The sequence below is a fragment of the Musca domestica genome, unplaced genomic scaffold (genome assembly GCF_030504385.1).
Source record: "Musca domestica strain aabys unplaced genomic scaffold, Musca_domestica.polishedcontigs.V.1.1 17, whole genome shotgun sequence".
NCBI lineage: Eukaryota > Metazoa > Arthropoda > Insecta > Diptera > Muscidae > Musca > Musca domestica.
This window is the reverse complement of record NW_026712230.1, coordinates 11,038,553-11,182,731: the sequence shown is the minus strand read 5'-3', so window position 1 is coordinate 11,182,731 and position 144,179 is coordinate 11,038,553. Positions and strand designations below refer to the sequence as shown.

At 34.1% G+C, this 144,179-nt stretch overlaps 9 protein-coding genes across 10 annotated transcripts in view; all 9 read right to left on the bottom strand.

Moving 5' to 3' along the window:
* Positions 1–5,070: 5,070 nt before the first annotated feature.
* LOC131801715 (uncharacterized) lies at positions 5,071–8,613 on the bottom strand. 2 transcript variants are annotated; one of them, XM_059120649.1, is made up of 4 exons: positions 8,275–8,613; positions 5,625–5,725; positions 5,414–5,570; positions 5,071–5,354 (listed from the first exon to the last, which is right to left on the bottom strand). In XM_059120649.1, the coding sequence occupies exons 1-4, from the start codon at positions 8,408–8,410 to the stop codon at positions 5,212–5,214; spliced, it is 537 nt and encodes a 178-aa protein (XP_058976632.1). In that variant the 5' UTR covers positions 8,411–8,613; the 3' UTR covers positions 5,071–5,211. The 2 variants fall into 2 exon arrangements, with proteins under 2 accessions (XP_058976632.1, XP_058976633.1); XM_059120650.1 differs by lacking the exon at positions 5,625–5,725.
* Positions 8,614–33,950: 25,337 nt separating this feature from the next.
* LOC131801647 (uncharacterized) lies at positions 33,951–42,606 on the bottom strand. The gene is made up of 4 exons (XM_059120529.1): positions 42,029–42,606; positions 41,865–41,965; positions 34,750–34,906; positions 33,951–34,227 (listed from the first exon to the last, which is right to left on the bottom strand). The coding sequence occupies exons 1-4, from the start codon at positions 42,165–42,167 to the stop codon at positions 34,103–34,105; spliced, it is 522 nt and encodes a 173-aa protein (XP_058976512.1). The 5' UTR covers positions 42,168–42,606; the 3' UTR covers positions 33,951–34,102.
* A 194-nt stretch (positions 42,607–42,800) lies between these two features.
* LOC101897974 (acanthoscurrin-2-like) lies at positions 42,801–43,518 on the bottom strand. The gene is made up of 2 exons (XM_005185792.2): positions 43,437–43,518; positions 42,801–43,318 (listed from the first exon to the last, which is right to left on the bottom strand). Exons 1-2 carry the CDS (start codon positions 43,516–43,518, stop codon positions 42,801–42,803), a joined length of 600 nt encoding a protein of 199 aa, XP_005185849.2.
* A 54-nt stretch (positions 43,519–43,572) lies between these two features.
* Positions 43,573–48,166, bottom strand: LOC101898862 (uncharacterized). The gene is made up of 4 exons (XM_059120530.1): positions 47,767–48,166; positions 47,593–47,693; positions 47,219–47,375; positions 43,573–44,178 (listed from the first exon to the last, which is right to left on the bottom strand). The coding sequence occupies exons 1-4, from the start codon at positions 47,891–47,893 to the stop codon at positions 44,048–44,050; spliced, it is 516 nt and encodes a 171-aa protein (XP_058976513.1). The 5' UTR covers positions 47,894–48,166; the 3' UTR covers positions 43,573–44,047.
* Positions 48,167–48,487: 321 nt separating this feature from the next.
* LOC131801755 (uncharacterized) lies at positions 48,488–54,609 on the bottom strand. Its single transcript, XM_059120700.1, has 5 exons — positions 54,320–54,609; positions 48,964–49,029; positions 48,785–48,885; positions 48,570–48,714; positions 48,488–48,501 (listed from the first exon to the last, which is right to left on the bottom strand). The coding sequence occupies exons 1-5, from the start codon at positions 54,453–54,455 to the stop codon at positions 48,488–48,490; spliced, it is 462 nt and encodes a 153-aa protein (XP_058976683.1). The 5' UTR covers positions 54,456–54,609.
* Positions 54,610–69,418: 14,809 nt separating this feature from the next.
* LOC101891335 (uncharacterized) lies at positions 69,419–74,547 on the bottom strand. Its single transcript, XM_005178341.4, has 4 exons — positions 74,355–74,547; positions 74,201–74,301; positions 73,974–74,130; positions 69,419–69,825 (listed from the first exon to the last, which is right to left on the bottom strand). The coding sequence occupies exons 1-4, from the start codon at positions 74,491–74,493 to the stop codon at positions 69,677–69,679; spliced, it is 546 nt and encodes a 181-aa protein (XP_005178398.3). The 5' UTR covers positions 74,494–74,547; the 3' UTR covers positions 69,419–69,676.
* Positions 74,548–79,355: 4,808 nt separating this feature from the next.
* Positions 79,356–85,648, bottom strand: LOC101891513 (uncharacterized). The gene is made up of 5 exons (XM_005178342.4): positions 85,549–85,648; positions 80,170–80,321; positions 80,003–80,103; positions 79,791–79,947; positions 79,356–79,712 (listed from the first exon to the last, which is right to left on the bottom strand). Exons 2-5 carry the CDS (start codon positions 80,309–80,311, stop codon positions 79,510–79,512), a joined length of 603 nt encoding a protein of 200 aa, XP_005178399.2. The 5' UTR covers positions 80,312–80,321; positions 85,549–85,648; the 3' UTR covers positions 79,356–79,509.
* A 39,385-nt stretch (positions 85,649–125,033) lies between these two features.
* On the bottom strand, positions 125,034–135,355 carry LOC105261496 (uncharacterized). Its single transcript, XM_011292154.3, has 4 exons — positions 134,622–135,355; positions 134,336–134,436; positions 134,097–134,253; positions 125,034–125,599 (listed from the first exon to the last, which is right to left on the bottom strand). The coding sequence occupies exons 1-4, from the start codon at positions 134,755–134,757 to the stop codon at positions 125,487–125,489; spliced, it is 507 nt and encodes a 168-aa protein (XP_011290456.2). The 5' UTR covers positions 134,758–135,355; the 3' UTR covers positions 125,034–125,486.
* A 6,108-nt stretch (positions 135,356–141,463) lies between these two features.
* LOC131801646 (uncharacterized) overlaps positions 141,464–144,179 on the bottom strand; it is a 4,026-nt gene continuing 1,310 nt past the window's right edge. Inside the window, exons 4-5 of the mRNA XM_059120528.1 lie at positions 141,743–141,899; positions 141,464–141,662 (exon numbers count right to left, since the gene is read on the bottom strand). Coding sequence (XP_058976511.1) covers positions 141,580–141,662; positions 141,743–141,899 — 240 coding nt within the window. The 3' untranslated portion in view covers positions 141,464–141,579. The remainder of the gene's footprint in view (positions 141,663–141,742; positions 141,900–144,179) is intronic.

The following is a 144,179-nucleotide window of genomic DNA, read 5'->3' as shown; positions in this document are numbered from 1 at the left end:
AATTCAAAGGACTAAATATGCCGAAGCATTTGTATCTTTTAAATTCGGACTTGTATTGCCCATTTGGTGCGAAATTAATTTGAAATAGGATAAAAATATATATGGGAACTATATCTAAATTTCAACCGATCTCGATAAAATTTGGCAAAGATATTTCTGAACTGTATTTGATATATTTCCCTGAATATCGTTGTTACGGAGTGCATATTACGGCTGTGGGTAACAAATACAATAAATCGGATGAACAATATATATGGGAGCTATAACTATATCTGAACCGATCTTCACCAAATTTGACATACTATCTTCTAGACTAAATTCGGTCGTATGTGCCAAATTCCATCCCATTTGGACAAATATTAGACGTTTGGTGCACAATAAATGGTAAAACGGACGAAGTTATATATGGGAGCTATATCAAAATCTGAACCGATCTCGATAAAATTTAGCAAAGGTATTTCTGAGCTGCATTTGATATATTTCCCCAAATATTGTTGTTACAGAGTGCATATTACGGCTGCGGAGGACAAAAATAACAAATCGGATGAACAATATATATGGGAGCTATAGCTATATCTGAGCCGATTTCGATAAAATTTGGCATACTTATTTTCAGGCCTAATTCGGTTGTATGTGCAAAATTCCATACTATTCGGGCAGACAATACACGTTTGGTGCACAATAAAATGCAAATCGGACGAAGATATATATGGGAGCTATATCTAAATTTTGACCGATTATCTCCAATTTCAATAGGGTTTGTCCTTGGGCCAAACAAATGTTGTTTGCAGAATTTCATCCCAATCGGATAATAAATGCGACCTGCATTTTGTTCACAAGAATACATGGACGGACGGACGGACAGACGGACTGACATGCATAAATCAACTCTGAAAGTGATTCTATGCAGATCATCAAAAGTAACTATGGGTCTATCTTGTTTCCTTTTGCCTGTTACAAACAAATGCACAAAGACATAATACCCTGACCACCTTGTGGTGTAGGGTATAAAAGACTGCAACAAAGTCAAGCGCCCAATAATGTCGGAAATAGCATCATCTTTTAGAATAAGTTTAGATTTGTTCGAATTGGTCACCTTTGAGACAAATTAAGGCCTTGCCCGAATGTTGCTCCGCGGTATTTTGGCCCATTCCCGGCGAAGCGATTGCTTGAGGCAGTCGATACTTTGGTATTTTTTAGTGCCAAAATTTTTCTTTCCGGAATACTCCAGACACAATAGTCCAACGGATTGATACCCTTAGATTTTGGTGGTCATTGTGCGCTGGAAATGAAGCAAGGAACCTAATTTTGTAACCATCCTTGGGTGTCGCGTGCTGAGTGCGATGGTGCTGAGTACTATTGGAATGTCCAAGATCTGCGGTCAAAATATTTGCATACCCAAGGCTTTAATACACCCTCCAGAATATGTTCGCAATAATATTCGGCATTTATTCTGATGCCACGTTCGATTAATACGAGATGAGAACGACCATCGGCTGTTATGGCGGCCCACACAATTACCATGGCGGGCGTTTGAGTTCTGGTGGCCAACAGAAGGTGCACATTTTCAGCTGACCTCTTTGGCAAGTAAACATGACCATTTTGTTTGTTTACAAACTGCTGGATAACGAATGTTTTTCATCGGAGAAAACCAAATTCGGCAGTTCACCACGTTCGGCCAAGCGAAGCAACTCTTTAGCACTTTTGGGTCTATTATCTTTCTGTTGCTGTGTAAGCTTTTGCAATTATTGGAATTTCAATGGCTTACCCCGAGCTTATTTTTTAATATTTGCCGAATGGAATATTGCTATATGTTCAGTTCACGAGCCATTTTTCGGCCACTGCGACGCGGGTTTCGATCATGTCGCTTCTTTACCTTTCGAACCATTTCTGCTGATGTTGCTGTTTTCTTCCGTCCACTTCCTTGACGTCGGGCTACGCTACCAGTATCATGGTAACCGGTAATGAACGATGGTACGAGACACAATAGATTTAATCACATTTAAATGCTGGAGTGCTCTAACGATATATAAAAAATCACAGTATCACAGTACGCATGTAAACAATATAATGAGCTGTCACTGGAATAATTTTAACAGCTGTCGGACGAGTGGCTTAGAAATGACAGCAGTCTGAACTTGGTTGCAGTTTTCCATCTCACCCTGTTTAAGGTAAAAAAAATTGCAACCAAGTTCAGACTGCTGTCATTTCTAAGCCACTCGTCCGACACCAAGAAGTCATCAAAATATTTAATTTTGAAGTGTACCGAGAAGGGTATTAGTGAGACATATATCCGATTCAATGCCAAATACTTTTTAAACGTCTCCATATGAAAACCATACCTCAACATCAAATATCAGAATTTAAGTGTTCTCTCTTTACCCAATACCAAATTTAGTAACATTTAGTAAGCATATCCAAATCATGTCCATCCTAGGCACCAACAGCGATCCAAAATTAGTACCATTTGGCCCTTTTCGAACAGTTATAATGCGCATTTGCAAAACCACCGCAATCTCAAGTCCAGATACCAACCGTAACTTCAGTATCAAACTTCGAGATTCCAGTTCTATCCCATCACACAATGTCCAATTTAATACCTCTTAGTACAGTTCGAACAAATAAAGGACATATTTCCAAATCTCAATTCCATATACCAACAGTGACCTTAATGTCAAATTTCTGGATTTCACCTCTTCCCCATTGCCAAATTTAGTAGCATCTAGTACAATTATTGTACGCATAACCCAAACCACCTCCATATATTAACCACAGGCGCAAACAGTGACATCTATACCAAACTTCAGGATTTCATCTCTATTTTTTCACCAAATACCAAGTATAGTACCATTTAGTACTTTTCGGAAGTGTGCACTTCCGAAACTTCCCCATGTGTCAGCGACCCTAATATCAAATTTCAGATTTCCAGCACTATTCGCTCACCCAATACCAAATTGTACCATTTCCAAAACCACTTTTTTTGTCACAAACCTACCAGCAGCAGGGACGCCAACGCAAAATTTCAGCCTCATCCGTTCATCCTGAGCCAAACTGTTCCAAATTTGGTACCATTTAGTACAGTTCGCAAACTTAGTATACTTTACCAAAGCCACCTTTATATCTTAAACTTACTTTCCAACCTTGATTCCCATACCAAATTTCTAGTTATACCCTCCACCTTGGAAAGGAGGGTATATTAACTTTGTCATTCCGTTTGTAACATCCTTAAATATTCGTCGTAGACCCCATAAAGTAGATATATTCATAATCAGCATAAAATTCTAAGTCGATTTAACGATGTCCGTCTGTCTGTCTGTCTGTCTGTCTGTCCGTCTGTCTGTCTGTTGAAATCACGATACACATTATTTGACGTAGAGCGCCAAAACTTAGCAGAGCAATTGGTATTGTGTCTAGGATGGTTGGTATTGAAAATGAGATATATCGGTCCACGTTCTGGTATAGTCCCCATATAACGGTACCTCCCGATATTCGGCATTTTGATGATTTATGCCACATTTTTTCACGGATTTGTCTGAAAATTGGTATTTGTAGGTCATAACGGGTCCCTGTACGTGTGGCAAAACATTGCATGTATAGGTCCACGTTTTGGTATATCTCCCATATAAAGGTACCTCCCGATATTCGGTATTTTAATTATTTTTGCCACATTTTTTACGGATTTGTGAGTCATAATGGGTCCTATTCGTGTGGCGAAACATTGTATGTATAGGTCCACGTTTTGGTATAGTCCCCATATAACGGTACCTCCCAATATTCGATATTTTGATGATTTTTGACACATTTTTTACGAATATCTCTGAAAATTTGGTAGTTGTAGATCATAATGGGTCCCAGTTCGTATGGCGAGTCATTGTAATTATAGGTCCACGGTTTGGTATAGCCCTCATATAACGGTACCTCCCGATATTCGGTAATTTGATGATTTTTGCCACATTTTTTTCACGTATTTGTCTGAAAATTGGTATTTGTAGGTCATAATGGGTTCTACCTTCGTTGGCGAAACCTTGCATGTGTAGGTCCATGATTTGGTATATCCCCCATATAACGGTACCCTCCGCTATTCGGTATTTTGATGGTTTTTGCCACATTTCTTCTAATGTTTCCTTTACCCTAAGGTGGAGGGTATTAAAAGTTTGGCCCGGCCGAACTTAATGTTCTTTTACTTGTTTTTAGCTCCACCCGTGCAACAAATGGCACCGTTTTAGAAGTTAAGCACTATTTTAGAACTTTTTGCAACCGTAAAGTTCTGTTTTCCAACAAACCCTTGGTACACCTATCCTGCACTTCATCAGGGACTCTCATTCCAAATTCTAGCACGTTTCGTTTGTCCAATACAAAGTATTTAATTTTTTGTACAATTTAGTTATTTTTGTACTGTTTTTTACGAATTTCCGAAAACCCAGCCTTAACACTTCTTTATTTTTACTTTCTGTACAATGGACAGAAGCACAGATATCTCATTTTGAGGTCAGATATCTAATACTGCTGTGGCCGGATTGTATACCTACCGCTATTCTTCAGATCAGACCTGCTTAGTGATGGAAGAGAGTTTTTTCTTCTCTTAGATATTACCGGCCCGATGACCTTAGATTCGACGCAATCGGTTTCCAAATTCTTTTTGAAACAGCTGAAATTAAAACTTTCGATGGTTTGGCAGTCTCATCAATCGTTGGATCAATCGGCCTCGAGCTACTTCATCAGTCCAAACTACGAAAATTGGCATATACACTACGTAATTGGCATATACAGCTGCCATTACTTGAAGTTGTTTGAAACTCGCTAGCAGAAGTCTGAACAGGATTGAGAGAACTCCTCCTTCACGATGTACCCCTATTGGCAGTTTTCCCAATGGAACTCTCTGCCAAACTTGAAGTGATAACTAATCCATCCATTCAATCAAATTAGCGCAAATAACAAAGACTCCAGCTTCTCATTGCTGAATGCTCCCACTATATCGTGAAAATCTGTCAATGTAATGATATACATTGGATGAAGTTAAATTAAAAATCGATTCAAGACTTCATCAATTAAAAAATGTTTTTTTTTTTTTTTGTTTTATTAAATGTATTTTTTAAATTCAAATTAAAAAATGCGGTGCTTTAATATAATAGTTAGTATATCTTCATAAATCAGTGACTTAAAATTTAGAGTTGAAGTTTCCAATTAATGCTGCAACAACCATCTTTCATGTTAAGCCTGACCCTGAATTGGATGATAGTTGGGCTTATTGAGCGGTTGATTGCCATTCAGGGTATGCTGCTCTGGCAAAAACCGATTGGCTTTTAGATCCTTATAGTACTTGTACACAGGATATAGTAAAAGACCTTGGAAAGCTAAGAGGCAATGGAAAAAAATATTATAGATCACCGTATGATGGGTGTTTGCTACTCACCGCACACAGCTATATCGATAAACAATTCCAGCGCAAGTTGGCCAACAGGTTGCTTCTTCCTCAAACCCTTAAAGAAAACCCGTATTGCCACAGACAATGTAAATACAATACCCGAATAGACGGTATAGATGAACGGTTTCATAAAATCGTAACGGTTCTGAAAATTTTGTTTTTTTTTACATTTTTAAAATTAATTGGTTTCGCTACAGACCTTTCTAAGTCCAATAATTAAAAAAATTGATGTGCCAACTAATATAAGGGTATATATCAGGAATATGGATATAAACGTATATGACCATGTCTTACTTTCACCTGAAGAAGAAAATAAATTAAAAACAAGTAAAAAAGCAGTAAGTACGGTTAAATTTTTAAAGACTCCAGATTAAATTTTTAAAGCCACCACCATTAGGAAGGAATTTGCAGAATTTCAAAAAAAAGTAGAACAAGTCAAAATGAAGCCATGTTCGGCCGTGCCGAATTTTCCTCCACTATTTGGAAGGAACTTGAAAAATTGCACAACAAAAAAAGAAAAAAAAAAAACAAAACTACCACTGAAATGGAAACCTTTATAGGGGACTATACGAAGACGTGGGCATGCATACGAAAGCGCTTCGCCGGGAATGGGCAAAAATACCACAGAGCAACATTCGGGCAGCGTGTGACGGTTTCATTGGCATTTTAAGGTCATAATTCGTGCCAAAGGTGACCAATTTAAATCTAAACATATTCTAAAATTCGATGGTATTTCCAACATTTATATACCCTCCACCATAGTATGGAGGGTATATTAAGTTAGTCATTCCGTTTGTAACTCCTTGAAATATACATTTTAGATCCCACAAAGTATATATATTCTTGATCAGCATCAAATTCTGTGCCGATTTAGCGATACCCGTCCGTCTGTCCGTTTGTGAAAATCACTCTAGCTTTCGAACGAAATGAAGTAAGTTGATAAAAATTTATTCAAATGAGTATTGTATCTGCAGGACTTTTGGTATTGAAAATGGGCCATGTAGGTCCACGTCTTCGTATAGCCCCATAAAACGGTACCTCCCGACATTCGGTATTTTGATGATTTTGGCGACTTTATTTACTCGGATTGTTTCAAATTTGGTATTTGAAGTTCGTAATGGATACTACAGCCTAAGGCAGAAAATGGACCATGTAGGTCTACGTCTTCGTATAGCCTCATATAACGGTACTTCCCGATATTTGGTATTATGATGATTTTAGCGCCATTATTTAAGGGAATTGTTTCAAGTTGTGGTATTTGAAGTTCGTAATGGATGCTACAGCCTACAGAAAATTGTCTGTGCAGGTCCACGTTTTATAACTCCCTATATTCGGTATTTTGATGATTTTAGCTACATTATAAACAGATTTTTTTTTCTACTTGCTCATTTGAATATTGTAATAGCTTATGACAAATGTTGCCTGTGCAGGTCCACGTCCTCTTATAGACCCTAATATACGGCTATATTCAGTATTTTTAAGATTTTAACAGAAGTTTTAACGGATTTTATTTTTTAATATTACAAAATGTGTACCAAATGGTGGAGGTTATTCAAAGTTCGGCCGATCCTTACTTGTTTGCTTTCAATAAATAAAATTAAAAAAAAAATTATGGCGTTTGACTTTGTTGCAGTTTTTTTATCTCACTCTGTATATGGGGGCCTATTCGAAGACGTGGACCTGCATAAGCAATTTTTGCCATAGGCAATATATTCATTACGAAACTTCGTTATTTAAATACGAAATTTTAAACAATTGCGGTGAATAATGTCGCTTAAATCATCAAAATATCGAATATTGGGAGGTACGGTTAGATGGGGCTATACGAAGGCCTAGACCTGCATAGCAAATTTTCTGTTATAGAATGTAGTACCCATAAAGAATTTCACATTCCAAATTTGAAATATTTCCTGTGAACAGTGTAAAACAAATGATTAAAATATCGAACATCTGGAGGTACATTTATATGACGACTATCTCAAAACTTAGACCTATATTAACAGTTCTACGCAAGTACGTTTCTTACACAATGGGAACGCATGCTGCCAATTTACCGCAACTTCGGGTTAAAAGTGCGACTAAAACACCAGGTACAGTTATAAAGTAAAAGTCCTGCATATTAGCAACCTACTTAATTTCGTCTGAAAGCTAAAGTGATTTCCACAGGCGGACGGACATGGCTAAATCGACATAGAATTTTGTGCTGACCAAGAATATATACATTTGTGGTGTCTTAAATGAATATTTCGAGGTTTTACAAAAGGAACGAAAAACCTAATATAGCCTCCATACTAGGGCGAAAAATATGAATAAGATTATTGTACTCAATTTCTTAATTTATATGCAGTCATTTATTTTTTAAAATGTTCATAATTTGTGAGCGAGTTACTAAAAGGATGTACATTAGATCTAATATTGGCAGAGAAATTTTGGAATTTTATGATGCAGGTACCAAATTCATCAATATTTTACGCCATGCGAAGGTCAGATCAAATCCCATATTTGGATCATATCAATATGCTGAATATATATGTATTCCAATATTAATACACGACAATACAACGGCGCCCAATTAACAATAGTTGTATCCAAATACGAACAATGCGGCACTTTACAATATTTCATTTTTCACAATTGAAGTGACTGATAGCCATCTGGTTTTGAAATGCTTTTTAACCTTCACTTAAAATATGCTGTTCTATTTTACAATTTTGTTAAATTTTGCTTTTTTTCAATACGGAATGATATCATTCCGTTTAAATCGCTCTCGTTTTTTTCTTTCAATGCTATATTTTTCGTTTTTTATTATCATTTCAAGGTTTCAGAAAAATATTCACTGATTCATTTACCAAATTCTTCCCAAAATTTCTCATCTTTGGAAAGGGCGAAAAATATGAAGCAAATTGAAATTCCAATTACACCAACAACCAGAAAGAAAATGGCTGATAAATAATTAAGTTTTCGAATGGTGCAACAGGTTGCCATTTCGAAAAAAAAGTATATTTATTGAAGGATTTTGAATTTAAAATGAATCGAATTATTGATGCACAACTTGTGATGCTGTACTTGAATTTACAACTGAATGCTGTTGCACCCGAAATGTTGCACCGATGCTGCTGAAAGCAAAACTTCAGTGCAAAATGCTCAAATAAAAACAATCCGAATATTATTTTGTTTTGCTTTTATGCGTTTACCGGTTGCATTGACTGAATGTGCATTTGATTGTATTTGTTGGTTTTGTCAAATGATTTTTGGCACAGGGCTGCCATTTTTGCCGATATAGCCACATTTTGAAGATTTTTACACCCTACACCACATTGTGGTAAGATTATTATGTATTTGTGCATTTGTTTGTAACAGGGAGAAGGAAGCGAGATAGAGATAGTTACTTTAGAGGATCTTCATTAAATCACTTCACATTTATGCATCTCAGTCTGTCTGTCCATGTATTTTTGTGAACAAACTGCAGGTCGCATTTATTTTCAGATTAAGATGAAATGTTCTAAACAATATTTTTATGGCCCCTATTGAAATTCGCGAGAATCGGTTCAAATGTTTCTTGGTTAATTCTGCACCAAATCGTCAATATCAGTCCAAATTTTGGCACATCCGACCGAATTCAATCTGGTAGCAAGTACATCAAATTTTCATTCTTATGCGTTTTTTGATCAACTGCTAACAAATGTGGCAGAAAGCTTTTCCATCTGTAGTTCTTCATGCAATATTAAATGGACTCGATCATTTGAGATGCTCATGATATTGGCAATTTCACGCAATTTTATTCGTCGATCATTTAATATCATACCATGCACTTTGGATACAATTTCTGTTGTTATTTCTGTTTTTGGACGTCACGTAGTGGTTGCATGACCACGTTTATACTCAGCAATCCAATTTTTTACCACCATATTATTATGAATTTTTTTGTCCCGATAAACCTTACTTATGCAAATATTTAATGACAGCACGCATTTCTAATTTTTACATTGTAAAAAAACTGCGGATGCGTTTTTTGAAAACCTGTTTCTATATGAAGCAGTTGCCAGATCGAGACATGTGTTCATAACAGAGATGGAAGTTTCCAAAACACATAAATTTTTTTTTTTTGTTTATACCTGCGCCTTTTGTGCTGGGCTAAGAAGTTTCCGAACTGCCATCGTACATATCATTATTCGATATAAGATTTATTGTGCACCAAATGTCTAATATCAGTCCAATTGAACTGAATTCTGACAATTCCTAATAAATTCATTCTAAAAACAAGTACTTCATCCTAAAACCAAGTGGCATCAAATTTTAGTTTTGTTCGAATTGGTCACCTTTGGCACGAAATATGGCCTTCAAACGGCGTCGTTCTGCGGTATTTTGGGCCATTCCCGGCGAAGAGCTTGCTTGAGGTGATCGAAACATTGACATTTTTTAGTGCCAACCTTGTTTTCCAAAATACTCCAGACACAATAGTCTAACGGATTGGTTTTCACAGATTTTGGTGACCATTGTGCTATGGAAATGAAGCGCATTCATGGGCGGCGCATGCAGAATGCGATGGTCCTGAGTCCTGTTGGAATGTTCAAAGTCTGCGACTAAAATGTTTGCTTGCCTAAGGCTTTAATACCCCCTCCAGAATATATTCTCGATAATATTCGGCTTTAATTCTGATGTCACGGTCGATTAATACGAGAGATGAGCGACCATCATCTATATGATGAGCTGTCATCACCACAGCCTGCGCTTGAGTTCTGGTGGCCAAGAGAAGGTGCACATTTTCAGCTGACCTCTTTGGCAAAAAAACACGATCATTTTGTTTGTTTACAAATTGCTGGACAACGAATATTTTCTCATCGGAGGAAACCAAATTCGCCAGTTCACCACTTACGGTCAAGCGAAGCAACTCTTTAGCACTTTTAAGTCTATTTTCTTCCTGTTGCGGTGTAAGTTCTGGCACTTTTTGGAATTTCTATGGCTTTACCCCGAGCTCATTTTTCAATATTTGCCGAATGGAATATTGCGATATGTTGATCTCACGAGCCATTTTTCGGCCACTGCGACGCGGGATTCGATCAAGTTGCTTCTTTACTTTTCGAACGATTTCTAATAATGTTGCTGTTTTCTTCCGTCCACTTCCTTGACGTCGGGCCAGTATCACGGTAAGAGAAATCACACTATCACGCTTGAACTCCATCACGAATAACTTTTTTTTCTAGAAAATTCTCACCAAAAAGCTTTTGTACGCTTGTAAACAATATAATGAGCTGTCACTGGAAAAATTTAACACCAGATAACTTTTGGAGCTCAAAAATACCTTTGTCAGATTCTATGGAGATCGAATCAGATTTGGGTATAGCTCCCATATATATCTTTATATGATATTAGTTTATTGTCAGCCTAAATGGACTGAATTTCGGCAATTACGACTGAATTCATACTAATACTTCAAATTTGGTGTAAATCGCTTCAGATATAGCTATAACTCCCATATTTTGGATTATAAGTTTCTCACATGCACAATATACACGGGTGAAAATCAGATCAGATTAGCTATAGCTCCCATCTATATGTTTCATGCGATTTGGTGTTAAAGTCCCGGACATAGTGTGTGGTCACGGACATCAGATACTGCTCGAAAATACCGCTGCCAAATTTTATCGAGATTGGTTCAGATTTTTATGTACCTCCAATATACAGTTTCATCCGATTTTCAGGTTATTGCTCACCATGTATGTAATTAAGCACAATTTGCATAGATCTTCTCGTATTCAACCGAATTTTTCCATTTGGTAAAACTCGGTTCGGTATATCTATATGCAATATAACGCAATGTTGTGTGATGTTGAAGTTAAAAAAGCCTCCGTCAAATTTGTTAAAAATCGATTCAGAATTGATTATAGTTCCCAAATTGTGACTTTTCTAAGCCATGATAAGGTTCATAGTTGGCATGATCTACTTCACATAAATTCCCGATATGAACTTTCTTTTGTTTCGTGAGCTCTACTAAATACGCATAGTGGTGTAGGGTATCATATAGTCGGTCCCGCCTGACTTTTGACCTTTCCTTTACGTATTTATTAAAATGCATAAATAAACATCTTTGAATTGTTATAAACCAAAAATATGGTTTATTTTAATTATTATATTTTATAACGTTGCCGATTTTTATACCCTACACCACAAGGTGGTCAGGGTATTATGTCTTTGTGTATTTGTTTGTAACAGACAAAAGGAAACGAGATAGACCCATAGTTCCTTTTGATGATCTGCATAGAATCACATTCTGAGTCGATTTATGCATGTCCGTTCGTCCGTCTGTCCGTCTGTCCGTCCGTCCGTCCGTCCGTCCGTCCGTCCGTCTGTCCATGTATTTTTGTAAACAAAGTACAGGTCGCATTTATTGCCCGATCCAGATGAAATTTTGCACAGATCATTTGTTTGGCCCAAGGACGAACCCTATTGAAATTGGAGATAATCGGTCAAAATTTAGATATAGCTCCCATATATATATTCGTCCGATTTGCCTTTTATTGTGCACCAAACGTGTAATATAAGCCCGAATAGTATGGAATTTTGCACATGCAACCAAATTAGCCCTGAAAATATGTATGCCAAATTTGATCGAAATCGATTCAGATATAGCTATAGCTCCCATATATATTGTTCATCCGATTTGTTATTTTTGTCCACCGCCGCCGTAATATGCACTCTGCAACAACAATATTTGGGGAAATATATCAAATATAGCTCAGAAATACATTTGCAAAATTTTATCGAGATCGGTTCAGATTTGGATATAGCTCCCATATATAACTTCGTCCGATTTACCTTTTATTGTGCACCAAACGTCTAATTTTTGTCCAAATGGGATGGAATTTGGCACATACGACCGAATTGAGACTAGAAGCTAGTATGTCAAATTTGGTGAAGATCGGTTCAGATATAGCTATAGCTTCCATATATATTATTCATCCGATTTGTTATATTTGTTACCCACAACCGTAATATACACTCCGTAACAACCATATTCAGGGAAATATATCAAATACAGCTCAGAAATATCTTTGCCAAATTTTATCGAGATTGGTTCAGATTTGGATATAGCTCCCATATATATATTTATCCGATTTCAAATTAATTGTGCACCAAATGGTCAATACAAGTCCGAATTTAAAAGATACAAATTCTTCGGCATGTTTAGTCCTTTGAACTTTAAATTATAATTATAATTATAATCATAGCGTGTATGATTGAATTCTCCCATAAAAACTTTTAATTGTTATGTGGAGCTCTACTTAATTAGCAAAGTGGTGTAGGGTATCATAAAGTCGGCCCCGCCCGACTTTAAGACTTTCTTTACTGGTTATAAATACAAATGCCGATTATTCCCACTTTTTTTAAGAAACTACGATTTCTCTTGAAATAATGTTGGTAGCCCTGTTTTGGCATTGTTGTTTTCTCCATCTCTCACTCTCTGTAAATGTCTCTCAAATCTACTCAATAAAAGTGAAATTGGGTTACTGTTGTTGTTTGTTTGTTGTGCGAAAATATTGCCTACAAAAATAGCTGGTATTAAACTTGCCGTAGAAGTCAAATGAAAACAAAAATTAATAAAATAAAAAAAAATCGGAACGCTACGTCACTTCTATTAAGGGGAAAAATTCTCACTTTGTCATCAGTTTGGTAACATCTTAAGAGAATATGTTTATGAACCTTCAAGACCTTTACTACTTTTACTTTCTATAGTTGTTCCATCCAAAGAAGATCTGTAGAAGAAAATATCAGATAAGATAAATATCAAAATCAGAGAAAATACGTCTGTATATATATGGTACCTGCACATAGGATACTACATATGGATTTTCATATTTCGCCGAGCTGAGTCGATCTAGCTATTTATGCCCGTCTGCCCATATTAATTGTAATCACGCTACAGGCCGCAATTAATGTCCGATCCTGACCCTATTAAGGATTTTTGGTTTTGGAGATGATCGCAAAACATTCAGGATTTGCAATGGACCAAAAACAGAAAAGGATTACAGTTGCTCTATAAGTCGCAATTATAGACCAATCGACGCGAAATTTAGCATGGCTGGCTAGAGTTCAAAAGACTACCTTTTGGTAAGGACAAATAGAAAATAAAAATATACACAAATTTCCTCTAAACCGTAATTTACTTAAATTCCTGCGAAATCACAAATACACGAAAAGCTCACCTCTGACCGTTACATCGATGTTGACATCCAAGATATCGCATATCTCATATATCAAAGAAGGGGATGTTAGTAATTTTGACAATTCGTACACAATGACTTTTTGGCAGAAAAAATGTTAAAAAAAAACATTTTTTTAACTTATCTTCTATATATATAAATGAAAGTTGTATTAGTTACTACGCTTATAATTCTAGAACCACTGATCTGATTTTAACGATTCAGACAAATCGGAATATTCTCTTGACAGATAAGCATAAAATCCCAAAATGTTCGCGTAAAAATTTGAAATTTTAAATTTTCAATTTCAATTTTGAAATGTACAATAGTAATCTATATATATAAAAATCAATTGTTGTTTGTTGGTAACGGAATCAGTTGAAAACGGCTGGACCGATTTGCATAATTTTTTGTACAAACGTTTGTCATACCCCGACTTAGGTTTTTAAAGAAAAAAATATTGACCACGCCTCCTTTTACGCCCACTATTTCGATTTATCTAAAATCCTTATATTTCCCAAATAAACAAGATATTGGTTTAAAAATTATTGCACGAGATACTGTTGACCTTCCCTCCAACCTTAAGTATTTGTTTGGGGGCTGAGGAACTGACCACGCATACTTTTTAATCTATCTATACATCTATCATCATTTATTTCATATATCATTTATATATGAAAGTTGTGTTAGTTACTACGCTTATAACTTAAGAACCGCTGAACTGATTTTAATGATTCATACAAATTCGGAATCGTCTCCTATCCGAAAAGGATAATATCCAAAACAATCGCGTAAAAGTGTGATATATTAACATTTTCATTTTGACTTTTGAAATGTACAATAGTAATGTTTTATTTTGCATGATTTTTTTTCCATTTTGACTTACTTTTTTCTAATGTACATTTGTAGTGTTTTATATATATATATATATATATATATATATATATACATATTTTTTTTTTTTTTTTTGAATTCGATTATTAATATCAATTTATTTAATTGACTTGATTTCTTGAGAACTGAAATTGATGACGGGTTACATGGAAGTGTAGTACCGAATTATGTGGTGGCGAAACGGAATAGATGATATCGAAATAATTTAACGCGGTCACACCAAAGTTAGAAGATAATAACCTTTTCAAAATCGCTAAAAAAAATTTCGAAAAAAGAGATCTCATTACAAAAATTCTCAAAACGGTAAAATATCGAAAAAAATTTCCAATGGAATTGAATTTTAAAATAAAAGTACATTCTATTGACAAACTTTGTAAGGATCTTTAAACAGTTGTTGTAAAAATCAGCGAACAAGTTGAAGATTTTTTCAATTTGTTATTATTCTTTTGTCATTTTTTTTCAATTTGTATTATCATATTGAATTCATTGGATTTTTTGTGAACGAAATAAAGAATAATTTTTCACTATATACAATTTTTCACCAAAAAATGAAATAAGTGCGAAATACGATTGTAACTGACATCTACCTTTCAACTCCAGGGCCTACATCGTGCTTCAGCTGGAAGATGCGCAGACATTTAAACAAACAAAAATGACCGAAAAAGACTAATGGGGCTCATTTCAAAGCGTGGACCTACTTCTTTCATGTGACAATAATCCGTCCAATGAGAGCTCAAAATGAAAAATTTTTGAGACTACAATCAGTAAAGTACCAAATATAAAGGGTGCAAAATAGTAGAGCGAATGGGACTTTTAGTAAGAAAAGGATTTCTATCCTTCCAAAAATTCTTCCCGAACATTTAAGATACCTTAAATCGCTTTTGCATGACCTGCAATATGATATATGATATCGATCATAAATAACCATTGTATGATTTAAGCTATTTTTGGAGTCTTCGTCATTTTCTTCTATTTTTGGCCCTTATTTGGCATCTTTGTTTCTAAGGGAGTAGAAAATTCTCGGAGTAGGGCCCATATTGGTCTTGACCACTAAAATATTGTATTTATGCTACCCTGGGGTAAGGAACCATCGTACAGATAATTGTCACATAGAAATTTATTCATGTAAAGTCCCCACATTGGAGTATCCCCAAGTCCACTTTCACATCTAATGTGTGGTCAGAAAAGAAAATTTTGTATTCTATTGAATTTGTAACCCCCAAGAGAATATTGGTTGGGAACGTAGATTTGGGATGTACATCTATATCAAATAAATTGTGAAAACATGAACAAATTACAAATATAAGAAAGTAGCACGGGACCGAATATTTGTTGAATCGTCATTGAATTATATTATGATGAAAAATATGGACTTTATGGGGTCTCCAATTTACAATTCAAATGACAAATAAAATTAGTTCCCTTCTTACGGTAATGGGAGTAAAATAGTAATTATATTTGACTATCCTGAAATCAGTCTGCCCCTAATTATGAGATGGATAAAATTATTTTTACTTATTTAAATCACGTGATTTTTTTTCAGTTTGACATGCTGTGTTGTTCTGCTATATTTTCGATTTGGCCTCTATTTGTCATCTTGGATTATAAGGGGTGAAGAAAGTTTTCAATGTAGTTCGATATTTCGGAGTAGTGCCCATATGAAGGTACTTCCTGATTTTACCTTATTTCAAAGGATTTGGCTAAAAATGTGTATTTGGGGGGGTGAAAATCGTACACAAAAATTTCAACATATCTACAAATTTTAGAATTTTCTCCATGTAATAGTACTTCCTCAAGTCCACCTTTTGGCGGACTTATGAGGACTCTAATGCACAATCTGAGGTGTTAATGGGTTTAAAAAAGTAATTAACTTTGGCTATTCTTAAATCATTCAGCCCTAAATTATGAGGTGTACAAAATACAGTAAATTCCAAATTACTGCTCATTTGACTAAAAATTAAAAATTAATCGACCAGTACATGAACACTTATAACAGTCATATCTTTGAATAATTATGCTTTGACAAATATGCATAATAGACTAAAACTACGGGCCGGCAACGCGGACAGGGTCAGCTAGTAATAATAATAATAATAATAATAATAATAATAATAATAATAATAATAATATAATAATAATAATAATAATAATAATAATAATAATAATAATAATAATAATAATAATAATAATAATAATAATAATAATAATAATAATAATAATAATAATAATAATAATAATAATAATAATAATAATAATAATAATAATAATAATAATAATAATAATAATAATAATAATAATAATACTAATAATAATAATAATAATAATAATAATAATAATAATAATAATAATAATAATAATAATAATAATAATAATAATAATAATATAATAATAATAATAATAATAATAATAATAATAATAATAATAATAAGAATAATAATAATAATAACAATAGTAATAATAATAAAATAATAATAATAATAATTATAATAATAAATAATATCATACTTACACCAAAAAAGTGATATTTTTTGCAAGGATGGTTTATTCACAATTTTCCGAATTTAGTATGAAAAAAATATGGTTAAAATGTAAAATTAATGTATAATAAAATGTTAATATAACCCCATATACGGGGGTTATGACCTGCAAAAGCGATTTAAGGTACAGTGAAGTTTTGGGAAGAATCCTTTTCTTACTAAATGTCCAATTCGCTTTACTATTTTGCACCCTTTATATTCGGTTTTTTACTGATTGCAGTCACAAAGAATTTTGCATTTTGAGCTCTCATTGGACGTATTATTGTCATATGAAAGAAGTAGGTCCACGTTTTGAAATGAGTCCCATAACGCTTTTTCGGTAATTTTTGTTTGTTTAAATTTGTTCGCATCTTCCAGCTAAAGCTAGATCTTAATTTTAGACACGAAAGACCGCCAGTTAGCATCGTATTGCGCACTTATTTCATTTTTATTTTTATATTGAAAAATTATTCTTTATTTTATTCACAAAAAACCCGTTAAATTCAATATGATAAGCCAATTGAAAAAAAATCGTACATTATATAAAATCGACGAAAGAAGAAAAACAAATTGAAAAAAAAAAAACTTCAACTTCTTCGCTAATTTTTCCAGCAAATGTTGAGCTTGTCTATAGAATGTATAATTATTTTGAAATACAATTCCATTGAAAACATTTTCTCAAGTTTTTCCCGATTTTAGAATTTTTGCAATGAAGGAGTCTCCTTTTTCGTGATTTTTTAGCGATTTTCAAAAAGTAAGTAAGTATTCTTTAATTTTGGTATGACCGCGGTAAATTATTTCGTAATCATCTATTCAGTTTCGCCAACACATAGTTCGATACTACACTTCAATGTAACCCGCCTCCAATTTCAGTTAAAATTGAAAAATAATGGTTCGGGAAAATAGTAAAATATTGATTTTTTATACCCTACACCAGAAGGTGGTCAGGGTATTATGTCTTTGTGCATTTGTTTGTAACAGGCAGAAAGAAACGAGATAGACCCATAGTTCCTTTTGATGATCTGCATAGAATCACATTCTGAGTCGATTTATGCATGTCCGTCCGTCCGTCTGCCCATGCATTTTTGTAAACAAAGTACAGGTCGCATTTATTGCCCGGTCGCATTTTATTGTGCACCAAACGTGTAATATCAGCACGAATTGTATGGAATTTTGCATATACACCCAAATTAGGCCTGGAAATATGTATGCCAAATTTGATCGATATCGGTTCAGATTTGGATATAGCTCCCATATATATTGTTCATCTGATTTGTTATTTTTGTCCACCGCTGCCGTAATATGCACTATGCAACAACAATATTTGGGGAAATACAGCTCAGAAACACATTTGATAAATTTTATCGAGATCGGTTCAGATTTGGATATAGCTCCCATATATAACTTCGTCCGATTTGCCTTTTATTGTGCACCAAACATCGAATATTTGTCCAAATGGGATGGAAATTGGCACATACGACCAAATTGAGTATAGAAGCTAGTATGCCAAATGAAGATCGGGTCAGATATAGCTATAGCTTCCATATATATTATTCATCCGATTTGTTATATTTGTTACCCACAACCATAATATGCACTCCGTAACAACGATATTCAGGGAAATATATCAAATACAGCTCAGAAATATTTTTGATCGGTTCAGATTTGGATATAGCTCCCATATATATCTTTATCCGATTTCAAATTAATTGTGCACCAAATGGGCAATACAATTCCGAATTTAAAAGATACAAATGCTTCGGCATATTTAGTCCTTTGAACTTTAAAATATAATCATAGTGTGTATGATTGAATTCTCCCATAAAAACTTTTAATTGTTATGTGGAGCCCTACTAAATTAGCAAAGTGGTGTAGGGTATCATAAAGTCGGCTCCACCCGGCTATATCCAAATCTGAACCGATATCGATCAAATTTGGCATACATATTTCCAGGCCTAATTTGGGTGTATATGCAAAATTCCATACAATTCGTGCTGATATTACACGTTTGGTGCACAATAAAATGCGACCGGGCAATAAATGCGACCTGTACTTTGTTTACAAAAATGCATGGGCAGACGGACGGACGGACATGCATAAATCGACTCAGAATGTGATTCTATGCAGATCATCAAAAGGAACTATGGGTCTATCTCGTTTCTTTCTGCCTGTTACAAACAAATGCACAAAGACATAATACCCTGACCACCTTCTGGTGTAGGGTATAAAAAATCAATATTTTACTATTTTCCCGAACCATTATTTTTCAATTTTAACTGAAATTGGAGGCGGGTTACATTGAAGTGTAGTATCGAACTATGTGTTGGCGAAACTGAATAGATGATTACGAAATAATTTACCGCGGTCATACCAAAATTAAAGAATACTTACTTACTTTTTGAAAATCGCTAAAAAATCACGAAAAAGGAGACTCCTTCATTGCAAAAATTCTAAAATCGGGAAAAACTTGAGAAAATGTTTTCAATGGAATTGTATTTCAAAATAATTATACATTCTATAGACAAGCTCAACATTTGCTGGAAAAATTAGCGAAGAAGTTGAAGTTTTTTTTTTTTTCAATTTGTTTTTCTTCTTTCGTCGATTTTATATAATGTACGATTTTTTTTCAATTGGCTTATCATATTGAATTTAACGGGTTTTTTGTGAATAAAATAAAGAATAATTTTTCAATATAAAAATAAAAATGAAATAAGTGCGCAATACGATGCTAACTGGCGGTCTTTCGTGTCTAAAATTAAGATCTAGCTTTAGCTGGAAGATGCGAACAAATTTAAACAAACAAAAATTACCGAAAAAGCGTTATGGGACTCATTTCAAAACGTGGACCTACTTCTTTCATATGACAATAATACGTCCAATGAGAGCTCAAAATGCAAAATTCTTTGTGACTGCAATCAGTAAAAAACCGAATATAAAGGGTGCAAAATAGTAAAGCGAATTGGACATTTAGTAAGAAAAGGATTCTTCCCAAAACTTCACTGTACCTTAAATCGCTTTTGCAGGTCATAACCCCCGTATATGGGGGTTATATTAACATTTTATTATACATTAATTTTACATTTTAACCATATTTTTTTCATACTAAATTCGGAAAATTGTGAATAAACCATCCTTGCAAAAAATATCACTTTTTTGGTGTAAGTATGATATTATTTATTATTATAATTATTATTATTATTATTTATTATTATTACTATTGTTATTATTATTATTCTTATTATTATTATTATTATTATTATTATTATTATTATTATTATTATTATTATTATTATTATTATTATTATATTATTATTATTATTATATTATTATTATTATTATTATTATTATTATTATTATTATTATTATTATTATTATTTTATTATTATTATTATTATTATTATTATTATTATTATTATTATTATTATTATTATTATTATTATTATTATTATTATTATTATTATTATTATTATTATTATTATTATTATTATTATTATTATTATTATTATTATTATATTATTATTATTATTATTATTATTATTATTATTATTATTATTATTATTATTATTATTATTATTATTATTATTATATTATTATTATTATTATTATTATTATTATTATTATTATTATTATTATTATTATTATTATTATTATTATTATTATTATTATTATTATTATTATTATTATTATTATTATTACTAGCTGACCCTGTCCGCGTTGCCGGCCCGTAGTTTTAGTCTATTATGCATATTTGTCAAAGCATAATTATTCAAAGATATGATTGTTATAAGTGTTCATGTACTGGTCGATTAATTTTTAATTTTTAGTCAAATGAGCAGTAATTTGGAATTTACTGTATTTTGTACACCTCATAATTTAGGGCTGAATGATTTAAGAATAGCCAAAGTTAATTACTTTTTTAAACCCATTAACACCTCAGATTGTGCATTAGAGTCCTCATAAGTCCGCCAAAAGGTGGACTTGAGGAAGTACTATTACATGGAGAAAATTCTAAAATTTGTAGATATGTTGAAATTTTTGTGTACGATTTTCACCCCCCCAAATACACATTTTAGCCAAATCCTTTGAAATAAGGTAAAATCAGGAAGTACCTTCATATGGGCACTACTCCGAAATATCGAACTACATTGAAAACTTTCTTCACCCCTTATAATCCAAGATGACAAATAGAGGCCAAATCGAAAATATAGCAGAACAACACAGCATGTCAAACTGAAAAAAAATCACGTGATTTAAATAAGTAAAAATAATTTTATCCATCTCATAATTAGGGGCAGACTGATTTCAGGATAGTCAAATATAATTACTATTTTACTCCCATTACCGTAAGAAGGGAACTAATTTTATTTGTCATTTGAATTGTAAATTGGAGACCCCATAAAGTCCATATTTTTCATCATAATATAATTCAATGACGATTCAACAAATATTCGGTCCCGTGCTACTTTCTTATATTTGTAATTTGTTCATGTTTTCACAATTTATTTGATATAGATGTACATCCCAAATCTACGTTCCCAACCAATATTCTCTTGGGGGTTACAAATTCAATAGAATACAAAATTTTCTTTTCTGACCACACATTAGATGTGAAAGTGGACTTGGGGATACTCCAATGTGGGGACTTTACATGAATAAATTTCTATGTGACAATTATCTGTACGATGGTTCCTTACCCCAGGGTAGCATAAATACAATATTTTAGTGGTCAAGACCAATATGGGCCCTACTCCGAGAATTTTCTACTCCCTTAGAAACAAAGATGCCAAATAAGGGCCAAAAATAGAAGAAAATGACGAAGACTCCAAAAATAGCTTAAATCATACAATGGTTATTTATGATCGATATCATATATCATATTGCAGGTCATGCAAAAGCGATTTAAGGTATCTTAAATGTTCGGGAAGAATTTTTGGAAGGATAGAAATCCTTTTCTTACTAAAAGTCCCATTCGCTCTACTATTTTGCACCCTTTATATTTGGTACTTTACTGATTGTAGTCTCAAAAATTTTTCATTTTGAGCTCTCATTGGACGGATTATTGTCACATGAAAGAAGTAGGTCCACGCTTTGAAATGAGCCCCATTAGTCTTTTTCGGTCATTTTTGTTTGTTTAAATGTCTGCGCATCTTCCAGCTGAAGCACGATGTAGGCCCTGGAGTTGAAAGGTAGATGTCAGTTACAATCGTATTTCGCACTTATTTCATTTTTTGGTGAAAAATTGTATATAGTGAAAAATTATTCTTTATTTCGTTCACAAAAAATCCAATGAATTCAATATGATAATACAAATTGAAAAAAAATGACAAAAGAATAATAACAAATTGAAAAAATCTTCAACTTGTTCGCTGATTTTTACAACAACTGTTTAAAGATCCTTACAAAGTTTGTCAATAGAATGTACTTTTATTTTAAAATTCAATTCCATTGGAAATTTTTTTCGATATTTTACCGTTTTGAGAATTTTTGTAATGAGATCTCTTTTTTCGAAATTTTTTTTAGCGATTTTGAAAAGGTTATTATCTTCTAACTTTGGTGTGACCGCGTTAAATTATTTCGATATCATCTATTCCGTTTCGCCACCACATAATTCGGTACTACACTTCCATGTAACCCGTCATCAATTTCAGTTCTCAAGAAATCAAGTCAATTAAATAAATTGATATTAATAATCGAATTCAAAAAAAAAAAAAAAAATATGTATATATATATATATATATATATATAAAACACTACAAATGTACATTAGAAAAAAGTAAGTCAAAATGGAAAAAAAATCATGCAAAATAAAACATTACTATTGTACATTTCAAAAGTCAAAATGAAAATGTTAATATATCACACTTTTACGCGATTGTTTTGGATATTATCCTTTTCGGATAGGAGACGATTCCGAATTTGTATGAATCATTAAAATCAGTTCAGCGGTTCTTAAGTTATAAGCGTAGTAACTAACACAACTTTCATATATAAATGATATATGAAATAAATGATGATAGATGTATAGATAGATTAAAAAGTATGCGTGGTCAGTTCCTCAGCCCCCAAACAAATACTTAAGGTTGGAGGGAAGGTCAACAGTATCTCGTGCAATAATTTTTAAACCAATATCTTGTTTATTTGGGAAATATAAGGATTTTAGATAAATCGAAATAGTGGGCGTAAAAGGAGGCGTGGTCAATATTTTTTTCTTTAAAAACCTAAGTCGGGGTATGACAAACGTTTGTACAAAAAATTATGCAAATCGGTCCAGCCGTTTTCAACTGATTCCGTTACCAACAAACAACAATTGATTTTTATATATATAGATATGTATATATATATATATATATATATATATAAAACACTACAAATGTACATTAGAAAAAAGTAAGTCAAAATGGAAAAAAAATCATGCAAAATAAAACATTACTATTGTACATTTCAAAAGTCAAAATGAAAATGTTAATATATCACACTTTTACGCGATTGTTTTGGATATTATCCTTTTCGGATAGGAGACGATTCCGAATTTGTATGAATCATTAAAATCAGTTCAGCGGTTCTTAAGTTATAAGCGTAGTAACTAACACAACTTTCATATATAAATGATATATGAAATAAATGATGATAGATGTATAGATAGATTAAAAAGTATGCGTGGTCAGTTCCTCAGCCCCCAAACAAATACTTAAGGTTGGAGGGAAGGTCAACAGTATCTCGTGCAATAATTTTTAAACCAATATCTTGTTTATTTGGGAAATATAAGGATTTTAGATAAATCGAAATAGTGGGCGTAAAAGGAGGCGTGGTCAATATTTTTTTCTTTAAAAACCTAAGTCGGGGTATGACAAACGTTTGTACAAAAAATTATGCAAATCGGTCCAGCCGTTTTCAACTGATTCCGTTACCAACAAACAACAATTGATTTTTATATATATAGACTAGCTGGCCCGGTCCGCGTTGCCGGCCCGTACTTTAAGTCTTTAAAGCATAATAAACCACAGATATGACATATGTAGGCGGCACAATTTTGATTATAAGTAATGACTCCATTATAATTGCTCCAATTTTGATTATAAGTAATGACTTGATTATGAGTAATGACTCCATGACTAAATATAAATTAATATTCATGGCAAAAATTATAATTACCGTCGGTTTTAGATATTTTGAATTTGAGCCTGATCTTATTTTTCAGCTATAGGCTTTAATTTGAGTGTTAAATACCTATATGATAAAGGACATCTATAATAGCCCCATGTGAAAATTTATTTCAATTTTTGATATTGTAAAAATCATTCAAATGAGCTATAATTTGAAATTTGTATTTGCAACGTTTAAAATCCCGTACTGCGTGGTATTCAGTTTTGTCCACCTCATACTTGAAGGCAGAATAGCCAAAAAAATTATTCTTTTGCTCCGATTACCGTAAGATGGGCATTAATTGTTTGACATTTAAATTGTGCGGTGGAGATCCAATAAAGTTACTTTTTAATTTGTTTTTTTTTTTTCATGTTTCTGCCACAATTTCCGACTGAATGAGTCCCAGATTGACATTTCGGAGTTTATTTCATATAGACGTACATACCAAATCTACGTTCCCAACCAATATTCTCTTGGGGGTTACAAATTCAATAGAATACCAAATTTTCTTTTCTGACCACACATTGGTTGGGAAAGTGGACTTGGGGGTATACTAATGTGGGGACTATACTTAAATAAATTCCTATGAGGATAATTATCTGTAAGATGATTTTCTACCCCAGGTAGCCTCAAGACTAAGATGCGCACTTTTCCGAAAAATAAAAATTTTATAAGAAGAGGTTTTCTTCCCCCTTAGAAACAAAGATGCCAAATAAGGGCCAAAAATGAAAAAGTGGCCAAGACCCCGAAAATGCCTTAAATCATATGATGGTGATACCAAAACGTGATAATTTTTTGCAAAGATGGTTTCTTCTTAAATTATCAACATAAGCTAAAATTAGTACGAAAAATATGGTTAAAATGTAGAATATACTTCAAATCGGGTTGTTCCGTTATCAGGGGTTATGACCCTTATCATGACCTGCCAAAGCGATTAAAGGTATCTTGAATGTTTAGGTAGAATTTCTATTTTGCGTTCTTTATAGTCGGTATTTGATTGATTGCAGTCCCAATGTATTTTGCATTTTGTGTTCTCATTTGACAATTTATTGTCATATGAAAGAAGCAGGTCCACTTTTTGAAATGAACCCCATAACACTTTTTCGGTCATTTTTGTTTGTTTAAATGTGTTCGCATCTTCCAGCTGAAGCACGATGTAGGTCCTGGAGTAGAAAGCATTTAACATCGTATTGCGCCCTCATTTCATTTTTAATATTATTCATTCAGAATTCAAAACAATAAAAAAATGTACACTTCAATATAGAAAAAAGAACAATAATCTTCAACTGGATCGCTGATTTTTTTTGCGGCAAATTTTTAAAGGTCTTTACGAAGTTTGTCGGTAGAATGTACTATTATTTTGAAATTCGATTCCATTGAAAAAAAACACTACAAATGTACATTCGAAAATAGTAAGTCAAAATGGAAAAAAATATGCAATATAAAACATTACTATTGTATATTTTAAAAGTCAAAATGAAAATGTTCAAATTTCACATTTTTACGCGATTTTTTTGGATTTTATTCTTTTCTGCCAAGAGGCAATTCTGAATTTATCTAAATCGTTAAAATCAGACCGGCGGTCTTTATGTTATAAGAGTAGTAAGTAACACAACTTTCTTTTACATATAGAGAGATAGATTTAAAAGTAGGCGCGTTCCTCAGCCCCTATATAAGTACTTAGGGTTCGATGGAAAGCAAACAGCATCTCGTGTAATAATTCTCAAACCGATATCTTCACTATTTTGGCAAATATAAAGATTTTAGATAAATCGTAATGGTGGGCGTAAAAGGAGGCGTGGTAATTATTTTTTTCTTTAAAAACCTAACTCGGGGTATGACGAACGTTTGTACAAAAAATTATGCAAATCGGCCCAGCCGTTTCCAACTGATTCCGTTACCAACAAACAACAATTGATTTTTATATATATAGATTATTATTATTATTATTATTACTATTGTTATTATTATTATTATTATTATTATTATTATTATTATTATTATTATTATTATTATTATTATTATTATTATTATTATTATTATTATTATTATTATTATTATTATTATTATTATTATTATTATTATTATTATTATTATTATTATTATTATTATTATTATTTTCGGGGTCTTGGCCACTTGGCCCTTATTTGGCATATTTATTTCTGAGGTGCTAGAAAATATCTTCGCATACAATTTTCAACTTTCGGACTAGGGTCCGTCTTGGTCTTGACTACATTCATCACTCTGGGGTAGAGAACCATCATTCAGGTAATTGTCCATATAGGCATTTATGTGTACCCCTATGTCCACTTTAATAACCAATGTGCGGCCAGAAAAAAAATTGTATTCTATTGAATTTGTAACCCCGAAGAGAATATATGAAATAAACTCCGAAATGTTAAACTGGTTCAGCTAGTAACAATATTACGATGCCTTCCTATATTCGGTATTTTGATGATTTTAGCGACGTTATTCACCAGAATTGTTTCAAACTTCGCATTTGAAAATTGTCTATACAGGTCCACGTCTTCGTATACTCCACATATAACTGTACCCCCCCCTTTTTCTGTGTTTCGATTATATTAGCGACATTATTCGAAGGCATTGTTTTAAATTTATATTTGAAAATCGTAATGGGTACTACAGCCTATTACCAAAAATTGCCTATGTAGATCTTCGCCCTAGCCCCCATATAAAAGTATTTTTCGACGAAATGTTTTGAACATTTTCAAGCTCCTTTCAAATGGTGGAGGGTATTAAAAGTTCGACCCGACCGAACTTAGGTTCTTTTTATACCCTCTACTATATTATGGAGGGTATACTAAGTTTGTCATTCCGTTTGTAACACCTCGAAATATACATTTTAGACCCCACAAAGTATATGTATTCTTGATCAGCATAAAATTCTATGTCGATTTAGCGATGTCCGTCTGTGGAAATCACTCTAGCTTCCGAACGAAATGCAGTAGATTGATAAAATTTAGTAGGTAGGTCTACGTTTTGGTATAGCCCCCATATAACGGTACCTCCGGATATTTGGTATTTTAATGATTTTAGCGACACTATTCACCGGAATTGTTTCAAATTTGGTATTTGATGTTCCTAATGGATGCTACAGCCTTGACAGGACATTGTCTGTTCGGGTCCACGTTTTCGTATAGCCCTCATATAACGGTAACTCCCGATATTCGATATTTTAATGATTTTAGCGACTTTATTCACCGGAATTGTTTCAAATTTGGTATTTGAAGTTCGTAATACTACAGCCTAAGCAAAAAATTGTCTGTGCAGGTCCACGTCTTCGTATAGCCCACATATAACGGTACCTCCAGATATTCGGTATTTTGATGAATTTAGCTACATTATTCACCTTTTTTAAGTCTCGCATTTGAATATTGTGATGGCTTATGACAAAGGTTACCTATGTAGGTCCATGTCGTCGAAAAGAACCTAACATAACAGCTACATTCGGTATTTTTAAGATTTTAACAGAATTTTTTACGGATTTTATTGCTTTTCAGAATTGCCAAATTCGTTTCAAATGGTGGAGGGTATTCAAAGTTCGGCCCGGCCGAACTTACAGCTTTTTTACTTGTTTAGTTGTTGTTTTTTTGTTTTGTTTTGTTTTGTTCTAATCTCTCTCCCGCGTTTTTGTTTTATGGAATACTATTGTTTTTGTCATTCTCTCTTTCTTTCGTACACAATATTCGCAATTCACAAATTTTAAATTCGCAATCTCTGCTGCTTGGGCAAATGTGTTGGAAACAATCTTTTGTGTATGCCGTTCAGTCAACAAGTTGTGTGACTGAACATGTATGTTTGTTGTTGTTCGTATCGCCAAATATTTAAGAGTCGTCATTTTGGCTACTATGAAGTCATTTGAGGTGGCTAAACGCAGACGCAGGCACAAACACTCACACCGACTCGGCATTCCAATGTGCGTGATCCAATAAAGAAATGGACCGACAACAACACAGTTCAAGGCCATCGATGAGTTAGACAAGAGCCGGTGAATTTTGGCAAACGTGCCACAATCATGTCAAACGATCTGGATTTAGTCATTAGAAGTAGATTCGTCCTAAGTTTGTGCATTATATTTTCCAACAAATTTATAAATCCTCAGCCTCATGTCTATGTAAAAAACTTGTGGCTTAAAATGAACCAAATTAGTATTTTTGAAATCCATATAGTAATGTTTGCGGTCTATGAGGTGCGCTTCTGGTATCTGTTATATCTGTTTTTTACTTCAATGGAATTATTGTAATATTTCTTTCCTTATACATGCCAGACATTAATTATTTTTCTTTTGCCGGAAATATCGAACCTAGGCACAGTGGGCAATTGGGATTGGGATACATTTTCCAAACGTATGAAGATAGAGTATATGTTTATCGAATAAAAGACTTTTATAACACATACATGTTTGAAATTTCGAAAACGTGTCCAAAAAGTTTAAAACCTTTATTTCTTGTAGAAATTATTTAAAAACGCAGAGATTCCAAAATATCAGCTTTAGGCTCGATAATGTGTTCAAAACGCTTAAAACTCGCAACGGGTACGTATTATCAATGTCACATTTTAAGTTTTAGCCATATCTTTTGATTACATTGTGCAACAAAACAAGTAAAAAAGTATTAGTTGGTTTTGCCAAAAGATTTATACCCTCATGCAATGATTATCATTACTAAAACTTTTGACCCTTTAAGGGGGAGGTTCTGAAGCAGTAGGCCAATATTGCCCATTTCGTGTCTGAATATTTTGCAATGTGCGTGACTGAAAAAATTATTGTAATGTGCCTCTTTTAAAGAAAATTTTACATTTATCTCCATTTTATGCCTGTAGCTTTTAATCAAAATGTTAACCTTTTGTGGGTGAGGTACCAACAGAAGTGCACCGATAAATTCCATATTCCTATCAGATCTATGGTTGAGAGAAATATTCCAATATACCAAGTTTGAAAAGAATCACTGCCTTTTTTCGCAAGTTATGAGAGATATTATTATTCAAAATGTTGACCCGTTGTGGGAGAGGTACCAGAAGGAGTGGTTGGATACACAGGATTTTTACATATTTTTTATACCCTACAACACTATGTGTTGGGGGTATTATAAGTTTGATTGGGCCAAAAATTATGTAACACCTCGAAATATTGGTTTCCCACATAGGAAAGTACATATGGGTCTTCCTAGCTCGCCGAGCTGAGTCGATCTAGCTATGTATGTCTGTCCGTCTGTCCATGTTAATTTGTAATCAAGCTACAAGTCGCAATTATGAACCGCTTCTCACGAAATTGAAAATGGAGGTGGGGTTAGGGTCAGAATAGAACCCTATTGTTTTTGGAGAAGATCGCACAATATTTAGGGGATTAAATGGACCAAAAACAGAAAATTTTCCTGATTTTGCAGTTGCTCTATAGGTCACAATTATGAACCAATCGACGCGAAAATTTACTTGAAGTTAGAGATTAGGAGCGGGTAGAAACCTACCAATCTGAGCGGCCATCGGACAATAATTAGCGGGTAAAATAGACCCTAACTTTTATGTTAGAAAATAGGAAAATTTCCACTAAACCGCGGGTACTTTTAATCCCAGCCAAATACATTAAAAGATCACTTCTGACCATTACAGTAATGCTAAAAGCCAAGAAATCGGATATATAGCAAAATAGGTACAATGCATATGTAAAAGAATTGATCTTATTTATTCTGCTTATAAATCAAGAACCGCTGGGCCGATTTTCACAATTCACATCAATTCGGAATGGTCTCTTGCCAGAAAAGGATAAAATCTAAGAAAATCGCGGGATAATATACCAATGAAAAAGTTATGTATCTTGTTTCATTTTTTTCCATTTTTGTCATATTTTTTTATCCCATGCGATTTTTTAAATTTGATTCACAATTTTGAATTTTAGATTTTCTAAATTTTTACACCCACTAACACTACGTTTTGAGGGTATTATATGTATGTCGCAATTATCGTCCGATCCTCACGAAATTTTGCAAGGGGTGGGTCGGAATTGAATCCTATTGTTCTTAGGATGTGCATTTAGAGGTTTAAATGACTAAAAAAATTTAAATTTTCTAATTTTTATTCGTTCTATAGGCCACAATTGAAAACTAATCGACACGGAATTCTGCATCGAAAGAGAGTTGAGGACAGTGAAGAAATCTAGCATTTTCGATGATTGAGTAAACCAATATTGGCCATTTTTGAACCTGGCATAGCACTAATACAAATATTGGGATTTGCATTTTTTTCTTGTTCTATACGTAAAATTATTTTCTGTAAAAATGTTGACCTTTTGAGGGGGAGGACCAGAAAGAGTGGACTGATATTGTCCATGTACGATCGAGTTCACTTAGCTTTAAAATAATATTACGATTTACCAAGTTTTGATCAAATATGTTACTCCCTTATGAAACTAGAGTTAAGTAGACCCAAATTTTTTGAAAATTTTGGATGAAGATTTCTTGAATCTTTATATTTTAGGTATGACAATATTACTGAAAACAATACAGTATTTGTAAATTTTAATTCGAAAATTGAAGGAGTCTTTTTGATCCTTTATAAAAAATAAAAACCCCTTAAATGGAATCGTAGTAGTACAAGATCTATATCTATAAAAGAGGAAAATGTTTGTATGTTTGTTTGTTTGTTTGTTTGTTTGTAATTTATGGACTCGAAAACCGCTGAATAGATTTTCCTGAAAATTTCCATATATACTGCAACATCGCCTGAAAGTAACATAGGCTATATACATTTTTGAATTTCCACTTGGAACTGGAGATATAGCATCAGAATCGGAGGTACCTCCCAAAAATTTAGATTTTATATGCACATATCTATTGATTGGTTGAAGATACAGTCTCCAAATTTGGAATACGTAACGGAATTTGGAACAAAAATAAGTTTGCCAAATTATATTGTAATCGGTTCAGATTTGGATATAGCTCCCATATATATTTTAGACCGATTTCGTTCATTTGATGCCTCAAACCCAATATGAATGTTCGATTCCAATGAAATTTGGAATGTGTGACGGGATTTGATCCGAAAATAAATTTGTCAAATTAAATTGAAATCGGTTCAGATTTGGATATAGCTCCCATAAATATTTTCGGCCGGTTTCAAGCATTTGATGCTCCAAACACGCAATGTATCCCCAATTTCAATGAAATTTGAAACGTGTGATAGATTTTATCTAACAAATTGATTTCAGATTTGGATATAGCTCCTCAGATTTGGATATAGCTCCCATATACATTTTCGGCCGATTTCATGTATTTGGTGGACCAAACACGATATGTATTTCCACTTGTAATGAAATTTAAAATAAGTAACGGAATTGGGAGCCAAAATGAATTTGTCAAATTATATTAAAATCGGTTCAGATTTGGATATAGCTCTCATATATATTTTCGACCGATTTCATGTATTTTATGCATCATACACGATATGTATGTTCGATTCCAAAGAAATTTGGAATATGTAACGGGATTTTGATTAGAAAATAAATTAGTCAAATTATATTAAAATTGGTTCAGATTTGGATATAGCTCCTATATATATTTTCCGCCGATTTCACATATTTGATGCACAAAACACGATACGTATTTCCGCTTCCAATGAAATTCGGCATGAGTGGCTAAATTTGGTACAAAAATAAATTTGACAAATTATATTCAAATACGCTCAGATTTGATTATAGCTCCCATATATATACTCAGCCGATTTCACATATTTGATGCACCCAAAGCGAGGGAGACAAAATCTGGCACCAGAAAAAATTGCCAAATTATATTGAAATCAGTTGAGGTTTGGCTAACAAATATATTTCGGTCGATTTCATACATGTTATGCACCAAACATGATATATATGACCGATACTAATGAAATTCAGAATGTGTGGCGGAATTTGGTTACAATAATAAATGTGATGATGTCGAAATTAGTTAAGATTTGGATATAGCTCCCATATATATATTCTCGGCCGATTTCACATATTTCACGCACCAATTTCAATGAAATATGAAAGGTGTGGCGGAATTTGGTCTAAAAGTAATTTTTTAAAAATTATATTTAAATCGGATCAGATTGGGATATGATTTTAATAAGAACCATTGACCCACAACTCCTTAGGCTAACATTAAAAAACAACACAACAACTGATTTGAAATACGCTTATTACGGCGAAGTATGTTGCTATCTCGAATTCACTAATTGCAATAGAAATGCCAATCAACTTCAAAAGATTGCAGTTTACTGCACGCTTGGTATTTGCTATGAAATAAATAAATCCGAAGGATAAACCCTTCGTGTATGTATGTCATGTTACTGCTTTTCTAATGGTTTTGGTTATTTACGCATTAAAGTAGTGCAAAAATTTTTTTTAAATGTGTTTTTTTTTAACCAACATATATTTGTAAATAAAATTTTGAATTCATATAAAATCAAAAGGGGTAGCGAAGCGCACCGGGTTCAGCTAGTATACAATAAAATTATTTGTCATAAAACTCTAGATGTCAAGGGTCTGAATCTTATTTTAACGCCAGGAATTCATATATATATATATTAAAACCACAATTTAGGGTTGTCATTGTAAGTCTCTGAACAAAAGAAGTTTGTATACTTAATACATACCATTAAAAATTGAGTAAATTTTTGTTAACAAAAACATTGTTTGTTTCACGAGTCATCGATTCGATCAAGTCGCTTCTTTGCTCTTCGAACCATTTTTGCTGATGTTGCTGTTTTCTTCCGACGTCCGGGTTCTTGACGTCCGGGTACGCTACCAGTATCAGGGTAACGAGCGATGGTACGAAACACAAAAGATTTATTCACATTTAAATGCTGCAGTGCTCTAACGACAGCCACTTGTGGCTTTCCAGCCAAACATAAAGAAATCACACTTCACGCTTGAACTCCATCACGGATAACTTTTTTTGTGGAAAATTCTTACCAAAATGGTTTTATACGCTTGTAGACAATATAATGAGCTGCCATTGAAATGATTTTAACAGCTGTCGGACGAGTGGCTTAGAGATGAATTCCTGGCGTCGAAGCAATATTTAGACTTTTGAGGTCTTCTATATGACAAATAATTTTTAAAAATATTTTGACTTACTATGATCCCTCTTAAGGATTAAAATTTTCAGCAAAAATGTTCCTCATATTTCTATATGCAATATTGCCCAGGTCCACACAGTGAATGGATTCCGAGGAATTTTAATCCGAAATTTTCCAAAAGTGTGGAAGAGGGGGAACTTCACGCTCTGTTTTGGTTACTTTCGATTTAAGTTTCAAAACGCCGACACACGTGTCTTTTTTAGCTCTACTTGCATAATCTGCTGGATTTTCCCTGTAGTTATTGAAAAAATTGAATTTTTGATATATCACAAACCTGTTTACAAAGTGTCACGATATCGTGACATAGCATTATGTTATAATTTAACAGAGCTGACACTTTTTAAGGGTTGTTGTTGATATTATCGATTCATTGCACAAGGAAATGCTCTGGAATAGATTTTTGAGACCATGTCAATCATACCTGACATTTTTTTCCTCGTATTTCCGCCAATTTACGGCGATATCGGAATAACATATTTTTTTAAAATTTCTAATGCATTTCTGTTTTGTCACCTGCCATCTATTACCTGATGGAAAAATTAAAGCCCATATGCATTTTGTCGAATCTTTATAATTTTATGTCTTTGGTCTTTACCATTTTAGGTCTTTGTAGATATCAGTATTAGGAGCTTGCAGCTCTGCTATTAATGTCAATTGAATGCATTTATTCTGACATTCACATTTGATTAAATTAATTATTTTTTATTTCAAAAATATATTATCAATTAAAGCGGTTTAAAAATTAACAATCAAATTTGATGTTAATTTCCACTGTGGCTCATCAAATTTCAGCTTTATTGGTTTAATTGTTCTACTGGTTTCTCCGAATGCCGAATGGTCCGATTAAATGGATAAAGTGCTCGTTGACGCATTCGTTGATATATCTGAAATAATGGTGTGGAAAATAAGACGAAAATACCTGGAAATAAAGATAATATTATTATTTTGTAAAACGGTGTTGACATGCTTGTTCGGATACCGTACTATTTTGTTGTTGCAAAATAGTCTGGCTTAATCTCATTATTGTTGTTTTTATAAAAACAACGTTTGTTTATTAGTGGGCAAAGATGGTAATGTTTACCGGGGGCTAAGGCAGGGAATAGCTATGGTTTGGAAAGACCCACCAATTCTGATCAGTTTCCTAGCTTTTTTGTCTGGAGTTATTCTCCCCAGGAGCTATTTTAAATTAACTCCTATGACAGAAAAATTTTTCTACCCAAGTTGCGAAATCATAAGCTCAATACAAGAGGAACCATAGAATTAAATTAATCTAAAATTCTTGTGGCTTCCGAAACCTGGGTATTTCCTGCCATACCCCTTGCTAAACATTACCATCCTTCTCAAACGTTCTTTTTATAAAAACAACATTAATGAGATTAAGCCTGATTATTTTGCAACAACATTATTATTTTGTATTACTCGAAATTTGATTCAGTTTTACCTATGGCCAAAAAATAACTAAAGCCCATAATGATGACATTGAAGTACTCCAAACTCCCCACAAGTGCTGCACAGTAGAAACAAAGGAATGAAACGCTTGCAAAGCCGATGCAAATAGTTGTCATATAGAGAAGGGGTTTCATTAAGCCATGGTTTTTCTAATAAAAATAGAGGTAAGTAAATAAAAATTGTAGTTAGTGAATATTGACACGTACTTTCGAAAAATAGCATCAATGCTTCATGATAATAAAATATTATAATATTAAATATTGCCCAACATACGAAATTTTTGTCATAAGCCATTAAAATATTCAAATGAAAAACTTAAAAAAAATCGTTGAATAATGTAGCTAAAATCATTTAAAAAACGAATCTAAGAAGGTACCATTATACGAGGACAATACCAAAACATGGTCCTGCACAGACTGTAGTATCCATTACGAACTTCAAATACAGAATTTGAAAAAATTCCGGTAAATAATGTCCCTAAAATCATCAAAATATCGAATATCGGGAGGTACCGTTATATGGGGGTTGTACATTATTTCGCCAACGGAGCTAGAACCCATTATGACCAACAAATACCAATTTTTATACAAATCCGTGGAAAAATGTGGCAAAAATCACCGAATATCCTGAGGTACCGCTATATGGAGGCTATAACAAATATTTACTGCTGCAAATACTCTCTTAACATATCAAATTTTAATATGCCAACAATGTTTTTATACCCTACAACACTATGTGTTGAGGGTATTATAAGTTTGATTGGCCCAAAAATTATGTAACACCTCGAAATATTGGTTTCCCACATAGGAAAGTATATATGGATCATCCTATCTCGCCGAGCTGAGTCGATCTAGCTATGTATGTCCGTCCGTCCGTCTGTCCATGTTAATTTGTAATCACTCTACAGGTCGCAATTATGGCCCGATCTTCACGAAATTTGGAATGGAGGTCGGGGTCGGGCCAGAATAGAACCCTATTTCTTTTTGAGATGATCGCCAAATGTTTAGGGGTTGAAATGGACCAAATACTGAACAAATTCCTGATTTTGCACTTGCTCTACAGGTCGCAATTATAGACCAATCGACGCGGAATTTCGCATGTAGCTAGAGTTTAGGGCGGGGAAGAAGCCTACCAATTTGCGTGGTCATCGGATAATATTTAGCGGGTAAAATAGACCATATATTTTGTGTTGAAAAAATTCAAAATTTTTCATTAAACCGCGAATATTTTAAATCCCGGCGAAATCACAAATCCATGACAAGGTTACTTCTGACCTTTACATTGATGTTAACATCCAACAAATCGGATATATAGAAAAATATGTGCGATATATATGTCTATCAAAGAAGATATGCTTGAAAGATCTCTTATATGTCGAGAACGGCTGAACTGATTTCGACAGTTCTCATTAATTCAGAATGGCCTCTTGGCAGGAAAGAAAAAACGTCTAAAAAAATCGCATAAAAATATCTCTCTAAAGGGGAAAACATTGATTTTGTAAAATTTTCTCATATTTTTTCAATTTTGTCATATTTTTGGCATATTTTCATTTTGAATTAAACATTTGGTAATATTTCTACAGCTAACAAAACTAAGTAGTTAGGATATCAGGATATCATATACAGATCGTATTTATGACCCGATCCTTACGAAATTTTGCATGGGGATAAGATGAGGGTCAGAATAGAAGCCTACTCTTTTTGGAGATGATCGCCATATATTTAGGGGTTGAAATGGACCAAAAAAACTGCAAAATTGTCGGCAGGTCGTAATTATCGCCCGATCCTCACGCACATTGAAAGGGGATTACCGGACATTGCAAAAGCCAAGCAGTTTTGGATGGCCATCCAAAAATATTCAATGTGTGAAATAGTTTGCCAACTTTTGTAGACAAAATACGAAAATGTCTATTCCAGAGACTTTTTGGAGAATTCACAAATACAGGAAAGACGCACTTCTGACTATTTCGTTAAAGAACATAGTCAAATGTCTGTATCTCATATAGATGCGTTTTAGTCAAAAACCAATAATAAATGTTAATCTTTTGCCACTTCTGGGTCTTTGGGAAATATTGGTTCCAGATCTAGGAAGACCATTTACGTGCAACATCTACCCATGGTACAATGAAGAGAAGGTAGGCCAACTTTGAAAAAATTGCAAGTATAGAGGTCTACCTGTTTGGCTTGTAATGTCAGAATTAGTATCCTAACAATAAAAAAATCAAACAACTTGTTGCATTTATTTTGAATAAATAATTGAAAACCGCGAAAACTGAATGAAAGGTCAACACTTCTTTTCAAAACCAGGTTCTATATATCTCTAAAGGATTATTTCGCTACAAAAACTCTAGATTTTCTCGATGCATACGATGAAATAAACATTTTGAAAACATCCGAATTTGAATGTTTTCTGAACAATTTTTTTGTTATTGAAAAGAAAACACATACATAAACCAATAAAGATGACATATTAAGCCAAGAAAATAAAAAAAATTAAAATCATATGGTATCATAGCCCTACCTTGATATTATTGTACCATGCATCTACCTATAAATTGGAAATGAGCAAATTAGTTAAAGTTGCTATTATTCGAAAATTAGAGGACGAAACCTGATGGTTTTCTTTTATTATTTGTCACAATATCTTGTGGAATTCTTTCGAGTATCTCGCCTATATAAACTGTATCATTTATTATAGTGTTGTAGGGTATTCAACGGTCGGCCCCGCTCGACTGTAGCCTTTGCTTACTTGTTTACTTTTATAATCCGATTTTGTCAAACCAAAGCATGGAAATCACTCTATGGAAATCACTCTAGCTTCCAAATGAAATGAAGTAGGTTGATAAAATTTTACTCAAATGTATATTATGTCTGCATTACTTTTGGTATTGAAGATGGACCGTGTAGGTCCACGATTTGGTATATTTAGGTGAATAAAGCGACATTGTTCACCGGAATCGTTTTAAATTTGGTATTTAAAGTTCGTAATGGATATTACAGCCTATGGCAGAAAATTGTCTGTGCAGGTTATAACGTCAATATTCAATATTTTTATACCCTCCACCATACTATTGAGGGTATATAAACTTTTTCATTCCGTTTGTAACTCCTCGAAATACTCATGTCAGACCCAACAAAGTATATATATTCTTGATAAGCGTAAAATTCTAAGTCGTTTCAGCCATGTCCGTGTTTCTGCCTGTCTGTTGTAGTCACGCTATTTTTCGAACGAATTGAGATAGAAGGCTAAAATTTTTCATACATGCCTAGTTTGCCAGTAAGCAGGGTAAGATCGTAAATGGGCCATGTAAGTCCACGTTTTCATATAGCCCACCATAAAACGGTACCTCCCGATATTTGGTATTTTGATTATTTTAGCAACATTATTTACCGGAATTGTTTCAAATTTGGTATTTGAAGTTCGTAATAGATACCACAGCCTAAGACAGAAAACGTATAGCCCCCATATAACGGTTACTCCAAATATTCGGTATTTTGATGATTTTAGCGACATTATAACCGGAATTGTTTAAAATTTGATATTTGAAGTTCGTAATGGATACTACAGCCTAAGACAGAAAATTGTCGGTGCAGGTCTACGTCTTCGTATAGCCCCCATTTAACGGTACCTCCCTTTATTCGGTATTTTTATGATTTTAGCGTCATTATTTACCGGAATTGTTTCAATTTACGTATTTAGAGCTCGTAATGGGAACTACAGTCTGTGACAGAAAATTGTCTATGCAGCTCAGGTCTTCGCACAGCTCCGATATAACGCTACCTCCCTATATACGATATTTTGATGATTTTAGCTACATTATTCACCGTTTATTTCAAGATTCGAATATGAATAATGACTTATGACAAACAATGTCCATGTAGGTCCACGTCGTATAGATACCAATATAACGGCAATATTCGCTATTTTTAAAATTTTAACAGAATTTTTTAAGTTCTTTCCAAATGGTGGAGGGTATTCAAAGTTCGGTCCGGCGGAACTTACTGCTTTTTAACTTAAGATTTTACAGAATTTTTAACGGATTTTATTTTTTGAAAATTGCCAAATTTCTTTCCAAACGGTGGAGGGTATTCAAAGTACGGCCCGGCCGAACTTACAGCTCTTTTACTGGAAACTAGCCCATGCACCATGACTGACCCTCTTGCTAAATGTTAAGATTATAGCTTCAGCCGTTGATTCATATAAAGCAGATAAAAATATAACTCATATTTTTTATTTTTTATTATAAATAATGGCTTGACTAAATAGAACTAAATGCCCACGTCTAGAATTTCAATATATATTCATGTACCGATCAATTTAAAGTATTTTAAAAACCTTGATCCTATTTTTCAGCCATATGCCTTAATTTGAGAGTTATAAACCTAAATTTTTCCATTGAAATGATATGTAATTTGAAATTTAGAGTGCAATTTAAGGGCAAAATGACTTGAGAATAGTCAAAGTTAATTACTCTTTTATATCCATTACCATAATACCTCAAGTTGTGCGTTAGAGCCCACATAATGTTTTTGTATCGGTGGAAATGGGAGGTACTGTTATATGGGGAATGTACAAACTACTGGAGAACGAATGTATTCTCATCGAAGAAAACCAAATTCGGCAGCTCACCACTTTCGGCCAAGCGAAGCAACTCTTTAGCTCTTTTGAGTGTATTTTCTTTCTGTTGCGGTCAGCGTGACCGTTGTGCCACTAAAGTATCAATTTTGCCACTTTTTTTGGGCTTTGATACCTTTGTGCCACTTTTTTATTTTGATCCTAAATGAGCCACTTTTTTGAATTTTTGTGCCACTTTTTTATACATTGTGCCACCTTTTTTATACCCTCCACCATAGTAGGAAGGGTATATTAAGTTTGTCATTCCGTTTGTAACACCTCGAAATATACATTTTACACCCCACAAAGTATATATATTCTTGCTCTGCATAAAATTCTTCGTCGATTTATCAATGTCTGTCCGTCTGTGGAAATCACTCTAGCTTCCGAACGAAATGAAGTAAGTTGAAGTAAGTGCTGGTCTTCATCTTCGTATAGCCCCCATGTAAAGGTGCCCCCGATATTCGGCATTTGGATGATTTTAGCAACATTTTTTATCGGAATTATTTCAAACTTGGTATTTGAAGTTCGATAGATACTAAAGCATATGACAGGAGATTGTCTGTGTAGGTTTACTTCTTCTTATAGCCCCTATATATCGGTACCCCGATATTCGGTATTTTGATGATTTTTGCGACATTATTTACGGGAATTATTTCGAATTCTGTATTTGAACTTCGTAATGGATACTACAGCCTATGCCGGAAAATTGTCTGTGCAGGTCCACGTTTTATAACCCCAATGCACCTCCCTATATTCGCTATTTTATTTATTTTAGCTACATTATAAACAGATTTTTTTCGCATTTAAATATTATAATAGTTTATGACAAAATTTGCCTATGCAGGTCCACGTCATCGTATAGACCCTAATATACGGCTACATTCAGTATTTTTAAGATTTTGACAGAATTTTTACCCGATTTTATTTTATTTTTTTTTTTTTTGTGAAAATTGCCAAATTTTTACCACATGGTGGAGGGTATTCAAAGTTCGGCCCGGCCGAACTTACAACTTTTTTACTTGTTTTAAATAAAATGTGAAACAAATTGTGTCACTTTCTGTGCCACCATTTAAAGTGATATGTGCCACTTTTTTTAAGAAATGATACTTTTTGTGATACTTTTTGAAAATTTCCAGCGGTCACACTGGTTGCGGTGTAAGTTCTTGAACTTTTTGGAATTTAACTGGCTTTACCAGAATGGCTTTACCGGTCACTGGAATAATTTTAATAGCTGTCGGACGAGTGGCTTAGAAATGACAGCAGCCTGAAATTGATTTCAGTTTTTCATCTCACCCTGTATATATATTTAAGTGGGAGCAATATGCCAATCTTAGCCGATCTCGATTAAATTTGCCAAAGGTATTTTCGAGCTCTAAAGGTATCGGGTACCAAATATCATTGTTGTCGAATGCATATAACGAATGTAAGGGACTTTATATGGGACATATGGGAGCTATAGCTACATCTGAACCAATTTACACTAAATTTAAAGTCTAGCATGAATTCAGTCAATTTGGGCAGATATGGGCCAGTTGGTGTACAATTACCCTAATATCGGATAAAGATATATATATATATATATATATATATATATATATATATATATATATATATATATATATATATATATATATATATATATATATATAATATATATATACATATATATATATATATATATATACATATATATATATATATATATATATATATATATATATATATATATATACCGGACCAAGTTTTACCGAATGGTAAAAGCCGGTTGGACATGAAAAAATCTATTCAATTTGGTGTGATATTACATGTATGTATGAAGATGTATATTGAAGCTATATAAAAATCTGATCCGATTTCGATTAAATTTGACTGAGATATCCATAAGTTATATAGTACCAAATTAAAATTCTTGTGGAGTGCATATTACGCATGTGAGGGACTTAAAACCTCAAATCGGATGAAACATATATATGGGAGCTATAGCTATATCTGAACCGATTTTCTGCAAATTTTCTCCATCTAGACTGAATTCGGTGGGAAGTAGCAAAATTCAGGTCATTAGGACTGCTATTGTCTATTTGATGCTCAATTAACCCGCAATCGGTTGAAGATATATTGGAGTTATATCCAAATCTGATCCGATCATCACCAATTTCAATAGAGTCCGTCAGTGGGCCAAAAAAATATTGTATGCAAAATTTCATCTCAATCGAATAATAAATGCGACCTGCAGTTTGTTCGCAAGAATACATGGACCGACGGACTGATACACAAAAACATAATACCTTCACCACTAGGGTATAAAAATGCATAATAGTGATCGCCATCACCGTTTTCTCTTCATTAAATCTATATAATTTTGGTGTTGTGGCTTATTTAAATAAATTTATCGCCATTTTTCAAAGTTTTTAAATTTTTGATGTATTGATTTGCCGGTGAAAATAATGACAAAGAAATAGTATTGTAATATACAAAACAAAATTAACTTACCTGCCGCATACCTTTGAGGTATAACACCGATGAACATAGTCCAATACCGAATACCAATAGAAGGATAATTTCGCAATGAACAGCGTATTTTCCACTGAAATCTAAAATATTGCCAAACAATTTGATTGTTATGAGTAGTTGGTCTTTAACTCATTAACTCTCACCACTGCTGTGAGCTGACTTCTTATATTCTTCATTCAAGAATATCACGTCATACATCAATAGCACCAAATAGACCAAGGCATTGATGCTGGCGACAAGAATGCTCAGATTTTCCAAATTAAACAATGAACAATATTCCATATTCCTTTGAGTGAGCTGGATTTTGTAAACAACCTCCGCCAAGTAATTTCATTTGCCAACTGATTTACTAACTTTAATATGGCTAGAAATGGCTGGACAACGAAAAATGCTAAAATTTGTGTTGAAATATGAAATGGCAGGGAGATATTCTGCTTTTTTTGCCGGCCGCACCTGTAACTTGAGAGCCACTTTCACACTCATATTAAAGGTGTGTAAAAACATTTCGTCTTCAAATTATTTTATTATACATTTTTAATATTTGGACTAAGTCTTAATTAAAGTTTAATTATTTATGAAAATATGCAAAGAGTTAATAAATCAAAATTATTCTTTTAAATATAACAAATTTTTAATCATTGTGACTTAGTGATAAGGGTTTCCATAAAAAAACTAAACTGACATATTAATGAGGTTTTCCGAAATAAAACTTTAATGCTTTTTGTGTTGTTTTTGTAAAGTAATATTTTTGCTAGTTCGCTTAACCAAATCCAAACTTGCTTTATCGAAAGCTTTTGTTGCTCACCTCTGATTTGCATTTGCTAATTAGAAAAAAAAATTAACTAAGCACACGTTGCAATTAATTAATTTAAAACAACAATAACATTTATTAAATAAATAATTAAAAAGTAATGATTATCTCCAATAGCCTCCCCATCCTCCTCCATTGCCACCCCAGCCACCATAGTTACCGCCATATGAACCAGAATATGATCCTGCATAGACTCCAGAATAGCTGCCACCATAGCCTCCATGGCCACCGCCATAGCCTCCATGACCACCGCCATAACCACCATAGCCTCCATGTCCTCCTCCATAGCCACCATAGCCTCCGTAACCACCACCGCCATAACCCCCATAACCGCCGCCACCGAAGCCTCCACCACCAATACCACGACTCAGGGAGCCAATAGCGGCTCCTGCTACTCCGGCGCCCACAGCTGCAGCTCCAACACCCAAAGCAGCACCACCTGCCAAAGCTGCACCTCCAACTAGAGCAGCCCCTCCAGCTAGGGCACCCAACGCTGCCAGTTTCAAGATCGCCCTAGGAGGTCGTACTCCAGTAAAATCTCCATGTTCCACCACGGCCATGGAATATGTATTTGGATCAATTTCATCATCTAAAGTTGTAGCAGTCTCCTGATGGGCCCAAGCTATGTGGGCAAACAAAAATATCACCAAAAATGTTTTTTTCAACATTTCAAAATTTCAGAAACGTGTGTTCCCCAAATGGTATTCCCAAACTAAGTAGTCGTCAAGACACTTGCTCACTCTTATTTATGCAATTCTTTGTTGCTACCTCAAGAGACTTGAATTTGGACCAACTTTTGCCAAAACAGGAACTGGATTTCATTTCAACTATGCCTAGTCAGCATTGCACATCAATCCGAGGCTGTGATTTGTGGATGATTGAGAACAAGAAATGGAAATTCCAATACCCACCCAACAATGGAATTATATTAACAGCGGAATCACACGAGTTCTCGTGCAATGGCCATAAGCCGTTTGGTAATCCAAAGAACGCGTGTCCGATAGACATCAATGAAGTAGAACGAGATTTTTTTTCGAATATGTAAATTTCCTGTTAAATGTGCGTTCATAAAAATGCAGATTTGTACACACCAAAAAGTTAGGTAATAGAAAAATTGTGTTCAATACATATTTGATGAGACAGTGAGCATTTTGATGAGAAACTTTCTTCTGTTTCCAACACGAGAATTACCCTTGTACCACATAAAATTCATTTTTTCATAAAAACATTGTTATTGCTTTATTGATTATATATCTGAAATAATTTAAATATATTATTATAATTGATGAATGGTTTTAAACAGTAATGTTCGGTATTTTCCAATATATTTATAGCATGTTGTCACCTCCGATTAATATAGTGTTGTTATAGTTGGCTTGATTTCTGCAACAGTGGCTTCATCCAACTTCTCGATTATTTCGATTGATTTCGACATTTGCCGGTAAACCAAAAATATTGGCAATAGAAATAAGATGAGAAGGCCTAGAATATGTAAAAGAAATTAAAATATTAATTTAGAGTTATTATAATAAATTAATTTAAAATTTTCTGGATTCTATTATTTTAGAAGAGTTCATATCATCTGATATTTTCGTATATTTCAAGGGCTGGAAATTTTTATCATTCATAGGTCCATATTTTCATATAGCCTCCATATAACGGTACCCCCCGATATTTGGAATGTTTATGATTATTCCCACATTTTTCCACGGATTTGTATAAAAATTGGTATTTGTAGATCATAATAAATTCTAGCTCCGGTGGCGGGACATTGTATGTATAGGTCCATATTATCGTATAGCCCCCATATAAGGGTACCTCCCGATATAGGATATTTTCATGATTTTTGCCACATTTTCCACGGATTTATCGAAAAATTGGTTTTTGTAGATCAAACTGGGTTCTAGCTCCGGTGAAGGAACAATGCATGTATAGGTCCCCGATTTCTAGCTACCATATAACGGTACATCCCGATATTCGGTATTTTGATGATTTTTGTCCATTATCCACGGATTCGCATAAAATTTGATATTTGAGTTTCTTATTGGGTTTTTGCCATAGTGGCGGACCATTGCATGTATAGGTCCAAGTTTTCGTATAGCCCACATATAACGGCACTTCCCGATATTAGGTATTTTGATTATTTTTGCCACATTTTTCTACGTCAAATAAAAAATCTAAAAATAACACTTAAATGAAAACCGATAAATCGGAGCCGCTAAAAACATCAAAATACCGAATATCGGGAGCTACGTTATATGGGAGGTGTACGATATGGACCTATGTAGACAATTCTCTTCCAGGGGGAAAAAGTTCTCAGAATGTGTGAATTTTGAGACCATTCCATTGAAAAATGTAGCTGAAATCTTCAAAATACCGAATATCGGAAGGTACCGTTATATGGAGTATATACGATATTGTGGAGAATTGTGTAGAATTTCAGACAATTCCATTGAAAAATGTGGCTAAAATCATCAAAATACCGAATATGGGGGGTACTGTTATGTGAGTGCTATACGATATATTGGACCGATATAGCCCAACTTCGAACTTGACCTGCCTGCACACAAAAGACTGACAGGTGCAAAATGTAAGCTTCCTATTTCAATTCGTTTGACTCTAGCGTGCTTACAACAGACTTACAGACGGAAGGACGGACATGCCTAATTCTTCTAAAAATTATTATTTCGATGAGGTACAAGCGGAATGACGAACTTAATATACCCTCCCTACTATATATGATGGAGGGTATAACAAGTAAGTTAAGTTTCGCTGAATTTTTACTATTAGAAAATTTTCAAAAAAATAAAATCCATAGAAAATTCTGTTAAAATCTTTAAAATACCTAATATCGGAAGGTGCCGATATATGGGGGGATATACGATATTGTGGACCTATGTAGACAAATCTATGTCTGGGGGTAAAGTACTCAAAAGGAACTCCTTGTGAGGATTTTCAGATAATTCTATTGGGAAATGTGGCTAAAATCATCAAAATCCCGAATATCGGGGGTACCGTTATATGGGGGATATACGATATTGTGGACCTATATCGACAAATCCCTTTCAGGGGTTAAAGTGCTCACAAAGAACCCCTTGTGTGGAATTTCAGACAATTCCATGAAAAATGTGGCTAAAATCATCAAAATACCGAACATCGAGGGGTACCGTTATATGGGAGCCATACGATATCGTGGACCTATACTCTCCTTAAGGGAGTAAAGTACTCACATAGAACTTCTTGTGTACAATTTCAGACAACTCCGTTAAAAAATGTGGCTAAAATAATCAAAATACCGAAAATCGGTGGGTTATATGAGGAATACACGATATCGTGAACCTATATAGATAATTCTTTTGCAAGGAATAAAGTACCTACATTTTCAGACAATTCCGTTGAAAAATGTGGCTAAAATCATCAAAATACCGAATATTTAGGGTATCGTTATATGGGGGCTATACGATATCGTGGACCGATAATTTTAGCTTCCTATCTTAATTCGTTTAGACCGTAGCGTGATTACAACAGACGGACAGACGGACGGACAGGGCTAAATTGTCTTAGAATGTTACGCTGATCAAGAATATATATACCTTGTTGGGTCTAAAACGATTATTTCGATGAGTTACAAACGGAATGACGAACTTAATATACCCTCCATACTATGTATGGTAGAGGGTATAAAAATACTAAATACTTGTCATATGGAGGCTATAGTGAACCTAAAACCACCAAGTTTAAGATAATTCAGTTAAAAAATTTAGTTATAGACAATAGTGTCCCATATGAGGTAGAACCTATTAGAAAATACCGAATTTTAAACTATTCACTTAGAAAGTGTGGCTAAAATCGTGAAAATATCGAAATTGGACGATATGGCTTGTCTTCCAACTTGACCTGACTGCAGACGTCTCTATTTACGGGAAATATTTTGTCAAAGGAATTTCTAATACCATATTTAAAACAATTCCGGTGAAAACTATGAAAAAATCATCAAAATACCGAATATCTGGTGTTATATGAGGTCAATACCAAAACTTATACCTATTTGTATAGTTCTCTGCAAGGGTGTTACTACATACTGGAAGCACATATTCCCAATTTACAAGAAATTCGATTTAAAATACCCAAAACAAAAACTTAAATTTGTCCGTGCTGTTATATGGGGCTTATACCAAAACGTGGTCCCATATAGCCAATTTTCTTTACCAAAAGTCCTGCGGACTAAACACATCTGTCTACGATTTTATCAAACAACTTCATTTTATTAGGGAGCTAGATTGATTTCCACGGACTGGCAGACTGATGGATGGACATCGGTAAATCGTGGGGTTCGAAAATGTATAATTCGAAGTGTTACAAACTTAATATGGTGGAAGGTATAAAAATATTAGTTGAAATACCATGTTAAATGACGCAAATTACACAACCCTTATTATTTTATTCGAACTTTGGTTGCATGAAAATCATGAATGGACACGTTTTAAATATAAGCTGTTCTATTTAGTTAATTATTACATACCTAATCCCAAGCAGTAATAGAAGTTAAATAATATGGCATTGAAATATGCTGGCTCCTTTACCAAATCGGCCGTGTAAATGCAAATAATGGTTATGAAAGCAAACAATAGGCAAGCCGAGAGTAGATACACATAGGGTCTCATCAGAGCAATACGTTTCTGAAAAAAAAAAATACAATTAACGAAAATGGGGAATTTTCATTTTCCACCCAGGTGAACTTAGGATAAACAAAAATCGAATGATTCTTTTCACATATTTTTAGAATACATCATATTTTATCTTCCTATGCAGGGTTGAAAGATGAAACATAATATATTCTAATAATATGTGAGAAGAAGCATTCGATTTTTGTGCTCATAAAAACAAAGCACTCACCTGGTATAGTCCCTTCAGGAAAACCAAGGATAAACAAAATGCCACAGCACTAAATATGTGTATGGCAAATATTGCCTGCAGCATAGATCTGTCGGTCATCTCTGGAGAAAAAAAAACATACAGAATTAAATTAGGGTATCATATTTTTCAGGAAATTAGTAAATCTTCACACACCTCCTTTTTTGTTTTGCCAACGATTTAATAAAATTAATATGCCAGCCACCAAAAAAGCTACACCGCTCAGTGAGGCCACAAAATAACTCAAAACTCGGGCATTCCAAAAACGTAATTTGCGATTCATTGTTGACAAGGTTTTCCTTTTATTTTCCGCTCTAATTTTCCTTGATTCTCAACACAATGACGACAACCGTTTTTAGCCAAATCCACAAACAGACTAAACTTTGATTTCTATTAAATTTAACCATGGCGCTATAAAATATCTTAATAACGATGATACAAAATGGAGGAGAAAAAAGTTTGGCGTATTGGAATTTTCATTTTGCGTATCTGAGGGCCTCTTGAATTAACAACTATAACAAGGAAACAAATCAAACACACACCGAGGCTCCTTAAAGCTTTGTGACCAGCCCTGCTCGCAGTGGGTGTGAGATGTTGATTATTTTTTATATGTTTTCTCTCTATGTCCTTTGTTCTTTACCACTCCTTTAACCAACATTAACTGCCAAAAATATTTGTCGTATTCGTTGTTTGCTTTTTTTTGTAAAAGACAAAGTTAAAGATAAATTTATTGAAATTAGATGCGCATTCTGATAATAACAACACACCCTCTTTCTCCTATAGGTGAAATCTCGAAAGTTAGAAAACTATGCAAAAAATCCATGGTTTCGATTGTAAACCAATTGTAAATTATTTTCAATTCATAAATTAACTGAAATTACGTCCACTTTACTATACATAATTAATGTTTATTAAACAAGTAAAAAACCTGTAAGTTCGGCCGGCCAGAAATTTCACACAATGTATTAGAAATTCTAAAGCAGCATGGACAACAGTTGGGGCAATCATTAAATTCGCGGTATACGAGCACAAAGCTGTGATGGCTGTGAAAACTATGCCGGCAGCAGTCAAGTAGACTAATGGAGCTACTAATCTCAGGCGATTCTAAACGTAGATGAGAAATATGGTAATAATTTTTAAAATTGCGTATGTGTGATTGTCCACCACTACTTACCCGACGCAATCCACAAATAAACATCAGCGAAGCAATCAAACCAATTGAAGTTAACAAAGCAAGTGCAAAGGAGAGTGGGGCTATTAATTCCGAATTATCTTCTGAAATTTGAACAAGTTAGTTTATTAAAATCAAATTGAGTAATCATTATGATGAAATTAAGAGAATCTTGAGCTTACCATTTTTTCTTCGATTAATAAACCATCCACCACCCAGAGCTATATTGTAAACGTTAAAAACCCAGTCTGTAAATACAAAATTAAATTTTAAGATTACAACTACAAACTAAAAAAACTATTCCTCTTAGATGAGCTAGATGAAGTAAATGGGCGGAAATTTATGCCCAAATTTGATTTTGGTGTAGACGATTTCTAAAGGTCATACTTTGAAAAGTAATTTATATGAGTTTTGTTTCGTTAACTCTCAGAGTACAGGGTGAGATAAAAAAAAACTGGAACAAATTCAAACGTCATAATTTTTAAATTTTTTTTAAATGTTATTGAATGAAAGCAAAAAATGTCGGAAATAGCATCAAATTTTAGAATAAGTTTAGATTTGTTTGAATTGGTCACCTTTGGCACGAAGTATGGCCTTCAATCGGCCAGTGAATGTTGCTCTGCGGCCAAAAGACCCATTGCCGGCGAAGCGCTGGTTTGAGGTGATCGATAATTTGGTATTTTTTAGTGCCAACCTTGCTTTCCAAAATACTCCAGACACAATAGTCGACGGATTGGTATCCAAAGATTTTGGTGGCTATTGTGCTCTGGAAATGAAGCGAGGAACCTCATTTTGTAACTATTCTTGGGTGGTGCGTGTTGAGTGCGATGGTGCTGAATCCTGTGGGGATGTCGAAGGTCTACGGTTAAAATCTTTGCGTCCAAGGCTTTAATACATCCTCCAGGATATTTCGCGATAATATTCGGCATTTATTCTGGTGCCACGGTCGATTAACACGAGCGGAGAGCGACCATTGGCTGTTGTCACAATGCCCGGCTCTTGAGTTCTGGTGGCCAACTGAAGGTGCACATTTTCAGTTGACCTCTTTGGCAAGTAAACACGATCAAACTGCCGATCTCATCGGAGAAAACCAAATTCGGCAGTTCACCACTTTCGGCCAAGTGAAGCAACTTATTTTTCGATCGATCTCATTTTTCAATATTTGCCGAATGGAATATTGTGATATGTTCAGCTCACGAGCCATATTCGCCCACTGCGACGTGGGTTTTGATCAAGTCGCTTCTTTACTTTTCGAACCATTTTTGCTGATGTTGATGTATCAGTATCACGGTAACGAGCGATGGTACGAGACACAAAAGATTTATTCACATTTAAATACTGGAGTGCTCTAACGATAGCTACTTGAGGTTTTCCAGCCAAATATAAAGAAATCACACTATCACGCTTGAACTCCCACGCTTGTGGAAAATTCTACAATACAATATAATGAGCTGCCACTGGAATGATATTAACAGCTGTCGGACGAGTGGCTTAGAAATGACAGCAGTCTGAAGTTGGTTGCAGTTTTTTCATCTCACCCTGTAGTGTTAATAACTGTAAATGGTGTTTAAAACTTTAAACATTTCTCACGACTTAAAATTGAGGTATGGTAATATTGACACATTCAGCCATCACATACCATATTTCCTTCACATGTAGTACGATTTTCGAAAACTGGAATTAGAATATATCGTGCCTTGGGGCATAGGCGTGTCATAAGGCAGCCTTTTTGAAAATTCAATAGTGTACAAAAAAAAAATAATACTTTGTATTGGTTTTATGGAAATTCGAATTTTAAAGTTACGAAAAGTTCTAAAGTGAAATTTGGCATGAGAATCAATGCTGGAAAGCAAGTTTGATATACGAAGACGGTTTCAGAAATGTGTCCTAAGTGTGCGAACTGTTCTAAACAGTACTAAATTTGGAACAGTGTGGTTTAGGATGAACGGATAAAGCCGAAGTTCTGAAATTTTGTATTGGGGTACCTGTTGATGGTAGGTTTGTAATAAAAAGGGGATTTTGGATACGTGTGCTACATGTGCGCGAAAAGTACTCAATAGAACTATATTTGGTACAATGTAGTATTGGGTGAACAGATAGAGCTTGGAATCTTAAATTAGGCATTAGGGTCACTGTTTATGTGTACTCTAGACACATGGGGGTAGTTTCGTAAATGTATACTGTAAATGTAAAAAAAAGTACTGAAGGGTACTATATTTAGTATTGGACGAAGGGATAGAAATAAAATAGCGTAATTTGATATTTAGATTACTTAGATTTGACGATGGTTTAAAAAAGCACCCTATACTTGTACAAAAAGTACTAGTTGGTACAAAATTTGGTATTGGTTGAGGGAATGGGGCTGGAGTCCTCAAATTTAATATTGAGTTTTCTGTTGAACATGGACCTGCATAATTTTGTCATAAGCCATCACAATAATCAAATGCGAAACTTAAAAAAGTCGGTGAATAATATAGCTAAAATCATCAAAATACCGAATATAGGGAGTTACCGTTATATGGGGGCTATACGAAGACTTGGACCTGCACAGACAATTTTCTGTCATAGGTTGTAGCATCCAATACGAACTTCAAAATCCAAATTTGAAACAATTCCGGTGAATAATATCGATAAAATCATCAAAATACCGAATAAAGGGAGGTACTATTATATGGGGGCTATACCAAAACGTAGACCTACACAGACAAATTTCTATCATGTCATTACGCGCTTAATTACACGCTTCAAACATCACCTTTGAAACAATTTCGGTGAATAATATCGCTAAATCATCAAAATACCGAAAATCGGGAGACGTGGAGCTGCACAAGTATCAAATTTGATACAATTTCGGTGAATAATGTAGCTAAAGTCATTAAAACTCCGAATAGCGGGAGGTACCACTACATGAGGGCTATACGAAGACGTGGGCCTACATGGCCCATTTTCAATACCAAAAGTCCTGCAGACATAATATACATTGGAGTAAAATTTTATCAACCTACTTCGTTTCATTCGGAAGCTCGAATGATTTTCACAGACAGACGGACATCGCTAAAACAACATAGAATTTTATGCTGATCAAGAATTCGTATACTTTGTAGGGTCTAAAGTGTATATTTCGAGGTGTTACAAACGGATTGACAAACTTAATATACCCTCCCTCAAGCCCGTAAAATGCATTCCACAACTACGATATGTGGTACCAGCTATCGGATACAGCATAAAAATATCTCGGCTTAACTTTACAAAAATTAGTTCAGATTCGGATGTAACTTCCATATATCTTCAGCCGATTTCACATTTACTGTGCTTAAAAAGTCTAATATCAGCTCAAATACGATGGATTATGGTGAAAATCGGTTCAGACACAAATGTCCCCTTCAAATGTAGCGAAAATCGATTCAGAGTAGAATATGTCTTCCATTTGTATGTTCCATTCGACTTCAAATTGTAAGAGGCCTTAAGCCATAATAAGCATTCAAAAACCATTCGTTGTTTTGATCTGATTCACATAAATTCCATATATAAAAGTTTATTTATTACGGGTAGCTCTACTACATATGCATAGTGGTGTAGGGTATCATAAAGTCGGTCAGCCCGATTAAGTACCTTCCTTTACTGTTTTTAATCTGATTTTTTTGAATTCGATCTTAAATTGAGGTCTGTTTATTGCTTCAAAATAATTGTGACCGATACTTTGCTTAACGTAAGGGATGAGTGGCTATCTGCATCGTCAATGAAAATATTGTATTAAAATTCTTTGATAATACCACTCCAAATATGAGCTTATAGTGTATCGTAGATGATGTGTCAGAAACCGTGACGTATACTTGTTTCGACGTAACATACATACGTCAACAAAATCGTAAGTCTTGACAAATAATATAAGTTTTTGGCAGAGACACGGTTACGAATATTAATCAAGCATAATAGTTAATTCTCGTATGTCTATCATCTGAGAAATTGCTCCATACATTTCATAAACAGCAGCCTTTTGTTTGGTAGCAGGGAGTAAAACTAGAGCGACAAACAATAAATAGTCTTAAGCTTGGCTAATTTGCAACAACAATATACAGGTGCTGAATTCTTGATCTACGAAAATCTGAAATGAAAACTTTAGCAAAGGTGACAAATATCAAATGAAAAAAAAAAAAAATTACAAAAAAATCTCGCTTCATATTTAAGATTTCAGGCGTCGGTGTTAAAAATTTTCAATTTTAAAAATATTGTCAGTTATAACAAGAAAAAAAGCTGTAAGTTCGGCCGGGCCGAACTTTTAATACCCTCCACCATTTGGTACATTTTTTTTTAAATCTTAAAAATACCGAATGCCTATACGACGACGTGGACCTGCATAGGCAACTTTTGTCATAAGTTATTACAATATTTAAATGCGAAACTTGAAGAATAATCTGTTTATAATGTAGCTAAAATCATCAAAACACCGAATATAGGTGTACCGTTATATGGGGGCTATACGAAGACGTGGACCTGCACAGACAATTTTCTGGCATGGGCTGTAGTATCCACTACGAACTCCAAATACCAAATTTGAAACAATTCCGGTGAATAATGTCGCTAAAATCATCAAAATACGGAATATCGGGAGGTATTGTTATATGGGGGCTACACGAAGACGTGGACCTACATGGCTCATTTTTTGACTTAGTATGTAGTATCCATTACGAACTTCAAATACCAAATATGAAACGATTCCGGTAAACAATGTCGCTAAAATCATCAAAATACCGAATATCGGGGGGTACCTTTATATGGGGGCTACACGAAGACGTGGACCTGCACAGATAATTATCTGTCTTAGGCTGTGGTATCCACTACGAACTTCAAATACCAAATTTGAAACAATTCCGGTGAATAATGTCGCTAAAATCATCAAAATACCGAATATCGGGAGGTACCGTTATATGGGGGCTATTAGATAACTTGGACCTACATGGCCCATTTACGAACTTAACCTGCCTACTGGCAAAATATACATGTGTGCAAAATTTTAGCCTTCTATCTCAATTTGTTCGATAGATAGCGTGATTACAACAAGCAGACAGACAGACGGACTTGGCTAAATCGTCTTAGAATTTTACGCTGATCAAGAATATATATACTTTGTTGGGTCTGACATGAGTATTTCGAGGAGTTACAAACGGAATGACAAAATTAATATACCCTCCATAGTATGGTGGAGGGTATAAAAACAAAACTCAGTTTCGTGTTAACATTTATTTAAATAACGCATTTTGGTTTATAATTTGAACCATTTATTTCTTTAACGCCGCCTCTCCAATTAATAAGTTTATAAGAGTTTATCAACCAACTTGGGATGTATTATGTGGGATATTACAATACAATAGAATTTTATGACGTTTTATACAGGTATATGACGTTTTCGACGCTTACAACTTTTCGACAGTCGAAAACCTAAAATACCTTGAAATTGACAATCTCTGCAGTACATACACTTAATCTTTCCAACAAATAATTCAAATTGGGTCATCGATTCATCATGAAATCACTTACCTGAGAATGTTTGCCAGGATTTTGATTCGTTACATTTATAGACTAGAACTCCCCATCTCAAAATACCAGCCGTGCAGAAAGCAGTTATGAGACCAGCAACTGCTGTACCAAACAACTTTACATTCCAAAATCCCATTTTATATATTTTTACAAAAATATTTTTAAAATTGCTTTATTTGTCACACTTCTTTCTCTGCGGTTTGTATTACTTGTCAAGCGAATTGAAAATTGTGTTCTTCTTTTCGTTTTAAATTCAATTATTGTCTTTAGCTACATTCAAACACCATCGATCACCATTGTTAACAGACTAACTGGCATGTCTCTTTGAGCAATAGAAAAAATTCAATTTTTAAAAATTTAAAACGAAAAAATTCTCCCAGCAATAAATATGACGTGTTAGTTGGGCGCCATATTTGGGGATGCCACAATCCACAAACAACATTTTCTTCATTTTTTTTAATGTTTTTATTTAGTCATAGTTGGGCCTTAATCATAATTTCTAATTAAAAGTGTTTTGCAGCTATAAATGATGATATTGGGCGCGAGTTGAATATTATTATTACTACCGGCAAGATGTATGTATGGGTGTTGTCGCTTGTAAATATGTAGATGTGAACACATTATTGAATCGAAAAGGTTTGGATTTGAAAATTTGACGTCAATATGTCTCGTCTATCTATATTCTATCTATATTTTCTTGAAATCAATATCTCAACTTTAAATTTTAAATTAATATATATATATATATATATATATATATATATATATATATATATATATATATATATATATATATATATATATATATATATATATATACTAGCTGAACCCGGTTTTTTTGATTTTATATGCATTCAAAATTTTATTTACGAATATATGTTGGTTAAAAAAAAAAACAACGAATAACAACGAATATAGGGGGGTACGGTATATGGGGGCTATACGAAGACGTGGACCTACATGGCCCATTTTCTGTTTTCTGCTGCAGTATCTATTACGAACTTCAAATACCAAATTTGGAACGGTTCCTTTAAATAATGTCGCTAAAATCATCAAACCGTTATATGGGGGCTATACGAAGACGTGGACCTGCACAGATAATTTTCTGTCTTATATATATATATATATATATATATATATATATATATATATATATATATATATATATATATATGTATATATATATACTAGCTGAACCCGGTTTTTTTGATTTTATATGCATTCAAAATTTTATTTACGAATATATGTTGGTTAAAAAAAAAAACAAATTTAAAAATTAAAAAAAAAAAAATATTGCACTACTTTAATGCGTAAATAACCAAAACCATTAGAAAAGCAGTAACATGACATACATACACGAAGGGTTTGTCCTTCGGGTTTTATTTATTTCATAGCAAATACCAAACGTGCAGTAAACTGCAATCTTTTGAAGTTGAGTGGCATCTCTATTGCAATTAGTGAATTCGAGATAGCAACATACTTCGCTGATCCGATTTAAATATAATTTAAAAAAAAATACTTTTACACCAAACTCCGCCACACCTTTCATATTTCATTGAAATTGGTGCGTCAAATATGTGAAATCGACCGATAATATATATATGGGAGCTATATCCAAATCTTAACTAATTTCCAATTAATTTGTCACATTTATTATTGTAACCAAATTCCGCCACACATTCTGAATTTCATTAGTATCGGTCATATACATCATGATTGGTGCATAACATGTATGAAATCGGCCGAAATATATATGTTAGCTATATCCAAACCTCAACTGATTTCAATATAATTTGGCAATTTTTTCTGGTGCCAGATTTTGTCTCTTTCGCTTTGGGTGCATCAAGTATGTGAAATTGGCTGAGTATATATATGGGAGCTATAATCAAATCTGAGCGTATTTGAATATAATTTGTCAAATTTATTTTTGTACCAAATTCATTTATTTTTGTACCACTCATGCCGAATTTCATTGGAATCGGAAATACGTATCGTGTTTTGTGCATCAAATATGTGAAATCGGCGGAAAATATATGGGAGCTATATCCAAATCCGAACCGATTTTAATATAATTTGACTAATTTATTTTCTAATCAAAATCCCGTTACATATTCCAAATTTCTTTGGAATCGAACATACATATCGTGTATGATGCATAAAATACATGAAATCGGTCGAAAATATATATGAGAGCTATATCCAAATCTGAACCGATTTTAATATAATTTGACAAATGTATATTTGTTTTAATTTCCGCTACACATTCCAAATTTCATTGAAATTAGAGATACATAGCGTGTTTGGTGCATGAAATACATGAAATCGGTCGAAAATATATATGGGAGCTATATCCAAATCTGAACCGATTTCAATATAATTTGACAAATTTATTTTCGGATTAAATCCCGTCACACATTCCAAACTTCATTGGAATCGAACATTCATATTGTGTTTGAGGCATCAAATGAACGAAATCGGTCGAAAATATATATGAGAGCTATATCCAAATCTGAACTGATTACAATATAATTTGGCAAACTTATTTTTGTTCCAAATTCCTTTACGTATTCCAAATTTGGAGACTGTATCTTCAACCAATCAATAGATATGTGCATATAAAATCAAAATTGTTGGGAGGTACCTCCGATTCTGATGCTATATCTCCAGTTCCAAGTGGAAATTCAAAAATTATATAGAACTTTAATAATCATAGTCAGTGTTCGAGCAATCGCATAATGGGTTAAGAATTTGCTATTTGTCATTAAGTTCGCACGTACTTTTGGGTCTTCTTTGAATAAATGTCAGATGACCAATTTAAGCGTTTAACAACAATAGTTAACCAAACAACCAATCAATACAAAGAATAAAAATGATCCAACACCGTCATAGAATGGTGTTAAAAGTGATTGATTTATGACGCCACATATTCTTCGCACGCTCAAAATTGATAATTCTTCTAAGAAGCTTTCGGCCGGTTCCAAAACTTGATTCTATAGCACGTGGAAATAATATAATGAAAATGTTGTAATGTTAGTTGCTTTAAATACCATCCCTCATTGAAGAACGAAAACTTATACAACAAGTAAAAAAGCTGTAAGTTCGGCCGGGCCGAACTTTTAATACCCTCCACCATTTGGTACAAATTTGGCAATTTCCAAAAAAAAAAAAAATAAATAAATAAATAAACAAATAAAATAAAAAAATCCTTTAAAAATTCTGTTAAAATCTTAAAAATACCGAATGTCTATACGACGACGTATACCTGCATAGGCAACTTTTGTCATAAGTTATTACAACATTTAAATGCGAAACTTTAAGAAAAATTTGTTTATAATGTAGCTAAAATCATCAAAATACCGAATATCGGGGGGTACGGTATATGGGGCCTATACGAAGACGTGGACCTACATGGTCCATTTTCTGTTTTCTGCTGCAGTATCTATTACGAACTTCAAATACCAAATTTGGAACGGTTCCGTTAAATAATGTCGCTAAAATCATCAAAATACCGAATATAGGGGGGTACGGTATATGGGGGCTATACGAAGACGTGGACCTACATGGCCCATTTTCTGTTTTCTGCTGCAGTATCTATTACGAACTTCAAATACCAAATTTGGAACGGTTCCTTTAAATAATGTCGCTAAAATCATCAAACCGTTATATGGGGGCTATACGAAGACGTGGACCTGCACAGATAATTTTCTGTCTTAGGCTGTAGTATCCATTACGAACTTCAAATGCCAAATTTGAAACAATTCCGGTCTGAAAACTTGGACCTACATGACCCATTTACGAACTTAACCTGCCTACTGGCAAAATATACATGTGTGCAAAATTTTAGCCTTCTATCTCAATTTGTTCGAAAGATAGCGTGATTACAACAGACAGACAGACTGACAGACGGACAGACAGACAGACACACAGACAGACAGACGGAACTGGCTAAATCGTCTTAGAATTTTACTCTGATCAAGAATATATATACTTTGTTGGGTCTGACGTGAGTATTTCGAGGAGTTACAAACGGAATGACAAAATTAATATACCCTCCATAGTATGGTGGAGGGTATAAAAACTAGATCCGCGTTTCGGGCCCGTACTTTTAGTCTTTACACAGATCTGAAATATGTAAGCAGCACAATTTTTATTATAAGTAAAATAACTCCATGATTTTATATGCATTCAAAATTTTATTTACGAAAATATGTTGGATAAAAAAAAATTAAAAATTAAAAAAAAAATATTGCACTACTTTAATTCGTTAATAAAAAAAACCATTAGAAAAGCAGTAACATGACATGCATACACGAAGGGTTTGTCCTTTAGATTTATTTATTTCATAGCAAATACCAAGCGTGCAGGAAACTGCAATTTTTTGAAGTTGAGTGGCATCTCTATTGCAATTAGTGAATTCGAGGTAGCAACCATGGTACAATGAAGAGAAGGTAGGTCAACTTTGGAAAAATTGCAAGTATAGAGGTCTACCTGTTTGGCTTGTAGTGTCAGAAATAGTATCAAAACAATAACAAAATCAAACAACTTGTTGCATTTATTTTGAATAAATAATTGAAAACCGCGAAAATTGAATGAAAGGTCAACACTTCTTTTCAAAACCAGGTTCTATATATCTCTAAAGGATTATTTCGCTACAAAAACTCTAGATTTTGTCGATGCATACGATGAAATAAACATTTTGAAAACATCGGAATTTGAATGTTTTCTGAAAAATTTTTTTGTTATTGAAAAGAAAACACATACATAAACAAATAAAGATGACATATTAAGCCAAGAAAATAAAAAAATTAAAATCATATGGTATCATAGCCCTACCTTGATATCATTGTACCATGGTAGCAACATACTTCCCCGTAATAAACGTATTTCAAATTAATTGTTGTGTTATTTTTTAGTGTTAGCCTAAGGCGTTGTGGGTCAATGTTTCTTATTAAAATCATATCCCAATCTGATCCGATTTAAATATAATTTAAAAAAAAATACTTTTACACTAAATTCCGCCACAACTTTCACATTTCATTGAAATTGGTGCGTCAAATATGTGAAATCGTCAGAGAATATATATATGGGAGCTATATCCAAATCTTAACTAATTTTCAATTAATTTATCACATTTATTATTATAACCAAATTCCGCCACACATTCTGAATTTCACTGGAATCGGTCATATATATCGTGTTTGGTGCATAACATATATGAAGTCGGCCGAAATATATATGTTAGCTATACCCAAACCTCAACCGATTTCAAAATAATTTGGCAATTTCTTTCTGGTGCCAGATTTCGTCTCTCTCGCTTTGGATGCATCAAATATGTGAATTCGTCCGAGAATATACATGGGAGCTATAATCAAATCTGAGCGAGTTTGAATATAATTTGTCAAATTTATTTTTGTACCAAATTTAATTTTCTAATCAAAATCCAGTCACATATTCCAATTTTTTTTTGGAATCGAACATACATATAGTGTATGGTGCATAAAATACATGAAATCGGTCGAAAATATATATATGAGAGCTATATCCAAATCTGAACCGATTTTAATACAATTTGACTAATTTATTTTCTAATCAAAATCCCGTTACACATTCCCAATTTCATTGGAATCGAACATACATATCGTGTTTGCTGCATCAAATAAACGAAATCGGTTGAAGATATATATGGGAGCTATATCCAAATCTGAACCGATTTCAATATAATTTGACAAATGTATATTTGTTAAAATTTCAGCTACACATTCCAAATTTCATTGAAATAAGAGATACATAGCGTATTTGGTGCATCAAATACATGAAATCGGTCGAAAATATATATGGGAGCTATATCCAAATCGGACCCAATTTCAATATAATTTGACAAATTCATTTTTGCTCCCAATTTCGTTACTTATTTTAAATTTCATTAAAATTGGACATAAATCGGCCGAAAATGTATATAGGAGCTATATCTAAATCTGAACCGATTTCAATATAATTTGATAAATTTATTTTCGGATCAAATTCCGTTAAACATTTCAAATTTCATTGTAATCGAACATTCATATCGTGTTTGAGGCATCAAATGAACGAAATCGGTCGAAAATATGTGTGGAAGCTATATCCAAATCTGAACCGATTTTAATATAAATTGGGAAATCAATTTTTTAGATAAAATCCATCACAAGTTTCAAATTTCATTAAAATTTGGGATACATAGCATGTTTGGTGCATCAAATGCTTGAAATCGGTCGAAAATATATATGGGAGCTATATCCAAATCTGAACCGATTTCAATATAATTTGGCAAATTTATTTTTGTTCCAAATTCCGTTACGCATTTTAAATTTGGATCGATCAATAGATATGTGCATACAAAATCTAAATTTTTGGGAGGTACCTCCGATTCTGATGCTATATCTCCACTTCCAAGTGGAATTTCAATAGTGTATATAGTCTATGTTACTTTCAGGCGATGTTGCAGTATACATGCAAATTTTCAGGAAAATCTGCTCAGCGGTTTTCGAGTCCATAAATTACAAACAAACATACAAACATTTTCCTCTTTTATAGATATAGATAGCATAAAACAATGCTATATTACTAATTCAAAGTTTAATCCAGAATTTGAAATTAATTTCGTTTTTAAGTAGTGTTTTATTTAATTATCATTCTAAACCAACCATTGGTAGAAAGTCAAGAATAGTATGGTTACTTTCAGTAACGTATGGATTTTCAATTAAAATAAAAATGACATTAAATAAAACAAGTAAGCAAAAGGCTATAGTGCGGGGCCGACTATGTTATACCCAACAACACTACAATATGTTAGAAGCCCACTTATGTCCAAATCCATATTGGAAGATTTCGCTTTTGAAATTAGGTTTTGACTAGGGGCATTTGCCCAATATTTATGCACTCCGTCGTGCTGTTAGTTGGTGTAGTCCATTTTACAGCTAAATATAATTCAATGGTCATCCAAAATACTAGAATTCTTCCCTGTCCTTAACTCACTTCACAGGCGTGTCGATTGGCTTCAATTGCGTGATCGGAAAAACATTTCAGTTTTTGGTTAATTTGAACTATTTTGAAATATTTTGCAATCATCTCCAAAAGCAAGAAGCCCCTCCGTATCTCCAAACTTAGACTCATCTATATGATTTGATTGTCTACGATATTTGACTATATACCGGAAGTTCGCTTTATGTGTAGTTCGATATCGCCTGTAAGTAATGCTGGTATTTTTCACACAAAATTAGTGGTTCATTGTACCCGCTGTTCTAAACTCTAACTTTATGCGAGAATTCGTGTCCTCTGGTTTCTATTTGTGACCTTTGTAACGGCTGCAAAATCAGGAAAATTTTTAGTTATTGGTCCATTGCGGTTGGTCCAATATATTGCAGACATATTTGAAAATTTTTGTGAGGATCGGACGATATTTGCAATCTGTATATAATAATCCCAACCTGTGTTGTAAGGTGAAAAAATATTACAAAATATTATAAGTCAAATTGAAAAAATCGCATGCGATAAAAAATATGAAAAATTAAAAAAAAATGTCACAAAATACTGCAAAATCTATATTAACATCATTATTGGCATATTTTTCTGCGATTTTTTTTAGATTTTATACTTTTATGTCAAGAGGGCATTCTGAATTCTAAACATTCTAACTAATTCTAAACATTCTAACTAACATCCCCTTCCTTTGTATATACACATTGTATATATTTCACTATATATAACCGATATATTTACTATCGGCAGTTACGTAATGGTCAGAATTGACCTGTTCGTCTGTTTGTGATTTCGCCGGTATTAAATATTCGCGGTTTAATGAAAAATTTTGAATTTTTTCAACACAAAAGATATGGTCTATTTTACCCGCTAAATATTATCCGATGACCACCCAAATTGGTAGGCTTCTTCCCCGCCCTAAACTCTAGCTACATGCGAAGTTCCGTCGATTGGTCTATAATTGCGACCTGTATAGCTACTGCAAAATCCGACATTTTTTCAGTCTTTGGTCCATTTCGACCCCAAAATATTATGCGATCATCTCCAAAAGAAATAGGGTTCTATTCTGACCCTAGCCCCACCTCCATTCTAAATTTCGTGGAGAACGGGCCATAATTGCGACCTGTAGAGTGATTACAAATAAACATGGACAGACGGACAGACGGACGGACGGACATACATAGCTAGATCGATTCAGCTCGGCGAGATAGAAAGATCCATATATACTTTCCTATGTGGGAAACCAATATTTCGAGGTGTTACCCCGAACACATAGTGTAGTAGGGTATAAAAAGAAAACAGTACCTTTCTTTTTTTTGGAATTTGTGAATTGATCTCTTTCCTTAAGATAGCCAATTTTTTCGAAAACGCCACCGCTATCTAAAGCTTCAAATAGCTGATTTAAAAAGCCTACTTAATTTAGAACTTAAAACTATTTTTTATTTGAGTAGTTTTTGGATTATTTTTTAATACTTTTCTCAAGTTTTGGTGAAATTTGTCAAAAATTATATTTTTCTAGTAATCGGCACCCCCTGCCGACTACTGGCAAATCTCTTTTTATCTGTTCCTAATGTCGGCATTAAATAATATAATAAAATAATAATATAATAACAGAAAAATGCTTGATTTGTATGTTTTTAAGTTATAAAATGATCTTTAGACCATGGTACAATGAAGAGAAGGTAGGTCAACTTTGAAAAAATTGCAGGTATAGAGGTCTACCTGTTTGGCTTGTAATGTCAGAATTAGTATCAAAACAATAAAAAAATCAAACAACTTGTTGCATTTATTTTGAACAAATAATTGAAAACCGCGAAAACTGAATGAAAGGTCAACACTTCTTTTCAAAATCTGGTTCTATATATCTCTAAAGGATTTTTTCGCTACAAAAAGTCTAGATTTTGTCGATGCATACGATGAAATAAACATTTTGAAAACATCCGAATTTGAATGTTTTCTGAACAATTTTTTTGTTATTGGAAAGAAAACACATATATAAACAAATAAAGATGACATATTAAGCCAAGAAAATAAAAAAATTGAAATCATATGGTATCATAGCCCTACCTTGATATCATTGCACCATGCTTTAGACTGTTATTTACTATTATAAAATATTTCTGATTCCAAAAGTATTAAATTTATTTTACTTAAACCGATTATTAAGTTGACACCACCACTATTTTTATACCCTCTACCATACTATGGAGGGTATATTAATTTTGTCATTCCGTTTGTAACTCCTCGAAATACTCATGTCAGACCCAACAAAGTATATATATTCTTGATAAGCGTAAAATTCTAAGACGATTTAGTCTGTCTGTCTGTATGTGTGTCTGTCTGTCTGTCCGTCTGTCTGTCTGTCTGTTGTAATCACGCTATCTTTCGAACAAATTGAGATAGAAGGCTAACATTTTGCACACATGTTTATTTTTCCAGTAGGCAGGTTAAGTTCGTAAATGGGCCATAATAACGGTACCCCCCCGGTATTCGGTAGTTTGATGATTTTAGCGACATTGTTTACCGGAATCGTTTCAAATTTAGTATTTGAAGTTCGTAATGGATACTACATCCTAAGTCAAAAAATGAGCCATATAGGTCCACGTCTTCATATAGTCCCCATATAACGGTACCCCCCGATATTCGGTATTTGATGATTTTAGCGACATTATTTAGCGGAATTGTTCCAAATTTGGTATTTGAAGTTCGTAGTAGATACTGCAGCATAAAACAGAAAATGGGTCATGTAGGTCCACGTCTTCATATAGGCCCCATATACCGTACCCCCGATATTCGGTATTTTGATGATTTTAGCGACACTATTTACCAGGATTGTTTCAAATTTCGCATGTGAAGTTCATAATGGACACTTCAGCCCATGCCAGAAAATTGTCTGTGCAGGTCCACGTCTACGTATAGCCCCCATATAACGGTACCCCCCATATTCGGAATTTTGATGATTTTAGCTACATTATAAACAGATTTTTCTTCAAGTTTCGCATTTAAGTATTGTAATAACTTATGACAAAAGTTGCCTATGCAGGTCCACGTCGTCGTATAAGCATTCGGTATTTTTAAGATTTTAAGAGAATTTTTAACGGATTTTATTTATTTATTTATTTATTTTTTTTTTTTGGAAATTGCCAAATTTGTACCAAATGGTGGAGGGTATTAACTTACAGCTTTTTTTACTTGTTTTCTTTATAAACAAGCACTATCACACGCGTTGGAAGACACTCACTGACGAAAACCGTTATTATCTCGTAATAAATGAACGGAGCTCATTGTTTTTTTTTTACAGAAAGAGAGCAGAGACCACTGTTGACGTTTTTTTGCAATTATTTCAATATTTAGTCATTCCTAAACTTAGTTATTTAAGTTTAAATTTCAAAACTGCCGACTACTGGGACATGCCGAACTTAGGCGCACTTACCCTATATACATTTCTAAAATTCCACTTGGAACTGGAGATATGGCATCAGAATTGGAGGTACCTCAAAAAAATTAGATTTTATATGCACATATCTATTGGTCGATTACAGATACAGTCCCCAAATTTGGAATGTGTAACGGAATTTGGAACAAAAATAAATTTTGCCAAATTTTATTAAAATCGGTTTAGATTTAGATATAGCCTCCTATTATATATTTTCGGCCGGTTTCATGTATTTGATTTCCGATTTCACATATCTGATGCACCAAACACGATACGTATGTCCGTAAACTAGCCAAATTATATTTGAATCGGTACATATTTGGATAGAGCTCCCATATATATATTCGACCGATTTCGTTTATATGATGCACCAAACACGATATGTATTTTCTATTCCAATGAAATTTGAAATGTGTGACAGGATTTGATCAGAAAATAAATATGTCAAATTATATTTAAATCGGTTAAAATTTGGTTGATCACCAAACACGGTATGTACCTCCAATTTTAATGAAATTGGAAGGAGTGACGGAATTTGGTATAAAAGTAAATTTTTCAAATTATATTGAAATTGGTTCAGATTGGGATATGATTTTATAAAGAAGCATTGATCCACAACGCTAACAGTAAAAAAAATACACAACAATTTAATTGAGGATACGATTATAATGGGGAGGTATGTTGCTACCTCGAATACACTAATTGCAACAGAAATACCATTCAATTTCCAAAACTGACAGTTTCCTGCACGTTTGGCATTTCCTATGAAATTAATAAATCCGAAGGACAAACCTTACGTGTATGCGGACTAGATTTGGCATATTCCTGCTTTTCTCATGGTCAGATGTACCTGGCATGTTCACGCGTTGGTAGACCGATCTATTTGTTTGTTTACGCATTAAAGTATTATAATAACGTATTTTAAATTTTTGAATTTGTTTCATTTATATTTTTTTTTAACCAACAAAAATATTCGTATAAGAGTTTTAAATGCATATAAAATCAAAAGGGGCTCAGGGGAATAAATGGAGTAAAATAAAATAAGAAAATTTGCGGTTAATTAATTTAACCCAAAATAAATTAATTTCCGTAGCAGCATTTCATTTCTTTCAAAAATTTTCAATTAAAACTTTAATTTATTTTTAAACTTCCTTGACATTTACTTCCGCTCAATTTGGTTTATTGAAATTCCCCCACTGTTTTAGTACATGATGTCACAATTTAAAAGGGGGCCACCCACATTTCTATTGCGTATTCCACAATAGTTTGAATACTCGCCCAACAATACCATACCACATTATGTTGGATGTTCAGTTTTCTCCATTGTTATTTTAAATTTGTATTCTCTTTGAACACTCTCTGTTGTAATACTAACAAAATTTACATTTTCTTCGAAGAGAAGTGACAATGGCAATATGCCTTGTGCTATGTAAGTGACACTGAGAGAGAATACTCTTGCTAGGGGTTTTAATGTTTATATTCGTTCATTGACTTTTTTAAAAGATAATAAAAAAGCCGGCTATGACTCATTCTTCATTTATGTTATTTTAATGGTATTCACAATTTTAGGCTGCAAATGGAACAATCAAAGATGTCAATTGTAAAGGGTGTTTCTGTGTGGGATGTGTTAAATTTGATTTCACATATTACCAGCTTAATTATTCAAAATGTTGACACTTTGTGGAAGAGGTACACGAAGGAGAGGGCAAATGAAGTCCATTTTGAACCTAACCTAATTTTTTTCAAGATGTTTCGATGTTCCATGTTTCGGATACTCCTATTTTTATACCCTCCATCATAGTATGAAAGTTATATTAAGTTTGTTAACAACTGTAACAACTCGAAATATACATTTTAGACCCCACAAAGCATATATATTCTTGATCAGCACAAAATTCTATGTCGATTTAGCTATGTCTATCCGTCTGTGGAAATCACTCTAGCTTCCGAATGAAATGAAGTAGGTTGATAAAATTTTACTCAAATGTGTATTATGTCTGCAGGACTTTTGGTATTGCAAATGGACCATGTAGGTCCACGCCTTCGTATAGCCCCCATATAACGGTACCTCCCGCTATGTGGTATTTGGATGATTTTAGCGACATTATTTACTGGAATTGTTTCAAATTTGGCACTTGAAGTTCGTAATAGATACTACATCCCAAGACAGAAAATGAGCGATGTAGGTCCACGTCTTCGAATAGCCCCCATATAACGGTACCTCCTGATATTCGGTATTTTGATGATTTTAGTGACATTATTCACCGGAATGGTTTTAAATTTGGTATTTGAAGTTCGTAATGGATACTGCAGCCTAATGCTGAAAATTGTCTGTGCAGGTCCACATTTTGGTATAGCCCCCATATAATAGTATCTCTGTATATTGAAGACTTTAGCTACATTATTCACCGACGTTTTTTTTTTTAAGTTTCGCATTTGAATATTGTAATGGCTTATGACAAAAGTTGCCTATACAGGTCCATGTCATCGTTTAGACCCTTATTTGGCATTTTTAAGATTTTAACATAGTTTTTAACGGATTTTATTTTTTTGAAAATTGCCAAATTCGTTCCAAGGGGTGGAGGGTATTCAAAGTTTGTTTAGGCCCTAATTTGGTATTTTTAAGATTTTAACATTGTTTTTAACGGATTTAATTTTTTTGAAAATTGCCAAATTCGTTCCAAATTGTGGAAAGTATTCAAAGTTCGGCCTGGCCGAACTTACAGCTTTTGTTCTTGTTTAAAATTCGATTTTTCTGTTTTCTTGTAGAAATTTTAACTTTTGTGGAGTGGATCGATACATTAAATTTTCACGATACATTTAATTTTCAACATAGGAACGATGTACTAAGTTCAGAATCGGACACTAAATTTACATTTTTTCCGTCTGCAAACATTATTAGACGCAGAGCTTTAAAATTTGGCTCAGTAGTTTCTTTTGTTTCTAGGATGGTTGGTATTGAAAATTATATCGTACCACGTTTTTAGTATTGCCCCCATACAACGGTTGCCCTAGATATTCGGTATTTTGATGATTTTTGCAACATTTTTCACCGGAATTGTTTCAAATTTGGTATTTGAAGTCCGTAATGCAGCCTATGACAGAAAAATGTCTAAACAGGTCTACGTCTTCGTATAGCCCCATATAACGGTACCTCCCAATATTCGGTATTTTGATAATTTCAGTGACATTATACATCGGAATTGTTTCAAATTTGGCATTTGAAGTTCGTAATGGATACTACTATGACAGAAAAGTGTCTGTGTAGGTCCTCGTTTTGGTATAGACCCCATGGTACCTCCCTATATTCGGTATTTCGATGATTGTAGCTATATTATTCACCGATTTTTCAAGTTTCGCAATTTGAATATTGTAATACTTATGACAAAAGTTGCCTATGTAGATTCGCGTCGTCGTGTAGACCCAAATATAACGGCTACATTCGGTATTTTTAAAATGTCAACAGAAATTTCAACGGATTTTTTTTTTAAAAAATTGCCAAATGTGTTCCAAATGGTGGAGGGTAAAGTTCGGCCTGGCCGAACTTACAGCTTTTTGACTTGTTTTTTTTTTTTTTTTTAACAAAATGTTTGCAGTGGTCTCCATATTACATTCCAGAATTCCACCAATCCAACATGTATTTCCTTACTTTTTGTACAGTTATATCCAAAACCACCTCCTTCTCTTAACAAAGATCGAATTCTAGTACATCCTTTCACCCAGTACCAAGTATAGTACCATTCAGTACTTTTCGTACATTTATAGTACACACTACTAATTTTACATTACACTTTCTGTTCACCCAATTTTAAAAATACGGTACTGTTTAGTACATTTCGTGTATTTGTTGTGCACATTTCCAAAACCCCAGGGTCCCCAATACAAAATTTCAGTTTCATCCGTTTCACTAAACCAAACTGTTTCAAATTTAGTAAAGTTCAAGAAATGAGTATAAAATTCCAAACAACATTCATATATTAAATTTACTTTTGAACCTTGATTATCATACCAAATTCCAAGTTTTTATCTGTTTACATAATACCAAATGGTACCATTTTAAAAGTTTAATATCATTTTAGAACTTTTCGTAACTTATAGTTTAAATTTCCAAAAACTCTTTGGGACATCTATCCTACACTCCATCAGTGACCCCCATTCCAAATTACAGAATTGCAGCTCATTCGGTTTGTCCAATACAAAGTATAAAATTTTTAGTACATTTTAGTACTTTTCATATCCTTTTAGTACTTTTCATATCCAGCCTTATCACACGCATTGACATAATTTCAAGATTCTAGGTTTAGCCGTTGGTTTTGGCTTTGATTTTCGATCAGTCAGTCAGTTATTTCAGAACTATTTTAAAAATATAGATTAAAATGAGGCTAATCTTAACTAAGTGTGTAATCTCAAAATTTAGTTATATAGTCGCTCTTCAAATCAAATAAAATTTTTATGAACACCAATGAAACTTGTCCTTAAATAATATTTAATTCATTGAGATTTCTTCCAAAACCACTTAAATACAAATAACTTTTTAAATCATTATAATCTCTGCAACAGGCAATACAACTTTTTGTGATGTGTATAATTATTGTCAATATATTTTTATTTAACAAATTTATATATACTCATATTGGATTAAACATTTATAAAATCAAATTAATATTTGGGTAACTTTCTACTTGTTTTGTATTATTTCATATATGTAAATATATATATTTTTGGTAAAATTTCAAAGAAACCTTAGATGACCTCAACATATAGTACATTTAATTGTTTTCATTGGAATTTTAATAATATATAAATACTATTTGTGATATATATGTTTTAATAAATAACAATTATTTATAGAAAAAAAAGTAAATTGTAGACAAACATTTTTGAACAAGTTAATAAAAACTAAATATTTAATTAACATAAATGCCATTGTTTGCCGACTCGATCGGCTTCACTCCAGCTTCGGCGTTGTCATATTGTGGCTGCATGGGATTCTCACTGTTCCAGCGTATCTGCTGATAGACTTGGTAGATGGGGTAGAAGAAAAATATCATAATACCTAAAAAGATTACGATAGAATATGGATCAAAATTGCTATGACGAGTTATCAATGAGTTGAAATTTAAAATAATAAAATGTATCCTTATACATAATTGTCTTAATAATCAGTTTGTATGGTAAACTAGGTAAAGAAAGAACTGTAAGGAAAAGTCCAAAGTCGGGCGGCGCTGACTATATGATACCTTACACCTCTCTTAAATTTAGTAGAGCTCCCGTAAGAACACAATTCATTTCAAGTAGATCATAACACCTATCAACATTTGGATTTATAGCAGTTATAGATTGCTATAGACTGCATGATATCGCTGGGAGAAGGATTATATTAAAACACGAAAAAAAGTTGTAAGTTCGGCTGGGCTGAACTTTGAATACCCTCTACCATTTGAAAAGAATTTGACAATTTTCAAAAAAAAAAAAAAAATAAATAATAATAATAATAAAATCCGTAAAAAACTCTATTAGGGTCTAAACGACGACGTGGACCTGCATAGGCAACTATTGTTATAAGCCTTTACAATCTTCAAATGCGAAACATAAGGAAACAAAGCTGTGAATAATGTAGGTAGAATCTTCAATATACGGAGATTCTCTTATATGGGGGCTATACCAAAATATGAACCTGCACAGATAATTTTCTGCCTTAGGCTGCAGTATCCATTACGAACTTCAAATGCTTTTTCTGCCTTAGGCTGCAGTATCCATTACGAACTTCAAATGCCAAATTTGAAACAATCCCGGTAAATAATATTGTTAATATCAACAAAGTACCGAATATCGGGAGGTACTGTTATATGGGGGGCTATACGAAGACGTGGACCTGTACCGACAATTTTCGGTCTTAGGCTGTAGTATCCTTTTCGAGCTTCAAATACCAAATTTGAAACAATTCCGGTGAATAATGTAGCTAAAATCAACCAAATACCAAATATTGGGTGGTACCGTTATACGGGGGCTATATCAAAACGGGGACCTACATGTCCCATTTTCAATACCAAAAGTTCTGCAGAGATAATATACATTTGAGTGATTTCGACTGACGGACGGACATCGCTAAATCGACATAGAATTTTGTGCTGATCAAGAATATATATACTTGGTGGGGTCTAAAATGTATATTTCGAGATGTTTCAAACGGAATGACAAACTTAATATACCCCCATGATATGGTGGAGGGTATAAAAATATATATCATAGCCGAGTTGCACAAATTAGAAACACGCATCGCGAAATTCACTCTATTTGGACTGATATTAGCCATTATTTGCACAATAAACCTGAAATCGGATTAAAGATTTATATGGGAGCTATATCCAAATCTTAGCCGATCTAGATAAAATTTGCCAAAGATATTTCCGAGCTCCATAAGATATCTGAAACCAAATATCATTGTTGTCGAATGCTTGTTACCAATGTGAGGGACTCAAACACTAAATCGTATGAAACATTTATATGGAAGCTATAGCTTTATCTGAACAAATTTTCTCCAAATTTGATGTACTTGCTTCTAGACTGAATTCGGTCGGATGTACCAAAGTTCAGGACTTTTTGACAGATATTGGTCATTTGGTGCACAATAAACCCGAAATCGATTGAAGATATATGGGAGTTATATCTTAATCTGATCCAATTTCAAATATTGTTTGCAAAATTTCATCTCAATCGGATAATAAATGTGACTTGCATTTTGTTCACAAGAATACATGGACGGACGGAGAGACGGACTGACATACATAAATTGACTGAAAAAGTGATTCTGTGATGATTCTCAAATGTAACTATGGGTCTATCTCGCTTCCTTTTCCATGTTACAAAGACATAATACCATTAGCACTATTTGGTGCAGGGTATACCAAAAAAAGCAACCCAGTACCATGTGGAGAATTTTGTCCTGATTACGAAAACGCATTTTAAGGTCGATTCGGTGAGAAGAGTCTCCCACCAAATCAGATTACTAAAGTGCTTTTAACAGCTCATTGTTTTTTCATTATTTTTCCTTCTATCTTGAATTGAAATTATTAAAGCTTCGATAAGAATTATATAAAACATATTTATTAGAACAATAGATACACCGGACTTAGTTTCACCAATTTGAGCTAATATTACATACATGGTTGACAGTAACCGTAAAATCGGATTAAGATGTATATCAAAGCTAAATACAAATTTGAACCGATCTTGATAACATTTCACAGAGGTATTTTCGAGCTGTACCTGATGTTCGGTATCAAATATCATTGTTGTGGATTGCATATTACGCATGTAAACGTCTTCAGCACCAAATCGAATGAAACATACATATGAGAGATATAGGTATTCTGAACTGATTTTCACCAACTTAAAGTACTAAAAGGAATTTGGTCGAAAGTGCCACATTTCACTAAGTTTGGGCTGACATTAGGCATTTGGTGCCCAATAAACCTGAAATCGGATAATCGTATATAAGAAATATATCCAAATCTTTTTTGGGCTGTACCTGATATTTGGTACCAAATATCATTCTTGTGTAGTGCATATTACGCATGTGAGCGACTGCAGAATAAAATCGAATGAAACATATATATGAGAGCTATAGCTATTTCTGAACCGATTTTCGCCAAGTTTGAAGTATTTGTTTCTACGATGAATTCGGTCGAATGTGCCAAAATTAAGGTCATTCGGATTGATATTAGCAATGTGGTGCAGATTTAACCCAAAATCGGTTGAAAATATATGTGAACTATATCTAAATTTGAGCCGATTCACACCAATTTCAATAGGGTTTGTCCTTAGGGCAAACAAATATTGTACCCCACAAGAATGATATTTGGTACCAGATATCAGATATATGGCAAATTGTATCCAGATCTATTCAGATTTGAATATAGCTCTATTATAAATCCCTCACATTCGTAATATGCACTCCACAAGAACGATATTTGGTACCAGATATCTTGTAATGCTCGGAAATACCTTTGCCAAATTTTATCGAAATCTGCTAAGATTGGAATATAGCTCCCATATATATCTTTAATCCTATTCCAGGTTCATTGCTAATATCAGCCCAAATGGATTGAATTTCAGGACGTACGTTTTCATTTGGTGGAATATATATTTATACCCTACAGCACTACAGTATTATAAGCTTTATTGGGCCAAAAGTTATGTAACACCTCGAAATATTGGTTTTCCACATAGGAAAGTATACATGGATCTTCCTATCTCGTCGAGCTGAGTCGATCTAACTATGTATATCCGTTCGTCCGTCTCTCTGTTTGTCAATGTTAATTTGTAATTACGCTACAGGTCGCAATTATGGGCCGATCCTCACGAAATTGAAAATGGAGCTGGGGTTATGGTCAGAATATATGGCTATTGTTTTTGGTGATCGCAAACTATTTAGGGGTTCAAATGAACCAAAAATTTAAACATTTTCCTGATCACGCAATTGAAACAAACCGACATGGAATTTTACCTGCGAAGAAAATTAAGGACAGGAGGAAGTTTAGCATTTTGGGTGTCCATTGGATTATACTTAGCTGTAAAATGGACCACAACAACTAACAACACAACGCGTTGCCTAAATATTGGGCAAATGCCCCTGTTTAAAAAGCTAAGGGTAATATCTGGGCAATGCTCTACGTCATAATTTCAAAAGCGAAATCTTCCAAAAGGGGTTTGGATATAAGGGGGCTTCTAAAAAATTATAGTGTTGTAGGGTATCACATGGTCGACCCCGCACGGCTATATCCTTCGCTTACTTGTTTTTTAATATAATATTTCTCGAAGTGATATCATGCATGCTCGACAGCAATGTTATTTAGTATAAAGGATAAAAAAATATCTCCGTCAAATGTAGTAAGAACCGATTCAGAATTGGATATGCCTCCCAAACATTAGTTCCCTCTGAAAACAAATTATGACTGCTCTAAAGTCATATGATGATAGGTGGTGTAATTTACTTCAAATAAATTCCTTTGTTACGGGAGCTCTACTAAATATGTATATCATATAGTGGGCCCACCCGACTAGTGACATTTCCTACTGGTTTAACTTGTTTGTTGTAGTACATTTTGACCCATAAATATTTGCTAAGAGTTATAAATTTGTACTACAAATCTTCAATATCACTAAAAGAAAAATAATTTCACACTGTTGCGTTTTACTTACCCAAGGTCACCGAATTCAATATCAAGTGAATCATTAAATCCCCAAACGTTGCTGAATCAATGAGGTCTTTAAAAACATTGTAAACTGTTAGGCATGTTTGGATTCCCAAGGCCACATAATTGCCAAAAACAAATGGTGACATCAGCTTGTGTCGTTCCTGGTATATGAAAATAATAAAATAAATTAAATTAATCAATTTAAAAATAAATAAATTTGTCCCGAACTACCTCTGAAATTCCTTTCAGCAGCATTATATCAAATATTACACTGGCCACACTAAATAAGAAAAGAAATACCAACGTGGGTAGGCCGGTATTGGAAATTTTCTCTGCAAAAGGAAATATTCAAAATATATGTAATATTAAATTCCACGAGACTTACCTTCGATAATGGTATCCTCATAGGTTTGATTGTTATAGGTGCACAAATATATCAACGTGGAAATGGCTAAAATAACAGCCAATATTAAATGTATCCAGCCAACAATAAGGCTAAGCGTTCTCATATTTGGGCAACACATTTTTAAATTTTATTTCTTTACAAAATATTTTCAACTCGTAAACTGTTAACACCAGCCGCTTCTGGTCAAGACTGAAATAGTTTTTTCTTCTATGCCGCAATGAAAGGATGCTATCGTCTGTGTCTGCACAACAAGTTCAGAGAGCAGCAGACAATCAAATAATCCTTTGGCGCCAGCTATTGGAATACACAAAAACAAACGGAGTCATCTTCCGAATCTGTGACATCGTTACAATATATTTTTTTGTTTGGTTTCATTTTCAAAGGACTTTTACTCTCGGTTATGCGTGTGAGTATGAATGTAGACTAATAAATTTTAACAAAACGACATGACTTCATACAGAACGGAGCGAAGAGCGGAATAATTTATAATTGTTGTTGTGGTTTGCTATGTCCTAGAACGCAATTCAACTTTCGTATCAAGTTACTTTAATAGTTTTAGTTTCATTATTTGTTTGAAATTTTCAAACGCAATGACATTGAAAATGCGTGTGGCATTGGGAACCACAAGCGCTATAGATACGAGCGTTTTCCTCATTTAGCATAAATTATATTATTATTAATTATGAGAACTTTTATGGAAAGTCGAAAGACTAACTTTTCAATGAAATAGGAATGTTTAGCAATAGTAAATGTTTTAATGTTGGGTTTTTAGTTGTTTTGCCAACACAACACCACAGAGGTACAGAGATCTTATGTTTGATGTTTTTATGTGTTTGTGACCAAATAGAGCCATAGTTATTTATTCTCTATCACCATTAAGTTTAGGGTTTGTTAACCTTATCATTCAGATTGCATTGAGTATTTTAGATTACCATAAAATGTGACGGTTTAGCATCTATCGCAAGTCTGTCTCCCTGATAAAATCTCAATAAAGTCAATTTTTGGGGATTTTGAGAATTATTGTTAGACAGGGTGAGAAAAAACTGCAACCAACTCCAGAATGCTGTCATATCTAAGCCACTGTTAAAATTTTTCCAGTGACAGCTGATTATATTGTTTTCAAGCGTACAAAATCATTTTGGTGAGAATTTTCCAGAAAAGAAGTTATTCGTGATAGTGTGATTTCTGTATAGTCTTTTAGTCTTTTGGATCTCGTACTATCGCTTGTTGCCATGATACTGGTAGCTCAGCCCGACGTCAAAGAAGTGGACGGAAAAAACAGCAACATTAGCAGAAATGGTTCGAAAAATAAAGAAGCGACTTGATCGAAACCCGCGTCGCGGTGACGAAGAATTCTCGCATTATTCCATTCGGCAAATATTGAAAAATAAGCTCAGGGTGAAGCCATTGAAATTCCAAAAGGTGCAAGAACTTACACCGCAACAGAAAGAAAATAGACTCGAATGAGCTAAAGATTTGCTTCGCTTGGCCGAAAGTGGTGAACTGAAGAATTTAGTTTTCTCCGATGAGAAAACATTCGTTGTCCAGCAGTTTGTAAACAAACAAAATTATCGTATTTACTTGCCAATGAGGTCAGCTGAAAATGTGCACCTTCGGTTGGCCACCGGAACTCTGGCTATGGTGATGGTGTGGGCCGCCATAGCAGCCAATGGTCGCTCTCCGCTCGTATTAATCGACCGTGGCATCGGAATAAATGCCGAATATTATGGCGAAAATATTCTGGAGGGTGAATTAAAGCCTTGAGCACGCAAACATTTTGGCCGCAGACCTTGGACATTCCAACAGGACTCAGCACTATCGCACTCAGCACGCGCCACCCTAGAATGGTTACAAAATGAGGTTCCTTCATTCCAGCGCACAATGGCCAATAAAAACTCCGGATACTAATCCGTTGGACTATTGGGTCTGGAGTATTTTGGAAAGCAAGGTTGGCACTAAAAAAATACAAAACTGTGGATCACCTCAAGCATGCGCTTCGCCGGGATTGGACCAAAAAACCGCGGAGCAATATTCGAGCAGCGTGTGACGGTTTCATTGGCCACTTGAAGGCCATAAATCGTGCCAAATTTGACCAAATCGAACAAATTAATAATTATTTTAAAATTTGATGCTATTTCCGAATTTGTTGCTTTCATTCAAAAAAAGTTTAAAAAAATGTAAAAATTATGGCGTTTGACCTTGAATTTTTTTTTTATACCCTACAACACTATGTGTTGGGGGTATTATAAGTTTGATTGGGCCAACAATTATGTAACACCTCGAAATATTGGTTTCCCATATAGGAAAGTATATATGGATCTTCCTAGCTCGCCGAGCTGAGTCGATTAGCTATGTATGTCCGTCCGTCCGTCTGTCCGTCTGTCCATGTTAATTTGTAATCACTCTACAGGTCGCAATTATGGCCCGATCTTTACGAAATTTAGAATGTAGGTGGGGCTTGGACCAGAATAGAACCCTATTGCTTTTGGAGATGATCGCTAAATGTTTAGGGGTTGAAATGGACCAAATACTGAAAAATGTCGGATTTTGCAGTAGCTATACAGGTCTCAATTATAGACCAATCGACGCGAAATTTCGCATGTAGCTAGAGTTTAGGGCGGGGAAGAAGCCTACTAATTTGTGTGGTCATCGGATAATATTTAGCGGGTAAAATATACCATATCTTTTGTGTTGAAAAAAATCAAAATTATTCATTAAACCGTGAATATTTTAAATTCCGGCGAAATCATAAAGCCATCACAAGGTTACTTCTGATCTTTACATTGATGTTATTATCCAACAAATCGGATATATAGCAAAATATGTGCGATATATATGTCTATCAAAGAAGATATGCTTGAAAGATCTCTTATATGTCGAGAACGGCTGAACTGATTTCGACAGTTCTCATTAATTCAGAATGGCCTCTTGGCAGGAAAGAAAAAAAGTCTAAAAAAATCGCATAAAAATATCTCTATAAAGATGAAAATATTGATTTTGTAAAATTTTCTCATATTTTTTCAATTTTGTCATATTTTTGGCATATTTTCATTTTGAATTAAACATTTGGTAATATTTCTACAGCTAACAAAACTAAGTAGTTAGGATATCAGGATATCATATACAGATCTCATTTATGACCCGATCCTTACGAAATTTTGCATGGGGATAAGATGAGGGTCAGAAAAGAAGCCTACTCTTTTTGGAGATGATCGCCATATATTTAGGGGTTGAAATGGACCAAAAAACTGCAAAATTGTCGGCAGGTCGTAATTATCGACCGATCCTCACGCTCATTTGAATGGGGGTTACCGCACATTGCAAATGCCAAGAAGTTTTGCATGGCCATCCAAAAATATTCAATGTGTGAAGGAGTTTGAAGAATATAGTCAAATGTCTGTATCTCATATAGATGCGTTTCAGTCAAAAACCAATAATAAATGTTAATCTTTTGCCACTTCTGAGAGATTATAGGTCTTTGGGAAATATTGGTTCCAGATCTAGGAAGACCATTTAAGTGCAACATTTACCAATAAATTGGAAATGAGCAAATTAGTTTAAGTTGCTATTATTCGAAAATTAGAGAACGAAACCTGATGGTTTTCTTTAATTATTTGTCACAATATCTTGTGGAATTCTGTCGAGTATTTCGCCTATATAAACTGTATTGTTTATTATTTAACGGTCGGCCCCGCTCGACTGTAGCCTTTGCTTACTTGTTTTTATCTCACAATGTAAATGCTTTTGGTTTTGTTAAGATCTTGATTTTAACATTTCAATCGTGGTAAAATTAAGAAGGTAAAGACATTTAAAATAATCATACCACCTCACATTTCACTACATAAAAACAGGTTCCCATTTACATGTACAATGGATTAAAAAATAAAGGGTTTTTTTTAAGCTAGATAGAACATTAAATTGTAAAAAGTATCACAAAAACTTAAACTTTGATGAAACTTTTTTTTATTTGTTTAAGTATACTCTGACAAATCATCATCAATAGACTCACGCTTTAACAACGCTACGAAATTATCCAAATTTACTTTGAAAATCAGGCTCTAGAGCAGTTGGCAAATGACCCGTTGTTTTATCGCAAAATTGTGTTCAGCGATGAGGCGTATTTTTGGCTTAACGGGTTTGTTAATAAGCTAAATTGCCGCATATGGAGTGAGACCAATCCACAAGAGACCCTACAGACTCCATTACAACCAGAAAAAATCACCGCATGGTGCGGTTTTCACGCTGGTGGCATCATCGGTCCTTATTTCTTCAAAATTGAGGCCGGAGCTCGCGTTATGGTCAATGGAGATCATTACCGCACTATGATCAATGATTTTTTGTTTACAAATATGGATAACATTGATCCGGAGGAGATGTGGTTTCAACAGGATGACGCTACGTGTCATGCGGGGCGATAAGTTGATTTCGAGAAGTGGATTATTTCCTGTGTGGCTACGTGATGTCATTGGTTTATGCTGATAAACCAGCAACAATTGACGACTTGGAGGCCAACATTGTTCGTGTTATTCGTGACATACGGCCAGCAGTGCTCGATAAAGTGGCCAAAAATTGGACATCCAGAATGCACTTCGTCAAGAATAGCCGCGGTGCCCATATGCCCGAAATCATTTTCAAATGTTAATGTCACGTATTGAATACAAAAAAAAAAAACAATTGAATAAAATTTAATTTTTTGTGTAATTTTTTACAATTTCAAGTTATATCAGGCTTAAAAAAAAACACCCTTTACAAATTTTGACAATAAGATGTTGTCAAATGAATAATTTTGGAAAAAAATATATAAACATATGATTGCATAACTTTACCTACTCGATTCTACCATGATTTCAATTTTCCAACATTAAATAAAACATTAACATATGTATATGGTATTTCAAAATTTTGTCAACAATTACATTTATTTAATAAATTTTCTTCAAAAATATGTTTGTTTTGTTTTTTTTTGTGTTTAATATTTATATATAAATAATTGTTTTGGTCGTAGTTTTTGGCTTATTTGCAGCCCTAACAATAACAATAAAAGCATTCGTTTCACAAAAGTTAATAAAAAAAAAACTATTCGTTGGTTGGTTCGTTTTAACAATTTTTGATTTGAAATTTAAATTTTCAAATTCTAACAATTGACTGGCTCAGCATTACCATTCGTTCGGGCAGGCTTAGAGGGTTTGGTGTGTTTAACAGGTTTCGTAGTTTTCGAAGATGTATCAGGTCGGGCTAAAACATCAGTCTCATCCAAAATTTCATGATCATTGGAGGGTGGTAGGCGTGTCTGTTGGACCAACAGATAGACGGGGTAGAATAAATAAATCATGGTAACTGTAATGGAGTTGAGAGAAAATGCACAATATTTTCTTAAAACACAGAGCTATAATTAAAGAATATAGCATTAATTACCCAATGTCAAGCCATGCATTAGAGGATTTATTAAATTTCCCACTGTTGTATCCTTGTGTACATAATCCTCGGCAAAGAAGAACACAGCGCAAGACATCAGGAAACCCAAGACCATATAGTTGCCAATAACAAAGGCGGATATTAAATTAACTCGTCTCTGAAAATAGAAATCAATTTCACAACATTTATAAATTTTGGTAATGTCTACTTACAGCAAGAATACCAGCTATCAGAAGTATATCAAAGATAAAACTGGAGAAACTGAATAAAAATATAGCCAAAAGCACCGGTAGTCCAAATGCGGCAATTTTTGCTGAAGGAGGTAAGTGAGATTTATATTTGAATTATATATCTTTTTTTTTGGAATATTACAACATACGATTATCATGTGGTCTCTCATAATAGAATATCAAATAGTACAGCAGACCCATGGACAGCGCAATCGAAAACAAAAAGTGAAACCATCCTATAATCAAATTAATCCAGCTGGCAATCGTTCTTCTCATTTTCACCGCAGTCATGGTTTAAATTCTGAAATAGAACGAACATTAAATAAAACAATATCAGATAATGGACGTAAACAATATTAATAAATAGGGGCTATAGAAGGGCGTAGCAGGATATTGTGATTCGGAAAGTTTTATAACCGCACCTTGTCTTTATAATATTTTCTTATATTGGGAGTTGTGTGCCTCCTCATACTTTGACCCAAGGGCATAAATACAAATGACGACTACATATGTGATGTCCGTTGGAATTACAATTTCGGAATTTCGAATTGTGTTGTGTTCGTGACCAACTGTTCCGAAATTGATTTTTGATTGATCGCTAAATCGACATAGAATTTTATGCTGATCAAGAATATAGGGTAAGTGTGCCTAAGTTCGGCATGTCCCAGTAGTCGGCACTTTTTATTTTTAAGCCCAAATAAATGAAACTATTATAACTAAATGTATTTTGTTTACTTCAAATATATTGTCAGCTATCTCTGTGTACAATTTCGCTAAGAAAAGATGATTTATTCTAATAAAAATAAAATTTTTGTCTGTGAAGGTCCTCAACAATCCATATTCTTAAGAAAAGTACAATAAAGACGTCGAATCAGTTTATCTAAACAAAAATATCATATTTTAATGAATTAATTTATTATTATTATTAATTATTCTTACAAAAAAAAATTGGTATGCCGACTGTTGGAATATGCCATACCGACAATTGGCAAGTGGTGCTGACTACTGGCAAAAAAGCATTGTTTTAATAAATCTACAAATTTATGAAATTTAATAAAAAGTTATTAAAACTTTATTTATTATATTATTATTTATTATTATTATTATTATTTATTATTGCAAAAACTATACAAAATTCCGAATCTGAATAAATTAACTTTGGAATAATTGAACGCGAAAATCCTAAAAGTGCCGACTACTGGTACACTTACCCTATATACTTTGTGAGGTTTAAAATGTATATTTACAAACGGAATGACAAACTTAATATACCCTCCATACTAAGGTGGAGGATATAAAAGTGTCAGAAATAGCATAAAATTTTAGAATAAGTTCAGATTTGTTCGAATTGGTCACCTTTGGCACGAATTATGGCCTTCAAACGGCCAATGAAACGTCACACGCTGCCCGAATATTGCTCTGCGGTATTTTGGTCCATTCCCGGCGAAGCGCTTGCTTGAGGTGATCTAAAATACTCCAGACACAATGGTCCAACGGATTGGTATCCGGAAATTTTGGTGGCCATTGTGCGCTGGAAATGAAACGAGGAACCTCATTTTGTAACCAATCTTGGGTGGCGCGTGCTGAGTGCGATGGTGCTGAGTGCTGTTGGAATGTCCAAGGTCTGCGGCCAAAATGTATGCGTGCCCAAGGCTATTTTCGCAAGAATATTTTCGCGATAATATTCGACATTTGTTCTGACGCCACGGTGGATTAATACGAGCTGAGAGCGACAATCGGCTGTTATGGCGGCCCCCACTATCACCATGGCCAGCGCTTGAGTTCTGGTGGTCAACCGAAGGTGCACATTTCCAGCTGACCTCTTTGACAAGTAAACACGATAATTTTGTTTGTTTACAAACTATTGGACATCGTAGAAAACCAAATTCGGCTAAGCGCAGAAACTCTTTAGCTCTTTTGAGTCTATTATTTTTCTGTTGCGGTGTAAGTTCTTGTACTTTTTGGAATTTCAATGGCTTTACCCCGAGTTTATTTTGCAATATTTGCCGAATCCACCTCCTTCTATCAAAAGTATATACCAACAATGGCCACGATATCAAATTTCAAAATTCCAGCTATATCCTGAGACCCAATCCCAAATTGACTACCATACATTTCGTACAGTAATACTGCGCATGTCCAAAACCCCCTCCTTCTCACCATACTATACAACAACAGTGACCTCGATACCAAATTTCAGAATTTCATCTCTATTTTAACACCCAACCGCACATTTTATTTTCGTTCTTTTCGTACAGTCAAATTACACATGTTTAAAATAATCTCCATATATTAACTAACCAAGAGTAACCTTAAATTTCCAATTTCAGGATTTCAGTTTTGTGATTTCACCTAAATTTTATTTTTCACCAAATTTAGTACAATTTCTTTCATTTCTCAACAACATACACCAACAGTGATATCCATATCAAATTTTAGAATTTCAGCTCCATACCTACACCCAATACCAAATGTAGTAGGATTTTGTACTTTTCGAACAATTTTAGAAATAATCTTTGTATTTCAACCTCTGATACCAGCAGTGATCTTAATATCAAATTTTAGGATTTCAGCATCCTCATTACCAAATTTAATACAATTATAGTACGCATATCCAAAACCAGCTTCTTCTCTCAACCACAGACATAAACAGTGAGATCCATATCAAATTTCGGGATCCTAGCGCTATCCCTTCACCTAATACCAAATATGGTACTTTTCGTACAATTATAGTACAAATTTCCGAAACCAACCCCAAATAATAAAAAATAAAAAAAATTTTTCAAATTTCAAGGACTACCTGTTCACCCAATACCGAATAGTACCAAATATAGTACTATTTAGTACTTTTCGTGCACTTGCAGTACACATTTCCAAAGCCAACTCACAAACGTGCACCCAACTGGAACCCCAATACAAAATTTCAAAATTCTAGCTTCTACGATTCACAATAAGCCAAATTGTTTTGAATTTTTTACTTTTTAGTACAGTTTGCACACTTAGTACACATTTCCAAAACCATCTTCATATATCAAACATGCTTCCAAACATTGATTTTCACACTAAATTTCAAGTTTTTAGCTCTATCCGTTCACATAACATCTTTAACATTTTAGAACTTTTCGTAAGCTAAAAACCCTAATCTGTACTCCCTCAGTGACTCTCATTCCAAATTTCAAAATTCTACCTTATTCCGTTTATCCAATACAAAGTTCTCAATTTTAAGCATAGTTGTTATTTATTTTATTCTTTTAGTCCAAATTTATCACACGCCTGCGCCCAATGTTGACTCTCTTACAGAATTGATTGATTCTAGCTTTAGCCGATTATACCCCACAAAGTATATATACTTAGACCGCACAAAGTATATAAACATAAATTCTATGATAAGCATAAAATTCTATGTCGATATAACGACGACCGTTCATCTGTGGAAATAACTAGCTTCCAAACGAATTGAAGATGGTTAATAAAATTTTATTCAAACGTGTTTCGTCTGCAGAACTTTTGGTATTGAAAATGGGCTATATAAGTCCGACGTCTTGATGATTTCAGCGAACTATTCACCGGAATTGTTTCAAAATTCGTATTTGAAGTTCTTAATGGGCACTACAGTCTATGACAGAAAATTGTCTATTCAGGTTCAGGTATTCGTATAGCACCCATATATCGGTATATCCATATATTCGGTATTTTCATCATTTTAGCGACATTTTTCACCGAAATTGTTTTAAATCTTGTATTTGCATCTCGTAATAGGTACCACAACATGTGACTGATATCGGTCCACTCTTTCTGGTAACTCCCTCACAAAATGTTGAAGTTTTCAAAGAAAATATTCTATTGCACAGAAAGAGAAAGGATGGTCCGATATTACTCCAACTTTGCAAAACCTGATATTTCTATCAGTGCCAGGACAGGTGCAAAAAATGGACAATATCGGTCTACTCCATCAAGTACCTCCCCCACAAAGGGTCAAAATTTTAAATAATTATAACTCTTATAAAATGCGATGTAACAGACTGATTTCGGCTCACACCTTCTGGTACCTTCCCCACAAAGGTTTGAAATTTTCAAAAAAAATTTTCTGCATAGAAAGTGAAAACATAATCCGATTTTGCTCCATCTTTGCAAGTATAAATATTTGCGTTAGTGCTAATTCGGGTGCGAAAATAGACAATATCGGTCCACTTCAACAAGTACCTCCCCCAGAAGAATCAAAATTTTGAATAATTATAACTCTTATAAAATGTAATGTTAGAGACCGATTGTCTTCAAATTAGACACATCACAATAATTTTAATAACCCAAGTTCTGGTGTGACTATAGAATATATCGGTTAACTCCTTCGGGTACCTCCCCCACAAAGGGTCGAAATTTGGAATACCCATGAAGCTCATAAAATGCCAAATTAATATCCCATTTCATTTAGACTTGGCACATATCAATATTTCGATCAACACAAGTTCTGTTATAAAGATGGTAGCGATCGGACCATTCCTTCTGGTACCTCCACGACAAATGGCCAAAGTTTTGAATAAACAGAACAATTATAAAATCTGAAATTTGCATCCAATTCTCTTTGTAGTTCACAAATCCTATTATTTCTACTAGCACTAAATCTGATTTGAAGTTCGTATGTCTATGTCCACTCCTTCCGGTACGCCACCACAAAAGGTCAAAATTTTAAATATCCAAAATGCTCTTAAAACGCGATATTAAGATCCGATTCCATTCAGACTTGGTACAATATATTTCCATCAGCACAAAATATGTTATAAAGATGGTAGAGATCTGATCATTTCTTCTGGTACATCCCCACATAGGGTTCAAGACAAACATTTTTGCAATCACAAGATCTGTTGTGAAGATGATATATATCTGCGATTCCCTTTTGATACCTCGCCCACAAAGGGGTACAATTTTCAATACTTAAATACTAATATAATACTGAGGTATGAACATGGAATACTTCGGTCGACTACATTACACATATTCCAAACCTAGCACGTCGAAATATTTATATCATATTTATTTTGGTCCGATACGAAATGGACATTATTAGTCCATTCCTTCGGAATCTACTCCATAGAGGGTCAGTAATTTGAATAATCATAACAGAAGTCAAAATATATTTATATTTAAATATTTATTTATTTATTTATTTTTTTTTTCCAAATGGTGGAGGGCATTCAGGCGAACTAACTACTTATTTCCTAAAACAGTAATTTAATTCGTTGCAATACATTTTAATATTTTTTCACTATCGAATATTGATTTCTCATCGGGCCCGATACGTTGTTAAATATTTTTTTAAGGCTTATTATCCGATTTCTAATAAAAAACACATGCAGTTCTAATGATATTGACTTCACAATTTCCCACTCCTCATTGAAAGTACTCACTTATATAAAATTTCCTCAAAAGGGTTCTTTATAATGCTCTCATATTTCAATTTTATATAATTTTGTTTTTAATTTAATTTTTCAAATAAATATTAATTTTATCCAATCACTCAAAAGCTATACCTGTTGGGAAGCTAGACTAGTTCTTGTTTTATTTTTCAATATTCAAATATGTATTACTTTTTTTGTTGGAATTCGTTTAACCACCGCGTTCCACGTCCTTTTGACAACTAAATGTCGATGGTATTCCCCAAAACGGGAATTACATCAGCCACAGCGAGCAACACAATTCCTGGCATTCCGAAAAATAAAATTCCTTCGTTTCAAATCACGAAATTTTCAAAAAATAAAGAAACAGACAGCGAAAGCAGCGACGCGTACATAAATCAATGGCGCCAATCGGTCGAATGGAAAATGCTAACTAAGAAGAATGTTATCAGTGGAATAAGCCCCCTGAACCTGAACCACCAACCAAAGTAAAAATTTAGCCAATCGAAAAGCGAAGAAGCTTTTTGACCTCTTTTTCATTTCTCCCATAGAGATATTGACACTCCAAAGAATCCTGACCTACACACACTCTCCCGCACGCACACACACACACGTGCGCACGTACGCACTCTTCTCCAGCTAAAATAACACATTTTATATTTATATCCTTTTTCGTCGATGTTGTTGTTGTTATTCTTAGTTTCATTTCAAAACCAAACTCCCCCATTGTTGGTTTGTTGGACAAACAGTCCCGACAGCCAAACAAATCTATGACGCCAAATAACTGGAATTCTAAAGGACCATTTTTTGTTACTTTGACTTTTAGGTTGTCCGTAGTTGTTGTTTTCTCTCTTCTTCTTCTTCTCTCTAACAATTGTTTTTGTTGTTAATCCAAAGAAAATATTTGTTCTATTTTATGCTTTTGTTTAAATCCACAAGTGGTTGACCAGTCTTTGTGTCATTTTTTCCATTGGTGGTGGTGGGTATGTATGTTGTGACATCACGAAAGGACATTGACAAATAGAAAATGTACAAATGTTTTATGTTCTCACCACTTTATTCATATTTCTACAAATAAGTGTGGGGTTTTTTTTGAGGAATTCTTTGTACAAATAATGTGCATAGTAACTATTCTAATTGTGTGTCCTTAATGACTTTGAAACAATTCAATTCGTCAAAGGTCATAAGGACAACAATTGATTAAAAACAAATTTGTTTATTTCCGATAGAAATTTCTGGTTAATAATCTAATAAAAAAAAACGGACCACCACAAAGAGAATTACCTAGAACCTTAAACAATGTATTCTATTGGTATTCTGAAGTCTTTTTTTGCTATAGACTTTCAAAAAAATGTCTTTTTATAGTATATACTAGTTCTGAGATACCCATACAATAACAGGAAAAGCTCAATAGTGTTGAACTAAAATTAGGAACCACAACGGCGTTATGGAAGCTAACATCGCAAAGTAACTAAAATCGAGAAGACAAGTATTTCCAATTTAAGGATAACTCCGATTTCAAGTATTTTTTTATGTTTGGATCATGTTTTCCATTTTTTAGTCCTTGTTATGTAGAGACGCTATTTACACATAAAGCACAATTTTTGACCTTCTACGATCCTGCTTAAAGAGTTTTTTTAACCGCATTTTAAAAAAGGACCAAAAATACACTTTTGATTGACTCGCCTGAGAGTTAAAATTTCCGAACAAAATATTGATCGTAATTGTATCTATAATATTGCCGAAGACATAAGCCCAAAAGTGTGGGTGCGGGGGGAATTTGTACCCTTTATTTTGATTCCTTGCGATCTAAACTTTCAAAACGCCGATACACGTGTCTTCTTTTGTATACCCACCACAATACGTAGTATGGAGGGAATATTAATTCAGCCCTGTCCGTCCGTCTACTCATCTGTTGTAATCACGCTAGAGTCAAAATGAATAAAAGATAGGAAGCTAAAATTTTGCACAGATCAGTCTTTTGTCTGCAGGCAGGTCAAGTTCAAAGACCGTATGCCACGATATTCGGTATCTTGATGATTTTATCCATATTTATCAATGGAATTGTCTTAAAATTAACACAAGGAGTTCCTTCGGAGTACTTTAACCTGTGGAAGTGAAGTGTTCATATATATATAGATATCGTATACCCGCACCCCTGATATTCGGTATTTTGATGATTTTAGGGATATTATTCGGAGCTGTTTCAATTTTCGTATATAGAATTCGTAATGGCTACTACAGCCTATGAGAGAAAATTGTCTGTGCAGGGTCAGTCCTAGTATAGCCCCCATACCTAACGGTACCTCCCAATATTCGATATTTTGATGATTTTAGGTACAATTTTCGCCGAAATTTTTTTAAACTTCATATTTGAAGTATCTGGTAGGTACTACAGCCTGTGACAGAAAATAGTCGGTACTTTGATGATTTTAGCGACATTATTCACCGGAATTGTTTCAAATTTGGTATTTGAAGTTCCAAATGGATACAACAGCCTAAGATAGAAATTTGTCTGTGCCCCCATATAACGGTACCTCCCGATATTCGGTATTTTGATGATTTTAGAGACCTTTTTCCGGGTATAAAGTTCAAAATGGATACTACACACTAGGACAGAAAATTATCTGTGCAGGTCCACGTCTTCGTATAGCCCCCATATAACGGTACCTCCCTATATTCGGTATTTAGATGATTTTAGCGACGTTATTCACCGGAATTGTTTCAAAATTGGTATTTAAAGTTCCAAATGGATACTACATCCTAAGATAGGAAATTGTCTGTGCAAGACCATGTCTTCGTATAGCCCTCATATAACGGTACCTCCCGATATTCGGTATTTTGATGATTTTGGCGACCTTTTTTCCGGAAGTAATTTAAAATTTGGTATTTGAAGTTCCAAATGGATACTACACCCTAAGATAGAAAATTGTCTGTGCAAGTCCATGTCTTCGTATAGCCCCCATATAACGGTACCTCCCCATATTCGGTATTTTGATGATTTTAGCGACATTATTCACGGGAATTGTTTCAATTTTGGTATTTAAAGTTCAAAATGGATACTAAACCCTAAGACAGAAAATTGTCTGTGCAGGTCCACGACTTCGTATAGCCCCCATATAACGGTACCTCCCCATATTCGGTATTTTGATGATTTTTGCGACATTATTCACCGGAATTGTTTCAAAATTGGGATTTGAAGTTCGTAATGAATACTACAGTCTAAGATAGAAAATTGTCTGTGCAAGTCCATGTCTTCGTATAGCCCCCATATAACGGTACCTACCTATATTCGGTATTTTGATGATTTTAGCGACATTATTCACCGGAATTGTTTCAAAATTGGGATTTGAAGTTCGTAATGAATACTACAGTCTAAGATAGAAAATTGTCTGTACAAGCCCATGTCTTCGTATAGCCCCCATATAACGGTACCTCCCTATATTCGGTATTTTGATGATTTTAGCGACATTATTCTCCGAAATTGTTTCAAAATTGGTATTTAAAGTTCAAAATGAATACTACACCCTAAGACAGAAAATTGTCTGTGCAGATCCACGTCTTCGTATAGCCCCCATATAACGGTACCTCCCTATATTCGATATTTTGATGATTTTAGCGTGTTTCAAAATTGGTATTTGAAGTTCGTTATGGGAACTACAGTCTGTGACAGAAAATTGTCTGTTCGGGTCCAGGTCTTCGTATAGGCCCCATATATCAGTACTTCCCTATATTCGGTATTTTGACGATTTTAGGTACCCACCGAAATTGTTTGAGATGTGGTATTTGAAGTTCGTAATGGATGCTACAGCCTGTGACAACATTGTATATGCAGGGCCAGGTCTTCGCACAGCTCCAATTTAACGGCACCTCCATATGTACGATATTTTGATTATTTTTGCTACATTATTCACCGTTTACTTCAAGTTTCGAATTTGAATATGGTAATGGCTTTTGACAAACAATGCCTATGTATGTCCATGTCGTATAGATCCCAATATAACGGCTATATTCGGTATTTTTAAAAGTTTAACAGAATTTTTTTAAGGATTTTATTTTTTGAAAATTTTCAAATTCATTGCAAATGGTGGAGGTTTAAAAGTTCGGCCCGGCCGAACTTATTGTTTTTAACTTGTTTAATTTTCGGATTCAGATTCCTTTGAATAATTGAATTTTACGTGTAAAGTATTTTCCGAGATATATCTGATAACAACTAAAGGATTATTAAAATTTTCATCAAGTAAGCCTATTCTCCTGAATACAGCTTGGTAAGTTCGCGACTACTCAATAAAGTATTTCATAGAGGAGTAAACTACTTTAAAATCTTTCAAACAAAAATACTTCCTTTTTCAATATCTATTCAACTTTTTTTACATTTTCAACATGTTTTTATTAAATTTTCTCAACAATTTCTCTTAACAAAAATAATATTAATTGCATTGGTATATATACATTGTAAAAACAATATTGTTTTAAACAAGAATTATTGTCAAATCACGTAACGATTTTCTTAAAAACTAAAAAAACGTTTATCAAAATCGAGTTGACCGCATTTGAAACTTAAGGTCTAGCATGATAAATGCCATTTGTAATAACGGTGGTCTGATAGGTATAGGGTCCCATATGGTCTGGATAGTGACGCATTTTGTGATAGAGTCTGTGGACGGGGAAGAAAACTAGTAAAGTTAATCCTGAAAAAAGAGAAAATAAAAACACTTTAGTTGTTAATGGGCTTAAATTTGTTCCGTATTACTTACCGAACCAACTAATATTGGTTAGCAAATCCGTAATCAAAGTATTCAGTGTTGCTTCCACCATATCCTCAACAAAGTATATGATTGTGATGACAATTAAAAAGCCGAGTGCCACATAATTACCGCAAACAAAAGGCGTCATTAGTCGGTGGTTATCCTGTATAATTTTGAGAGGAAATTAATTAATGTTGGAAAACATACAACAAAAAATATTCGATAATTATTTAATGAACAGAGAGTTGTTAAATGTGTATGTACCTCGTTAACCAAAATGTGTAGGTGAAAAAAAAAAACAGAATTCATATTTTTATTCGATAGATTAAAATGGAGTGTAAAGGCATCAAATTGATCACTCAAATTTAAAAAGGTTAAACTAAACCAGTAAAAAAAGGTTAAAAGTCGGGCGGGGCCACAATGCGTATTTAGTAGAGTTCTCGTAACAATTAATGTAAAGTAGATCCTACATGATACGACTTCGATAAGAATTATATTAAAAAATATTGGATATAACGGACAAAGTTTCACCAAACGGAGCAATTCGGTTGAATATGAAAAACTCTATCCAATTTAGGCTGATATTCCATATATGGTGGACAATAAATAAAATCGGATGAAGATGTACAGGGTGAGATAAAAACACTGCAACAAAGTAAAACACCATAATTTTTAAATTTTTTTAGCATCAAATTTTAGAATAAATTTAGATTTGTTCGAATTGGTCACTTTTGGCACGAATTATGGCCTTCAAACGGCCAATCACACCGCCACACGCTGCCCAAATGTCGCTCTGCGGTATTTTGGCCCATTCCTAGCGAAGCGCTTGCTTGAGGTGATCGACTCTTTGGTATTTTTAGTGCCAACCTTGCTTTTCAAAATACTCCAGATACAATAGTCCAACGGATTGGTATCCCAAAATTTTAGTGGCCACTGTGCGCTGGAAATGAAGCGAAAAACTTCATTTTGTAACCATTCTTGGGTAGCGGGTGCTGAGTGCGCTGGAATTTCCAAGGTCTGCGGCCAATATGTTTGCTTGCCCAAGGCTTTAATACACCCTCCAGAATATTTTCGCGATAATATTCGGCATTTATTCTAATGCCACGGTCGATTAAGAACGACCGTCGGCTGTTATGGCGGCCCGCACCATCACCATGGTCGGCGCTTGAGTTTTGGTGGCCACCAAAGGTGCACATTTTCAGCTGACCTCTTTGGCAAGTAAACACGATCATTTTGTTTGTTAACAAACCTGTGGACAACAAATGTTTTCTCAACGGAGAAAGAGAGTTCACCGCTTTCGGCCAAACGAAGTAACTCTTTACCTCTTTTGAGTCTATTTTCTTTTTGTTGCGGTGTAAGTTCTTGCAGTTCTTGGAATTTCAATAGCCCCGAGCTCATCTTTTACTATTTACCGAATGGAATATTGCGATATGTTCAGCTCACGAGCCATTTCGGCCACTGCGACGCGTGTTTCGATCAAGTCGCTTCCTTATTTTTCGAACCATTTCTGTTAATTTTGCTGTTTCTTCCGTCCACTTCCTCGACGTCGGGCTGAGCTACCAGTATCATGGCAACAAGGGATAGTACGAGACACAATAGATTTATTCACATTTAAATGCTGGAGTGCTATAACGATAGGCACTTGTGGTTTTCCTGCCAAATATAAAGAAATCACACTATTACGCTTGAATTCGATCACGAACAACTTTTTTTCTGGAAAATTCTCACAAAAATGCCTTTGTATGCTTGTAAACAATATAATGAGTTGTTACTGGAATAATTTTAACAGCTGTCAGAGTGGCTTAGAAATGACAGCAGTCTGAAGTTGGTTGCAGGTTTTTCATCTCATCCTGTATGTAAGAGCTTTATCTAAATTTGAAGTGGTTCTCAACAATTTCAATAAGGTTCGTCCTTGGGCTAAACAAATATTATTTGGAAAAGTTCATCTCAGTCGGACAATAAATGCGACCTATATTATGTTCAGAAAAATACATGGACAGAAGGACTGACATGCATTAATTGGCTCAGAAAGTGATTCTATGTAGATCCTCAAAAATAACTATGGGTCTAAATCGCTTCCTCCTGCATGTTACAAACAAATGCACAAAGACATAATAACCTTACCACTATGTTGTGTAGGTTATAAAAAGGTAAGGAATTGACCGCATTTGAAACTTAGGGCCTAGTGTCGGATAAAGTGGATAGAATCGGATAAAGCTATACATGGGAGCTATATCCATGAGAGCTAAGTTGTTTCTGAGCTGTATTTGATAGTTTTCCCTAATTTCGCTCTTATGGAGTGCATGTAGCTATATCTGAAACGATTTTCACAAAATTTGACTTATATGCCTCTAGGCTCAATTTTGTCCTATGTGCCAGATTCTGTCCTATTTGCAGTAACATTTGGTAAAAACAAATCCGACAAAAACATGTATCGTTAGCTAAAATGCAAAAAGGCAAAACTAAAAAGAAATTGAAACAAGTAAGCAAAGGCTACAGTCGAGCGGGGCCGACCGTTGAATACCCTACAACACTATAATAAACGATACAGTTTATATAGGCGAGATACTAGAAAGAATTCCACTAGATATTGTGAGAAATACTAAAAAAAAAAAAAAAAAAACATCAGGTTTCGTTCTCTAATTTTCGAATAATAGCAACTTAAACTAATTTGCTCATTTCCAATTTATTGGTAAATGGTCTTCCTAGATCTGGAACCAATATTTCCCAAAGACCTATATTCTCTCAGAAGTGGCAAAAGATTTATTATTGGTTTTTGACTGAAACGCATCTATATGAGATACAGACATTTGACTCCATTCTTCAACAAAATCAGCGTTAACGAAATAGTCAGAAGTGCGTCTTTCCTGTATTTGTGAATTCTCCAAAAAGTCACTGGAATGGACATTTTCGTATTTTGTCTACAAAAGTTGGTAAACTCTTTCACACATTGTATATTTTTGGATGGCCATCCAAAACTGCTTGGCTTTTGCAATGTCCGGTAACCCCCATTCAAATGTGCGTGAGGATCGGTCGATAATTACGACCTCCTGACAATTTTGCAGTTTTTTGGTCCATTTCAACACCTAAATATATGGCGATCATCTCCAAAAAGAGTAGGCTTCTATTCTGACCCTCATCTTATCCCCATGCGAAATTTCGTAAGGATCGGGCCATAAATGCGAACTGTATATGATATCCTTATACCCTAACTACTTAGTTTTGTTAGCTGTAGAAATATTACCAAATGTTTAATTCAAAATGAAAATATGCCAAAAATATGACAAAATTGAAAAAATATGAGAAAATTTTCATTTTTAGAGAGATATTTTTATGCCATTTTTGACGTCTTTTCTTTCCTGCCAAGAGGCCATTCTGAATTAATGAGAACTGTCGAAATCAGTCCAGCCGTTCTCGACATATATGAGATCTTTCAGGCATATCTTGTTTGATAGACATATATATCGCACATATTTTGTTATATATTCGATTTGTTGGATCTTAACATCAATGTAAAGATCAGAAGTAACCTTGTCATGGCTTTGTGATTTTGCCGGGATTTAAAATATTCGCGGTTTATTGAAAATTTTTGAATTTTTTCCCCGCCCTAAACTCTAGCTACATGCGAAATTCTGCGTCGATTGGTCTATAATTGCGACCTGTATAGCTACTGCAAAATCCGACATTTTTTCAGTATCTGGTCCATTTCAACCCCTAAACATTTGTCGATCATCTTCAACAGAAATAGGCTTCTATTCTGACCTTAACCCCACCTTCGTGCAAAATTTCGTTAGGATCGGGCCATAATTGCGACCTGTAGCGTGATTACAAATTAACATGGACAGACGGACAGACGGACGGACGGACATACATAGCTAGATCGACTCAGCTCGGCGAGCTAGGAAGATCCATATATACTTTCCTATATGGGAAACCAATATTTCGAGGTGTTACATAAATTCTGGCCCAATCAAACTTATAATACCCCCAACACATAGTGTTGTAGGGTATAAATAGAGTTTTTGAATGAATATTATGAATGAAGTTATAAGTGAATGAAATTGAAGAAAGTTTTTTGCTACTCCTAAGCACTTATGTTTTTGTTAGTTACGCCTTTTTGCATTTTAGCTAACGGTATGGGAGCTATATTTAAATTTTGGACGATAATCACCAAATTAGATTGATCGATTACAGATACAGTCTTCGCATTTGGAATGTGTAACGGAATTGGAAACAATAAAATATTTGCCAAATTAATTGAAATCGGTTCTGATTTGGATATAGCTCCCATATATATATTTTTTTTTGTATGTCAATGAAGTTTGAAGTTGCTATTGTACTAGGCTAACTGTGCTTTGATGCTGGCTACGATTTTTACGGAGAAGTATGCAGGTTCATATGTATTGCTACCTAGAGCCTCTCTAATAGCAATAAAAATGCCGCTGAAATTCAGTAGATCGTAGTTTCCTGTTTACGCTTGGTTAAAACAATTAATAAATGCCAAGGACATCGCATCGAGTATGTCGACTACATTTGAAATGTTCCTGCTTTTCTCGTGGGCAGCTGAACATGGCATGTTCATGTGAGGTTGGTCCGAGGTTATGCTCCTGATGGAAAACAAGACAAATATTTTATATCCTAAAGCGTTACCGAAAATTAAAATTCTTGAATTTGTTTTACTTTTACATAAAAACCACAGAATATTCGCATATAACATTTTGAATGCACGATCACGTTTATAGGGAGCTTTTAGCCATATTATGAAAAAAGGACGAGAAGAGCCCTTTGATGACTCATTTGAGGGTTAAAAATTCAACCAATAATATCCTCGTATATATATCTTAAATACAAATATTCCGAGGAATCTTAATCCGTGAATTTCAAAAAAATATAACAGAGGGTGAACTTGTTCCCTCTACTTAAGTTCTTTTGCAATCTGGACTTTCAAAACGCCCATACACTTGGCTTTTTATACCCTACACCACATAGTGGTAAGGGTATTGTGTCTTTGTGCATTTGTTTTGTAACATGGGGGAGGAAACGAGACAGACCCATAGTTCCTTTTGGTGATCAGCATAGAATCACATTTTGAGTCGATTTATGCATGTCCGTCCGTCCGTCTGTCTGTCTATGTATTTTTGTAAACAAAATGCAGGTCGCATTTATTATTCGATTGAGATGATATTTTGCAGAAGTCATTTGTTTGGCCCAAGGACGAACCCTATTGAAATTGGAGATAATCGGTCAAAATTAAGATATAGCTCTCATATATATATATATATATATATATATATATATATATATATATATATATATATATATATATATATATATATATATATATATATATATATATATATATATATATATATATATATATATATTCGTATGCAATTTTGCACATACAATTAAATTAGGCCAGAGAAAAAGTATGCCAAATTTGATCGAAATCGGTTCAGGTATAGCTATAGCTCGTCGGCCCGCCCGACTTTAAGACTTTCTTTACTGCTTTAGCCGTACTTTCATAATATATTGAGTTTTTCGGATAATTATTGAAATATTTAATTTTGTGCCGGTGTAATTAGGTACTATCGTATCGCCATATACATATGACGGCTGACTATTCACTTTAATACTTATATGCTACAATAATCACTGTCTGGTGGTAATTCCACACTAATTCACTTTCAATTTCAATCCAATTAGCTTCCAATCTCGCCCTCTCTTTCTTTCGCCGTAGAAACTTACCGTGGTAATGCCTTTCAACAACAGCACCGAGAATACAAAGTCCGCAACGCACAAACCCAAAATGAATATCCAGTGGTAGGTGTCCATGCCCAAAATCAATTCTGCAACAAAGATGACAATTGCTTATTTGAATGTCGCACTTTGTTGCGCGCTCTCTAAGGGGTCGCGTCATTGACACACTTACCCTCCTCCGGCATACCACCACCCTTCGACTCGCTGTAGTAGATATAGAGCAGTAGAACTATTGTTAGCGACAGGGCGGTGGAGCTAAACAAATGCAACCAGCCCACCATTAGACACAAGGATCGCCTATTGAGGGCGTAACACATACTGAGGGGAAGGTTTTTGCTTTCTTTCTTTTTAGTTAACACTATTTAATAATTATTTTGTTTTATTTTTTTCTGCTCTTTTTTAACAACTATAGTTACAACCTCTATCAGCGAAGACTTGAATACCAATTACGATTTGCCCGAACTATGGCAGACGTTGTGGCACTGGAATTCCGTAACGACACTTCCAGCAAATAAATTTTGATAACCGGCACCAATGGCTTTCGTTTCCAAATGTTGTTATGTTTTTCATTTTTTTTTTTTGTTTGATGATGTTCGCTTTATTCTTCCTTTCCTCATTTTCGTGTGAGCAAGAAGAGTTTTACAGCTTCTGTTCGAAGGATTTTATTGTTGTTTGTTTTTGTCAACATTTTCGTGTTTTTCTGTTGTTGTTATTGTATTGGTGCTTGTTTGATACAAATTCGGTTTATGACGTTATTATCCTTAGATAGGTGTGGGTCGTGCTGGAGCGTTGCTGAGTGTTAAACTTACAACAGTTATGACCAAGTGAGTGTGTGATGCGGGAGCTAAGTGAAATGTTATAGCATAGGTGACTAATACGCGGGAACATATCGCAAATATGTATAAATGTGGAATGGCTTAAAAATCATAATTTCAATTTATACAACAATTAAAAATGACTTAGATCCAGACATATATATACTAGCTGGCCCGGTCCGCGTTGCCAGCCCGTACTTTTTGTCTTCAATGATTATTTTTTAAAGCATAATAGATCACAGATCTGACTCATCTAATAAAAAGTAATTATTATAGATGTTCATCTACCGTCGGTGCTACATATTTTGAATAGCCTGATCCTATTTATCAGCCATAGGCTTTAATTTGAGTGTTAAAACCGTTTATGACAAAGAACTTCTATAATAGCCCCATGTGAAAACTCAGCTCAATTTTCAGTGATTTAAAGAGCTTAGCAATATTTTTCATTAAAATGAGTTGTAATTTGGAATTTGTATTTCCAAAGTTTAGAATACCGTGCTGCGTGGTATTTATTTTTGTCCACCTCATAATTGAGGGCAGAATGATTTCAGAATAGTCAAAGATAATTACTCTTTTACACCCATTACCGAAAGATGAGAATTATTTTTTTGATGATGGTTTCTTCTCAAATTACCAACATTTGCCGAAATTAGTATGAAAAATATGGTTAAAATGTTAACTACACTTGAAATCGGGTTGTACTCTTATCTGGGGGCTATGACCCAAATCATGACCTGCAAAAGCAATCTAAGGTATCTTGAAAGTTTAGGAAGAAATTCTATTCTTACTAAATTTCCAATTCGCTTTATATTCGGTATTTCACTAATTGCAGTCCCAACGAATTTAGCATTTTGAGTTCTCTTTGGACGGATTATTGTCATGTGAAAGAAGTAAGTCTACGTTTTGAAATGAGCCCCATAACGCTTTGTCGGTCATTTTTGTTTGTTTAAATGTGTTCGCATTTATCAGCTTAAGCACGATGTAGGTCCTGGAGTTGAAAGCTATATGCCAATTTTAGGCGTGAAAGATTGCCATTTAATATCGTATTGCATACCATCCGAAATTGTAGGAATTCTTAAAATCCGACAAACCGTTCTTGAGTTATAAGCGTAGTAACTGACATGATTTTCTTTTATATGGTGAAAATAATTTTTTATTTTTTTTTTCACAAAACAAAAAAAAAAAAAACGATCGAATTCAATATCTAAGCTAAATTGAAAAAAATCGTACATTATATAAAATTGATAAAAAAAAGAAAAGCAAATTGAGAAAATTAAAAAAATCTTCAACTGGTTCGCTGATATTTTACAGCAAATATTTAAAGGTCATTACGAAGTTTGTCAATAGAATGTACTATTATTTTGAAATTCGATTCCATTAAACAATTTTTCTTTTTTCTTTCCCGATTTAGGTATTTTTGCAATGAGATGGCCTTTTTCGTGATTTTTTTAGCGATTATAAAAAAGTAACTAAAATATTTTTGTTCATAGCTTATATCTATAAATAACAGTTTTGTCCGCTGTCGCTTTATACTCCCCGAAAATACTAGCGTAGTTACTAACACAACTTTCTAATATATATATATATATATATATATATATATATATATATATATATATATATATATATATATATATATATATATATATCTATATATATAAAAGAAAGTTGTGTTAGTTACTACGCTTATAACTTAAGAACCGCTGGACTGATTTTAACGATCTATACAAATTCGGAATTGTCTCCTCTCCGAAAAGGATAATATCCAAAAAAATCCCGCAAAAATGTGATATATTAACATTTTCATTTTGACTTTTGAAATGTACAATAGTAATGTTTTATTTTGCATGATTTTTTTTTTCCATTTTGACTTACTTTTTTCTAATGTACATTTGTAGTGTTTTTTATATTTTATTTTTGAATTCAAATATTAATACCAATTTATTTAATTGACTTGATTTCTTGAGAAATGAAATTGATGGCGAGTTACATGGAAGTGTAGTACCGAATTATGTGGTGGCGAAACGGAATAGATGATGTCGAAATAATTTAATGGAATCGAATTTTAAAATGGAAGTACATTCTATTGACAAACTATATAAGGATCTTTAAACATTTGCTGTAAAAAATCAGCGAACAAGTTGAAGATTTTTTCAATTTGTTATTCTTCTTTTGTCAATTTTTTTCAATTTGTATTATCTAATTGAATTCAGTAAATTTTTTGTGAACAGAATAAAGAATAATTGTTCACTATATACAAATTTTCACCAAAAAATGAAATAAGTGGGAAATACGATGTTAACTGACATCTACCTTTCAACTCCAGGGCCGACATCGTGGTTCAGCTGGAAGATGCGAACACATTTGAACAAACAAAATTACCGAAAAAGCCTAATGGGGCTCATTTCAAAGCGTAGAACTACTTCTTTCCTGTCACAATAATCCGTCCAATGTACAATCAGAAAAATACCGAAAATAACGGGTGGAAAATAGTAGAGCGAATGGGACTTTTAGTAAGAAAAGGATTTCTATCCTTCCAGAAATTCTTCCCAAACATTCAAGATACCTTAAATCGTATTTGCAGGTCATGATATCGATCATAACTGACGGATAAGGGTACAACCCGATTTCATATTTGTATAACCATCGTATGATTCAAGCTATTTTTGGTGTCTTGGTCACTTTTTTAATATTTTGTCCATTATTTGGAATCTTTGTTTCTAAGGAGGTAGAGAACCTCTTCGCATAAAGTTTGAAATTTTCAGAGTAGGGCCCATTTTGGTCTTGACCACATTCATTTATTTGTTTTTGCTAAAAATTGTATTTATGCTACCCTGGGGTAGGGAACCATCATACAGATAATTGCCACAAAGGAATTTATTTAAGTAAAGTCCCCACATTGGAGTATCCCCAACTCCACTTTCACATCTAATTGGTGGTCAGAAAAGAAAATTTTGTTTTCTATTGAATTTGTAACCCCCAAGAGAATATTGGTTGGGCCATGTATTGGTATAACCCTTATATAAATGTATCCCTGATTTAAGCTGTGACCGTGGTCTTGGCCACGTTTTTCAACTGATTTGGCCATTATTTGCTGTATTTAGGCTACTTTGTGAGTAGAGAACCATTTTACAGAAAAATGTCAACATACGTAAATATTTTGGTACAGTCCCCATATAGTCCCCAGGCCCGCCGATCTATAGTGATGTTTACCGATTGGCGGACAACAACGCGGGTATTGTTTAATCGTCATTGAATTTTACTATGAACAAGAACATTGACTTTTTGGGGACTCTAATGCGCAATTTGAGGTGCTATGGTAATGGGTGTAAAAGCGTAATTAACTTTGACTATTCAGAAATTATTTTGCCCTCCTTCCATAGTTATTTATTTCTATTTAGTCGAATCAATATTTATATTAAAAGTTGTTCACCTTTATGAGCTAGATTTGTGCAAAATTTGCATTAAAGACTAAAACTACGCTTATAACTTAAGAACCGCTGGACTGATTTTAACGATTCACACAAATTCGGAGTTGTCTCCTCTCCGAAAAGGATAATATCCAAAAAAATCGCGTAAAAATGTGATATATTAACATTTTTATTTTGACTTTTCAAATGTACAATAGTAATGTTTTATTTTGCATGATTTTTTTCTATTTTGACTGGCTTTTTTCTAATTTACATTTGTAGTGTTTTTTATATTTTATTTTTGAATTCGAATAATAAAACCAATTTATTTAATTGACTTGATTTCTTGAGAACTGAAATTGATGGCGGGTTACATGGAAGTGTAATACCGAATTATATGGTGGCGAAACGGAATAGATGATATCGAAATGATTTAACGCGGTCACACCAAAAGAAAGATAATTATTAATTAAAAGATAATTACTTTTTCAAATTCGCTAAAAAATCACGAAAAAGAAATCTCATTGCAAAAATTCTCAAATCGGGAAAAAATCGAAAAGATTTTCAGTGGAATCGAATTTTAAAATAATAGTAAGGGTCTTTAAACATTTGCTGTAATAAATCAGCGAACAAGTTGAAGATTTTTTCAATTTGTTATTCTTCTTTTGCATTTTTTTTTAATTTGTATTATCATATTGAATTCAGCGGATTTTTTTGTGAACAAAATAAAGAATAATTTTTCACTATATACAATTTTTCAACAAAAAACTGAAATAAGTGCGAAATACGATGTTAACTGACATCTACCTTTCAACTATAGGGCCGACATCGTGGTTCAGATGGAAGATGCGAACACATTTAAACAACCAAAAATGACAGAAAAAGCCTAATGGAGCTCATTTCAAAGCGTGGACCTACTTCTTTCATGTGACAATAATCCGTCCAATGAGAGCTCAAAATGCAAAATTCTTTGGGAGTACAATCAGTAAAATACCAAATATAAAGGACGGAAAATAGTAGAGCGAATGAGACTCTTAGTATGAAAAGGATTTCTATCCTTCCAGAAATTCTTCACAAACATTCAAGATACCTTAAATCACTTTTGCAGGTCATGATATCGATCATAACTCACGATAAGGGTACATACCGATTTCATATTTATATAATCATCATATGATTTAAGCTATTTTTGGGGTCTGGGCCACTTTTTTCATTGCTTGGCCCTTATTTGGCATCTTTGTCTCTAAGGGGTTAGGGAACCATCATACAGATAATTGCCACATAGGAATTTATTTAAGTAAAGTCCCCACATTGGAGTATCTCCAAGTCCACTTTCACATATAATGTGTGGTCAGAAAAGAAAATTTTGTATTCTATTGAATTTGTAACTCTCAAGAGAATATTGGTTGGAAACGTAGATTTGGGAAATACATCTATATGATAATATGGTGGATAAAACCATTTTTACTCATTTAAATCACGCGAAATTTTTTTCAGTTTGACATGCTATGTTGTTCTGTTAAATTTTTGATTTGGTCTCTATTTAACTTTGGCTATTCTTAATTCATTCAGCGCTCAATTATGAGGTTTTCCAAATACAGCAAATTCCAAATTACTGCTCATTTGACTGGAAAATTTTGCTACGATTTTTATCATACTAAAAATTAATTTGATCCTTTACATGGGGATAAGATTGATATATACTTTTTAATAGATTTGTATAGCACATCCACACCTTTGAAGCCCACGGCTTAAATATGGGTACAGGTATTTTAAAACACTTTTAATCGACCAGTACGGGAACACTTATATCAGTCATATCTGTGAATAATTATGCTTTGACAAATATGCATAATAGACAAAAACTACTGGCCGGCAACGCGGACCGCTTTATACTCCCCGAAAATACTAGCGTAGTTACTAACACAACTTTCTAATATATATATATATATATATATATATATATATATATATATATATATATATATATATATATATATATATATATATATAGAGAGAGAGAGATATTTAGATTAAAAAGTAGGCGTGGTTAATTCTTCAGCCCCAAAATATATACTTAGATGGGAAGTCAACAGTGTCTCGTGTAATAATTTTCAAACCGATATCTTCATCATTTCTGCTAATATAATGATTTTAGATAAATCTAAATAAAGGGCTTAAAAGTAGGCGTGGTCCAGCCGTTCTAAACTGATTCCATAACCAACGAACAACAATTGATTTATATATATACTAGCTGGCCCGGTCCGCGTTGCCGGCCCGTAGTTTTAGTCTTTAATGCAAATTTTGCACAAATCTAGCTCATAAAGGTGAACAACTTTTAATATAAATATTGATTCGACTAAATAGAAATAAATAACTATGGAAGGAGGGCAAAATAATTTCTGAATAGTCAAAGTTAATTACGCTTTTACACCCATTACCATAGCACCTCAAATTGCGCATTAGAGTCCCCAAAAAGTCAATGTTCTTGTTCATAGTAAAATTCAATGACGATTAAACAATACCCGCGTTGTTGTCCGCCAATCGGTAAACATCACTATAGATCGGCGGGCCTGGGGACTATATGGGGACTGTACCAAAATATTTACGTATGTTGACATTTTTCTGTAAAATGGTTCTCTACTCACAAAGTAGCCTAAATACAGCAAATAATGGCCAAATCAGTTGAAAAACGTGGCCAAGACCACGGTCACAGCTTAAATCAGGGATACATTTATATAAGGGTTATACCAATACATGGCCCAACCAATATTCTCTTGGGGGTTACAAATTCAATAGAAAACAAAATTTTCTTTTCTGACCACCAATTAGATGTGAAAGTGGAGTTGGGGATACTCCAATGTGGGGACTTTACTTAAATAAATTCCTTTGTGGCAATTATCTGTATGATGGTTCCCTACCCCAGGGTAGCATAAATACAATTTTTAGCAAAAACAAATAAATGAATGTGGTCAAGACCAAAATGGGCCCTACTCTGAAAATTTCAAACTTTATGCGAAGAGGTTCTCTACCTCCTTAGAAACAAAGATTCCAAATAATGGACAAAATATTAAAAAAGTGACCAAGACACCAAAAATAGCTTGAATCATACGATGGTTATACAAATATGAAATCGGGTTGTACCCTTATCCGTCAGTTATGATCGATATCATGACCTGCAAATACGATTTAAGGTATCTTGAATGTTTGGGAAGAATTTCTGGAAGGATAGAAATCCTTTTCTTACTAAAAGTCCCATTCGCTCTACTATTTTCCACCCGTTATTTTCGGTATTTTTCTGATTGTACATTGGACGGATTATTGTGACAGGAAAGAAGTAGTTCTACGCTTTGAAATGAGCCCCATTAGGCTTTTTCGGTAATTTTGTTTGTTCAAATGTGTTCGCATCTTCCAGCTGAACCACGATGTCGGCCCTGGAGTTGAAAGGTAGATGTCAGTTAACATCGTATTTCCCACTTATTTCATTTTTTGGTGAAAATTTGTATATAGTGAACAATTATTCTTTATTCTGTTCACAAAAAATTTACTGAATTCAATTAGATAATACAAATTGAAAAAAATTGACAAAAGAAGAATAACAAATTGAAAAAATCTTCAACTTGTTCGCTGATTTTTTACAGCAAATGTTTAAAGATCCTTATATAGTTTGTCAATAGAATGTACTTCCATTTTAAAATTCGATTCCATTAAATTATTTCGACATCATCTATTCCGTTTCGCCACCACATAATTCGGTACTACACTTCCATGTAACTCGCCATCAATTTCATTTCTCAAGAAATCAAGTCAATTAAATAAATTGGTATTAATATTTGAATTCAAAAATAAAATATAAAAAACACTACAAATGTACATTAGAAAAAAGTAAGTCAAAATGGAAAAAAAAATCATGCAAAATAAAACATTACTATTGTACATTTCAAAAGTCAAAATGAAAATGTTAATATATCACATTTTTGCGGGATTTTTTTGGATATTATCCTTTTCGGAGAGGAGACAATTCCGAATTTGTATAGATCGTTAAAATCAGTCCAGCGGTTCTTAAGTTATAAGCGTAGTAACTAACACAACTTTCTTTTATAATTAAAATTTGTCACAACAATTTTAATTGTCAATGATAATTGGTTAAAATTGATATAATCCTCCTGGCCCGGTCCGCGTTGCCGGCCCGTACTTTTAGTCTTTAAAGCATAATAAATCACAGATCTGACTTATGTAGGCGGCACAATTTTGATTATAAGTAATGACTTGATTATGAGTAATGACTCCATGACTAAATATAAATTAATGTTCATGGAAAAAATTATAATTACCGTCGGTTTTAGATAATTTGAATAACCTGATCTTATTTTTCAGCTATAGGCTTTAATTTGAGTGTTAAATACTTATATGATAAAGAACATATATAATAGCCCCATGTGAAAATTCAGCTCAATTTTTGATATGGTAAAAAGCATCCAAATGAGCTATAATTTGAAATTTGTATTTCCAACGTACTGCGTGGTATTCAGTTTTGTCCACCTCATACTTGAAGGCAAAATGTTGTCAGAATAGCCAAAAAATTACTCTTTTGCTCCGATTACCGTAAGATGGGCATTAATTGTTTGTCATTTAAATTGTGCGGTGGAGATCCAATAAAGTTACTTTATAATTTCGTTTTTTTCAAGTTTCTGCCACAATTTCCGACTGAATGAGTCCCAGATTGACATTTCGGAGTTTGCTTCATATAGACGTACATCCCAAATCTATGTTCCCAACAAATATTCTTTTGGGGATTACAAATTCAATAGAATACCAAATTTTCTTTTTTGACCACACATTGGTTGGGAAAGTGAACTTGGGGGTATACTAATGTGGAGACTATACTTAAGGTAGCCTCAAGACAAAGATGGGCCCTTTTCCGAAAACTAAAAAAAAAAAAAATTATGAAAAAAAAATTATTAAAAACAATAATGTCAAAATGGAGGAAGTGGCCAATACCCCGAAAATACCTTAAATCATATGATGGTGATACCAAAACGTGTAAAAACGTTTTTTGTAAGGATGGTTTCTTCTTAAATTATCAACATAAGCCAAAATTAGTACGAAAAATATGGTTAAAATGTAGAATATTCTTGAAATCGAGTTGTTCCGTTATCGGGGATTATGACCCATATTATGACCTTCCAAAGCGGTAAAAGGTATATTGAATATTTAGGAAGAATTTCTGGAAGGAATTCGCTCTACTATTTTGCGTCCTTTATAGTCGGTATTTCACTGATTGCAGTCCCAATGTATTTAGCATTTTGAGTTCTCATTGGACGAACTATTGTTATATGAAAGAAGCAGGTCCACTTTTTGAAATGAACCGCATAACGCTTTTTCGGTAATTTTCATCTTTCAGCTGAAGGTCCTAGAATTTTATACATGAAAGATCGCCATTTCGTATTGCGCACTCATTTCATTTTTAATATTATTCATTCAGAATTGGAAACAATAAGAAATGTACTCTTCAACATAAAAAAAGAAAGAATTGAAAAAACAAAAAGAATCTTCAACTGGTTCGCTGATTTTTACGGCAAATTTTAAAAGGTCCTTACGAAGTTTGTCAATAGAATGTACTATTATTTTGAAATTCGATTCCATTGAAAAATTGTCGATTTTTCCCGATTTTAGAATTTTCATATATTATTCTCTTCTGAAATTATATTATTCTTATTACCCAATAAATACATAAAATCTATAAATAACAGTTTTATCCGTTGTCACTTTCTACTACCAAAAAACAACTACATATCATATTAGAATTCCAAGAAAAAAAAAAAAAAAAAACACTACAAATGTACATTCGAAAATAGTAAGTCAAAATGGAAAAAAATATGCAATATAAAACATTACTATTGTACATTTTAAAAGTCAAAATGAAAATGTTCAAATTTCACATTTTAAGCGATTTTTTTAGATTTTATTCTTTTCTGCCAAGAGGCAATTCCGAATTTGTCTGAATCGTTAAAATCAGACCGGCGGTCTTTACGTTATAAGCGTAGTAATTAACACAACTTTCTTTTACATATAGAGAAATAGACTTAAAAGTAGGCGCGTTCCTTAGCCCTTAAATAAATACTTAGGGTTGGATGGAAAGCCAACAGCATCTCGTGTAATAATTCTCAAACCGATATCTTCACTATTTTGACAAATATAAAGATTTTAGATAAATCGTAATAGTGGGCGTAAAAGGAGGCGTGGTCAATATTTTTTTCTTTAAAAACCTAACTCGGGGTATGACGAACGTTTGTACAAAAAATTATGCAAATCGGTCCAGCCGTTTTCAACTGATTCCGTTACCAACAAACAACAATTGATTTTTATATATATAGATTAAAATTTGTCACAACAATTTTAATTGTCAATGATAATTGGTTAAAATTGATATAATCCTCCCGATTTGAAAAATCAATTCCTAACCAAAATAGCTGTAATTATGCGACTCATGTTCTCAAACGTTTTTTGAGTTCTTTTTGAGTACAATTCAATATTTTAATATCGATCCAAATTTTGGCATAAAACCGATAAATTTTGGCTTTTGCTTGCAAATATATTTTTATTTTACGAAGTACTTGGAAATTTTTTATTATAGCACTGTAATAATTTAAGTTTTACAATAATTAAAGGCAAAATCCAAACTAAGAAAAATGAGCTAAAAAAGAAGACACCAGTAGTGGCGTTTTGAAAGTTAACATCGAAAAGTAACCAAAACAAGTAAAACAGTATCAGTCGGTTTTGCCTAGAGATGAATTCCCTCAGCCATTTTTCGATTATATAAAAATATTTTGACTTCAGTTTTGATTATTCAAATTGTTAACCCTCTATGTAGTAGGTCTATTTCGTATCGGACGTAAATAAATATGATATAAATATTGCGTCCTGCCAAGTTTGGATTATATTAATTGCTTCTTTCACTTTATATGAGATATGTGATAATTTTTAGAAAATATAGCGGACTGAATTATATCATTTTCACACTTCATCTATAAAATGTTGGTATATTACAAGAACAATTTTATCCAATTTAATGTGAAATTAGCTGGCACGTTCCGCGTTGCCGGCCCGTACTTTTAGTCTTTAATGCATATTTTTTAAAACATAATTAATCACAGATCTGACATATATGTCAACTTTTATTATATGTAATGACTACATAGTAATTTATATATAGAAATAAATATTCATGGCAAAAATTATAATAGATGTTCGTCGATTTAAGATATTTTGAATGGACTGATCTTATTTATCAGCCATAGACTTTAATTGAGTGTTATAGAATATCTATAATAGCCACATGTGAAAATTCAGCTCAATTTTTGGTATTGTAAAGAGCTTAGCAACATTTTCCTTTCAAATAAGTTGCAATTTGGAACTTGTTTTTCCAATGTGTAGTACACCGTGCTGTGTGTTATTTAGTTTTGTTCACCTCATAATTGAGGGCAGAATGATTTCAGAATAGTCAAAGATAAGTACTTTTTTACGCGCATTACCGTAAGAATGGAATTACTTTTGTTGCCACTTAATTTATGCGTTGAAGACCCCATAAAGTCCATATTTTTATAATTCAATGATGATTAAACAAATGTTCGAATATTCATATTTTTTCATGTTTCTGCCGTAATATCCTACTGATTGAGTCCCACTTTGATATTTCGGATTTTATTTCATATAGGCATGCATCCTAAATCCACGTTTCTAACTAATATTCTCTTGGGGATTACAAAATCCAAAAAATACAAAATTTTCTTTTCTGACCACACATTAGTTGGGAAAGTGAGGACTATACTTAAACAAATGATTATGTGGACAATTATCTGTAAGATGGTTCTCTACCCCAGGGTAGTCTAAATACAATTTTTTAGCCAAGTCAATTGATTTATGTGGTCAAGACCAAGATTTCTAGCCCCTTAGACACCAAGATGCCAAATAAGGATCAACAAAATTAAAAATATCATATGATGGTTATACCAGAACTTAATCATTTTTACAAGGGTGATTCCTTCTCAAATTACCAACATTTGCTGAAATTAGTATGAAAAGTATGGTTAAAATGTAAAATATATTTGAAATCGGGTTATGACCCATATCATGACCTGCAAAAGCGATTTAAGGTATCTTAAAGGTTTAGGACGAATTTATGTAAGGATAGAAATCCTTTTCTTACTAAATGTACAATTCGCTCTAATATTTTGCGCCCCTTATATTCTGTATTTCACTGATTTAAGTCCAATCAATTTTTCATTTTGAGTTCTTATTGGACGGATTATTGTCATATGAAAGAAGTAGCTCCACGTTTTGAAATGAGCCCATAAAGCTTTGTCTGTCCACTTTGTTTGTTTAAATGTGTACGCATCTTCCAGCTGAAGCACGAAGTAGGTCCTGGAGTTGAAAGCTAAATGCCAATTTTATACATGAAAGATCGCCATTTAACATCGTATTGCGCACTCATTTAATTTTTAATATTATTAATCAGAATTCAAAACAATGAAAAAAAAAATTAAACAACCGTCGAGGGGTTCTTGAGTTATATGCGTAATAACTAACATAACATACATTTATATGGTGGAAATAGTTCTTTATTTTGATCACGAAAAAAACGTTTGAATTCAATATGATAAGCCAAATTGAAAAAAATGTACGTTATATAAAATTGACAAAAAAAAAAAAACAAATAAAACCAGTAAAGACAGTCCTAAAGTCGGACGGGGCCGACTTTATAATACCCTACACCACTTTGCTAATTTAGTAGAGCTCCGCATAACAATTAAATATTTTTATGGCAGAATTTAATCATACACGCTATGATTATATTTATAATTTGGTCAAGATATTTCTGAGCTGATTTGGTCAAGATATATTTCGCCAAATATTGTTGTTACAGAGTGCATATTACGGCTGCGGAGGACAGAAATAACAAATCGGATGAACAATATATATGGGAGCTATAGCTATATCTGAACCGGTTTCGGTCAAATTTGGCATACTTATTATCAGGCCAAATTTGTTGTATGTGCAACTATCATACTATTCGGGCTGATATTACACGTTTGGTGCACAATAAATATATGGGAGCTATATCTAAATTTGGACCGATTATCTCCAATTTCAATAGGGTTCGTCCTTGGGCCAAACAAATGTTTTGTGCAAAATTTCATCTGGATAGGGCAATTTGTTTACAAAAATATTTGTTTACAAAAATATTTGTTTACAAAAATACATGGACAGACCGACAGACGGACGGACGGACATGCATAAATCGACTCAGAATGTGATTCTATGCAGATCATCAAAAGGAACTATGGGTCTATCTCGTTTCCTTTTCCCTGTTACAAACAAATGCACAAAGACATAATACCCTGACCACCTTGTGGTGTAGGGTATAATTATTTCGACGTCATTTATTCAGTTTCCCCACCATATAATTCGGTACTACTCCTCAATGTAACCCGCCAGCAATTTCAGTTTTCAAGAAATCGAATCAGTTAGGTAAAGTTAATCGTTAAAAAAAATCGTTGGTACATGGTATGTAATCTTTGAAATGATAAATACATAAATCTATAAATAACACATTTGTCCATTTCCGTTTTATACTTCCCAATTTTATACTCATATTAGAATTAACAAGTAAATAAACAGTAAGTTCGGCCGGGTCGAACTTTGAATACCCTCCACCATTTGGAACGAATTAGGACATTTTCAAAAAATAAAAATAAAATCCATTAAAAATTCTGTTAAAATCTCGGAAGGTGCCGATATATGGGGGGAAAACGATATTGTGGACCTATATAGACAAATTTATGTCTAGGGATAAAGTACTCACAAATAACTCCTTGTATAGAATTTAAAACAATTCCCTTTAAAACTGTGGCTAAAATCGTCAAAAATACCGAATACAGGGGGGTACCGTTATATGGGGGATATACGATATCGTGGACCTATATAGATAATTCTCAGCCAAGGGATAAAGTACTCAAAAAGAAATCCATGTGTGGATTTTTATACAATTCCATTAGAAAATATGGCTAAAATCATCAAAATACCGAATACAGGGGGGTACCGTTATATGGGGGATATACGATATCACGGACCTATATAGAGAACTCCATGTCAGGAGATAAAGTGTTCACAAAGAACCCCTTGTGTAGAATTTCACACAATTCCGTTGAAAAATATGGCTAAAATTGTCAAAATACAGAATATCGGGGGGTACCGTTATATGGGGGCTATACGATATCGTGGACCGATATAGCCCATCTTTGAACTTGACCTGCCTGTCAAAAGAGAGATCTGGGCAACATTTTAGCTTTCTATCTTAATTCGTTTAGCCTGTAGCGTGATTACAACAGACGGACAGACGGACGGACAGGGCTAAGTCGTCTTATAATTTTACGCTGATCAAGAATACTGTGTATGGTGGAGGGTGTACAAAATACTTTGTACATACTTTTGAGTGCGATTGAGGCGCTGGGAAAATGTAGCAATAAAAAATAAATGTTCTAAAATTAAGCATTTCCCAGCCGCCATAAAATATCACATATGAAGAATTCAGTGATCTTGTGCGCTGACGCATACGATAATGTGTGAGATAATAAAGGTTATGACCCACAGGCACAGATATCGATGCGCTCAGTAGATGCACAAGACCACTTGAATGAAATTACAAGCAGCCCTGCAATGTTCTCCATTCAATATTAGAATAGATAAGAACAATTGTGTGGCTGCGACTAGGTTAAGTTAGATTAGTTTCAGTAGTACGTAAGGAACATATTTCTTAAATAAAATCAGAATTGAATCAACAGCCAAACCGTTCGGTTGGTTTTCTCTTCTCATTCATTGGTCCTTCGAAAAATAAAGAATCGACGACCTAAAATAAAATTGGTTTGAGTTATCCCCCACCAGTGGTAAGAAACTCAGAAAAGCCAAAAAAGAAGTAGCTGTTCTTCAAAAAGGAGGAGAACTGCTACCAAAAAGTCCGCTGAGACATTTTAAATGTAAGACCGTAGGGCATTTTAAAAGATAGTCGAAGGGACAAAATTATATGAAAAAAAAACCATAAAGGCAAAAATAAAAAAAAAAGACCCAACGGGCAAAAATTACAAAATACGCCATAGGAGCAAGAAAAAAAAAACAAAAAAGACCCACGGGGCAAATTAAAAAAAAATATATAACTAAAGGAGGACAATAAAGTCCCAAATAAAAGAAAAACATACAATTTTGGAAAAGAGGACATCAAAGTCCCAACTGGAAAAAAGCAAAAAATAGAAAAAAGCCAAGAAGGCAATATAAAAAAGTTTTTAAAAGAGGACAAACATTTAAATAAAAAATGAATAAAAAAATGGAAGAAAATATCACCACTTTGGCAGACTATTTCCAGCTATTAACGTCGACGTCAGCCTTTGAAAAGGTGAAACACGTCGCGGCATGGAAGGTACTGGTAGAAAACACATATTACCAGTTACGACGGTACTTGAGGGTACACCAAAAATATCTTCCAACCCATATGAAGACATTGTCCTGTGATGTGGATATGTGTATGTTATCAGCAATGAAGCTTTTAGCAACCCGGAGTCGCAATTACACAGGCTTGGACATCGATGAAGAAATCGAAGATTCGATGAAACCTCCATCACGATGGATACTCTCGCTGAAATATGACCATTTAACTTGGGAAGAGCAAGTGGAAGAAAACAGACAACTCAACTATGTCGAAACAAAGGAAGATTACGACAGAGAATTGGAAGATGGTTTGCACGAACAAATGCAAGCCTATGAAAATAATTTACAATCTCTGCTGGGACAAGCAATCGAATTGCGTTCTCAACTAATAATCGAAGTGGAAAAAAGTGAAACGATATTGAGAAATGCGAAGGCCCACGAAAAATATCTGCTCGCCAAATCTGAAGAAAACCTGCGGGCCAAAGATGAACAATTCGAAGAAAAACATCGAGTTCAGAATGATCAAATGCGACATCTAAAAACGAAGTTAAAGAAAGTCAATGAAAAATTGGCTAGCTCGGAAAGAGCGCGACGAGTCTTGGAAGCTGAGAATGATGACCTGTCCAAGCAACTAGCAAGTGTAAGAAAGGGACATAATGCTGTTAATCTAAAACAGATTCGATGTTTAGAAGGAAATATTGTGAAGTGTTTCCCGCCGGCAAGTCCTCATTTTGAGGAACGGAAAGAAAAAGAAGAAAATTCCACCCTGAACAATGAAGAACTCGAAAAATATAATTATATTGGAGTAAAGGAAAAAGGAATAAAGGAGTTACGCACAGAAGGTCCCATCAGTTCCAACGAGTATGGAAATGAATTTATCGAAGAAGTGGGAAAAAACAAACAAAGTTCTCTGTTTCCAGTTCCTGAAGGCCTTAGCGGAATCAATAGCAAATCATCAATGGCCGTGAAAACAGAAGACGACAAAGCAGAGCGTACCATGGAGCCAATGGTAATCCTTTCCGATAAGAATGATGGCGGTCTGCATCGATGGACTATTAATGCGGTATGGAGAATGAAGCCGGCAGATAAAGGTGGTGGAATCGGCAAGAGAGGCTGGATTAAGAAATGGAGTCGTTTCCTGGAAGCAGTCACTTAATTGAATATTTATATTGTTTGAGCATATATAGTTAGTTTACTTTTCATATTTTTATATTTAAATATTTTATAGTATACATTTATTCAACTTTATAAAAATACAGTCCACTATTAACATACACATTTAAGCCGCCCGGGAGAATGTACAAAATACTTTGTACATACTTTTGAGTGCGATTGAGGCGCTCGGAAAATGTAGCAATAAAAAATAAATGTTCTAAAATTAAACATTTCCCAGCCGCCATAAAATATCACATATGAAGAATTCAGTGATCTTGTGCGCTGACGCATACGATAATGTGTGAGATAATAAAGGTTATGAACCACAGGCACAGATATCGATGCGCTCAGTAGATGCACAAGACCACTTGAATGAAATTACAAGCAGCCCTGCAATGTTCTCCATTCAATATTAGAATAGATAAGAACAATTGTGTGGCTGCGACTAGGTTAAGTTAGATTAGTTTCAGTAGTACGTAAGGAACATATTTCTTAAATAAAATCAGAATTGAAATAGCAACCAAACTAATCGGTCGTGTTTCTCTTCTCATTCATTGTTTCCCAGCGCCTCAATCGCACTCAAAAGTATGTACAAAGTATTTTGTACAGAGGGTATAAAAAAAAACTACAAATGTACATTCGAAAATAAAACATTCAAAAGTCAAAATGAAAATTTTAAAAATTCAAATTTTTACGCGAATTTATGGATTTTATCCTTTTCTGCCAAGAGACAATTCCGAATTTGTCTGATTCGTTAAAATCAGTCCAACGGTTCTTGAGTTATAAGCGTAGTAAGTAACACAACTTTGTTTTATATATAGATTATAATTTCCGGCTTTATCTAAGTTTGACAATAATATTACTATGAACCAAGTTTTGATCAAATCGGATACTCCCCTCGAGAGTTATTGTGCGCACCAGCCAGACCGAGAGACGGACGGACATCGGTAGATCGACTCCAAATGTCCTGAAACAGACTTTGTCCTAGACTATTAAACCGTTATTTCAATAAGGCACGTTTTTGCCGTATCAAATGATATATACCCTCTGTAGCCATATGGCTGAGGGTACTCGTATAAAGAAAGGGCTAGTTCTCCACTCTTGGAAATTTCGGATAAAGATCCCTCAGAATCCGTTCTTTGCATATATATATAGTGTCTTCGGCATTATTGCGGAAAAATAGGGAAATATTTTGGTCAAAATGTTAACCCCAAGCGAGTCAAGAAAGATGTCATTTTTAAATGTGTTAAGAAACTTTCTTTAAAAGATGAAAAATTCGATATCAAATAAAAAATATATGGAATATTTTTCGGATTTTTTTAGAAACATTGATGCAATTTTATTGACATACCGTGGAAATAGAGATTTCTTTTCTTTAGTGACATACAGGGTTGCCCATATTCGACGGACTCATCTGGCAACGCCATAACTTTTGACAGAGATGTCACATCGCTTAATGACATACCGCGTTTGAATCGTCAGTCCAAGCAGATTTTTACCATGAACCAATACACGCCACGCGAAATAGTTGAAATTTACAAGAAGTCAATTGTGAAAACTCAGCGTGCTTTTAAAACATTAAACAAGTAAAAAAACATTAAGTTCGGCCGGGCCAAACTTTTAATACTCTCCAACTTAGGGTAAAAGAAACATTAGAAGAAATGTGGCAAAAACCATTAAAATGCCGAATATCGGGAGGTACCGTTATATGGGGGCTATACCAAAACGTGGACCTATACATACAATGTTTCGCCACACGAACTAGGACCCATTATGATCTACAACTACAAATTTTCAGAGAAATTCTTGAAAAAATGTGTCAAAAATCATCAAAATACCAAATATTGGGAGGTACCATTATATGGGGACTATATCAAAAAGTAGACCTATACATACAAAGTTTCGCCACTCGAACTAGGACCCATTATGACCCACAAATACTAATTTTTAGAAAAATCAGTGAAAAATGTGGCAAAAACCATTAAAATACCGAATAACGAGAGGTACCGTTATATGGGGGCTATACCAAATCATGGACCCATACATGCAATGTTTCGCCACCGGAGCTGGAAACCATTATACCACATATACCAATTTTTAGACAAATCCGTGAAAAAATGTGGCAAAAAAAATTAAAATACCGAATATCGGGAGGTACCTTTATATTGGGGCTATACCAAAACGTTAAGCTATACCCTCCTTTCCAAGGTGGAGGGTATAAAAATGTGAGAAGTGCGCCTTCTAAGAACACCATTAAGCATTTATACGAAAATTTTTCGACTGGTAAGGCTCTTTCTTATCCGAAGAGGCCATATAAAAGTCGACCAAGGCGATCGGCCGAGAATATCGCTGGCATACGAGCCATTGTTGAGAGGTCCCCAAGAACATCCCAAAAAGTGTTTTATTGCTTTTAACGGATTTTTTTAGGAACATTGATGCAATTTTTTGACATACCGTGGAAATAGAGATTTCTTTTCTTTAGTGATATATAATAAAATTTGATGAATAATATTTTTTTGGGTTTGAAATCATCATTCTTTAAGTGCTTTATTGCTTTTAACTAGCCCCCCCCCCCTCTATTTTGGTTACTTTTCGGTATAAACTTCCAAAACGCCGATACACGCTTCTTCTTTTTTATTCTTCTTTTTTAAGCTCCACTTTCATAACCTAATTTATAGTTCTTCTTGAATATCTAGTTGGTGACATATTTCCTTGCCAAAATATATTAAACATGTCCATTGCGAGGCACTGCCTTTAGCATAAATCACATTTCAATTTTATTTGTGTAACATTATTTTATAACATTTCATAATATTTATTAAAATAACATTGAAATTAGAGCATTTTTACGAAATCGTCCCTTATACATCACCTCCATGGATGTAGCTGACTCGATTAGCTGCAGTTGTGTTGTTTTTCAATGCCAATTGTTCTGACTGATCAAAGGTTTCACGCATGCGTTCATAGAGAATGTAGACAGGGACAAAAATCAATATGGTCAGACCTAAAATTAAAAACAAAAAGTACAATTTGCATTACAATAGCTATTACAGGATATTAAAGTATAGAATTTCACAGTCCTAAAGTTTGACAAGAAATAATAAGAAACTTAATAAACTTAGCTAAATGTTATCTTCTTTGAATGATTAAAAAATGGAATTTGAAGCTCTTCTAACAGCAAGCTAGTAAAAAGGCAGATAATTTCGACCGCACTTTTAATACCCTCCACCTTTTTTCAAAAAAATCTGTAGAAAAATACCACATAAATGAAAACCGTTATATGGGTGATATATGAAGACGTGGGGGATATACGAAGACCTGCATAAGTAATTATTTGTCATAGACTGTAAAATCGATTCCGAATATCGGTAGGTATCGTTGAATGTGGAATATACTAAAACGTGGCCCAATGTAGACAACTCACTTCCAGTAGGTAAAGTAAGCAGAAGAAACTCTTTGTGTGGATTTTCAGACAATTTCATTGACAAATTTGGCAAAAATCATGAAAATACCGTTATATGGGGGATATACGATATCTTGGACCTATATAGGCAATTCTATTCCAGGAGGTGAAGTACTCAGAAGCAACTTCTGGTCCAATTCCATTGGAATATTTGGCTACAATCATCACAATGTCGAGTATGGGAGGAACCGTTATATGGGTGATATACGATATCGTGGACCTATATAGACAGTTCTCTTTCAGGGGGCAAACTACTCAGAAGGAACTCCTTGTGTGGAATTTCAGACAATTCCACTAAAAAATGTTGCTACAATCATCAAATCAACATGGACAGACGAACGTACATTGCTAGATCGACTCAGCTCGGCGAGAAAGATTGATTGATTTATAATTTCTTATGTGCAGGACCAATATTTCAAGGTGTTACATAATTTGCCCCAATCAAACTTATACTACAGCCAACACATAGTGTTGTAGGGTATAATTAAAAACCTTGTAGCGGACAAACGGAATAAACTACAATTCTGATGTTTAGAATGAGAGTCACTGTTAGGGTGCAGGATAGATGTACCAAAGGTTTTACGAACGTTAATGTTACTAAAATGTTACTAAACTTCTAAAAAAGTACCATTTGGTATTATGTGAATGGATAGGGCAAAAAGCATGAAATTTGGGAATGAGAATCAAGGTTAGAAAGTCAGTTTGATACATGAAGGTGGTTTTGGAATTGTGTACTAAATGTTCGAACTGTACTAAATGATACTAAATTTGGATCAGAATTGATGAAGCTGGAATTATGAAATTTTGTTGGCGGTTGATTTGTAATAAAGAGGTGGTTTTAGAAATATGTGCACTCAAAGTACTGAATAGTACTATATTTGGTACAATTTGGTATTGAGTCGTGCTTGGAATCGAAAATATGGTATTGGGGTCGCTATTCATGTGTAGGCTGGACATATGGAGTGGTTTCGGAAATACAATCATTGTACGAAAAGTACTGAATGGTACTATATTTGATATTGGTTGAATGGTCTTTAGTCTAGGGAGATTTGAAATTTGATATTTAGATTGGTATTGTTATTGAGATCTCTGTTGGTATCTGTAACTGAGATATGGAGGTGGTTTTAGAAATGTGTACTATAATTGTTCGAAAAGTACTAAATGGTACTAAGTTGGGTATTTCGTAATAGTAATTGTTTGAATATAAAAATTGGTCTTGGAAATGTTTACGAAAATTATTAAATGCTACTAAATTTGTTGTTGTGCGAACAGGATCGCTGTTCATGTATTGCCTTGACATATAGAAGGGGTTTTGGAATTTTTTTTTTTATTCTTGTACGAAAATTACTAAATGGCACTGAATTTTGTTCAAAATTTTATATTTAGATGACTGTTGGTACTGTTGGTGAGGTTAAGACTTGCATGGGTGGTTTGTAAATGCGAACTATAGTTGCTCGAAAGGTACTACGCTGAACTAAATTTAGTATTCTTAATCAGCATAAAATTCTAAGTCGATTTATGGATGTCCGTCTGTCTGTCCGTCCGCCTGTCTGTCCGTCTGTCTATTGTAATCACGCTATCTTTCGAACGAAAATAGAAGGCTAAAATTTTGCACACATATTTATTTTTCCAGTAGGCAGGTTAAGTTCGTAAATGGGCCAGGTAGGTCCATGTTTTCATATAGCCCCCATATAACGATACCTCCCGATAATCGGTATTCTGATGATTTTAGCAACATTATTAACCGGAATTGTTTCAAATTTGATATTTGAGATTCGTAATGGATACTACAGCCTGTGACAGAAAATTGTCTATGCAGGTCCACGTCTTCGTATAGCCCCCATATAAAGGTACCTCCCAATATTCAGTATTTTGATTATTTTAGCGTCATTATTCACCGTAATTGTTTCAAATTACGTATTTAGGGTTCGTAATGGGAACTACAGTCTGTGACAGAAAATTGTCTATGTCGGTCCAGTTCTTCGTATAGGCCCCATATATATGTACCTCCCTAAATTCGGTATTTTGACGATTTTAGGTACGATACCCACCGAAATTGTTTGATATGTCGTATTTGAAGTTCGTAATGGATGCTACAGCCTATGACAGAAAATTGTCTATGCTGGTCCAGGTCTTCGCACAGCTCCGATATAACGGTACCCCCCTATATACGATATTTTGATGATTTTAGCTATATCATGCACCGTTTTTTTTTTTTCAAGTTTCGAATTTGAATATGGTAATGGTTTATGACAAACAATGCCTATGTAGGTCCCGTCGTATAGACCCCAATATATAACGACTGTATTCGGTATTTTTAAAATTTTAAGAGAATTTATTTTTTAAAAATTTCCAAATTCGTTCCAAATGGTGGAGGGTATTCAAAGTTCGACCCGGCCGAACTTACTGCTTTTTAACTTGTTTTATGTCAAACTGCATTTTACGTTTTTAATACAAAATCCAAAAATATACATATGCCACGAATTCATGAAAAGTTGATCCATCTAAACAAGCTTACTGGAAAATTGTGGTTTCAGGTCTATGGTGAAACGTTATAATGACCCTAACCGATCCTTAAACTGGAAATTAATATAATCTTTTTTACCCCAAACAGTCTAATGTCCGACAACAGAATTTTAAATTTAGAATGATTTTTAAGAAGTTTCGTGTTGTTCATTGTAGTCGAAAAAGTTTCAGATCTACATGGTCGGGCTCGCACTGTCAAAGCTTTCGCTTGATCTGTCAAATCTATGCAACTCATTTCTTCAGTTTACTGACTATGAGATTGAAAGCTTGGAGGAAGATTCCAATTTGTAAAACAGACCCGTCGATTCAACGAACAGACATCTGAATAATGACAATTTATCCATATTCCCTTCCGTGTAGAATTATGAGGCATATATTGAGGCACGAGATTCAACTTACTTGTAAAGATAACATCCAAAACGGTGCGCAAGGCAATTTCTCCGGTTGGGGCATTGGCATTAATTGCTTTAATTGGACCGATCACGACACCCAACACAAAGAGGCCAATTATGACAAAGTTTCCAAAGATATAGGGACGCATAAGATTAGGCCTTTCCTAAAATTTACAACTTTTATGAACCAACCACATCTTGCTCCTTTCTCTTACACATACTTACCTTAATAATTCCTGCCACCAGCAGACTGGCCAAAATACAATAAATAATATTGGAAAAACACCATGTTATCAAAATCACTAAACTGTCACCTTCCGGTTCGTCGTCTTCATCAATATCTGGGGCTGGGGTTGTTGTGCTTGAGGTGGTCGTGGTGACAACTGCTTTTAAAATTGTTGTTGCATCGACATCCACAATCGATTTGATTTCATGTTCTTGCAAATCGCCCTGCAACTTGAAGTCATGCAGGCATATGGCAATAAAAGTTGTCACTATGAAAACAATACAGAAAACTATCTCCAGGACACCCAAAACCAAACTGTAGATCCGAAAATTGCAACAACCCATTTTCTGTGGGGAATTGATTGATTAATTTGCTCTTTGCTATGTTTCTTGTCTTGTTCCTTTGAGTGCCGAAATGATTTTGAAAGCCAAAAAGGAACTGAACGCAGCCACGACGTTGGCTGGCATCATCTTGGAATATATTTTTTCTCTCTTACTTAGCATCGGCCCACTTCCCATTCTTGTGTTCAAACGAAAAACATGACGCCAAAAATCTGGAACACAAAACAGCCAGTTCGTCGTCCTTTTATTCATTTTACTTTTAATATTTTTTGTTGTTGTCTGTAACCCATCCTTGACATGGAATTTTTGTTGCTTTATTTCCAAATATCTGCATTCGAGTGTGGGATCATTAATGAAATCATCTCGGATGCGTAAGAATTTAAATGATAAGAGACAGAGGACAGTAACTTTGGGAGATTGGGTGACTTTGGAATGTATCGGACGAATAGAACGTAACTGTTGATGGGAAAAAACAAGCAGCTTGTAAATGTTTTATTTTCGTATTTTTTTAAGAATATCAGTGTCATAAGTTAAGCGTCCACTGTAATAGCAGTATTTTCAGAATATATGTACTCAATGGATATTCAAACAAGTAATAAAGCAGTAAGGCCGGGCCGAACTTTGAATACCCTCCACCATTTGGAACGAATTAGAAAATTTTCAAAAAAATAAAATCCATAAAAAATTCTTTTAAAATCTTTAAAATATCTAATATAGGAAGGTGCCGATATGGGGGATATACAATATTGTGGACCTATTAAAACAAATCTATGTCTGTGTGTAAAGTACTCACAAGAAACTCCTTGTGTGGATTTTCAAAGTACCGAATATCGCGGGGTATCGTTTTATGGGAGCTATACGTTATCGTTAACGTATATAGATAATTCTCTGTCGCGGAGAACCCCTTGTGACCATTCCGTTGAAAAATATGGCTAAAAACATCAAAATACCGAATATCGGGGGTACCGTTATATGAGGGCTATACGATATCGTGGACCTATATAGATAATTCTCTGCCGAGGTATAAAGTACCCACAAGGAACTCCTTGTGTGGATTTTCAGATAATTCCGATGAAAAATGTGGGTAAAATCATAAAAATACCGAATATGGGGGATATACGATATCGTGGACCTATATAGACAATTCTCTCTCAGAGGGTGAAGTACTCACAAGGAACTACATGTGGGGATTTTAAGACAATTCCATTGAAAAGTGTGGCTAACATCATCAAAATACCGAATATCGGGGGGTACAGTTATATGGAGGATATACGATATCGTGGACATATATAGACAATTATTTTTGAGGGGGTAAAATGCCCACAAGGTACACCTTTTGTGGAATTTCAGACAATTCTATTGAAAATGTGGATCAAATCATCAAAATACCAAATATCGGGGGTACCGTTATATGGGCGCTATACGATATGGTGGACCTATATAGATAACTCTCTGCCGAGGTATAAAGTACCTACTTGTGTGGATTTTCAGACAATTCCATTGAAAAATGTGGCTAAAATCATCAAAATACCGAATATCGGGGGTACCGTTATATGGGGGCTATACGATATCGTGGACCGATATAACCCATCTTCGAACTTGACCTGCCTGCAGACAAAAGAGAGATCTGTGCAAAATTTTAGCTTCCTATCTTAATTCGTTTAGACTGTAGCGTGATTACAACAGACGGACGGACAGGGGTAAATCGTCTTAGAATTTTACGCTGATCAAGAATATATATACTTTGTTGGGTCTAAAATGATTATTTCGATGAGTTACAAATGGAATGACAAACTTAATATACCCTCCATACTTTTTTTGGTGGAGGGTATAAAAATGTCACAGCGGTAAATAAATGAAGTTTAGAACTACCTAAAAAATGACGAGCTCCACATAAGTAACCGATGTATAAGAACGAGATAAGTCTGCATTCTGCGTACAAAACGTAATTTATGCAGTGGCAAAATACTACTTGAAATCTGAATTTACACTGGACCGAAGTGACCTATTTTGTAATACAATAACTCTTTATGTAATCCAACACCCTATATAAGGTCAGAAAAAATTGTCAGAATATTAAGAATAGTTTCTTAATATTTAATTGAAATAGGGATTTCTTTTCTTTGGTGACCTATAGTGAAATTTGGTGAAGAATAATTTTGTCTTTAACATATATTTCTAAAATAATGCTTTGTAGGAGTTTTTTATACCCTCCACCTTAAGAAGGAGGGTATATTTACTTTGTCATTCCGTTTGTAACATATTTGGTATTTTGATGATTTGATTTTTGCCACATTTTTCTACGGATTCGCCTAAAAATTTTTATTTGTAGTTCGTAATGGATTCCGGCTTCTGTGGCGAAACATTGTATGCATAGGTTCACCTTTTATATAGCCCCTATATAACGGTACCTCCCAATAATCGGCATTTTGATTATTTTTGCCTCATTTTTTCACGGATTTATCTAAAAAATTGGTTTTTGTAGCTCGCAACAAATTTTCACGGATTTGTCTAAAAATAAGTATTCGTAGTTCTATTCTTGATCAGCTTAAAATTCTAAGTTGACTTAACCATGACCGTCCGACTGCCCATCAATTGAAATCACGTTAGAGTCCAAACGATTTGCGATAGGAAGCTTAAATTTTGTACAAAGGTGATTTTTGTCTGCAGCAAATTAAGTTCGGGTAGAACGGTACCTTCGCTATTTCGATGAATTCAGATACCTTTTCTACCGGAACTAATTAAAATAAGTTAAAAAGTATCAGTCTGTTCTCCCGACATATGCATATCCTCATCCTATTATATTTTATTAAAATATATTTGACTTATATTAGGATTATTCAAAATGTTGACCTTTATGGAGAAGATACTGAAGAAAGGGAAGGTTGGTATCCACCATCTTCACGAGAATCGGAAGTTTATTTCTTATTTTATGAGTGTCATAATTATAAAATTATTTTGAGCCATTGTGGACGGAGGTACCAGAAGAAGTGTTCGGATATATTCCATATTCACACCAAATCTTGTGTTAGCAGAAATATTGAGATATGCCGAGTTTGAAACTGATCAGATGCTCATTTCGAGCTTTATGAGTTTCATGGTTTTTGAAAATGTTTGACCCCTAAGAGGTGTGGTACCAGAAGAAGTGGTCCGTTTTATCGCATTTTTACACCAGATCTGTTACTGCAAAAATTGCTGTGTGTGAAATTTGAATGGGATGCTTATTTCGCATTATTTCAGGTATAACATTATTCAAAATTTTGACCCTTTGTGGAGGAGGTGAATGATGGTGTGGGCTGATATGGTATATTTTAGCACACTGATACAAATTTTAGGATTTGCCAAGTTTGCACCAAATTGGATGATCGCTTCTTGTTTAAAACGGTAAATTATTTTCTGTGAAAATTTGTTTTTGTGGGGGAGATGCCAGAAGGAGTGAACAGAAATTGCCCATCTTCGAACTCGATCTAAGTTTGATAATAATATTACGATGTACCAAGATTGGATCAGGCAGACTGACGGGTACACCTAGATCGATTTCAAATGTCCCGATGAGGCACATTTTGGCCGTATCTATCTAAAAAATGTAAAACAAAATTGAAAAATGTCAAGAAGAGTTTTAAAGAATATGGCCATGTAGGATACGCTCGCAGAAAGATGATGTCTTAAAAAAATTCATATATACATTTCCATAATACACATGCAATTGCGACGTGATTCTCTAACAGCCATTTTGTGTTCGAAACGATAGGTCACTACTTATTGGACGTATGTCGTTTTTTCTAGCCACTGAGAGAAAAACATTTGCTCCAAAAACCAAAATATGCCGTCATTCGACAAAATAGTTAAAAACCATTAAGGAAAGGTCAAAAGTCGGACGGGTCGACTATATGATACCTTACACCACTATGCGTATTTAGTGATAGTACAGTAAACGTAAAATTGGATGAAGAAATATATCGAACGTATTTGAAAAACTGAACCGATTTTCGAGCTGTATTTGATTTCCGATATCAAATATTATTGTTGTGGAGTGTATATTACGCATGTGAAGGACTTTAACACCAAATCGGATGAATCATATGTATTGGAAGTTATAGCTATATCTGAACGGATTGTCACCAAAATTTGAGTAACTTGCCTCTGGACTGAGTTTTGTAGGAACTGCCAAAATGCAGTTCATTTGAGCTGATATTGGCCATATAGTGTACAATAAATCTGAAATCGGATAAAGATACATATGGGAGCTATATCCAAATCTAAACCGATATTGTTAAAATTTTAAGAACTTATTTCTGAGCTGTACCTGATATCTAGTATCAAAGATGTTGTGGATACCATACACGCACGTAAGCTTTGGCTTCTGGCGATAAGTGAAATGCAATACATGGGTTTCGATCAACTTACAATTAAGGGAGTAGTGTATGCCGATGCCCTCATGATGCTAATGAGTGGTACTAGTAGATTTGTCTGCCTGAACCCAGACATTAAACCTTTCTTTGAGTATCAAACATCTCAAAACATCGTTTGACTGGAGCAGGAACATCAGCGAGTGCACGAAAATGGTGTCATATTTTCAGATTTGCTTTGAACGTAATGTTAAACATAGAGTCATAGGATCTATTGGCTCTGTTTCAAATAAAAACTACGGCATGTAGGAGGATGGCGCTTTTCGCATTTTGATCATGCACGAATACTGGATATACATACAAGTCGGAATATTTCAGGTGAAGGTGGCAGAATAGTGATAAAATGTCTACCTTTTTCGACTTCATTTTCATTGATGTAACAATACCGGCGATGGAACCCCGATTATGTGGTGAACCTCCTCTGGACGGTCTGATCATAAAGAAGAGGGATGAAGGCATCGGTATTAGCGTATTCTGACCTTATCCAATAATTGGGTAATCATATAAACTCAATGACAATTGCAGCGTTTTTCAGTTTAAGATTCTTGCAACCGAAATCTGTAAGAAAACTTTGTAATAGCATACCATATATGCTTCGATTATCAGACGGCCGTTTAAGCTATTAATTCAAGTGCCATTGAATCGAGAGTAATTCTCGATTGCATAAAAGTCTTTTTAAACAAATCAAACCTATGCCCTCTGTTCTTCGTTCGGAAATAACATATTTGTTCTCTAAACTCTTCCAATTGCATCAAAATCAGAAACGTTCTCATCGACGATGAATTGGTTCATTTTTTACCCCCCAAATTATTCAATTAAAGAACAAAAATCTACAAGTGTTTACTTTTTTATTTCAAAAATTCGTTTTATAATATAGTATTTTTTCATAATTCGTCGTTACAAGTGGTCAATATTTCGATCAGTCGATATAAAAAATTAATGTTTCAATACGAATGTAATAATATTTATTATAAGAATATAAATTATGTAAATGCTACATCATAAAGTAAAATATAAAAGATATTTTGTTGGTCTTGTGGGAATTTCATTTCATTCTGTTCTATTTGAATTGTATTTTTTTGCTGTATTTTCTTAGTTTTGATAATATTTCTTTTTAGTTGCCTCCCAAATAGCCTCATGGTTTGTGTTCTTTCTAATACTGTCCTCTTTTTACAAATAGAAACTATTTGCAGGCATCTGGACCCATTTTATGATCGTTTTCTTTGTTGTTCGGTGGTTCTGATTTTATTGCATAAAACTGGACGGCACTGTTTGGGGGGATGACCAATCAAGTTTTGCTTTGAGGTCATGCTAGTCCACAACGTGAGATAATCTTTCATGATTTTTTTAAACCCCTGTGCCATTATTATCATCCACCAAAGCAGTTTGATTACCTTCCTCTGGATATTCCATTTGGCGGAACAGTTTAAACACTGGCCAAAGAAATAGTGCAGTTAGAGCTGAAAGAAAAATAAAAGAATATTTAAATTTTGTTATTATTGAAAGTGTGATCTATTCTATGTAAATATATTATATATATATATATATATATATATATATATATATTCTATGTAAATATATATATATATATATATATATATATATATATATATATATATATATATATACATATATATATATATATATATATATATATATATATATATATATATATATATATATATATATATATATATATATATATATATATATATATATATATATATATATATATTGTTACGTTCTTGGATTTTACTTAATCCCGTGTAGACGTTGTTACAGCTCGTACCAAATAAAACGCGGGTTCTTTCGGATTACGATTATTACAATGATTTTATTCACACAACTTTACTTTGCACTTTACTTCACTCGACGGTTTCAATTCGCGATCTGATTCACAACTGACAACTGCCTTTCCATTTCCCCTATTTATATGAGCCTCGCCTGTCGCTACAGAAGTTTCTAGACGATCTGGTAACGCCTAGATTACGAACAATCTACCAATGCAACGAACACATATTAAGTTACATTGAGTGAACAATAACAACAACACATACACAGGCGAGGGGGTAACAAAGAAAGAGGAATTAAGCGATCATCAATGATGACGTTTAACAAGAATTGTACGTCAGCAACAAAATAGAAAATGAAAGAGGAAATGGAAGGATGTAGAAAAATCTATACAGTGGTTGTTGTTGTGAAGTTATTCAAATAAACTGCGTAGTAGAAATTTACGTTACAATTCAAATTCTTAAATTAACGGAATTCATCTAAATTAACTTAAATCTAAAGTTATATTCGTAACAATATATATATATATATGGCGGAAATGAAATATTTTTAGGTACTCAAATAGGAAAATGTTTACCTTCTACAGCAAAAGGTCTTCATGATCTTTCATTTGAAGTTTACCGAGGAGGATATTACCAAAACCATTGCACAATGCGCCCACATCTAATTTTTTTTTTGTCCCAAACTATTTCAACGTCTCCATATATAAACCCAATAACGAACTTACTGACATTTATTATGCATATCTAAAACTATCTACATCTCAGCATCCTAGACACCAAGAGTGATCTAAAATCCGTTTAGTACTTTTCGAAATCATTTATTACTTTTCGAACAATTATAGCCCAGATTTTAAAAACCACCTCCATATGTGAAATTAATTTACCCAACAGCAAATTCTGTACTATTTAGTACTTTATGTTCAATCATAGTACAGATTTCCAAAACCAACTCAATATCCCAATCCTAGGCACCAACAAAGACCCTAACCTTCAACCAAGACCAAATTTAGTACCATTTAGTACTTTTCGTGTACTGATAGTACACATTTCCAAAACCAAACCTTAATAACAACTCTAACACTAAGCCGGAATCCAATACATAATTTCAAAATTACAGCTCCATGCGATCACCTTAAACCAATCTGTTCCAAATTTAGTACAATTTAATACAATTCACACACTTATTACACATTTAAAAAACCATCTTCATCCAACTTTGACTCTCACACTCAATATCAAGATTTTAGCCCAATCCCAATGGTACCATTTTAGAGCTTTTCCTAACCTTAAGATTCGAATTTTCACAAACCCTTCTATCCTGCACTCCATCAGTGACTCTCTTTCCAAATTTGAAAATTCCAGCTCATTCCGTTTATTCAATAAAAATATACGTTTTCTCACTGCAACGCATTAAGACTGGAACCCGAGCTATGGAGGGTGTGTTAAATTCGTTTGTAACTCATCGAAATAATAATTTTAGATCCAACAAAGTATATATATTCTTGATCAGCGTAAAATTCTAAGACGATTTAGACCTGTCCGCTAGAGTCAGAACGAATTAAGATAGGAAGCTAAAATTTTGCTCAGATTAGTCTTTTGTCTGCAGGCAGTTCAAGTTCGATGATGAGCTATATCGGTACACAATATCGTATAGCCCCCATATAACGGTACCCCCCGATATTCGGTATTTTGTTGATTCGAGCTACATTTTTTAATTGAATTGTCTGAAATCCACACAAGGAGCTCCTTCTCAATGTTTTACCCCCTACATATGTCCCCATATAAGGGTACCTACCTACATTTGGCATTTTGATGATTTTAGCTGCATTTTTTAATGGAAATCCACAGTAGAAGTTCCTTCTCAGCACTTTACCCCTGAAAGAATATTGTCTATATAAGTCCAGGATATCGTCCTAATACAACGGTACCCCCTCCCTCCACATATTCGGTATTTTGATGACTTATGACATTATTCACCGGAGTTGTTTTAAATTTCGTATTTAGAGTTCGTAATGGGAACATAAGTTTATGACAGAAAATTATCTATGTAGGTCCAGGTCTTCGTATAGTCCCCATATATCAGCTCCTCCCTATATTCGGCATTTCGACGATTTTAGGTACATTATTCACCGGATTTTTTTTTCAAATTTCGTATTTGAATATTGTAATGGGCCATGACAGAAGTTGCCTATGCAGCTCCATGTCATCGTATAGACCCCAATATAACGGCTACATTCGGTATTTTTAGATATTAACAGAATTTCTAATGGATTCTTGGAAAGTTCCAAATTCGTTCCAAATGGTTGAGGGTTGAGGGTTCACATTATTTGACGTAGAGCGCCAAAATTTAGCAGAGCAATTGGTAATGTGTCTACGATGGTTGGTATTGATATGAGATATGATATGAGATATATCGGTCCACGTTCTAGTATAGTCCCCATATAACGGTAGCTTCCGATATTCGGTATTTTGATGATTTATGCCACATTTTTTCACGGATTTGTCTGAAAATTGGTATTTGTAGGTCATAACGGGTCCCTGTACGTGTGGCAAAACATTGCATGTATAGGTCCACGTTTTGGTATAGCCCCCATATAATGGTACCTCCCGATATTCGATATTTTGATTATTTTTGCCACATTTTTTAACGGATTTGTCTAAAATTGGTATTTTTTGGTCATAATGGGTTCCAGCTCCGGTGGCGAAACATTGCATGTATGGGTCCATGATTTGGTATAGCCCCCATATAACGGTTCCTCCCGATATTCGGCATTTTAATGGTTTTTGCCACATTTCTTCTTATGTTTCCTTTACCCTAAGGTGGAGGGTATTAAAAGTTTGGCCCGGCCGAACTTAATGTTTTTTTTTTTACTTTTTAATACATCTTGCAGGAGTAATTTTTAAATCGGTACTTCAAACGTTTTTAACTTCGTTTGTAGAACTGCATAAAAAACTAATGATTATTTTTTTCTTTTTAAAATGTACAACTCAGTACTATACACAATATGAAAGATACTGCACATTATTTTCAAATCTTTGATAAATTCCGAATCTTTATGTAAATAATGTCAATTTTACCTTATTTTAGCGGTCATGACTTAATTGGCTTTAAAATGTAAGCCAATCACGTGCATATGGACATTCTTGTTGTAAATTACACGAATATCTTAAAGTGTTGCAAACAGAGCAAAAAAGTAATAATGAGCAAAAATACCACTCCAATGTATGGATGTGTTTATGTACGTTAATGGATACCATCTTATGAACACACAAAAAAATGCACTGCATATCCACCCACTCCCTTTCATATTTAGAACACTTCATATAAAATGACCGAATAACTTCAATATTCTTCTTGCTGTGTACAAAGTTCATATGACGACGGACGGACGGATAACAACAGATGACGACATAATCCCTACCCGAACTATGTCAGCAATGCGTTTAAGAGCACTTACACTCACGTTCTCCCAATAGACTTCTCCAGTAGCTCTAAATTGCTGCATATGGGGTAGTTCTACTAACATAATTATGTGGCTGTTTTACATTTAGACAATAATTTTCTATGGGGGAGACGATGTGTCAGTCAGTCAGTCAAGTTTTCTTAATGCCAAAATAATGACATTGTCTGCACAAAAACAAAGGCAGGAATACCGTGGATCGGCCCAACAAGGCGTTTAATGCGATGATGTGTCAAGTATTTGGTGCTTTATTAGTTGTTAACTTAATTAAATTTAAATTCATTCAACCGTTTTTGAGTGGGCGATACTTTGGGGACGAAATTTGTACACTCCCTACTATGTGGAAATCGAAACTCTGGCTCTGTTTAATTGAAGTTGAAATGTCTTTAGCTTTAAAGAAATAACATGCTGATGTGGTCAACCAACAACGAATAGATTCCTCAAAATTACTGTGACAGGTGAGGCGATGTTCCCGTACAAATTCTTATTAAATTTTCATTCCCTCACATGCGCTCTTAAGGCTTTAATCGTGGATTTTTTAAAGAATTTCTTTAAGTTAGTTCAGAAGCATAATCCCAGATTTTTGAAGAATATTTATTTCAAGTTATTTCAGAGCTTTAATTGCGGATTTTCTAACACTTATTTTTTTAAGCACTCTCAGAGATACAACCCCGGATGGAGTTTTTTACGAAATTTCCTACTCTCTTTAAGTATCTTTTGTCTTTTTGGAAGAAATTTCACTTCTTTTTCCATCCAAAGTTTTGTTTTTTAAAGTTTAAAAAATTAATTTTAAATTTTAAAATTTAAACCATCTTTAAAGCTCTCTCATTCTCTCTCTCATATGAGTGAGCTCTTTCATTCATTAGTCAACCCAATAACAATATTTGGAGAAGTCTCTCAATATATTTCCTCATATTAACGAACAAATTAAACTGTAATTATTTAAAACAACATTTTGATTAAGCATTTAGGTAATAATTCTCATTCACTCTGTCATCTGAATTAGAAGTTCTAGAGCTAAAGTTGACCCATGTGTGTTGTGTTCATTCGTTCACATGTGTTCGTGTTCGTACTACCTAATGACGAATACAGTCGATGGCTAGGACCCGCTATTCGTTTACTTCTTTAAATAATAGGCTTCAAAGTTCGTTTGTTTCAGCGGTTTATTCGCTTTCTCTTATCTTTCGCTACAGTGACTCGGTGGTTTCTCTGGCTAGTCTCACATAAGCAAGAATACAGCAAGCTTACTACCACAACCCAAATACCATCCGACCTAATAGTCTTCAAACCTTCTACCCAGCGAACCAAACTGTTCGAGTTCAAACCGAAAGTAGGATAAAACTTCCGATGTCGAATGCGTATTCGGTCCGACTTCCGTGGAGTGGTTAACGTGTTGTCGGATGAAAGTCTGAAGTTTTAGCAGACTTTCGACCGAACAAGGAAGTAAAATCATGCGCATTTCTTAATTTTTTGCCGACTCTAACAGTTTTCGGACCGAATTCGAAGGAATTGTCTCCTAGAGTTCTGATGCCCATATTAACAACAACTGTCATAATGTAATAACAAAAGCAAATAGCAACCAGTAAGGAAGGTCCAAAAGTCGGGCGGAGCCGACTATATGATATCCTATACCCTATTACGCGGAAGAAAAACATAACAAGTCGGGTAATAAATATATATTGGAGCCATAGCTATATCTGAACCGATTTCAAACAAATTTTCAGGATCAATTTGGTGCTATAGACATATATATACTATTTGGGGCGATAATACACGATTGGTGCACAATAAAAGGCCAATCTGACGAAATCGGGTCAAACAAGTGACATGTGTTAAATTGTCTGGATCGGACAATAAATTTGGCCTGTACTTCTTGCCTATCCTATCTGAAAATGTTATAAATGTTACGATTGGCTCCTAAGGAGGATTACTTCTGCGCCACCTTGTATAACCATCAAGCAGGTTGGCATCAAGCCGACAACATCAGCCCGAATACATCTAATCGCGAATCACGAATTGTCAACAAGCCAACGAATGTTAATCATTACGGTTACTCGAATACCATCGACCTTACTACACTCACTCAAGTGATCCTAAGCCGGCCTCTGTTATAATTTTTAGAACATGATTGTCATCGAGTGTATACAATTTAAACCCCGAGGGTAAATACAATAAACAGCCGAAATTTAACCACTCTTGGTTTCAACTTGAAGTTTGTGGGTGCTTAGAGAACTCGTTATCTATTTTTTTTATGAAAGGATCCCAGTGTACAGATTCTATTGTCGATATAACTAGAAGTTGGCTAGTATAAAACATTAATTAAATTCATTGTTAAAATCTTAAAAATACTGAATTTAACCGTTATGTTGGGGTCTATACGAAGATGTAGACCGGCATAGGTAACTTTAGGACCTTACAAGACTCAAATACGAAAAATAAAAAAACAAGTAAAAAAGCTGTAAGTTTGGCCGGACCGAATTTTGAATACCCTCCACGATTTGGTACAAATTTGGCAATTTTCAAAAAAATCCGATAAAAATTGGGTGGTACCATGGGAGTTATAAAACATGGACCTGCACAGACAATTTTCTTGCATAGGCTGTAGTATCCATTACGAACTTCAAATGCGAATTTTGAAACAATTCCGGTAAATAATGTCGCTAAAATCATCAAAATACCGAAAATCGGGGGGCACCGTTATATGTGGCTATACGAAGACGTGGACCTGCACAGACAATTTTCTGTCATAGGATGTAGTATTCGTTACAAACTTCAAATACCAAATTTAATTTAGACGGACAGACGGACGGACATTGCTAAATCGACAAACAAATGATTTGTGCAAAAATTAATCTGGATCTGGTAATAAATTCGAACTGTACTTTGTTCACAAAAATACATGGACAGACGGACGGGCGGATATTCATAAATCGACTCAGAATGTGATTCTATGCAGGTCATCAAAAGGAACTAGGGGCCTATGTCGTTTCCTTTTGCATGTTACAAACAAATTCACAAATACATAATACTCTTACCACCTTGTGGTGTAGGGTATGATATAAAACGGAACGCTCCTCTTACCTCAACACAAGGGGTCATCTTTTTGAATAATTGTACCACTCATAAAGTGGGAATTAATTCCCACTTAATTCCTGATTCATTTTTAACTTCAAACATTCTAATATTTTTCCTAGCAAAAGGTCTATTGTGAAGATGGTAGATATCGGCCCACTCATTAATGCTAAGAATGCAGTATGTAGTCTATTTACATTACATTTAAAGGGTTTATACAGCACCCAAGTTTTTGCTGGGTACCTAGATAAATTTCTTGAGATGCCATTGCTATGGGAAAACGGGAGGATAAAGTGAATATTTTGAAGTGACAAAGTGCGTGCGTTGGTGGTGGCGTTATAAAAAGTTATGTCAGGTCTAAACTATGACCTTGTTGCTCATCGGATTTTTATACCCTCCACCTTGAAAGCAGGATATATTAACTTTGTCTAACATCATTAAATATTCATCGTAGACCCCATAAAATAGATATATATTCATAATGAGCATACAATTCAATGCGTACAATTCTGCGCGTCGGTCTGTTTGTTGAAATCATGATACAGTCCAAATTATTTGATGTAGAGCAGAAGAATTCCTATTGTGGCTAGGATGGTGGGTATTAAAAATGAGATATATCGGTCCACGTTTTGGAATAGCCGTCAAATAACGGTACCTCCCGACTTAAGGCGCACTGATGAGTTTCGCCCCACTTTTTTTATGGAATTGTAGGTCATAATGGTCATACAACGCCATATAACCGTACCTCTCGATATTCAGTATTTTTATGCTACATTTTCCCAGAGATTTGTCAAAAAGATAGGTGATAATGGGTTCTAGCTCCGGTGCCGAAACATTTTATGTATAGGTCCATGTTTTTGTATAGCCCCATATAACGGTACCTCCCGATATTCGGTATTTTGATGATTTTTGCCACATTTTCCACGGATTTTTCAAAAAATTAGTATTTGTTGGTCATAATGGGTTCTAGCTCGTGTGGCACAACATTGTATATATAGATCCACGTTTTTGTATAGCCTTATAATGGTATTCGATATTTTGATGATTTTCGCCACATTTTTTAACGGATCGCAATATTTGTAGCTCATTATGGGTCCTAGCTCCGGTACCGAAACATTGTATATATGGGTCCACGTTTTTGTATAGTTCCCATATAACGATACCTCCGGATATTCAGTATTTTCTTTTTTTTTATTGATTTTTGCCACATTTTTTCACGGATTTGTCTAAAAATTGATAATTGTATTTCACGGTATTTAGTTCAACCTTTTCTTATTGCTCACATATAACGATACCCACCGACACTCGGTATTTTGATAATCCTAGTCACATTTATCCAGAAAATTGTTTCAAATTTGGTATTTAAGAATGTTTGGTAGATGACAACCCTTAAAGTATAAAATTGTCTATGGAGGTTCCCGTTTTGGTACGGCCTTCATACACCCACTTTATGGTTTTTTTGAAAAATTTAACAGCATTATCCAAACGGTGTTTTAAGCGGAACACGTTTCAATTTAGATACTTTTATATAAAAAGGTATTTAAAGTTCGGCCCGCCCAAACTTAATTTTTTTTTAATTGTTTTTAACACCATTATAATTATACAATTATTTAGTTTCGATTACTACTTACATGCATACGAAAGATCCAATACCAGATCCAAGAAACTGTAGGGTTCATCTTTGCCATTCTTGAGGTCATACAGGGCATCGATGATGACCAAACTGACAAACATAACCAAAATCACACATTGGCCATAGACAAAGGGAACCATTAGTTCACGATTATTCTAAAGAAAGTGAGCAACAACAAAGCGAATGATAATATTTTAAATTCTTTTGAAAAAAAAAATACGTTTGTTTAGAGCTCACCTGCATGATTCCCTTAATTAAACAAACCGAAATAATAACGCGTGAAACATTGAGCAGGAGATAGAGAACCAGGACAATAGTTTCGACCTGGACAAATTCATCTAAGAACACAAAGAAAATATTGATTAAGATGTATTTTTAAGATATGCACTAACACACTGGTAAATCCTATAAACATTTTTAAAGTTATGCACTTAAGGTTCAAACAAATGATAGATTGAAAACTTTCTGTTCCAAAAATGTTTCATTTACGACAGTGCCGGAAATTTAAATTCTCGACTCCTACCGTATTTCGATGTATTAGCCAATTTCTGTTTGGCATAATAGTCAAAATATATCGCCCCCGCTATAGCCGTTGTGGCATACACCAAATGTAACCATCCGATCAACAGGCTGAGGGTTCTTAGATTAAGGCAACGCATTTGTCGAGTTTTATTATCGTTGTTTTTTTTTTTTTCCTAAATTTACGATAACTTATTTTCACTGCAATTTTTTGTTCCGTTTTTAACAATGATGGAACCCCGAACACGGTCATATAAACACTGACTGGCTTCTAGAGATTTTACACCAAGGATTATAGCCAAACAGTCACACACACACACACAGACGCACTCACTCCCATACACATTTATGGTCGCATGGGAATTTTTGTGAGTTTTATTTTTTTGGCGACACACATACGCACACTCTCCCCCCACACACACACACACGGTTCACCCTGACGCGACGACAGTGATGCCATTAGCGAAGAGTGTTTTATTTTGTATTTGTTTTTCATCTCTGCGTGTATCCTTCGCAACGGAATATTTATCCTTCTTAGGGAGTATGGCTTTCTGTCTTCAAGTTGTTTTTGTCACTTGTCTCGTCTCGGAGATGATTGAGAAGACGAAGACGAAGAGAAAAAGTGTGCCTGAATACCATGAATCACTAGACAATAAATATCCCTCGAATTTCAAATTGTCGACGATGACAAAGGACAACTGTTGCTTGAGCAAAATATCGACAGCATCATCAGTCCTGGATTTCTTTTTTCTAAATAAAGCTATTATGTACTCAGTGTTTATTTATATGGTTTTGCCTACAATGACACTTAAATGGAACAATTTAAACAACAGTTTAGCCTTGGAATTAGTTTTTCATTCAAATCGTTTTGAGCTTTGGGCACTCACCGCAGACATAGCTGAATAGGGGATGTAGGGAAAGAAAAGATAATAGCTTGCAAACGTGTGGATATAGGCGTCAACAAGTTTGCAAAAATTTGTTATTCAATTACTAACAAGTCAAATTCTTGTTTCAGGCGACCCACTTGTATCTTAAACAAAGCAAATGTGAAAAAACAAGTAAAAAAGCAGCTATGTTCGGGCAGGTCGAACTTTAAATACCCTCCACCATTTGGAAGTAACTTGAAATTTTTCAAAAAAAAAAAAAAACTTTTCAAACAAGAAACTACTACTTAAATGAATGGAGACTATATGAAGACGTGGACCTGCTTACGAATTTTTTTGTCATAGGCTGTAGTACCCATTACAAACTTCAAATACCAAATTTGAAACAATCCCGGTGAATAATGTCGCTAAAATCATGAAAATACCATATATAGGGAGGTACCGTTATATCGGAGCTATACGAAAACGTGAACCTACATACGAATTTTTTTGTCATAGGTTGTAGTAACCATTAAGATCTCCTAATACGAAATTTGAAACGATTCCGGTAAATAATGTTGCTGAAATCATCAAAATACCGAATATCGGGAGCTACCGCCATATGGGGGCTACAAAAATGTTTGTCATAGGCTGCATACAAAAATGTTTGTCATAGGCTGTAGTACCCATGAGGGATATACGAAAACGTGGACCAACATGGCCTATTTACGTATTTAATCTTCCTACTGGTAAACTATGCATGTAAGCTAAATTTTAGCCTTCTATCTTAATTCGTTCGAAAGATAGCGTGATTACAACAGACAGACGGACATCGTTAGATCGTCTTAGAATTTTACGCTGATCCAGAATATATATACTTTGTAGGGTCTATCATGAATATTTCGAGGAGTTACAAACGGAATGATAAAGTTCGACTTTTGTTTTTTTTTATACCCTCCACCATTCTATGGAGGGTATATAGAATGGTGAAGGGTATAAAAACAAAAGTCGAACGGGGCCGAATATAAGACACCCTACATTTAGAATGGAAATTTATGTAATCACTCCAACCATGCAAACAATTGGAGCTATACGACACTAATAAACCATTAAAAGGTAATATAAAAAACACTCTACTACATTTTTAGCATGGTCTTGGAGGGCTAGATAAACAATCAATCAGGAAAAGTAGCAGCACATCCATATCTGGGGTCGCCTGAGACGTTCTGATCCTTGTTCCGGACTGCTCTGTACTAGGAGAACTGGTACGATTCTCACATGTATCCACTTCTGCGTCCCTGGAACACTACTCGGGGTTATGGTACCTAGTCCGGATAATTATCGCAGCAACATAGGATTGTCTGGATATTTCGAAACCTGTCACAGTGGTTTTGAAAATGGGTGCTACAAGTGCACGAAAAGTACTAAGAAGTACTGTATTTGGTACAATTAGTCATTAGGTTAACAGATAGTGATTGAAATCTGAAATTTGGTATTGAGGTCCCTGTTAATGTGTAGCGTGGACATAGGGAGGTGGTTTCGAAAATCGTACTATATTTGTACGAAAAGTACTACATTGTACTCAATTTAGAATTGGGTAAAGACACAGGAATGGAGTCCTCCAATTTAATATTGTGGTTTCTGTTGGTATCTGGAATTGAGATATAAAGGAAATGTGTACTTTAATTGTACGAAATTGTACTAAATTTGGCATTGGCTACAGCAATAGAGCTGGAATCCCGAAACTTGATATTGAGTTCTCTGTTAGTATCTGATGTTGAGATATGGAAATGATTTTTGGAAATATGTACTATAATTGCACGATAAGTACTAAATGGTACTAAATCTGATATTGAGTGAAGGGATAGATGTGGAATCCTGAATGTCACTATGTCACTATGAATGTCACTGTTGGTGTCTGTGGTTGACAAAAGAACTGGTTTTGGGATATGCGTACTATAATTGTACTTAATGGTACTAAAATTGGTAATAGGCGAAATTAAAGAGCTGGAGTCCCGAAATTTGATATTGGGGTCTCTATTGGTATCTGGTGGTGGTTTTGAGATTGGGTGAAGGGATAGAGCTGAAATTTTATATTGAGGTCACTGTTGGTTTCTTTGGATGAACATAAGGAGACATTGAAATAGTTTTGAACAGAAAAATTGGATGTGGGTCCATTGTGAAATGGTGTTACTTCTCCTCGGCAAACATAAAAAAAATAAGGAAAAACTTAAAAAATAAATAAAAATATGATGCGTGAAGTTTTGATTAATACATTTTATCAAACTGAACATATTATGCATTTTGGGTACAAAAAAGCCGAACACGAACTGTTGGAACAAATCCAAAATTTTAAAGTGGACTTTTCGCGGACGAAGTAGCGACCACTTGGTAGCTTTGAACTATTTTAATAACATTCCAAATTTTAATATATAATTTTTCTTATCCGTTTGATAAGTAACAAGTAAAAAAGCAGTAAGTTCGGCCGGGCCGAACTTTGAATACCCTCCACCATTTGGAACGAATTAGAAAATTTTCCAAAAAAAAATAAAATCCATTAAAAATTCTTCTAAAATCTTTAAAATATCTAATATAAAAAGGTACCGATATGTGGGGATATACGATATTGTGGACCTATATAGACAATTCTCTGCCGAGGATGTGGATTTTCAGACAATTTCATTGAAAAATGTGGCTAAAATCATCAAAATACCGAATATCGGGGGTACCGTTATGTGGGGGCTATACGATATCGTGGACCGATATAGCCCATCTTCGAACTTGACCTGCCTGCAGACAAAAGAGAGATCTGTGCAAAATTTTAGCTTCCTATCTTAATTCGTTTAGACTGTAGCGTGATTACAACAGACGGACAGACGGACGGACAGGGCTAAATCATCTTAGAATTTTACGCTGATCAAGAATATATACACTTTGTTGGGTCTAAAATGATAATTTCGATGAGTTACAAACGGAATGACGAACTTAATATACCCTCCATACCTTTTTTGGTGGAGGGTATAAAAAGTAGTTACTAAATCATTACTTCCAATTGAGAATTTTTGCTGAGATGATATGTTTTTATATCCTACACCTTGAATAGGAGGTATATTAACTTTGACATCCCTAAATATTCAACGTATACCCCATAAAAATATATATATTCACGATTACAATAAAATTCCATCCGTCTGTCCGTCTGTCTGTCTGTTGAAATCACGTAGAGCGTCAACATTTGGCAGAACAATTTGTATTGTGTCTAGGATGGTTGGTATTGAAAATGAGATATATATCGTTCCACGTTTTGGTATAGCCGCCATATAACGGTACCTCACGATATTCGGTATTTTTTATGATTTTCGCCACATTTTCCAAGGATTTGTCTAAAAATTGGTATATGTAGGTCATAATGGGTTCTAGTTCGGGTGACGGAACATTGTATGTATAGGTCCATATTTTCGTATAGCCGCCATATAACGGTACCTTCCGAAATTGGATATTTTCATGAATTTTGACACATTTTTCTACGGATTTGTCTGAAAATTGGTATTTGTAAGTCACAATGGGTTCTAGCTCCGCTGGCGAAACATTGTATGTATATGTCCACGTTTTTGTATAGCCCCACATAATGGTACCTCCCGATATTCGGATGATTTTTGTCAAATTATCCTGATTTGTCTAAAAATTGGTATTTGTAGCTCTTAATGGATTTTCGCTCCAGGGACAGATCATTGAATATCTAGGCCCATGTTTTCCTTTAGACGCCATATAATGAAACCCACTAATAATAGATATTTTGATAATCCTTGTCACATACAAATTTGGCATTTAAGACTTGCAATAGATAACAATCCTGCTAGTATAAAGTTGTCTAAATGGGTAGCCTTTTTCGTATGACCCCCATATTACGGACTCACTCACTTTATATTACGGTTGTCATTCCGTTTGTAACTCCTCGAATTATACATTTTAGACCCCACAAAGTATATATATTCTTAATCAGCATAAAATTCTATGTCGATTTAGCGATGCCCGTCCGTCTGTCCATCTGTGGAAATCACTCTAGCTTCCGAACGATTAATAATTTTTTTTTTCAAATGTATATTATGTCTGCAGGACTTTTGGTATTGAAAATGGGGCATGTAGGTCCACGTTTTGGTATAGTCCTCATATAACAGAACCTCCCTATATTAGGTATTTTGATGATTTTAGCGACATTATTCAATGGTATTGTTTCAAAATTAATATTTCAAGTTTGTAATGCATGCTAAAAAAATTGTCTGTGCACGTCCACGTCTTCGTATAGCTCCCATATAACGGTACCTCCCGATATTTGGTACATTGTTGATTTTAGCGACATTATTCACCGGAATTCTTTCAAATTTGGTATTTTATATTCGTAACAGATACTATAGCCTAACACATGAAATAGGCCATGTAGGTCCACGTCTTCGTATAGCCCCCGTATAGCGGTACCTCCCGATATTCGGTATTTTGATGATTTTAGCACCATTTTTACCGTAATTGTTTCAACTTTAGTATTTGAAGTTCGTAATGAATACTACAGCCTATGACTGAAAATTGTCTGTGCAGGTCCACGTTTTATAACTCCCATTGTACCTCCCTATATTCGGTATTTTGATGATTGTAGCTACATTATAAACAGATTTTTTTCAAGTTTCGCTTTGGAATATTGTAATAGTTAAGACAAAAGTTGCCTATGCAGGTCCACGTCCTCCTACAGACCCTAATATACGGCTACATTCAGTATTTTTAAGGTCTTAATAAAATTTTTAACGGATTTTACTTTTTTTTGAAAATTACCAAATTTGTTCCAAATAGTGGAGGGTATTCAAAGTTCGGCCGAACTTCCAGCTTTTTACTTGTTTTTTTTTTTTTTTTTTTTTTTTTGAAAATTGCCAAATTCTTTCCATATGGTGGAGTGTATTCAAAGCTCAGCCCGGCCAAACTTACAGCCATTTTTATACCCTCCAACATAGTATGGAGGGTATATTAAGTTCATCATTCCGTTTGTAACACCTCGAAATATAGCCCCCATACCTCCCGATATTCTGTATTTTGATAATTTTAGCGACATTATTCAATGATATTGTTTCAAATTTAATGTTTGAAGTTTGTAATGCATGCTACAGCCTATGACTGAAAATTGACTGTGCACGTCCACGTCTTCGTATAGCCCCCATATAACGGTACCTCCCGATACTCGGTACTTTGTTCATTTTTACGACATTATTTACCGGAACGGTTTCAAATCTGGTGTCTGATGTTCGTAATGCATGATACAGCCTATGACTGAAAATTGTCTGTGCAGGTCCACGTCTTCGTATAGCCCCCATATAACGGTACCTCCCGATATTTGAGAATTGCCAAATTCGTTCCAAATGGTGGAGGGTATTCAAAGTTCGCTCGGCCGAACTTACAGACTTTTTACTTGTTATTTTTTTGAAAAATTTAACTGTTGGTTTGTATTTGTTGGTAATTGGTATTTGTAGTTTAAAATGGAACATGGATGAATTTAGATACTTCTATATAAAAATATTTGCTTTACCCAATGGTTTAGGGTATTAAAAGTTCGGCCCGGCCGAACTTAATGTTTTTTACTTGTTGTTTCAAACTTTGTATTTTTGGAGTATCTGTATCCGTTTTCTCACAGAATACTTTTATCTTTGTTGTGAAATAAACGTTCGATCTTATATCTAAAAAATTATTTTTTTTCCTTAGAATAATAAAATGCGCCTACCCTTTATTTGCAATAACCACATTCAAAATCTTCTTAGAGTATTATTCTTAAGAAGCTTTTTAAAATGTTATTCCATTTCATAAAAGAAGTAGGCAAAGTGTTGATTAAATGTTTTTAAACATCCAGTAAAAGAAGCTGATCAAAAGTTCAAATTGTTATCTCTGATCTTTTTTCAATTAGCGATGCCATTGCACAGCACCTTTAATATAAGCAATGAAAATATATCATTTCCAATCACTTTGTTATTGTTAAAATATTTATTGCTTAATACCAAATAAAAAAAAAAATAATTATACAAATTAATAAGTCGATATGAACTGAAGTAACTTTTGGTGCTTTTATTTTAGTTCCGGATCATCCCAATTATATCGAATTTTCATATAGTACATAAAGACTGGATATGAAACAAAAACTATAGTGCCTGGAAGAAGCGAATTTTTATGTATTTTTAATTTATTAAAATATATATTTTTTTATAAAATTGCATTATTTTCAACTCACCTAATGTCAAACAGTTTCCGATGAACTTTAACAGCAATATAATGAAGGAATAACCCAATATCACATCTGCGATAATATCATAGACCAGTAAAAATGTCAATGCAAAGATGATGAAACCGGTTAAATAAACCCAAGGGATCATTAGTTTGTGACGTTTCTAAAAATGCAGAAGATATACTAAATATATTAAAATGGTACAATTGAATGTGTGAATTAAAAAGTTGATCCAAAGTATATGTGCATCGATGGACAGAAAACAGAGGTCCCAGACCCGCCAAAGGATATACCGATCATCATATCTCGACAAGCTGAATTGAGGTATCTATGGACACACATAGGTATATCGTTCGTCTATTAAAAGTTAAGCAGGATGGTTGTGACAATACATCGATGTGGCAAAATATATTCGGGATTCTAACTATACCCTACAACACTATATGTTGGGGGTATTATAAGTTTGATTTGGCCAAAAATTATGTAACACCTCGAAATATTTGTTTCCCACATAGAAAAGTATATATGTATCTCCCTATCTAGCCGAGCTGAGTCGATCTATCTATGTATGTCCGTCCGTCCGCCTGTCTGTCGGTCTGTCCATTTTAATTTGTAATCACGCTACAGGTCACAATTAAGGCACGATCCTCACGAAATTTTACATGAAGGTGGGGTTATGGTCAGAATAGAAGTCAATTGCTTTTCGAGATGATCGCATAATATTTAGGTGTTGAAATGGACCAACAACTCTTCCTGATTTTGTAGTTGCTCTACAGTCCGCAACTATAGACCAACCGACGCGGAAGTTTGCATGGGGCTAGAGCTTACGGTTGGGCAGAGGCCTTCTAATTGGTCATCGGGTTATCGGGTAATATTTAGTGGGTAAAATAGACCATGACATTTGTGTTAAATAATCACAAATAGACGAAAACGTCAATTCTGACCGTTACGTAGATGCCGACAGTAAATATATCGGATATATAGCGAAATATATACAATGTGTATATATGCAAAGCAAAGGAATGTTAGCTGAAATGCTTATATCTCAAGAATGGCTGGACCGATTTTGACAAATTTCAATTTCAATTTGCAGCAGTTATAAAGGTCGCCAATAGAAAGAAAAGGACACGAAATCCACATGAAGTTAGAGTTTAGAACAGCAGGTAGAATCGACCACTACTTTTGTGTGAAAAAATATTAACATTACTTACAGGCGATATCCGAGATACCCAAAGGGCGAACTTCTGGTTTTTTATGCTGATTTCGTTTCCGAATATTGCCAAATATCGTAGACAAGCAAATCATATAGATGAGTCTAAATTTGAAGATACAGAGGGACCTCTTGCATTTGGAGATGATCGCAAAGTATTTAGGGGTTCGAACAAACCAAAAACAGAAAAATGTTCCAGATCACACAATTGAAACCAATCGACACGGAATTTTGCCTGAGAAGAGAGTTAAGGACAGCGAAGAAGTCTAGCATTTTTGATGGCCATTAGATTATACTCAGCTGTAGAATGGACCACAACAACTAACAACACGGAGGAGTGTGTAAATATTGGGCAAATAACCCTGGTCAAAAAGCTAAGGGTAATATCTGGAAAATGCTCTAGGACATAATTTCAGAAGCGAAATCTTGCAAAAAGGATTTGATCATACGGGGGCTTCTAACATACTATAGCCGTTGCCCCACGACTATAGCCGTTGCTTTTTTATACCCTACACCACAAGGTGGTCAGGTATTATGTCTTTGTGCATTTGTTTGTAACAGGCAAAAGGAAACGAAATAGACCCATAGTTCCTTTTGATGATCTGCATAGAATCACATTCTGAGTCGATTTATGCATTTCACTCCGTCCGTCTGTCAGTTTGTCCATGTATTTTTGTAAACAAAGTACCGGTAAAGAAAGTCTTAAAGTTGGGCGGGTCGACTTTATGATACCCTACACCACTTTGCTAATTTAGTCGAGCTCCACATAACCATTAAAAGTTTTTATGCACAATTAATTTGAAATCGGATAAAAAATATATGGGAGCTATATCCAAATCGGAACCGATCTCAACAAAATTTAGCAAATGTATTTCTGAGCTGTATTTGATATTTTTCCCCAAATATTGTTGTTACAAAAATAACAAATCGGATGAACAATAAATATGGGAGCTATAGCTATATCTGAACCGATTTTGATCAATTTATTTATTTGGAAAATTGGACGAAGATATATATGGGAGCAATATTTAAATTTTGACCGATTATCTCCAATTTCAATAGGGTTCGTCCTTGGGCGAAACAAATGATTTGTGCAAAATTTCATCTGGATAGGACAATAAATGCAAACTGTACTTTGTTTACAAAAATACATGGACAGACGGACAGACAGACGGACGGACATGCATAAATCGACTCAGAATATGATTCTATGCACATCATCAAAAGGAACTA

Excerpts from the sequence above, each read along its gene's own strand:
- LOC105261496 (XM_011292154.3), bottom strand. The coding sequence starts at position 134,757 with ATGCGTTGCCTTAATCTAAGAACCCTCAGCCTGTTGATCGGATGGTTA. Across the intron at positions 134,254-134,335 it reads TAATTAAGGGAATCATGCAG|AATAATCGTGAACTAATGGT; the intron begins GTGAGCTCTAAA and ends CACTTTCTTTAG. Across the intron at positions 125,600-134,096 it reads ATTGGATCTTTCGTATGCAT|CTCTAACTGCACTATTTCTT; the intron begins GTAAGTAGTAAT and ends TTTTTCTTTCAG.
- LOC131801647 (XM_059120529.1), bottom strand. The coding sequence starts at position 42,167 with ATGGAATATTGTTCATTGTTTAATTTGGAAAATCTGAGCATTCTTGTC. Across the intron at positions 41,966-42,028 it reads GAAGTCAGCTCACAGCAGTG|ATTTCAGTGGAAAATACGCT; the intron begins GTGAGAGTTAAT and ends GCAATATTTTAG. Across the intron at positions 34,228-34,749 it reads TAGTTATTTTTTGGCCATAG|GTATTTTCGTCTTATTTTCC; the intron begins GTAAAACTGAAT and ends CTTTATTTCCAG.
- LOC131801715 (XM_059120649.1), bottom strand. The coding sequence starts at position 8,410 with ATGGCAACCTGTTGCACCATTCGAAAACTTAATTATTTATCAGCCATT. Across the intron at positions 5,571-5,624 it reads TAATTATTGGACTTAGAAAG|AACCGTTACGATTTTATGAA; the intron begins GTCTGTAGCGAA and ends CAAAATTTTCAG. Across the intron at positions 5,355-5,413 it reads TATCGATATAGCTGTGTGCG|CTTTCCAAGGTCTTTTACTA; the intron begins GTGAGTAGCAAA and ends ATTGCCTCTTAG.
- LOC101898862 (XM_059120530.1), bottom strand. The coding sequence starts at position 47,893 with ATGAATCGCAAATTACGTTTTTGGAATGCCCGAGTTTTGAGTTATTTT. Across the intron at positions 47,376-47,592 it reads TCCTGAAGGGACTATACCAG|AAACGTATTGCTCTGATGAG; the intron begins GTGAGTGCTTTG and ends TTTTTTTTTCAG. Across the intron at positions 44,179-47,218 it reads CTATTACTGCTTGGGATTAG|GCCTTCTCATCTTATTTCTA; the intron begins GTATGTAATAAT and ends TACATATTCTAG.
- LOC131801755 (XM_059120700.1), bottom strand. The coding sequence starts at position 54,455 with ATGGGATTTTGGAATGTAAAGTTGTTTGGTACAGCAGTTGCTGGTCTC. Across the intron at positions 49,030-54,319 it reads ATCCTGGCAAACATTCTCAG|ACTGGGTTTTTAACGTTTAC; the intron begins GTAAGTGATTTC and ends TTGTATTTACAG. Across the intron at positions 48,886-48,963 it reads TATTAATCGAAGAAAAAATG|AAGATAATTCGGAATTAATA; the intron begins GTAAGCTCAAGA and ends TTCAAATTTCAG.
- LOC101891513 (XM_005178342.4), bottom strand. The coding sequence starts at position 80,311 with ATGACTGCGGTGAAAATGAGAAGAACGATTGCCAGCTGGATTAATTTG. Across the intron at positions 80,104-80,169 it reads TGAGAGACCACATGATAATC|CAAAAATTGCCGCATTTGGA; the intron begins GTATGTTGTAAT and ends TACCTCCTTCAG. Across the intron at positions 79,948-80,002 it reads TGATAGCTGGTATTCTTGCT|AGACGAGTTAATTTAATATC; the intron begins GTAAGTAGACAT and ends TTCTATTTTCAG.
- LOC101891335 (XM_005178341.4), bottom strand. The coding sequence starts at position 74,493 with ATGTGTTGCCCAAATATGAGAACGCTTAGCCTTATTGTTGGCTGGATA. Across the intron at positions 74,302-74,354 it reads TGAGGATACCATTATCGAAG|AGAAAATTTCCAATACCGGC; the intron begins GTAAGTCTCGTG and ends TTCCTTTTGCAG. Across the intron at positions 69,826-73,973 it reads ATTGAATTCGGTGACCTTGG|GTATTATGATATTTTTCTTC; the intron begins GTAAGTAAAACG and ends TAATCTTTTTAG.
- LOC101897974 (XM_005185792.2), bottom strand. The coding sequence starts at position 43,518 with ATGAAATCCAGTTCCTGTTTTGGCAAAAGTTGGTCCAAATTCAAGTCT. Across the intron at positions 43,319-43,436 it reads AAAGAATTGCATAAATAAGA|CTTGGGCCCATCAGGAGACT; the intron begins GTGAGCAAGTGT and ends TTGCCCACATAG.